Raw genomic sequence first — 121,896 nt, 5'->3', positions numbered from 1 at the left:
TATGCAGTTTTCCTTTACAAGTTTCCCTCCGGGCACTTTAGGTTCTTTTATTTATCCTTTAGTACAAATACAATCTATACACTGAACAAGGAAAAATCTCAAATATCTATCAGCCGCAGCAGCCCTCATATCGTTTTCACGGCCCTCCTCCAGACCTGCTCCAACAGGTCCATGCCTTTCCTGTGCTGAGGGCTCCAGAGCTGGACACAGTACTCCAGGTGGGGTCTCAGCAGAGTGGAGCAAAGGGGGAGAATCACCTCCCTCGACCTGCTGGCCACGCTTCTTTTGATGCAGCCCAGGGTATGATTGGCTTTCTGGGCTGTGAGAGCACATCACCGGCTCATGTTCAGCTTTTCATCCACCTTTATCCTCAAGTCCTTCTCAGCAGGGCTGCTCTCAATTCATTGGTCTGTACTGATACTGAGGATTGCCCCAAGCCAGCTGCAGGACCTTGCACTTGGCCTTGTTGAACTTCATGAGGTTTGCATGGGCCCACTCCTCAAGCCTGTTGCCTGTCAAGGTCCCCTGGATGGCATCCGTCCCTCTATCGTATCAATTGCACCACTCAGCTTGGTGTCATCCACAAACTTGCTGAAGGTGCACTCAATCCCACCATCTATGTCTTTAATGAAGATATTAAGTAGTATTGGTCCCAAAACAGACCCTTGGGGGATACCACTCATTACTGGTTTCCATTTGGAAACTGAGCCATTGACTAACTTTTTGGATGCGACCATCCAGCCAATTCCTTATACATCTATCTAATAGTCCATCCATCAAATCCATATCACTCCAATTTAGAGGCAAGAATGTTGTGGAGAACTGTATTAAAGGTTTTTAAGAAGTTCAGGTAGATGACATCAGTTACTCTTCCCTTGTCCACTGATGCAGTCACTCCATTATAGAAGGGCACTAAATTAGTCAGCCACAGTTTGCCCTTGGTGAAGCCATGTTGGCTGTCTCTAATGACTTCCTCAGCTTCCATATGTTTTGACATAATTTCCAGGATGATCTGCTCTGTGATCTTACAGGGCACAGGGGTGAGGCTGACTGGTCACTACTTCCCAGGGTCTGGGTGTGATATTCCTTTTTCTCCAGTCACTGGAGTCTTCGCCTGACTGTCATGACATTTCAAATATGATGGAGAATGGCTTAGCAACTACGCCTGCCAATTCCCTCAAGACCCTGAGATATTCCTTAGACTAAAACTAACATCATCTATATTCCAGATCATCCTTGCATTTCAAATCTGTATGTACCTACTTGATATCCTTTTCTTTTCTGTTGTCTTGTTGCTCTTGGCAAACAGATTTTAATGGGATTTTGATAAGAAAATTTCAACAAAACCAAAAAACCAACAGTACTCCACAAGTTACTTTACAGTCTTAATATTTATTTTCATAACCATTTTGATGTAGGAGAAAAAAAGGTAGGATCAGAGGTTGGAAAGATGCTGGGGGCATAAGGTATAATGGTTCTAGAACTGCAAGACAGCCTATAATTAAATCTTTGTGCCCTGAGGCTACATTCTTCCCCTGCATGTAGGTGGATGAATAACTGACACCATGCTGGCAAAGCATATCTCACACTCCCCTCTAGCCCCCACGGGGCACTGCTGCCTGCTTGTGTCCCCCCTCTGCCAACAGCCCGAGGGCCAAAGGCCTCTCCGGGGGTCTGGACAGCTCTGCTGCTAACACAGCTGCTCCCAATATCATTCCATACAATTAAAGTTGGGGTTCTCGGTTTTATTTTAGAGTCTGATATGGCATTGAAACTCCATGCTAACATTAAGTTGTAAACTCCTCATTTTAGATATGGTGGAACTTTAGGAGGGGTAATACATTAAATTTGCCCCTTGAGAGCATGCGTTGTATTACCTCTATAATTATGAAATCATATGTGAGCAGTGTAATTTATGTGTGCATTGCAACACACACACACACAAAGAGTAACAAGTTTGTCTATGTGTCCTTGAATTCCACACGCACTTTTACTATGTCCTTTCCTACAGTGACCATGCAGCCTGCATGAACCTTGAGTTACAATCTTAAAAATGTTCCTCCATACATACAATTTCTGTTTGGACATAAACTGCCCTAACTCAGTGCCTGAGAAAACAACATTCACAGCTGCTGAAACAACAGCCTACTGAGACATGACGCTGGGAAGACGTTTTCTGATGCCCCATTTATCATTGTCATCACAGCGCACAACAACTTAATACAGGAAATTGCACTTGTGTATCGTAGAACAGTTATTCTCAACCTTAGAAAGACAATGCCAACTCATAATTGTATTGAATTATTATGAATTACAATAATCTTACAATCATTCTAAAAATAACATTTATGCATGCTAATGAGAAAAAATAATCAGCATAAAAACTATTACCTGCCAGCTTTATAACTACAGTTATTATAGCTAATTACATGTCTGTGGCAAGGGAGTACTTTGCTTCCTACAAGCATTTGGGGAGTCTTCAAAACACTCTCAGGTGAGGAGAAGCAGCAAGGAACAGACTAACTTTGTAAGCCCTACGATTTCAGAAACACTCTTCTAGCTATTTGTAGAAAGAGGGATACCACCCTCTTTCTCTCAGTAGTCACAGTCGTGCCTTTGATTCATGCCTGTCACCTGGCAATTCAGGAATTTTCTGGGCAGGTGCAGACTCCAGTTTATTGCTAGCACCCCAAAATGAGTAAAAGATACCGAGCCGCGGGAAGTGTAGCAGCTGTGAGGAAGGCAAAAGGAAAAAGATTCAGTATGACTGGGAATTGTCATTTAGCTCAGCTTGTACATAAAATGACATGTACTCCTCTCCACTGGGTTTTAAGGAGCTTCTGAACACATCTGAACCTGAGAACATAAGGTACCAGAGATACTGAGATACCATAATACACAATTACAGCAGCACAGAGTGTAGTATCTCTCATTCAAAAAAAAGGGAAAGGAGAAGACAGAATAACGTAAGATCACTCAAAGTTTGGTAGTAAACCTGCTTCCCAGAGGATCTAAATGGAGCTTGGGTGTCTCCCTGCTGAGAGGCGTCATTCACAGCTGGTAAACCCTAGGAGAAAGAGGATAGTTGGAAAAACAGTTGAGAAAGAGCTGGAAGACTTCGGAAACGGTGAAGGGGCCAAGTGAATTTAAGTTTATCTGGTTAACTCACTATTCCTGCAACGTGGTAGAATGTTGGACATTTAAGTTTTATCATTACCAACTCTTTTTAATGCCATGTTTTACTTTGTGATAACTAAATCATGGGAGCTAGCACAAAGGGATGGGTGAGTGATCTGTGTAGAAAAAAATAACCCCAAATACCCCAAACCAAATCAAGAACAAATAATGACATAAAACTGTAGCATTAGTTAGGTGCAAGTTAAAGCCAATGTGTCCTGTCCCACCACTTTTATTTAAAAAAAAACAACTCATGTTCTGAAGCTGTAGAGGCAAATTATCAGCCTGCATAACATCAGTGCAAAGACTGGCAAGCAGATTTTCATGGAAGCCTTCTTAAACACTTGTCGCGATAATCCTGCTTTTTTCAGCACTTTAAAAAGTGTTATTTTAAATGTACGTTTCATGGTTAAACACAATTGATTTAGAACTGTCCTATAACTGACAAATCTTACACGCTGGCCTAATTACTGACCTGATTCTGTAGATCTAAGAGTCTAATGTCAGATAAAACTCTGTAAAATGCAGACTTAAATGGATTAAAAAAAAAAAAAAGGGTAATTGCGGTATAAGTTACCGCATGAACACTTGCATATGGAATGACAGTTTTGCTGTCACAGCCCTCCCTTTTGCTAACTGATGTTAAAACCCTCTTTTGACTAGCATTGCTATTGGAGCAGTATTTTTTCAGTGAGATTGGTTCCCTTATCTAAATTATCACGAAGCTGCCTAAACGTTCACAGCACTACTGACACCGCTATTTCTGTGTTGTGGGCTTTTATTAAAACAAAAAAAAAAAAAAAAAAAAAAGGGCATTGTACTTTTTTAGAGCATTAAAAAAGGCCAGATGAAGCACCAGCGGTGCCGCTGAGCCCACCCCATTGCCACCCGCCTGGAGAACCAGGGGGTTTCCCTCACAGGCTGGTAGGAAAAACTGCAGTTTGGGGTTGTTTTTTATTTCAATAATAACCGCCAGGCCGGGTTTCCCGCCTCCTGCCGCAGCACCCACCGAACGCCCCCCCCTAAACGCCTCGGCGGCACCTCAGCGTCCTCACCAACGGACACACTCGGAGACAAGACACTGTAATTATTTGCCCCGGCCCGACCGAGGAGGCCGCTCCGCCCCGGGCCTGGGCCCGCCTGGGGAAACCTGGGCCCGCCCGGGTAAACCTCCCCGCGCCGGACACCGCTGAGGCGGCGCCCCGCGGTCGCCAGGCAACACGGGGGTGAGGGGGCGGGGAGCTGCGGCCCTACGCCTTTAAGAGGGAGTCGAGCACCTACACCACCGATCGGCGGCCACGCCCCTCTCCCCCCGCGGGGCGGCCGGCGAATGGGCGGCCGGCGAATGGGCGGCCGGCAAGGGGCGCCGCGGATGAATTCGGGGCTCGGCCGGCCGCGCCTGGAGCGCGGGGTGTTTGAGGAGCTGCCGCGCTGCTCCGGCAGCGACCGTTGTCGCGGGCGCCCCCCGCTCCGCCCATGGCCTCCCCGCTGGTAAGGGCCAGGCTCTGGGGCGCGCGGCCGGCGGGTGTCGCCCGGCGCCGAGGGCTGCGCGGCTACAGCGGGTGCGGCCGCCGCGCCCGCCGGTGGGAGCGCTCGGGTTGCGGGGAGCCCTCGCCATAGCGTGCGGGACGTTAACGGTTCCTGAGGGTGGGGGGGGCGGGAAAAGGAGCCGCGCGCACCCCGGGTCTGACGGCGCGCACCCTCTCCCCCAGCAGGACCCCGTCTTGATCCGGCCTCTCCGAGGCCACAGAGCGGCGGTGACAGGCGTCGCCTTCAACTCGGATGGCGCGGGGCTGGGTGAGTGCGGGGGGCCGGCGGCGGGGCAGGGCGCCGTTTGCTTTCCGGGCGGGGCGGCTCACTCGTTCCCTTCCCTCCCTCCTTCCCCCTCTCCCTCCTTTCCGGGCGCTGGTCCGGGAGCGGAGGCGGGGCGGGCTCCCGCGGAGGCGGGGCGGGCTCCCGCGCCGGCCGGGCGGGCCGAGGAGTCTCTGCCCCTTCCTTAAGCGACAACTTTTTGAGCAAACCACAAGGCGGGAGGAGGGGTTTGTCCCGCGGCGAGAGAGGAGGAGGAGGAAGTAAGTGAGGGGAGCGCCGAGGCCGGAGGGGCGGGGGGGGGCTGCTCCGTGCCTCCGCTGCTGCCCCGCACCTCCCGCCGTCCCCCGGGAGGCCTCTGGGCCCGCCACCGAGGGACTGGCTGCGAACTCGGCCGGCCGCCCGAGCCCGAAGCCGGGAGTGCCCGCAGCCCCTTCCGTGCTGGGGACGCGGGGGGCAGCCAGCAGCAGTTCGCGGAGCCCCTCTCTGCTCGGGGCTGCTCTTAATCGCCTGCGATGAGGATCCGGCTGGCGAGAAGATGGACGTGGGTCCGCAAAACCTGCGTGTTTCTCGGCTTCTTGACGATCGCTTACTTTGTGGTCGAGCTGTCCGTTTCTTCCTTTGGGGCCTCCCTCGGTGTGGAGAGCATCACCAAAGGGAAATGGGAGAGGCGATTTTCTGACCGAGCAGGCGAGGCTGTGGATTTGGCTCGTCCAGTTTATGACAAATCCCCGCCTGATCCTTATGCCCCGGGAGAATGGGGTAAGCCCTCTCGCCTGCAGCTGAGTCCCGAGGAAAAGAAACAGGAAGAAGAACTGATTGAGAAGTATGCGATTAATATCTACTTGAGTGATAAAATCTCCCTCCACCGGCACATTGAAGATAATCGACTGAGTGGCTGTAAAAGTAAATCTTATGACTACAGAAGATTGCCCACGACGTCTGTTATAATTGCTTTCTACAATGAAGCCTGGTCAACGTTGCTACGGACGATACATAGTGTTCTTGAAACATCACCTTCAGTGCTTCTAAAAGAAATTATACTGGTGGATGACTTGAGTGACAAAGTGTATTTGAAGACTGAACTTGAAAAATACATAAGCAGTCTGAAAAGAGTTCGTTTGATAAGAACAAACAAACGAGAAGGATTGGTTCGTGCACGTTTAATTGGCGCTACTTTTGCTACTGGTGATGTCCTCACGTTTCTGGACTGTCACTGTGAATGTGTCTCCGGCTGGCTGGAACCACTGCTCCAGAGGATTGCTGAGAATGAGACTGTTATTGTTTGTCCTGTCATTGACACCATTGACTGGAAAACATTTGAATACTACATGCAAACGTCAGAGCCCATGATCGGGGGGTTTGACTGGCGGCTAACATTCCAGTGGCACTCGGTGCCTAAACACGAACGTCTCAGGCGCAAATCTGAAACCGACCCAATCAGATCCCCAACTATGGCTGGTGGCTTGTTTGCTGTCAGTAAGAAGTATTTTGAGTACCTGGGTACCTATGATACAGGAATGGATGTTTGGGGCGGGGAGAACTTAGAATTATCATTTAGGGTTTGGCAGTGTGGAGGCATTTTGGAAATTCATCCATGCTCCCATGTAGGCCATGTGTTTCCAAAGCGTGCACCATATGCTAGACCGAATTTCCTGCAGAACACGGCACGTGCTGCTGAGGTGTGGATGGATGAGTACAAAGAGCATTTTTACAACAGAAATCCTTCAGCCAGAAAAGAAAACTATGGAGATATTTCTGAAAGAAAAATACTAAGGGAGCGTTTGAAATGCAAGAGTTTTAACTGGTATTTAAAAAACATATTTCCTGAGCTGCATGTACCAGAAGATCGTCCTGGCTGGCATGGTGCTATCCGCAGTGCAGGAATACCTTCGGAATGCCTTGACTATGTCTTACCAGAACATCATCCTACTGGGGCTCACCTTTCTCTCTTTGGATGTCATGGTCAGGGAGGCAATCAATTTTTTGAATACACGTCAAATAAGGAGATTAGATTTAACTCTGTAACTGAGCTATGTGCTGAAGTCCCTGAGCATGAAGATTTTATAGGTATGAGGAACTGCCCAAAAGATGGATCTCCTATCCCAGAAATTATTATATGGCATTTCAAAGAAGATGGGACTATCTATCATCCTCATTCAGGAAAGTGCCTTACAGCTTATCGTACAACTGAGGGGCGTGCTGATGTGCAAATGAGAACTTGTAATGCTGCAGATAAAAATCAGATTTGGAAATATGAGAAATAATAATTGCTGGTAGTACAAATCTAATGGACTGTGATCTCCAAGGTTTTTACATGCGTGAGCAGATAGTGATGCTTGATTGTATACCTTGGAATGTCTTCAGATGCGTCTATAGTGGTGTAGAAGCTCTATCTCTGTGGTGAACTGTATGGAAAGAAAAAGTAAATACTGGGGTTTAGTTTCTAAAAAGTTGAATACAGATATAATGCCTTTTATTTTTGTAAAATTTTGATCTGTTATTTTCTTACTCCGCTCTGTCTTCATTACAGTAAAACAAAGGCTTTTGCGTGGAATGAGGAGGTATTTTTTTTCTTAAAAAAAATTATACACATTAAACTTGCAAGATAACGTTACATGAAAGTAAAGATTCTTTACTTAACAGAAGTAAAAGTTAAGGTCCTTGCAGTGGAATTAACTGACCTATGTTGCAGATACATTTATAACACATGTATCTAACACCCTAAGTAATGCTGCTGTAGCATGTGATTGAACTCATGTTGATGTGGAAAGTTGAATCTTAAGCCTTGTAATATTCTGCAGTTTTCTGGGAATTTGCATGCTCTTAAGGGTTTCAGGGTGACAACTAGCTACATTACATTGAAGAAAAAGAATTTTTTCTAGTAGATGGGCTTTGGCACTGTTTTGCAGTCTTGTGCCTATTCTGGAAAACTTACCTCATGAGGGTGACTCAGGAGCTCTCACGCGTTTAGAGAAGAGTGTAGTAGCAGCGGAACTGAGGACATGCTGGCGGTACCACAAATGGGAAGAAATAGGTATGGCTACGAGTAAGAATTCTGTTTAAAGGTAATGGAGAAGGGGAGAAAGCATAGAATAACATTAGCTACTGCTGTTTTGTAGCTATGTATTTAATATTTATGTTGCCTCTGTGTAAGTTTTTCCATGTTAAGCCTGGCATCCTAGGGACTATACCATGCATCCTTTCTTTTTTTTTTTTTGTCTGTCAGTGGGGTGGAGGAAGGAGACACAGAGGAAAACTTGGGCTGTTTTATTTTGCATCGTGTGTCTTGACAACAGCTGGCATACATCAGCCCTAGGTAGAGTTTTGAAGTAATGCAGCATATGCTGCCTCTTGCTAGTCACAATAGTACCATGGGAGACCTTGGGTAAGGTTGGGAAGCTGGAGTCCCTGAAGTGAAGGCAGTTAAAAAGGCAAAGGGCAGCTTGGAGAAAACCAAGATTTGTTGGTTAGGTGATTTACAGAACAACTTATTTAGAATGTTTTCTGTATCCTATTTGCTGAGTTTTGAAGAATATTGATTCTTGAATCATGTCGCTAATCTGAGTGTGATTATAAACAGTAGATGTGATAGATATATTGTGTACTTGAAAAGAAATCTTGTGTTAATATCAGTGTTTTTTAGATTTATATGATTTAACTTGAACACTTATCTTAATGTTTCAGGCATTCCAGCTTTTTTGATTACTTTCACTGAAGTAATAAATGTTCTTCAGTAGCCACAGCGTAGTAATTCTCAACATGGAGCTGGTAGGTAGGAATTTGAGCCTACTGAGCATTAAGAATCTGGACGCTTGAGGAATGTAGTAGTTATGCATTTGCTGCAGGTGTTAGTAGGTAGAAGGATTAAAAGGGAGCAAGTGAGACCTGAAATAAGTGAAGACTTGCCAAAAATAAAGCGAGAGTAAACTAAGATATATTCTTGAATTTTAGTGGTTTAAAGAGTTGAGAGCTTTGGGTTGAAGCAGGCTAAGATAGAGGGGGAAGAAAATTTGGAGCTGAGGATGTAGCGTTGAATCATGCTAAAATTGTTTGCCACTGTGTGGCATGGGTTGTTTTAAGTCATTAACTTATTTTTAGGAGATTACTTGCAATTTGATTATTTTTTTTTCCCTAAGCTGACTTTTTTTTTTAAAAAGGGCACTTCTTTACTATATAAGGGTGACATTCCTGAAAAATTCCATTCCGCTCTGCAGCAAGGAATTCTTTTGTGGACTTACAAGTTGTGAACCATTTATCAAATTTTAAAAGGCAGCCAGTCCTTATGTACTGGGGCAATAAATTATATAAAAGTATGTGCTTTTGTGAAAAGCTTGCAGTAGATTGTTATATCCAATAGAAATGACAGGAAAAAGACCTGGGTTCTCCTACATGGCAGAGCATAAATTGTATGTGCAATGCATGTTTCCTCAGATGAAAGTAATTAAATGGTGTGAATATAGACTATGCAACTTTTATACAATTAACTTTTTTAGGACTTGGCAAAAACTAAATTTCATATAAAGAACTACCTTCAAGTTAAAACTGACATTCGAAGTGTTCCTTATCTATTTAAGCAATAAGTCTAAGTGAATCTGCCTCTTAAAATTTGTATGTATCTGAACACTTCTTCCTCCCTCCACCTGCTATTCTATTTTTGTGGTTATATAAAAACTGAAAGAAAAAAACCCCGAAAGTAAATAACCTGGCCCTAAAGTTAAAAAAACTAAATTTCTTCTGAATGGGAATAAAAAGGTTGAGAGGGGAAGAGGGGCTAGAGAAGGAGAGAGGCAGAGAAGGAAAAAAAAAAAAACAAAACTTGCCGTTTCAAGTTTCCCTAGTTTTGAACTGAGTTGCAGCAATTCTACAGAAATACTCCAGTTTTTCAGAGTGTAAAGATTTCTGGAAAATCTGAAACTCTGAAAGATTTTTCTATTCTGCTAGACTTTGAAAATTTGGGGAACACTTGTATATATTTTAAACTACTGATTTTAAGTGACTTAAAAGAAATTGAATGTAAACTTAACACTGAATAAATGTGGGAGGGCTTTGGGGTTTCTTTTGGAAAAAATAAAATCCAGAATGATAATTAAATGTCTGGCTAGTGTGCTGACACTTTTCAGTTCTCTTTCACTTGTGTAAGTACATACAGTATACAATAAAATCTGCCGTGAACTTGAACTTATGGGAGTTATGAAAAATTCTTCGTAATTTATCCACTGTGCTTAGAATTCTAGATTGGTTCCCTTGACAGAGGTTCAATTAATAATTGTTTTCCTCCCAATAGGAAATCTTGTGAATACCTGTTAAATGTGTTTGTATAGTGATGTTGCACCTTACCATACTGAGATTTGCAAGGTTCCTGTAAAGTGTGTGGGTTTTTTTGGTGGTGGTTGAATATTCACACGCACATCATGTGCACAGCCCTGTACTCCATCTGACCTGTAATTCTTGCATGAAGTGATTTAATTATACTGGAGATTGGAGTATTGGGGGAGGCCGGGAAAGGGTGCCCAAGGGGTATGTCTAGCTGTTAAAGCCTGTCTAAGCACGTCTCTTCTGATCTTTGCAAAACTTTCTTATAGTCACTACTGTGGTATTCTGGATAGTAGAGCGTAATGGTAATTCCATATTGCAGCAACTTGTGTCTTTATATATACATGTATATATGAAAATGTATACCATCAACATTCACAACTTATAAGTTGAACTTGGTTTCATTGCAAATACCAAAAAAATTTTTTTTGGTGGCACATGCGAAGTCCAGATGCTTGTTTAGGGAACTGCAGCAAAGTGGTGTGTAAACTTGGCCTTTGCAGAAGGCCAAGTCTTTTATTCTTTTGTGTTCAATTCTGTTATGACTCATCACCAGAAAAACAAATTACCTAGAGATGCATCAGCTGTACTTGGGTGTGTACAGAAAGCACTGATGTTTAAAAAAAAAAAATAAAAAAAATTTCACTGAGCTTATAAACTAGACTAAATTGCGTATTGGAATCCGCTCAGTGAAAACTTCCAGCTTTCTTTCTAGTTATATTTTGCAGTTGATCAAATACTTTTGTTACTACAGCAAGGACAAATTTTGTCTTCCCCTTATAAACAAGGTTCTGGTTATGTCGTGTTTTCTCCAAGGAGCATGTGTAACAGACCTGTTTATGGTGCAGACCATCTTAAAAAATTGTTCTGGACCTTCTGTGTTTCTTCTGTCTCAGTTCCAGTACTTTAAATTAGCCTTAGAGATCCATTGTGGACCGTTTACTGGTGGTCTGGCAGTTGAAAGTCAGACTGCAGGGTGCTGGTGTACTTAGCAAGTGCTGACAGAACATATCAACTGGGGCCGGTCTGCGTTGCTGTAGGACCCCGTGTGTAATCTGTCCTGGAAGGTCCTTGCTCCCCTCCTTTCAAACACTTAAATGCATAGACAACACAAACTTGAGGGGAGAAAAATGCCTAAAAGGATAAAGAAGCGATTCTTAAGATACTGTGCCTGAGTAAATCGGAGAAGCATTGTTATAAAGTAGGCAAAATCCCTTAAATGGAATTAAAAGAAAAACCGAGAAGTTTATTTGATAGTAATAAACTTACAGTAGAGTTTTCATGTATGAAACTGTTTTAAGATTAGTATTGATAATAGGAATTATTGCTGGCAACACTGTTACCTTGTAGACCCTTGTATTTAGTGCCTGTGGTTAGCCAAGATAAAATGTTTAACATACAGCAAAATGCTTGGGCATTGGCTGCATCCTTGGCAGGATAGGGGCCATAGTTAAATGTAAATTCAGAGTTTTGTCTTGGAGTTCCCTTTTCTGAGTTTATGCCTCTCATACCATTCAGATAAAGACTCACATCAGCCTTAGGAAAATAATTCTGCAACGGATCTCTCAGTTACTCCCTCTTTCCCATGCAGGTCTTGAACCCCTGCCCTCAACCACCCCTGGGGTGGTGTCTGCTGGGCTGGAACTGTATTATCGGAGATAATAACAGCCTTTGAGTGTCATGGTAATGAGCGGGTGGCTTCAAGGCAGAAGCCTATTTCAGGATGCTGTGTGAGCTTAGACAACAGGGAGTCCAGAGGGAGAACAAGGAAGACGCTTGTCGATGTCCCAGGGAAAGGAGAGCTTCAGGTCACTGCTTGTGTCTTATTAACCTTGGGATAATCCATCTGTGAGAGAGTAAGCTGCAAGAAACTGGGTTTTGAATTTATTGTATTATCACCTTTTAAAATATTTCCTTCAGTTTTTAGAACTGAAAGCAAAGAGGGCTGGTATTACATGGCCTTTGTGCAGTTCATAAGGCCCCTCTTAGTGTTCCACAGGTAATTGGCAGTTTGTGCATTATTTCTTTTTAGAAACCATCGATCTTGTCTGTTCTGTGTTCCCAATGTGATGCCTTCAAATTCTGTTTTGGCTTACATTTCATTTTTTCCTTTCTATTTTATGCCACTCTAGGTCACATTTTTCTGAATCAAAGGGAAAAAAGAATTCAAGTACAATTAGAAAGAGCCTGCTGTAAAAGAGAATTCTGAAAAGGTGGGAGGGGGAGTATCCTATACTTCTATGTCAAATTTAGGCCTATTGGTATGGGCATAGGGATAGTCTGGTCCCATGTCTTTTACCAGAAGCTAGCCTTTTGTGAGTAAAAATAATCTCTGCTGAATTCCTAAGGAGATTTTAATATCTGATATTTTGTTTGAGGCTTGCCTTGATACATGTGCTAATAAACAGACTTTGTTCCTTTGTGCTATGTTGGTACGTGAAAGAGGTTGGGAAGGGAAGAACCATGTCTTCAACTTCCAGGAGGTCCCTGTTCCTTCTCTCCCTCCTTTTCTGTACTAGGGCTAGGAATTTTATAATTGCGAGGTGGAAGTGTGAATCCCTTGTTTTTATTTGTGACCTGTGTGCTAGCACTTAAGATGTGAAGATAATGGGAGTGGAGGGATATCACACTTACCAGTTTAATTCAACTGTTCATTGCTTTTGCTGCTTACAGTTTCCTGAAAATGATCAAGGTCTGGATTTCTGCCTTGTCAAATGTAGATAGGATGGTCCACCTGTAAAGTGATTACAAAAAAAATAATAAATTTATCTCTTTCTATTATCAGACCGACAACTTCACATTGTGTTTTGAACTAGACACATGTTAGTACTAAAAAATTGGTACTTAATTCAGACTACAGAATTATCATATTCACTAGTGTAGATATCTGAAGTGTTTTAGAAATGATCTCTTGAGTTTAAGTTGACCCATCTTTTCAGAGTTAAGCACTTGATGCTTGAAACAAATTCCGTCTCGGAGATCAAAGGGAGATCACTGAAAAATTTGTCTCTTGTTCGAAGTATTAGGTAACACCAAATCTGGATTCATACTTAATGACATGTGCGTGATGTTTGGCTTTGGATTTTTTGTTCTCTATCTTTAAAGTACTTGTAGGCCAGTTTGCTTAATGTGTGTGGGAGTTACCTGTTAAGAATTATCTTTTACACCTCCCAGTCTTCTGATGTTCTTCCAAAAGCCTGATGTTGGCATTGCTGGCTGCCAGGCTTCTGCTCAGGCCAAGTATCCATTAAAACCCAATAACTGCTCCCTACCCCTAACACCCGGTGAGTTCACTGGTGAATCCAGATCCATAGTCATTAGCTCTGTGTTTGTGTGGTTGGTTTTTTTTTTTCCTAATAACACAGACCGGACTTTTAATACCTTTTATTTCTTGCCAGCTACCTCCTCTTTGGATAGGTTTCTTATGGTGTGGAAGCTGAAGACGCAATGCAGAGTTTACAAATTTGTAGGCCATGCGGAAGCGGTGACCAGCGTACAGTTCTCACCAGATGGGCAGCTCCTTGCTTCAGCTTCTCAAGATCGTACTGTCAGACTATGGATTCCTTGCATGTGAGTCTAACTGGGCAATGCTGGCTATGTGTTTCATTAATGTACAACAGGAATATTGGAGTCTTTACCCAAGCAAAGTTTCTCTTTCCTTCCCACATCCCTGACTGGGCTTTGACAGAAACAGAGACTGGGAGCACAAGCAACACAGTTCTTTACTGTGTTACTTTGTTCTTTACTGAATATTCTGTAGTTTCTGAAAACAAATACAGTAATTCAGAGGTCATAATTTCACATGTGTAGGACTATGCTTGGTAGTATTCCTCTGGCTTAAAGGATATATTTCTTTTAATAAGCATTGCATGGCTGCACTTCATTTTGCAGGGACAAGTGATGAAGGAAAAAAAATAGCATTTTTGTGGAAAAAAAAATAAATTTTAATTGACTTGTCATCTTAGACTGTTCTCAAGTAGTAGTGATTACGAGTTATTCAGAATGATCTTGGAAAGACCGATGTTTCTTTAAGTCTTAAGCATTTTGTAGATTACTATATCAAAAATATAATAAATTCTCTTCCAAATACTGCGTGTAGGCTAATGCTGCTAGTTAGCAACACTAAGATTTAGCCTGTATACACTGCTTTTCCATTTGGATAAGATTCCAAATATGTTGAGTTTTACAGGGTTTTAAACTCTTTCAGTTTAATATAATTGCGTTTTGGTTTGGTGGCTTTTTTCCTAGTCATGGAGAATCATCAGTACTGAAAGGTCATACAGCATCTGTTCGTAGTGTGAACTTCTCGCATGATGGCCACTTTCTAGTTTCAGCATCCAATGATAAATCAATAAAAATATGGAGCATTCGCCGTCAGAGCCTTTTGTTTTCCCTATTTCAACACACTCACTGGGTTCGCTGTGCCAAGTAAGCGTTATTTTTATTCTCTTTTTAAAGAAGCAGAACTCCTAACAAGATGTTTTTATTTCTTATGTCTTTATTTATGTCTTTATTTCTTTTATTTCTTAAGAAGAAAAATCTGTGGATGATAAATGATCGTCTATCACTAATAATAACAACATCTTAATAAATCAATCTTACACGCACATGTCCTATCTCCTAGTTGAAGTCTGAAAGCTTGCTCTGTGTTAATATCTGCACATATTAAATTTGTTACTGGCTGTTAATTCTTTTACTTTAAAGGACAAATAAGGTCTTCTGTGTTTATTTTCAGTAAGTATCCTGTCTGTTTCCCCAGTCCCATATGTTTTTGTGCTCTATTAACTTATTTCACAGCATTCACTTGTTTCTATATTTATTATGCATGATGGGGGTTTTCTCAACTATATTTGGAACAGTAGTGATGTGAAATAATGGTCATGAGTCAAAATGAGTTAAGCTTATGTAATTGGAAAAGGTAAAAGAAATGGTCTTTGTACCGCAAGTTAAGATCGCATTCTATTTAAAGTTAGGGCAGCTCTTCAAAGACAAGAAAAGATTGTTCTTTTGCTGGTGTTCGTTTTTTTTTTTTTTCTTCCCATATTAGTGGAAAATCTGCAGCTGAGAGGCCTCATTTAAACCTCTTGAGAAAGAAATTTAACACTGGTGAAGTACAGAGCCTTACAAAGTTCCAAAGTATCTGATCGTTGAGAAGAAAAATTAAAGCTCTAGGAAATCATCTGTGGAAGTTCTTGAACAGTGTTCTAATGTCCTTGTGCAATTGCTCAATATGGAAAAATAATAAGGATTGGTGAAATTACAGACAGATCAATTTTCCTGTTTAAAAACCTAGTCCGACAGTCTATGAATAATCATGAATATTTTGCTGACAGTTTGTGTGTCTAGAGAGAACTCACAGGAGAATATATATGTAGGTTAAAATTGAATGCAAGGTTCTACTGTGTCCTCTTTGTCTTTTTGCCTATAGTTTTCTATAATAATCTCTGGCATCTGAAGTGATAACCTCAGGCTGCTGTTACCTCCCCACCGCCACTTTCTCTTGCTTTATGGCTGGTTTTAGTTATAGTTGATTATGAAATGGGGTGGGGGGAAGTGGGTGAAGAAGCTTTTCAGTTTTATTACTCCATGAGAAATTCAAATGTTCTTTGAGTGTTATACATTTTAATTCCAAACAGGCTTTCCTGGTACTGGTATCTTGCAATTTATATCTCTAATGCTAATCTAGGTAATGTCAGTTGCTTAGTAATGTATATGCTTGCATATTCCAGATTTTCACCTGATGGAAGACTAATAGCATCTTGCAGTGAGGATAAATCTGTTAAGATCTGGGACACAAGAAATAAAACTTGTATTGATAGCCTCTTAGATTATGGAGGGTAAGTGTTACTGCAAAAATGGGGAAATGTAAATGTGTCGTTTTAATGAGATTAAACTCATGTTTTGTGGTGTTAACATATATATGTTTTTATCTGAAAATAGATCAAACTTCTTTTACCACCCATGTCAACTAAAATAATTAATTTCACATTTTTATGAAGAGACTAATTGGCTGCACTTTTCTGCACACTGCTGTTTTCCTATAGTCAAGAAATAGGCCAGAGAGAAGTCAGATTGTTCTTGGATATTTAAACACTTCCTGTTTTTCCTCTATTTCGATAACACTATTTGATATTGGATGTTTCAACAAGGAAGAGAAGCTTAAGAATTCTCCACTTGTTGGTGAAAACAGTATTCTGTTATCTTTAGTGACCTGCTGTATTTAGGTTTAGAAAATACTTGCTTTTACTCATTTGCAGTTTTGTTAAACATATTGGAACCAGAGTTTTAATTAAAAAATACAATGGAATACTAATCTTGTATGTGTGCTTTGCTAATTTCGTGACTGCTGTCTCTGTCCTTTTTCCAAGCTAAAATGTTACAGCTAGATATTTTGCTCTTAGACAAAATTATTTTACTTGCAGCTTACAAACTCTGCAGCACTTCCTTCTAGGAACTTCATACTCCAACACAAACTGTGAAGGTTTGAGTCAGGACAATTATACTATCTCTATAACAAAAGCCAGATTATACAGTCTGATATATCGTGCACATCTTGTTTTCTTATGCATATTTCAAATGCTTGAAATAACCTTATTTGAGTTTCCATACAGGTGGATTCCACATAAGTTTGTGTTAACTCAGTATTTTTTACACACACACACATACATATATATCTCTCTAACTATTTCCATAGAAACATGTAATCAGTCTATCTTCATTAATTATATTTAGATTTGCAAATTTTGTGGATTTCAACCCAAGTGGTACATGTATAGCTTCTGCAGGTTCCAATCATACAGTGAAACTGTGGGATATTCGAATGAACAAGTTACTGCAGCGTTACAAAGGTAAAAACAACGTAGTCTGTATTTTCTTTAGAATGGAGCTCTTGGCAATAAAATGTGATTTACTTAGATTATATGGTTTCATTCCTTACTGGGGAAAGTGGACAAACAGGTCATACTGACATTTTGCAAGTAATGTTTGTAGTCTAGCAACCCTAAAAACCCAAAATGAATCCTGATTATTCCTTTGCAATGCTTCTCTTAATTTTAAAACAGAACTAATCAAATACTTTGGAGAGTCTGCTATGCCCCAGCACTTTGGTTGTTTTCCTCTTAAATGAAGTAGGTTGTTCTTTGGGAATTAGAAGAGTGAAGAAATAAAGTGTACGTTTTTTGTTAGTAAAGTGTACATTTGCTGTTAGTAGGTATCTATAGTATTTGAATATTGTCTTCTGTAAATTAGTTCACAGAGCAGGGGTTAACTGTGTATCGTTCCATCCTTCTGGTAACTATCTCATCACCGCTTCTACTGATGGTACCGTTAAGATTTTGGATCTCTTAGAAGGAAGACTTATTTACACTCTTCATGGACACAAGGTATACACAATAATCCTATTTAAATGAAGAATTTAATAGATTATTCAGTGCCTTTTCAAAGGGAAAGTAACATTTATGTCACTATGTCTTGTATCTTGCAACTCGCGGATAAACTTTAGTGGACAGCAAAGTGTTGTATTAATACACCTTGTCACAAGCACACAAGGAAATACATCACTTCTACCTACAACCATGCAGTCAATCTGTTATTATTGTATGCATTCTTAATGTTAAGTAATAGATAATGTTCTGAATTAATTAATAATTCACTTTCTTGCTTGTCAAAATCAGTTATTTGGCACATTTAGTCTTTTTGTCTTTTGAAAAGCAGTGCATTCTAATGGGGGGAAAGCTTATGGAAGATAACTCTTGTGAAGAATGGCAGACATCTTATCCCTTTCCTGTTAATGCAAAACAAACCTTACTTTTGATAATGAATCACTCAAGTGCATTGTCTTGAGTAATGTAATACATACTTGATAATTTTTCATTGCAGTGTTAAAGCATGAAATCTAAGGGAAATGCCACTATTTTCCTAGTATTGATTGTAGTAATTGTAGTGCAGCATCTTACAAAGATGTGCAATATTAACTCTTCAGTCAAGTTGTTTTGCAAAAATTTCACGACAGTTAAATTGTTCCTTATTAAAATTGAAAAATCTATTTATATTAGATAATGGCATAGGTGTTTTTCTTCTTGCATTACAATACTACGATTACAGCAATAGCATAATTTTACTGTATGCTGATTTTTTTCTTTCAGGGACCTGTACTTTCTGTGGCTTTTTCAAAAGGTGGTGAAAAATTTGCCTCAGGTGGAGCAGATTCTCAGGTTTGTGGTATTGTCTCTCTATGTTAAATGTCTTAATGTTTGTTACAGTGGATGGGACTTAAATATAGTGTATCACAGTAACAGGCTAATTACAGTATGCTGACATGCATTCTGTTTAGTAGTGTGTTATATAGACTTTGTTTAACCTAAAGTTAAATTGAGGAGAAAAACGGTAACATACACTTAAAAATGTCATCTTTACTTCTCCTCGCCATAACATCCAATTGAAAGACCACAGTACTAGCCACTTCTGTTTTTAAGTATTAAAATAATGATTTTTAAATAGAAGTATTTAAGCCTTGGGCTACAAATTGCACCACTTAACTAATATTAAGGAACATTTCAGACTCAAACTCTTATCTTTTTCATTGTTTCCTGTTATAAAAAGCTAAAAGGTCAATGTAGACACAGAAAGCCATGCAGTAGAAATGAAGATATGAATTTACCATAAATCATGTTTATATTCTGTTTTGTGGAGTTTGAAATTGTCTAGTGACAGAGACAGTCTTGGAAAATAAATACTTTTCAATTAAAAACTGCGGTATCATTAGAAAGAATACGGTCTGTTCCTGGTTTTTACTTGATGCTTCAGGTAGCACACTTTCTAGAATGACTTAAAAGCACTCAAAGAAAAAAAATTAAAATTGCTTTCTATCACAAGGCATTAGTAAGAAGCAGTGCCAAGGCTTGCAGTTAGTGGAAAAGTGAAAATGTTAGTAAACTTCCGATATTAATTTTACAAGCAAGGAAAACAAAATGGAGAAAAGATATTTTTTCCTTGAACCACTGGTCTAATCTTTTATTTTCCATGCTAAAGTTTTTTTACGAGACTTTTTCAGTTCCAAAATGAAACTTTCTTTCCTGAGTTGTTGACCTTACTTTTAATGAGTTTTATGAGTTTCATGACCTTACTTTCTTTTGAGTTTTATGATGATTGGTATATTATACTTAACTTGGGAGGAAGTGAAGTACATGTAATAAACTAGGTGACATGACAGAAGGTTAATTTGAGAAGCTGTGATGATGGATAGGACCTACAGTATGAAGCCCAACTCAACCTCCCAAATAAATACCAGCATACCCTGGGAATGCCTGTCTTATTACAAGGTTCCTTTGAATTTGGGGCCCCCTGGATGACGTGCAAGAGCAGTGCAGTCATGTCATTGCCTTTCTCCTGCTCTGACTCTGTGCTGTAGAGCTGGTGGGACGTGTGATCATGGAGCGAGTAGGTATTCTAGTGCAAAATCTCTAAAATGACTCATGTTTCTCAGCAGTTTGGTATAGTGGTTTCATGATGAATGCATGAGAGGGAAGATCCAGTTTCATCAGGAAGTGCTTTCTTAGGAAAATGTTAACTTAAAAGTAGTCATGGTAGGTTTAGTAATCCTGGTTTTATCTACCTTACAGAAAGGCATGTTTTTATCTATTGAAGTTTTTTCCTTTTTTTTTTTTTTTGGAGAAGGTTCTGGTGGGAGGGGACTACTAATTTTGCTGTAACTTTTAATTTTGTATTGTAAGTTTTCAAATGTGCAGTGCTAACCATGTGTGGTAGCTGCCTATGTATTTATCTTTATCTATAGGAAACGCAAGAACTTTATTCCTCAATGTCCAATTTCTGTTGGTGTGTATACACATGTACTTCACAAACATCTTTTTTTTGCCGACCTGTCCACAGACCTCTTCCAGGTCTGCTGGGACAATAGTTGTGGGACCTCTTCTCAACTCGCTGTGCTAGAATTAAGTTGGTTTGCTGTAAATGTAGGGTGTATTCCTCTGGAAAAGGTCTGCTGACAGATCAGCACTATCAAGCTGATGAGCAGACTGGTCTTAAAAATATCATCTTTTACCACTTGTGCAGTATCCAAAAGCTACTGTCTGTCCACAGCATGAGTTGAAGGCAGGTGATTCATTATAAGTTTACCACAGATTACTTGCTCTATACACATATTATTTTGAGACTAATACACTTTCAAACAACAGATAAAATATGTTTTTCCTCCATCAAAGAAGGAAAACCAGTATCTCCGCTTCTAGTTTCAAGTTTCTTTCTGGTTGGTGCAGAGCCAGCTGAAAGCTTTGTTCAGAAGCACGTTGAGTATTTGAAACAAGCACTGAATACTTCTTTTGGTTTTTTTTGCTTTTTTTCTCAATCAAAAAAACCCAAACTCAAACGTGTAGAGTTCTGAAGTTCATCTTCATGTGCATATGACAAATTATTTCATTTACTTGCTTTCATGGAAGGCATAAGACCTTTTTACCCTTACTTTTAAGTGAAAGAGCAAAGTTATACCTATTTTTGGAAGGTAGTTTCTAACAATGCAGCTACTTAGAAATATATTAAATATATAGGAATACATTAAATAAATGCTTGGAATCTCTGTGAACAAATCTGATTTGTGCTGCTCATGTATAGCTTATTAATTTCTGAAAAATACTTTTAATGGTTGTTAAAAATATTTTTGTCTGGACAAGCAACTAATTTTAAGTCAGATCATGGTCTCTTCTTAGTGTTATAAACTTCCTTTTTTGTTTTCTTTTTTCCCTTAGCACTTAAAGTAATAAAGATGACACAAATAATGTAAACTTGTGGTAAACTTAATTGAATTATGTACATATACAATTGTTTTGTGATACGAGAGCGCAACATTGTGTGTTATGATTTGGTTTCCTGGTCTATCCATAAGGCTGGATAGACTACCTTCTGCTATCTTACCTCTGCATTCTGCTACTCTTCTTCTGCATTTGGCCATGGTGTGACTGTTGTGTATTGTTTCTACCTTGAATGTAATTGGAGGAGGTTCAGAAAACAGATTCCTGTTGCTAAAACACTGGAACCCCAGGGGGTTTAGAGTTCTGTGGAGCTCTGTCATTTCTCTTATCCCCTCAAACTTTCTCGTTTGACCTGCAAGCCTTTATAGGGGAAAGAAGTTTGATAGTATAGGACCCCTTGATTTGGCAGAAAAATAACTTAATACAGGCTAGTGGGGCAGAAGTTTGCTTTGTTTTATGAATATTGAAACATCTTTTTCGAGATTTCTTTTAATTATTATTTTAAATAGGCTGAACCACATCTATTAGACTCAAAGTACAAGATACTTTGGGGAGGTGCCTGTGTTGTAGTAGAGATCAGACTGAGTGATGACAGCAGGCTCATTCTGGTGTGATCTGATAGTAATAACAGACTTCACTGAATAGTTATGTTCTGGGTACTGAATAGGCTTCAAGTAGTTACTAATACGATGGCTTCTTACAGGTATTGCTATGGAAAACCAACTTTGATTCATTTGATTATAAAGAAGTTCTTAAACACCACATTAGAAGAACACACATTGATGATCCTCCTCATCTTCTTGATATTTACCCGAGGTCACCTCATCTCCATGATGAAAAACTTCAGTCAGTTGAGGTGAGAGCAATAAGTACTGTAATAGAGGAAACCAGAAACTTTTGTAAACACTCTCTGTCAAACTTTTATAGTTAAATGCGTTCTATGTACACCACATAGCTGTTTGTTGTTATGTATAGTATTTTGGAAGTGACCATAGCTTATGAATCCACATTAAGGTTACTAGGCTAGCTGAAGCTGTCAGATTTATCCTGGTGAATTCCTTTTATACTTCTTGTGTAGGTCTGTACTCTACGCCTGATTTAAACAAAACATAGGTGATATTCTGATTTATGCTGAGGTAACATGTTAAACTGTTACAGAAGATACCTGAATCTTCAGTGAGCTTTAGGATACTACTCAAAATATGTCATTATAAGCAAGGACAAGGTGGTGTTATTACTGAAAGTCAAATACTTGATTGTCCCAAGTTGTCCCTCTTTCCAAGACTTTTATGTATTGTGAGAAGATATTGATGTCTATCAAAGTTTAGAAAGCCTTTCTAGGCTGGAAGTGTGTTTTATGTCACTATAGAGTAGTAGGTCTGTGTAGTCTGATTTTTTTTCTGATAATTTCATTTTGCAGCTACTTTACTGTCAAACCTTCTCCCAAAGACCCTTGGAAGTATTGGGAATTAAGAAACCGAAGTAAAATGTAAAATATTCTATCAGTATTTGAAAAATGCTGTGTTTGTCAGGTTGTCTGAAAGCTATGCTAAACAGGTGAACAGTGCTATGCCTTAGACAAAACCATTGTCTCTTCCAACCATGATGATTCTATGATTATACACTAAAGCCCCAGGGATATGTTTGATTGCCCTTGGTATAGCTGGATAGCTTCTACATGGCTATCTTCTGCTTACCTGTACTTCTATCTCGTCTTTGATATTCTCCAGATAACTCCAGTATCCAAACGCTGTATCTGATATAAATCCAGGAAATTTTTGGTTGCTGTTATATACTAATAGAGCCCTATAGAAAGTCACCATTACCCTTTTTTGCATTATAAAATGCAAGTACTGCTGCCATGACATTTGTTTCTTCTTAGACTTTTAAAACCTAGAGATTTGAGGATATTGAGGGGTTTGTGTGTGTATATGTAATATGAGTAGTATAAAGATTGTCAGTATTTTGGTGGGTGAAAGGAACCCTGATAGAATCCATCATTAAGTATTTTCATGTGTCTAGTTCTATTGTCAAGTTAGATGTGAAAGTTTGTTACTTAGTGTTTTGATCAGTCAAAGAGCGGTGCAACTGTATGTATGACAAGCTTCATAAACTTCTCTGCCAGAAGAGTAGTTCTCTGTCATATTCATTGTAAGGTCAATGAATGAAATTAAATTTCCTGTAGCAGCCTTCAGTGTAGGTGGTCAGTGCTGGAACAAACTCAGTCACAGCACTTGCCAGCAGATTTAAACCACTTTTGCTGCATCAACAGTTTGCTTCAAGACGCATTCAAATTGCAGCTCGTTTATAAAGCGTACTAAGCACACACAGTAGCTTACAGCTGTAGGGTTCAGTTGCTTTCGTTTTAGGTCAGCTTTTCCAGACCTCTACTGCTCAGATGCTTGGCAAAGGTATGAATAGACTGTAAAGCAATTTTCCAGATTCTCTTTTTTTTTTTTGTCTCTGGTAGTTAAGATGAGATAGTTGAGAAGCTCTGGAAAAGTGTTGATGAGTTCAGGCTAAAGTTAAACTAAAGCTAGGAAGCACCTCATTACCAATACTGAAAGGGCATATAAAGGAAATTTGATAGTTGAATGTCAAGATGGTATTCATGAGTTAGCTTTGACACATTTCACTTAACCTAATGTCTGCATTTCTTCATGGCTGTAACATTTGTAGCAGCTTATAGGCTCTGGGTTAGCTGCTCTGTAGTAGTGAAAGGGCTCTATGGCTGTGTCATTTGTTACAGCAAAGTCTTGGACTCTTGAGGTATGTTTTCTGGCCTGACTTCAGGATTATAAGAATCAGATTGCTGTGTTTAGTTTTCTGTTAACATCACATTATCTGTAGAATATCTTGCTCCCAAATAAACACGAATTGTATTATATTCTTTGATATAGAACAGTGGTAGTTTCAACAAAACTGATATTACTGTAATGTACTATACTTTTGTAAATTAAATAATATAATAATAATTAAGATCTCTTTTGCAGCTTATTTTCAGAATTAATGTAATAGTTTAGACAGTGTTGAAGTGAAGTTATCAAGTTCTGTTGCTCCATGTGGTTTTTTTTCCTATTTTACTGCCCCTCCTCTCTCTCACAACAATTATGGTTGGGTTTTTTCTTGTGGTGAGGAAGAACAGACCTCACCATCTGGACAGAGACATTTTTTAATCCAGACAAAACTAGTATCAGGTTACTACCAGCAGTAACATGCTTCAGTGGCACTAACTATGCTTGAAATTTTTCAGTGTTCCATCTTCTTAAATATTTCCTCCTATAACTGAAAAAAAACCCCCAGCATTTCTAGCTCCACTGTGCTGTACTGTGGAGAAAAAAACATGAAAAATATTTTTGTCCTTCTTGCAAATATACATTTTTTAATTATTTTTTTTAACCATCCCAACCTCTTTCTAAGCAACAGGCAATAGAGAGAATTTTAGCACTACGCAGTTCCACTGCCACACCACCCTCATCTGTCTATGACTTACCATGTTTCTAATATACCAGGGAAAGGAGGAGTTAAATCACAGACATGTCAGATAGAGGGAGCTTTCGGAGATGATCTAGTCTTGTTGCCAGTGGTACATCAAATCACACATGGGTGTATCTAGGGGGCCTTGAAGAGGGGCAGAGATTCCTCAGTCTCTCTGGGTGATCTGTTCCACCACAGCACAGCAATTGTAATGACACAGTTTTTCCCTAGTATCTCATCTGCACCTCAAATAAAATGCAGAACTGTTTGCCTTCTGTTTATTTTCTTTTTCATGAGAAATGGGGAAGATAATTGATTTTAACTGAACTGAAATAACAGTATTTTAAGAGTCTTGGTAATGTATGCAAGAGTTACAGGCAGGAAGAGGAGGCAGTTCAAATCCAGGATATTTAAAAGTATAAATGACCTTTTAAGGTTTGCTACAAGCCACTACGATGTCACCTAGACACTTGAGATGTGTTATAATATGTTGCCTTGAGTTATGCTGTGCTGGTTAGGTTTAGTCCCCTCTGTAGAAGGAATGAAGATGGATTCCCTTAGGATAAAATTTGAATTCATAGAACACCAAAAGTTCAACGGATGTACAGGTAGAGCTCAAGAGAGAAATAATTCTGTCTGTGCATTTTTAATACATAATGTTTCACACCTCTCCAGGATTCCTAATGCTTTTTGGATATTCGTTGTTTCTCTATCTCTGCTTGCCTCAATGTGGCAAGGTCCCTGCTATTCCAGAACTTGATCCTGGGAAAGTAGAACATGTGAAATGCAGCTAGCTTACGTCAGAATTTATTCATCTGTGTTCAGACACAGTTGCAGTGTTTTCACACATGACCAGTTGGAAATGCTGTTTTGAACAAAACAGCTTGCACAAGGATGTTAAGAATTGCAGGTATCACCTGGTATTTTGCCTTCAGGATAGACTGAAACATGGAGCTTGAGTGTACTTTCACCTTTTCTCAGAACTCTTGGTTATTCACTCTTCAAAGCTATACACAGAGCCAGTAATATTTAAGATACCTTCTCTAGTTTTTTCTCTTTCCCTGCCTACTTTTTGAAGCATAAATAACTTTCACAATAAATTCCTTACTTATATCTCCTCCTCTTAAGACCAGCAGTAGCCTGAATTTTAATGCAGGGTAGAATTTCATGTTCTTGACTTATAAATCTGTACAACTGTTCTCCAACTGCATTGATCAATATGATTCTTGAATATTCAAGTAAGTAGAATATTGTTTGACGATTTGTTGTAAAGTTTGACGATTATACTCATTGCAATTATTCAGACAATTTGGAAATGTAAGTAAATTACCTGTTCTCTGAAGGAGCCTACTTTTTTCCATTGACTGTAGAGGTCACTTTGGGTGACCAGCTCAAATACAGGTGTCTAGCAGTATGTCTAAATTTAGCTGAGATAAATCAGTCATTGTCTCTCTTTGCAATAAGGAGCTTTTGGAGATATTTGAAAATAGTATGTTTAATCAGTAATAGAGTTTTAGTGCAATATACTAGAAGAAATGCACTTTGCTTGATGAGTTAGATATCTGAATTTCCTATGTTTGTACATAGTTAATCTTTCGTATACTAGAGATCTCTTTAAAGTGGATGGAAGATAGAAATAATAGTTTCCTTTAAAAGCGTAGTATTGGGGTTTGGACATATTAAGATCTGTAGAGCTTATATCTTGATCATGAAAGGCTACTGTTGATTTAGTTTCACCTTAAAATTTTCAGTTGTAAATATTTTCTTAAGTGAAGGAAATCCAAACATACACTAGGTGGCAGTAGAAATAAGAATATATGGTTTACTTGGATTGAGGACTCCAGTCTAGCACAAAGAACAGTGTTTAATCCAATTGAAAGCTAAATTTCTCTGGATTTATTGGGAGAGACTATTTCAGCTAGCTACATCATTTTCTTAGGAAATACTTTGTGTGAGTCATTTAAAAATTCCTCTTTTAATTTTATTGATTTTTAATTTTTTGAGATAACACCAATATCTTATGAAATGCATTATAAAAACAAAGTGAAGGGTAGCTTTTTTGGGGGGGGGGGGATTGATATAATTTACTAAAAACAATGGAGGGATAGCTGTAGGGGCATAGTCATTTACTTGTAGCATATGGCTGTCAATCACACAATTGGGCCTGCTTCTTTTGTTACTCCCCTAGTTCTCTGTCCTAAGCAGTGATCCTAATCCTGCCTCTCACTATCTTTAAATAACATATTTCGGTTTCACTCCACTTCAGTCTTTAGAAATCTGTAATTCCTTAAATGAAAGGTTCTGTGTAAACCTTCCTTCAAATATATTTTCTTGTACTATGGATCAAAATGTGATAATTGTATCATCATTTTGGAAGAAGATAATGAAAATACTTGGTATATCAGTTTACCAGGTAATTAAAAGAAAGCTTTGGAAGAGTGTTTTTGAAAACCTTTAATACATGACAGCTCCTGCTGCCCTGCTTTCTGGTGTTCTGGTTTTCCTTTCTTGTTTTTTAAATTTAAGTTTTTCCAAATTTGTTTGGCAAGATTATTTGACAACTAACTACATCACCTTGTCAGGAAATATCATAGAATCATAGAATTGTTAGGGTTGCAAGGGACCTTAAAGATCATCTAGTTCCAATCCCCCTGCCATGGGCAGGGACACCTCCCACTAGATCAGGTTGTTCAGAGCCCCGTCCAGCCTGGCCTTAAAAAATTCCAGGGATGGGGCTTCCACCACCTCTCTGGGCAACCTCTTCTAGTATCAAGTCATGTGAAACTTCTACACTTAGCTTCATTCCATTACCAAATTAATTTTTAGTGCAATATTAAACATGAGTATTTGCAAGCAGGGTTTAGCTACAGCCTTCATGTTTTTGTGCTTTCTTTAGACACTTTGCTATTTCTGACGTTGCTTAACAATTTTATATCTCTCTATATATATAGATATATCTTTTAATATGGCCAATGACAGTTCCTGCACCCCTAGTCAATGTTTGCAATGCCCCTCATCCTCCCCTTATCTCTGATAAAGCAGTAGGCAGAACTATATGCAGGAGACACTCATTCCAGCTCCAGGATGTGACACTTCCATGTAAAGAGCATATTTTCTTAACTTCATCATACCATCTATTTATTTAGCAACCCTGTATCAAGAAAAGCATTTAACTCAGTCTAAGTATCTCTGATGTATATAACACGGAGATATTATCTCAAAGAAGATGTTTCAAGAGTTTAGTAATAATACTATAGTAGCTCCTCTACATTAGAGTATTGATAGGTGATAGGCACCTGCTGTCCCTGTTGTGCAGAGTCCTGCAGGTGCATTGTCCTCTCTTCTTTTCAGTACCCAAATGATGTATGTCAGAAAAAGACTTTAGGCTTAGCTGCCCATAGTATGATTGATATTCAGAGAATGCGTTAATTATATTTATTGCAGGGCTGACTGAAGATCAGAAGCAAATGACCCTGGTTATGCTGGGCACTAAACAAATGTAAGCTCTTTAGGACATCTGTCTGTTTAATCAAATAGACAGGGTATATATGGGGGGGTTGGGGAAGTAAAGTTTGCTCTTCCCCTCTTCCTCACTTTAACTCTGATAAAGTGGTAAGCAATAATATATGCAGAGGACACTGTCACTAATCATGTTTCTGTAGAGAAGAAATTAAAGGAGAAGTCCAGTTAAAATGGTAGAACTTTGAGATAAATTGAAGGTTATTATTTAGGCCATGTTACCTGGTTTTACTTCTCCTTTTTCCCTTTCTTTTCCTCAAAGTCTTTTTGACAAAATTAGAAGAAAGCAGGAGTTGGTTCTAATTTCTACAAATTGAGGGAAAACTTAAGTCATCATCTATGATGGCTCTGTAGCAGGATGAGTTTTCCTGATTGTCTCTGGGTAGCTCATTCTCAATCGATGCACCTATAATCTGAATTAAAAGACAGACTACCTACAAAAAAGACCTCATGGATGAAGAATGGCTTGTTGAAACTGAATCTAAGAAAGAGATAAACACTGCTACTCAGAAAGGTGAACTAGCTTAAAAACAGAATTAAGATCTCCCCTTAAGGACAGCTTATCGTCTCTGATTTGTGAGTGCTGCAAAGTGCGAGGATCACTTTCACCTTGAATAATCAGGCAACATCTGTATCTAAATGTCTCTTTACCTTTTAGCGTGCTAGTAAACTTTGTTCATCATCTTCCTCCCTGCCCCTCTTCCACCCGCATTTACCAAGGAGGATCTTGCTTCTATTAGTTTTAACATAAATTTCTGCATGGAAGTTATGGAAATCCAAATGAACTGAATGAAAACGCTTCAGGCAGTACAAGATGCTATTGCCTGCCTTCCATGGCTACTAATTCCAGTTTTAAGATCTCGTCGTAGCTACTTCGCAAATGGATCTCTGACCTAAAAGTCTATATTCCAATGTACAGACCCTCGTGTCAGGGACTTTTGCGTGTGGAAGTAGCACTGAAGCTGTTACTGTGTGAGCAGCTCTGGCTGAGCCAGAGTTTTGACAGTCTTCAGGTGAAATAGTAAGTTCTTTCTCCTTGAAAAGGCAAAATAAAATGACCCTTGTATCTAATAAACTTTCAGCAACTAAAATATACCCCTGTCATTAGGCAAGTGTAAGTTTTGAGGCTTTTTTTTTTTCCCCACTTTCAAGTAAGATGGTTGGAATTAATGCTGTCTCTGATAAGGCTGCTGTTGGGTTACTGCTAAAAGGTTGAAACGAGAAAAGTTCACTTCTCTTTGCTACACCAGACTTCTTGGTGATTTTAAAGTCATCTAGTCTTTCTGTGAATTTTGTCAGTTCATAAAATAATAAGAACGGTACTTCCATACATCACGCTGAGAGGGCAAACGTATTGGGCTGCCATATACCTAGATGATAACAACGGTAGGGAAAATGCACACGTGTATTTTTACAGGGAGACTATTCTGATCCTTAGGTAGAAACCATAAGATAAATAAAATCAGCAGCTTTCTCAAACTTTATATTCTCTTATATTTTGTTAATGCTTCACTTTCCTGAAAGGACATTAGCAAAATACTACTAAAGTTATAGATTAACTCCTGTTACCAACAATAAGTGAGTCGTCCAACTGTGATACCAAGATGACAAAATAGCAGATATTGTGTTGAAATATCAGTCAGCCTCTGACATTATCCCAATATAAAGCAGTTTTTCCTGTGTTTTTAGGAACAGCATGGTTTGTGTTTGGCCAGTTAACTTGTCACAGATTAGTGATTCAGTGTTACCTCCTACCTGCTTTCCACAACAGTGTTTGTCAAGTTATTTTGACAATCGGACTTGTCATGTAAGAAGCAAGCATGTCGACAGTATGTATGTTTGGTTGTGATAGATGACTTGGGGAACCTGAGTGTGAGTCAGGAACTGATGGATCTGGGCGTGCTCACTTTCAGCTCTGGTGCTAATGATGCACCCACGTCGGTAAGGCAACTCAGGCTCAGGGACAGGCTTGGCCCACACCTTCCTGTGCTTTGCTGAGCCAGAGTGGTTGCAACCACATTGATCCTAGCTCATGCTGAATGGTAGCGGGATTTATAGGCTGTGGTATGAAACTGTGAGTGAGGATGTGCCCTAAGTAAGCTACAACAGGCAGGGGACCAGTGTAAGGTAAGAGTGCTGCCTAGTTGTGTATGGAAACCTCCACAAGTAGAGGGCTACTGCTGTCCTTGGACTATAACAAGCTAATTGAGCATTGTTGCTAGAAGATGGTTCTCAAGTCCAGAATTACCCAGGGCAATACACCACTTCTGCTGGCGACAGTCCTCCTCATGGAAGGAGGAATGGGAAAGATGGCCTACAACTGCACCCACAAGTGATTGATGCTGGAAAGTAAAACTCAAAGATGACTTTCAGGAGCCCTGATAGTTGTTGTGCACATGCAAAAAAGCTCATAAGCACCTGCAAGGGACAGTTACAGAGTTGGGAAGCTGTTTGAATACTTCTTCCTGTTCAATATTCCAGCAGCATCATTGGCCACTCTGTTAGTTGTACGGCTTCAGCCTTGGGCAGGTTTTGAGTTAGCTGTCTTAAAAACTAATTTGAAATGGATTTATTATAATTTCATTTTTATTGTTTTGTCATACAACTGAACTTCTTAATACTTGCACCTCTTGTGGTAGGAATTCTCTGAGTTAGTTTTCGGGGATGGATGTTTATGAAGTATAAATTGTATTTCTGTAGTAAATGCTTATCTGGACTCTCTTTTCGTATTCTATTATTGCATTTTACACAGTTGGAGGGTAACATCCTACCTTTATTTTTTTACACGTTTTAAAGCCTATTTCCAGTCCTTAGTGAATAGTGGTGCCTTAATGCAGCAAGTGGTCCTTCTTATTTCCGTCTTATTTCCCTTTCTTTACTGGTGCTGAAATAATGATATTATAATTCATTTTCAACAGGTCAACCCTAACTTTGATGTGACTAATACACAAACACTTGACCCACCTGTCATAGAGATTAGTTCGTCTTCCACTTTCAGTACTCTGGTAAGTTGCTTTCTGGCGGAGGGGAAGATAGGGTATAGCTTAAAATAACATGTTGTCAGAAATGCGCTTTTTCTGTTTGTATGAATGGCATATATTTTTTTAACAATTATCAGCTGCTCAGAGCTCAATATCCGAACTTCTCAACTTCAGCTTTCTTTCACAGTTCCTGAGGCTAACCAGAAGATGGTGTAATAGCAACGCGTTTGCGTTATACTAGTAATTGTACCCATACACTAAGCAAAAATGCCAATTACAAGCCCATGCTAATTATATCAAAATATTATTGGTAAAACATGTGGCTTATTCTCAAACTTTTTTGTAACTCTGTCTCTATGTGCAAATAATGGGAAACCTAAAGAATAATTGCCTCACTGATAAAATTGCAAAAGTGATGTTTTAATTTTTCTCCTTTTAAGGCATCTAGTAGTTCTCTAGGAGGAAAAAAAAAGGTAGCACACTTTAAGACAGAACCATAGGATTAGATACTTCTAGTGTTAGCTTTTCATATGACATTGGTATTGCATGTGGGAGGAAAGGAAGGCAATGTTTTAACGGTGGTTTCGTAGGAGGAGAAATATGCTCTCCTGGTATGAGATCTAAAAGACGTACTGTTCTAGAATTAGGTTAAAATGAGAATTTCTCCTTTAGTTCTGAATCTGTTCCTGTGAAGGTGTAAGTTGTATCTTGAGTAATTTTAGATACCATAACAAGAGTTTGTGTGGCTGAAGGGTTAATACGTGTGAATAGGCAGCAGGTGTGGTTTCTGCTGTTCTATTTTATCATGAATGCTTTATGAAAAGGTATGTTTGAAGGTACTTTATAAAATGCTTTAAGAGCATTTATTGAAGATCATAAGACAGAGGTTGATGTCGAAGAGAAACCTTTTATTTGAAGCAAATAATCATGTAATAACTTTTATTTGAGAGATGATAATTTCATATATTTTAAGGCTTAGCAGTCATCATGTTGTGTTTTCCCAATGGAAGTATGGTTCTTTAAGATAACTTATGTCAAAAGTAATTTGCAGCCTTTCAGAAATCTCTTTAGTAGGCTTGACAGATAGTGGATTGTGGTGGCTATAATTTATTGTCTACTGATCACTTTAAAATACTGTGTTCATTACTTCCTGATCTTAATACTGATCACGGAATTCACATGTATAGTTACACTGTAATTCTTTGTTATATACCTATAAATCTGCCAATCACTTCATCTCCTTTGTTAATTCTTCTGATATGAGAACAGTGTATAAAACTTTGTGCCCAGAACTCATAGTAGGAATAAGCTGACCTGCTAGAGACAGCATCCTTTTGATTGCTGGCTGGCTTTACAGTCTTCATTACAAAAGTGTTGCTTCAAAATTCATGCCTTCAAAATTCTGCCACAAGATGACTTGTGGCAGAGCAAAAATATATTTATTTTCTTCCCTTCTGTAAAGATTTTTTTTTTTTTTAATAAAAAAGATAGAACAGCATAGGTTGAGAGGGATATCTGGAGTCATTTCATTTAACCTCCCCCTTGAAGCACGACCAACTTGTATCAGGTTCCAAAAAGCTTTGTTCAGTTAATATGTGTAAGGATGGCGATTCCACCACCTCTCTGGGCAGTTTGCTATAGTGTTTGACTGGTGAAAATACTTTATTTTTACAATATGTAGCTAGAATTTCCTATGTTCTAACATGTCTGCTGCCACCTTCACAGTGGTCCTCTAATAAGCATCTGTCTCGGTCTTCTTCTCTCTGTCCACCCATTAAATGTTTGAGATGGCAGTAAGATCTCCCTGTATCCTTCCTTCCTAAGGCTGAACAAACCTGGTTCTGTGCCTTTACTTGTATATCATGTGTTCCAGCCCCCCTCACCATCTTGCTCGCCCTCCGCTGGGCTTGCTGCAGGATGTCAATGTCTGTCTTGTATTGAGAAGCCCAAAACAGGACACGCAACTCCAGATAATTAAGGTGCAGCTAAGTATCACTGTCATCTGTTCTTGACAACAGTCTGCCTGGAGAAGATTTGAAAAACAAATATTTAAAATTTTGACACTCTTGATTCTTTATTGTGAATTTAAAATATATGTTTAGATATTTCTCTAGCAATTCATGTGTATTTTGAGCTTTATCTGTATGAGGAAATACTGGTGTTATCTCTTCCTCCAATTCCTCCTTGTCCTTTCAAGGAATTTTAATTTGTTGCTTCATCAAAGCCAACAATCCATAACAACTTCCACGCTTAAAATGCCTACTTATGTGGATTTTTTTAAATGTACTTGTATTTTCTTCCTTCAAAAATCAAGCCAAGATATGCAGCATGAATGTTCTTGTAGGGTTCTTGCTAGAAAACATTTAAATTATTAAACTCCCTGAATTCTAAACGGCTTAAAACTTTAAGGCCAGTTCTTTCTGAACACGGTGAAAAACCTGTTTTCATCTCAGATTCACACTGATGCAACTTCCTTGTAAACATAATGAAGGGAATGTGGTCATTGTGTTGGTGGAAAAACTTTAGTGTAGTCTTCAGTATGGAGCTGCTTTGCTTTCTCTTGGACTATAATTACAAAAACATTAAGAATTCTTGTCTGTGTATTATTATTGTCAGGAAAAAAAGCTTTGAATTTGATGATTCATTTATTAATTTCGCCGATGCGTTACTGAAACAAGTATAAGAACAAGCTATATATACTTAACTAATTGGTATTTGCGTAATGCCCTGAGTTTTCCAATGGTAAGAGCCTTCATATGTTGCAGTTATTAAAAATGAGGTGTGTTCCAGCCTTTTACACTCTGAAAATGTTCACTGACTTGGGGTCAAGGTTTGGGGGCTGGGGTTGGTGTTTCTTTTTATCTCATTGAAGACTCTGAAAGCATTCCTGCCTCTCTCCTACCCCTTCTTCTCTGTGTGTAAGCAGCTTGATATTGCCTTTGTTTTCTGAACTATTGAAAAGGAAAAATTGGAAGTGTTGTTTCCCTTTGGGACTATTTCCTTCTGTTCCATCCTCTGACTTTACTTTTAGTTTTTGAGGGAGGCTGAGGTTTTTTCCTTTTTTTTTTTTTTTTTTTTTTTTTTTTTTCAAGTCTGTAAGGCAATACATTGGTAACCTCCGGTCCCTGATAAGCTGTTGGGAACGAGGGAAAGTTGATGATGTCTCAGTAGTTTTTACTGACAGCAGCAGGAAATCACTGTAGAGGCTCTCTAATGTTCCATCCCCTGACCTTGCTCATGTAAACAGGATTTGGAGGAAGCAAAGCAATGTACTGTAATCTGGAAGTCAGAACGTCTGTGCTGCCTGGGAGATGTTTGCTCTTCTTTCTCTTCCAGTGCTAGCTAACACCGAAAACAAGACATGTTTGTTGTTCATTTGCAGTATGAGTTCTACAAAGTTAAAACTGGATTAATTATTGGAAGGGGAAAGATAAGGGTTGTTTCCTGTTTGGAGCAAAAGGAACATACTATGTTTTAAAATAGAAAGTGGCCAAATAAATTCCTCTTCAACCCCCCCCCACAAACTTGTAAAATATGTGAAAGCAAATAAGAGCATGTGCAACTTCTTATTCCTCAAGGTAAGACATTGTTAGTTTATCTGTACTGCATTTGTAGTAGGTGTCTTGATGCAAAAAAGTAGAACTATCTGTACTCTCAATTTATCCTATACGCATTGCTTCCCCAGTATGTATTTCAGGCTTAGGTGTTTTTGATGCTTTTTTTCTGCCTTGGAGTACAACAACAAAAAACCTAAAACCCACCTCATATATTTTGCAAAGACAGCAATTATGAATGCAAAATTTGCATCTATTCTTTCATCTCCGTGTACGTGAAGGCTTGCACAACTATTCCTCATGTGAACTTCTGAAAAGACTTTGGACAATGTCGCTTCCTTGGATGGCTTAACACAACTCCAGAATCCTATAGAAGAGGATGACAAAAGAAGTTTTATCTTAAAAGCTAAAAACACTGCATGTTTTCTTTACCATGCAACTTCAAATTTATTCTAATTTACATCCTTTATTGGCTCCAGCCTTACATGGAAATAAACGCCAACTGTCTTCAGTGAGGTTAATGGGAAGGGAAAAGGAAGAAAGGAAAGAATAGGAATTTGGGGCCCAAGCCCCATTCAGAAGGGAACAGCCAGTAGAGCAAAACTCACGTGGCACTTCAGTGTGCACAGTGGTTGCCCTTACTGCTTGTTATAGTTCATCTGAAAGCACAACAGCTTTCTGTAGTTCATGAATATCAAGTTTTCTTGGGACCGCAGACATTTAGCCTTTCACTTAAACTCTGATCGTTGCATGATATTCATACATTTTTCTCTACCAAAGAAAAGTTCTGGCACCACCCCTTTGAAATGAAGACTGGAATCATTGTACTCTTTTTTTTTTTTTTTTAAAAAGAGGGAGAAAAATGTCCTGCTTGTGTTCCTTGTCCAGCACTCCGTTGCCAGTTAGACTGAGCTCTGCATTGAGAAGTGATCACACCAGTAGAAGGGCTTTGATAAAAATTGACAGTTCCCAGCCTCTCCCATCACCTTACCTTCCTTGCCCCCAGAGAGAGAAATACGAAAAGCCTCTTCCTGAATAGCTATGGATTTTTTTCACGTACTGCCATTCTTCTGTTTACCAGTAAATGTGTATTTGAACAAACTGCCAACTCCATGATCACAAACATGAAATGAAATTGGGGTATAATGTGCAGAGATCCTGTTTCTCCAAAGTTTTGAGCTAAAACTGTCTACACCTTTTCCATAGATGAGCATACAAAAACTCTCAAACAGGCTCTGAACCTCTGATGCTAGGTCTTATAGACACATAGAATAAATACAACAAATAGAGGAAATCAGAAGTGTTCGGTGCAGTAGAATAAAAAAAAACTTGTAAACTCCACTCATATGTCTTTGCAAATGAATCCTTTTCTCTGTCCAATCTTGCTCTTAGACAAGCAATTTTTAGTGTCATCTTGGCCTGCAGCACACTCCAGACAGACCTTTCTCCTCTTTGCACTCTATGCAAGTGCAGTGTGTGGGGCTGAGGGAAGCGGATAGGCTGCCTGCTCCCCGCAGCTCTGTGGCTAAACATGTTCAGCTGCTCTCAGGGAAGGAAAGTCTCCCATCCCTCCCAAAGGCTACACCTAATCCATCTGGAACAGCCATGAGGCAGTAGAGACAGCCTTTTCTCTTGCCCAGCTTGGGGCCTTCCAAAGAACGTATGGTCTATATGAACAAAATGGCTCATCACCTGTCACAAGTGCCAAAAAGATGAATCATTTGGCATATTGAACAGTGAATTTCTAAGCTTGCATTCTGAGCCTCTGTAGAGGCGCAGGCATGTTTAAAAAGATTTGTGTATTTAATCCTAAAAGCAATATGCTTTGATACCACTAGCATCAAATAACACTTAAAGATCAGATACATGAAGGTGAACTCAATATTTGTAATAAAAGAAGAATATGATCCAAATGGCCCTTGCATTTTGCAGTGATGCTATTCTAACACAGCGTGTACTGCTGGTTTACAAGGAGAGAACAGGAAATGTGTTGTGCCGCTACATAATTAGGTAATAATACATGTCTTGATGTTCCTTAATAGGCTTCATTATATTCTTTGAGTGAACTGGAGCTTGAGAGAAAGTCAGATTTTCATTGGAGACAGAATTCTGAATTTGGGCACTAGAGAGTGCAAGAATATAATATTTCCTATACTATTTTTAGCCTGCTTTCCTGAGGAACTGTACCTTGTGAGATTGTACTGTTTATTTGTCTGTCTCTATCCTATCTCCTTAATAATTTTTCAATCATGTAGTTGTTGGTGTCTTGGGGTTTTTTTGACCAAGTTTGGAAATAAGGAGTTAGTAGAGTAAGGAAACTTATTAATGCTGCCACTGAAAAAAAAGCCGGTGGGATGTGACACTGAATTCACTGATACTGGACTAGGCATGGGCTAGCTACTGGTGACCTGCCCTGAAAGAGTGTCACAGCCCATACGGAGGGAGCTTGTGTTACTGTAGGATAGGAAGCTCAGGAAAGGGACCTAACAGGGGAAAAAAAAAAAATAATCTACAGCACTACCACCCCCTGCCGTATAAAAGATTAAGCTTCAATATTTAGTTTCCTCACAAGGCAGTTTTTTTAATTATGTTGGCTTTGCCCATAGTGACATTATTAACAGATGCTATTGCTGGCCTATTGGTACTGTTTTGTAAGGTAACTGGCTTGCTGTAGATGACTTTTAGAACTGGCAATATTTTACTTTGCATGGGGTCCTACTCATGGCAACAGTGCAATGCTTCAGGAATGCTTTTCAAGTTGATCCACGTCTGTATATTGTTCCTTTAGCAAATCAGCACATTTCTGGGAACTAAAGGGATGGAAGTTCCAGGTATTATTTCTGTTTCAACTTCCTGAGATACTGTATGCGTACGCTCTGACCTTGTCTGCTCAAGCAGTGTTTTCCCCTGCTGCGGCTGGGAATCTAAGCTGTATTCACAGTTCTCACAGCTGATTCCGTGGCATGCAGAAAATGCCCGACAGCTATCAGCCCACACATCCAATAACAACTGCTTCCTTCCTCTTCCTGGGGAAGAGTAACATCCTCTGAGAAGAAGCATCCCCTGAGGAATGCAGGAACAGCAGCAAGCCTTTCACACAGGAAATTACTACTATAGCACTTGTAGAAAAGTGTTTCTGTCACTTGGATTGTCAGTCTGTAATGAGCTTCCTGCTGACCTAGATGATGATTTACTACTGATCTAAATGCCATTTGTGAGTCATTTAGCTTAATGGAAGTTAATGAAGTTAGCATTCAGTAGCTCTGTTACTCTCTAAACACCTGTTTTAATTTTTTTTTTTCATGCAGTAGCACAAGTTAAGTTTTGAACTTCTTGAACGGGACTAATAATTCTGAAATCACACACTTTGTGGGACTGAGAAACAAGGGAATGTTTAGATTAGTTCATAGTGTGTGACTCTCTTAGAGAAGGTTGCAAGGTTTTATTTTTGTTTATCTTAAGTTGGATAATAAAGCAGAGCTACAGATCAAGCATGTCAGAAAACAAGATGCTAAAGCTAAAATACTGCCTTGAATTACCCTTTGTCCTTAGGTACTACTGGAGTCTAAGTTTTAGCACAGCATGCTTGCAGCTGTGTGGTAGAACCTTGAATATAAAATGAAATATATATATATAACCATTATGTTATTCGAAATGGTTAATGCAAGTCTGTTACAGAAGCAAACACTTTAATATGGTTTAAATCTTATTTTTCCTAAATGACAGTGCTTGAACAAGCAAATTCTATTTATCCCTAAGATTACAGTGATATCTAAACCCAGAGGGTGCTTTCTGCCTAAAAGCTTGTTTGAGTGTTTTCCAAATATATCAACTGTTCTAATACAACACATCTCTCCTTGCAATCCTTGCCTCATTATTGTCTAGTTTGCTGTATGAGGTGTAGTTACTTGCTTCATGTGAGATAATGGGAACACCGAGCCACATCCCAAAATTACATAGGTTGCTTAAAATGAGACTGAGACTTTTTTCAAATAAAATTCAGTACCAAGGACAAAAATGTTGCTTCGTCAGATAGATGTTTGATATAGAAAAATTCTGAAAGTATCTTGTCTTGTATCTTCCACCAAAATAGTTTTGGGGTCAGAAATTAAGTAGGACAATGCTAAAGAACAATTTCACAGTCATTTTAACTTAACGACTGTTTTTGTCTGGTTAATTCCATCCAAGTCAATTCCCTGATCTGCTCAGCTATCCAAACACTAAGAACAGCACAAAGGAAATAATTAGAAAAAATTATTTGGAGGTTAAGCAGGAGATTGGTGCTGGCTGTAACCTAACTGAGGTTGACCGATGTTCGTGGAGCCATGTATCCAATGTGATTGTACTATAACATATACAGGTGTGTTACATGCATGACGCTTCTCAACATCATCTTTTGTACAAGCAAAGGAGGTGGTAGTAATGGCTTCCTTTTGTTCAGGCAGTCGGTGTGTTGGATTCAGGTAACCGAGACAGAGGCTGAATGGAGGCAGCTCCATGCTTGAGTTTGAAGCACTGTAAAGCAAAAGCTGAAAGTATATGGCATCAGAGGAGAGTGAGTGAGAAGCAGTCCATGAGTAGTGATTAGGGTGTTCTTCTGGAAGGGAAACACTGGATTCTATTGCCCTTATGCATTTTGCGATACATGGTATTTGGGGGGAGGTAAAGGTAAAAGTAGGAGCTGTGTGACTGCCACCATAAGTGGAGATACATGGCCTCGCTGTTTGGACAAATTGTACCCTTTTTTTTTTTTGTGTGTGTGTGTATCGCCTCACATTATGGTATTCTGTTTGTACCAGCTTGAATTGGTGCAAGGGAGAGAGAGGGGTAGATGGATGCTGTCCTCTGGTGTGTTCTAACTGTGTGGAGATTGTACTTCTGAATACTACGCTGTCAGTTCCACACTGCACATCAGATACCTGAAGCACAGGTATTGCAATGCAACTCTCAGATGACTATTACAGTATTTTTACTGTAGAGGACGACCCCTTTCTTGACACAGGGATTTAAAAGAATTAATTAACTCTGTCTAACCTGTTCCTAGATGAACCAGTATGAAATTTTCCTCACTGAAAAGATTACTCTTCCAAGCCGTGATTCATTCTTGTAGGTGTTACCTTATTTCTTACGCATCTCTTAAACAGTAATTCTGTGTCCATACTTCAGACTTTTGCCAGTGTAGTGTAACAGTACAATACTACCTCTTCCTCAGTCCTTTCAGCTAGTTATAATTACGTATAAGAATTCACTGTAATTCTTCACTCAGTAACCTTATCACATCAAAATTTTATCATTTCCCTCAGTTATACATTATGTCATTGTAATGCTTTTCCACACTTCTGCTTTCTATAGGGTATTATTATAGAGTGTCTTCATCTCTGAGATCTTACATGTGTACATAAGGTTGTATTTGGCCATCTGAATGAAGTCAGATTGCCAAGTAACCCAGGCTATTTTAGTAGTTTCCAGTGTGCCTTTTCGTGTCGTCTGTAAACTTGATCTTCCAGATCGTTGGTATGTTTTGCAGGGGACTGAAACAAGAACAGATTTCAGTGGAATCACTAAAACCAGCATAATTCTGTAGTAACCTTCTGATTTAACTGTTTTTGAAGAAACGCTAGCTAGATAATTGGCTTCATACTGCATTACAACCTAAAATGTGTTAATTGAAATTGTAGCATGCATGTAATGGATTTTAAAAAAAGTGCTTTTATCAGGAACAATTTGACTAAATATTTCACTAGAGAGGTCTTTAGTTTAACAGACCATTTATTTTCTTTCTCAAACTGTATTGATTTGCTTGACATTATGCCTTAAATCTTTGCTGTATATGTTCTAAATCAACTCTTCGTTGTTTTTCCTGGACACAGTTCTCAAGCTGAGTGTGACCTGTGACCACACAGTTATCCTGTTTATTCTTTCAAACTACTGATGGAATGTCAGCTTCCCCACTCCCCTGGTATTTCTCCATTATTCCAGGATATATTAAAAATCAACATCATCGCCTTACTTGTGAAGCTATTTCAAAACCATTGAGTTCAAACTATGTAACCCAGGATTTAAAAATGTTTACATACAGTGTAAATTGTTTAACTGTCTCTTTTCGCCACAGTTGGAATAGGAAGTATTTTGCCAGAAATACAATTACAACATTTATTATCTTCCAAAATGGAAGAGAATAATACTTCATTAACCACTTCAAAAAATTTCTGCATCACTCTTTAACATCTCTAACTAATAAGTATGCCATTGCTAGGACTTACTTTGTTCCTGATATTTGTAAAGTACAAATAATCCTTGACTGGCAGAAATAATGTAGCCTAGCTTCCTACAAATCTGTTTCACAGCTGACTGTAATGTTTTATTTGAAGCTTTTCCCTTGCTTTGAGGTAATTATAAGTTCTATTTCTCTTGTATGCATTCTCTGGTCTCCAATAATGTGTAAATTTATGCCAGAGCCTTTCTGCCAGTGGGAGTACTTACTGATTTCTCTCCTTTAGCTGCTGATCTAATCTCAGACATGAAATCAGTTTTTTCTAGGATATCTGTTCCTCCATCAGACCCTCTTAAATCTTAAGTTCAAAACTTAAAAGTCAAGTGTGGGGACAAGCAGATGGAAATGGTAGTCTCAGCATTGTTTCCTTAGGAAAGTGGGCTAAATGTCCTTTTTATTGCTCCTAATTCTAATGGCTATAGAGTTTTTACGGAGGCCTTCAATTATGCTGATCGACTGCGTTTTATCACTTCTTGTTTATGGTCACTTGTATTATTCTGCCTTTTACAATTGTAAAAAGCAACAGTATATTTTATCTGTGAAGGCTCTGAATCCCCAACAGGAATTTGGCATTCAGGACTGGAATGCCAGCTGTTGATCTGGGATTAAAGCGCCAACTGCTTTTGTTTTTTATTGTCATTTTAACATCAAGTATGGAGCGTGGCACACAGCAGGGATATGCCTTCTTCCATACCCCACTGAGTGGGGCATCTCCACATCTGGACTGGACCACTACCTGTCGTAACTGATACTGTACAATTGATAACATGTTGTTTAGCTCTTCTATACAGTTGCAAGCACACAGTCAGCCTTAATCAAATGAAATCAATAAAGGGGACATAAAAGTATGATACTCTGTTGCATCTTTTAGCGCAGTGTTTATATTTCTTATCTATACCATGGTGATTAGTATTTAATGCAGTTTTTCATTAGTGCTAATTTAGTGAATTATTTAAATATTACTTACATCTTTACATCTTTTTCTTTCAATTAAGTTACATCCCTAATCCAACTCTAACCTGTACAACCAAACTATTCAGAGAAACGTGCTTTGCTTTCGAAGAAAGCGCCACGTCACCGTGGGCACAAGGGAGAACAAGCACATTTCAGAATCTCAGCTGCTGTTCTTAGCGGGAGTATCTTATATGTGAGTGTTATGCGCTTAACATGATCGAGCTCTAGAAAATATTTGTTAATGTTGTCCATTATTATTATTAGAAATTATTTTCCTTAAGATGCAGGGACATAGACGACAGGGAGTGCCAGTGGCGCTGTGTTTTCATTAGAGTATGGGAAATGATACATCCTCTTGTGCCTTGCATGGACACACAGTTCCATGAATTCTTGCTATCACCAGGTTGCGTCTGTTAATACGAAGATACCAAAGTAATGTAGTAATCTTCCTTTCAAAAGTTTTAAAAGATCATACTAGTACAAGTAAGGGAGATTTTTCTAAAAACAGAAAAGCTGTAGAGGGAGTGCAACTTAGTCATCATTACAAAGCAAGAGGGCTTTAATCTGAATCTGTCGTGATTCTTAACGGAATTTCCATTCTGTTCCTCAGTAAAGCATCCCAGGCCTTAATGGCAAGCAGGAATAGAAGAAAAATTTCTGGTTCTCCTTTGTCCTGGTCTAACCAGAGGACTAGGTTTCCAGAACAGGCTGCAGTAGTTTATTGAATACAGTGACATGAGCAAGTTCTACCCTTGTGCTTCAGCTCCAAGTTGTACGTGTACGGTGGCTTTCAGCCTTACTTGCAGAACATACTGACGTTCCTGTTTTGGGTGCCAGTGTGATTAGTGACGTTAAAACAATGTTCCTTTACACCAAAAAGAAACAGTTGATGATGTATACTCTTTTTTTTTTTTTTTTAGGACTTCATTACAACATTCATACAAGAATATACTGAATTGTGTAGATGTGGATAAAGACAATTGATATTGAATACTATTTTAGACTGTGGTGCTTCTGATCTGGATGCCACTAATACAAATCTAATTCCAAGACACTTTCTGTATGCTAGGGCAATGGGAATGTGAGCAAGTTAAGCAATGACTTAGTATATATAATTGTATTGTCATGTCTTTCTCATTTTGAACACATACAGAATACTAATGTTAATCAATGTTTTAAGTTTGGCTGTTCAAAACGAACAAAAAAACCCCAAACACACAGCAACTGCTAGCAATGTAGCAGCAAACATAATTAAATATGGAATGTGTGCAGAAGAATTGCATGGATGTTTAACAAATTACTTTAAACATGGGTAGATGTATGAATAAAATAATACACTGTGACCAGTGGAATTTAATATTAATCTTCAAATGGTAAACCCTTTAGTCTTTTCCATTTATTTTCCTAACACACACACACATATAGTTTTACAGCTTTGCATGTTATAGGGGACAGAGCTGTAGTTTATTTCTGTTCTAAGGTAGTAAGTTTGTAAGGTGTTTTATATAAGTGTGCGTGTATGCGTATACATGAATATATCTGTGTGTATATATATGTACACACATAGAAAAGGTCATATATATAAAAGTTTATATATAGCCTTTTATATATGCCATTTTCTTAAAAAAATCATAAGTTATTTTCTACTTATACATTAAACGGAGAGATGTGCCAATCCACAGTGAGCCTGTTCTTCAGAACCTCTTCTGTGCAAAAGATGCTACACCTTGCTGAATGGGAGTTGTGTATCTGCTTGTAGTCCCTCAGCTTTTCTAGTCACGTAAGCATCACTACAGAGAATGGGAATTGTAAGTGGAGTTTTCTCTTGTACCAAGAAAGAGTAATAAGCTGTGAGAGCGACTGGATGTGGAACATGAAGCTGTGAGTTGTTGTGGACACTAGACCAGTTGCTTCCCTTCTGCTGTGTTCATCAGCTGCTTCTCTGCAGCTCGGCGGCATAGGAATCCTATAAGAATCACGAGGCAGAGTTTTCTCAAGTTGTTGGCGTTGTAGCATTTTGCTGCTGAGAGAGGCAGGAGGTCGTGCTAGATTTATTTTCTTTTTCCCCTCTTCTTTTCCGTTGGCAGGGAGGAAAAGCTGACTCCAAAGTAGCCAGCCCTGTCATGTCACTAATAATATGAAACAGAATCTCAATCTGTAAGACATTCTCACACAAAGAACTAAGGAAAAACGGGGGTTTCTTCCAGCATCATTTGCAGAAGTGGAGAACAAACCCCTAAATTTTAGCTGATGACTACTTTGTAGTAGTCAGTAGTAAATATTTATCCATATTTATTTTAACAAAAGTTAACAGGAGTGTGGATGTGACCATTGTGATATTAAGAGCATCTCTTGAGGCAGAAGTGGGAAGGTTTTATACTTTTACTGGGCTAGAACATAATCTGTATGAACTGTTTTGTTCGTATTTATGCTTTTTAAAATTAAAATAAATAAATCATCATAAAAGAAATTCACCATGGGAGATGGTGTCAGTTCCAAAATAAAAGATTGCTCAATGAGAATGCTGTATATTTGTCCTTCTCATACCTAAGGACTGGGTTCTGTGATCAAGACCTCTTCTAGTAGTAAGTTCCTGTCACATCTAAGGATAACAAATATTCTTGGAATTGTAACTCACTGAGTTGGTCACCATCCCTACCCTTCCCCCGTCCTTGACTACAAGTTCAGTCGGAGTGGTGTTGCCATTTATCCCTTGTCAACTGTTAGTCACCTCCAATGGTTTGTTAATTTTTGTCACTTTAGGTAGGAAGAAATTGGCTAAAAACAAATACCAAGTGTCAAATGGGGAGAAGATAAATTTTTAGAACCTGGTAGCTAACGAATTGCTTGAGCAATGAAACCCACTCTCTCGGATTATCACACAGATTTTTTTTATTTTTTTTTAAATTCTGATTTTAATGAACTGGCAGAACTGCAGAACATATTCTTAAATCAGTAAGGTGTTTGTTTTGGTTTCCTCAAAGTTCCAACTGTCACAGCCCAACAGTGGGAGAAAATTATGAAGCATTTCAAAATAAAGCTATTATTGGCAACCTTAATGCTTTAACTATAATTTTTATCGTTGTTGAATTCTTTTTTTAATACAGCCAAGTAGAAGCCATCTACCTACCAATCTTATGTGCCAACACATTTAGCATTTTGATTGGTGCTGAACAATGTGTGTATTTTGACAGAAGTTTGTAATAGAACACTAATTAAAATAAATGAGTTTTCAAGGGTTTAACAGGCATGTCAGACCGCTCCAAAGTTAACATTTATTGGATATTTCTAGGCAATTCTCAAATTTCTCAGTTTTTGCAGTTCCCTAATTTGATTCTTATCTCAGTAAATTGTAAGACTTAACTCACTTAAGTACAAAGTTATGCTATCACTGCTAAAGTAGTTCTTTAAAATCCCACCTCTGAACTACGCTCAGCAGCACTGATTATTGTTTTTACCTGGATAAATTGGAGAACTTGTCCAAACCTTCAGTGTATTACTAATGCTGAGCACCAAAATAACTCAGTGTAGACTTTTGCTTCTTTCTCCAGGTATTAAATGAAACCTAACAAAAGCAGTTAAATTTGACTTGTCGAGGGAAATTTTGAAGTTTTGTTTTATCCTTACAGGAGTTTTCTGTGACACAGTTGTTAAAGTAGTTGATGTCCTTGTCAAACCTTTCTTCATCATCCATTATAGGTGTAACATTTTATTAACAAAAGCCTTGATCAAATGCTGAGGAGCAGTGTTCCTCTATTACATAGTAAAATATTTTTTTTTCTCTGGCTGTAGTCAAGGGATTTCAGCTCCAAGCTGTGAAATATTGGGCATCTTTTTTTTTTTTTTTTTTTTTTTTTTTTTTTTTCTTCTTCTTCTTCCTAATAGTAGCATCTGGCTCTTTGGCAAAGTCTTCAAGCAATTGTGCTGGCCCTGTTGGATTTGACTTGGGCCTCTACTATGCTGTATTCCTAACTTAGTTTTTAGTGCTTTTTGCTCCTTGCTATTTTCTTGTAAATAATTTGAATTGGAGGAGATTCTTTTTCTTTGTAGAAGTAGGAGTAAAAACCTGTTGGTATTGTCAGTAGCCACCCGGTGAAGCGGTATACCCTCTTGTTGTTACCCCTGATCTGAAGGGAAGTCAAAACTGCCAGTTCTCAGCTAACAAGAGAAGATTTCACTGTGAAATCTTTGTGTGGACACCCTGCACCTCCTAGCATCCCCCCACGGGAGGCAAGCTAGGTTTGTCTATGTAACAAAGTTGAGTTGACACAAGTTATGTTTGTATGAAGTACCAAAATAAAAATATTAGTACCATAGCACTGATGTTGTTATCCTGACAAAACCCATTGGTACGGGTGCAGCCATACCAACAGAAAGGACCTTCTGTTGGCTTTGCCCATAACTTTGAAAGAAGGCCATGTATAGCCTGTATGAATACATACTTATGTATGGGCTGGCAAAAAGATCTTATGTGCTCCTTCTACAGCAGGGGGCTCTGCTAATGTAGTATCTCTATGTGCATGAAGGGATGCTCTGCAGCATACACAGCTCTACACCGGTTCTCCCGTGCAGCAGTCTCCCACCCTCCTGAAGCACCAGACCCCTTGTGGAGACTGGAGCACAGGGACTGTAGGGTTTAGGAGGAGGTTACCCAGGTCCTTCAAACCTTCTTGTCCTGGCAGAGCCTGTCTTTTCAGGATTTTGTCTTCGGTAATTCTTTTGTTCATTCTTATTGAGAGATGGAGTTTAAGACAGAAGTGTGTTCCTTTAGCTCTTCTCGTCTACATACAGTGTCACTTAGTCAAGGTTGATTTTGCCCCAAGAGGTTAAGCATGAGACACTTATCTAAGAGAAATCAATTACATATTGTAAAATATATGACTTACAATATATGATTTAGTTTGAAAATTTTAACTTAAGAAAAATGGCATTGGTTTGATTTTCTAGGAGTAAACGTGCCTTCAAGAATGAGAAATTCCTTTGGGTTTGTTGAACGATCTCTTTTCATTGTAATTCATTTTGAACAGTACCAATGAATATGCTAGGTGACTTTGCCAGCCCTTTGAACGAGACAGATGAAGTGCTAGCCCTTTAGATATATTTTAAGGCCCTGCACTATAAATCATACTGTTACCAGCTATTGTTTCTTTGTAAAGTTCAGTTAGACTTATTTAGCTAGCTATTGGTCTGAAGCAGAGGCTTTCAGTCAGTTTCTTAAGGAGGGGGAAGAGGACAGAAAGAAGTCACATGCGGGCAATCCAGAAGCACGGCTGTCCTTTCTCTGAGTAGCTGTGATCCTGGGGAGGATGCTGTGCTCCCGCTCGTGTTCTGAGGTAACCCTGCCTCCCGCCCTCCGCAGATTTGATGCCCTCTGTGAACCTCCACAATCTGCTACTTGGAGTATAGGGAGTTTCCCCACGTGCTAGGAAAATCCTAGGGTTTTCTTACTTCTGTTTTTATTCATTAGTATTTGTAGTATCAAATATAGCAGAATATTCTATTTATAGTATTAGAAAGGAGGCGTTGTCCATATAGGGTTATGCATTTGCTGTCATTATTTCATTTCTAGTATCTATTTCCTTGTGTTTCCAGTTCCCGTTACAAGTATTCCTCCTGCCCTCAGCTTTTCCCTGCCCTAGTATGGATCAGAAGTTCAAGCAGAGTATGTGATATAATTTTTATTAGGACTCTATATGGGTAAAAAGAAGTCATCACTTGAAACTTTAGCATTGATTTTAGCTATAAGATGTTCCCTTGGACGTGTGCACATGCAGTCCGAAGTAATTTGCCTAAATTAAAATTGGCTACTTTATTTTGTAGTTGTGAAAAGTGGGAACGTTTCTATGGTTTCACATTATCTGCCCTCAGCTTTACAAAGCTTGTTGCTGAAGCTGAAGGTACCTTGAAGATTATTTATTACCTTCTTTTACCTTTATTCCATAGGGTACATACTGTTATTTTTAGTGCCGGTGGTGCAAGTATTTTTGTAATTTATGAAAGTGTTTGAATGTGGTCTTCCTGAACTGTTAAATTTAGAACTGACTTCCTGGCAGGGAATTTCTTATCTTTGGAAATTGAACCTTTAGCGATTTCTGTCTAGTTTGTGTGGGATGTTAATGGCATTTATTTATTTACTTACTTTTAAGCAGTATTGCTTGTTTTATGGGGGAAATCCTCAGCTTCCTCTAAATGCTCAAAATGTAGCGGTTTGATCAGAACATGTTTGGTAGGGCTGTGGGTTGTTTTTTTTTTTTCTTCCTTCCCTAGCTGCATAGCTACTGTATTTAGGTACCGTATTTCATTTTAAGGGTTAAGTTTATCTAAATCCAGTGGAAACAGAGCATAGCTATTCAGTTTTTGTGGATCCCTTTACTGAATCGGACTCTGACCATGCAGGGAACTAATGATGTTAGAAATCAACGTCAATAAGCAAACTCAAAAAAAAATTTTTTTTTCAGGTTTTAGGTAAAGCTTGAGTATTGCTGATGGTTTAGAAAAAGTTTAGGAAAGTATTTCAGAAATATTATTCATTTCTAACTGGGTGTGCTCAGATATTTGTGGACTTCTGTAAGTTTTTTATTGGGGAAATACAGTTTTTATATTTCATGGAGAAAACAAGGTTTATTTTTAGTTCTTTTCACAGCAAAAGTGTTCTCTTGACATGAAAGCAATATGGAGAAAATTTTTTTGTTCTGTATTAGATTCTGTACACATGGAATTGCGAAGTACTTGGTGCACTGTTTTACAGCGTTTTCTCAGACCTACGGCAACAATGACAAATAAAACTTCTGGGAAGAAGCTGACATAACAAAACCACGTAGCCAGTTTCTCATTATGTGTGTGAAAGAACACTTGTAAAGTATGATATGATTTCTTTACATAAAGCTATCTATTCAGGATACCTTGAGATGCGCCTGTGAACAGAAGAATTTTTGTTATTTCATGTCATCACAGCAATGCTACATTTAATGTAGCTGTAATCCTGGTAGAAATAAATAAATCTGATGAATCAGACCATAAATAAATCTGATTAATCAGACCGTGGCTGTAAGTGCATCAGGATTTCAGTTAATTTCATACTGATATTTAAAAAAAAAACAATTTAGCAACTAGTTTTCATTGCACTGTATTGGCCTCGCAACCTCTATAAACTCAGCTAGCTTAAGGATGAATTCATTGTTTTCAAGACTGAGAAAGTGCTATTCCATTTTAGGTGAAAATGCCTTTTTTGCTAAGCGGTACAGTCTGATAGTCTGGCTTGGTTTGTCAGCTGTAAGTTTGTATCATGATACCACCAGTCACGGTCGGGTTCTAAGCTGAAGGATGTGCTGCCTTCAGTGACGATACTTGGGCTGGAGAGGAGGAGGCTAAATATTGCCTTGTCAGATTGGATGAGGTACGCTTACATTAAGTGCTTTAAATTTTTGAGTTTAGCTTGGACATTCTCTTAAAAGCTAGAGAAGACTGAGATGCGTAAGAAGCCATGCAAGACTTTGCATTAAGCGTGAAATTCTGCGTTAGGAGTTGCTCTGAAAGAGGGCTGCTCACACTAGAAAATGCTTGGTAGAACTTTGAGACGCGCTGCATAGTTTAGCTGTGTTTTACTGCTTGAATGCAAGGCTCGATTAAAGTTTGTGAATAAATTATAGCAGAACTACCTCATCAGATAGCAAGGGGCAGAAGGCTGCAGTTCGGCACGTGGCAGGTTTTTGCCATGCTGATTCACGTACGTGCGAGAGGAGAGGAAGCGAAGCGTGCTGTCATCAGCTGAAACTACAGGGAAGTTTTCGGCAGTAGAAACTGATAAAACAGATTGTGATTTAGCATACTCGGGGTTAGCCTAATAGATCAAAGAGCTCTGTTTTATGTGGATCACTTATTGACTGAAAAAAATAATTTCAAAGCAATAGAAGCGATCTGCGAATAATTATGGCCTACGAAAAAAAGAAGGAGAAAAAAGCCATCTCCTGTACGGTTCAATTTAGCATATCCACAGTGAACCATTTTAGTTCGAGGGTAGGCTCACAAGATGGAGGAAAAAGCAGTGATAATGATAGTACTGTTACTCCTCCTGAGAAACTTCCCATGATTTAAAAAAAAAAAAAAAAAAAAAAAGAACACAGGAAATCAAGGTCTGGTAAGATGGGGGACTCCTCTGTTATGCTTTTGCTCTTTGGTCTGTTTGAGCTTAATGCCCTAGTTATGACTAATTGTTTGTAGTTGTTTTAATCACAGTATCAGAAATGTTTTAGTATTAGTAGGCAAATGTACCATGTGTTGAAAATTTAAAGGATTATTTTTAAAACGCAGACCATGCCAATTTTTGTGATTCATTAGGAAGCTTACCAATGTCATTTTTTCATATAAGCCCATCTTAATTATAACATCATTAAGATACTCATTTGGAAGCTGTTGTGTATATTTTCTGAATTTGAGGCTCTTAGAAGATTGAAGACTAATGATTTTCAGTTGAATGACAGACACTTGTATTTTTTAATTATTTTTTTTTCCTTGAGGGAATTTTTTTCTCTATAAATAAAACTGCTCAGGCATCTTTATATATGGATGCATTTTACTCAGATTCTATTCTTATACATCGGGAAGTGAAGGGAGACTGAGATTCAGTGGTTTTTTTCTATCTGATCTGTGAATGTTTTATGGGAAAACATTTGGGAATAGGCAGAGGTGATAAGGTTATGTGTAAGGATTTTTCACAAACTGATGAAGTACCACCCACAGAGTTTTGGCGATTTTGCTTGACAGAAAACAAAGATGAGCAATTATGGTTTGCTGTTTGTGACATCATTTATAGGCTAAATTTAATTTTCTCCTGAACATCCGCTTGGTAATGTCATGGTAATAACTTCCTATTGATTAATTAAATCTGTTCCTTCTCCTCCTTATTTGTAACTCACATGAAGTTGCCCAAATGTGAGTCCATTTTATTACTAACGGGATGTGAATGGAAGCACTGTACACATTTTAATTTTCTTTTTTAGCTTTGCTCAGAAGTAACGACTTAAAATTGATTGCCTTATTCAAATTTACTTTCTCAAAATAAGCTATAGCTCTGAAGTCTTTCAGAATAGTTTGGGTTTTTTGAATTATGAGGCATTTTTACTATATTGCTGGCAACGTATAGAATTGTTGTTTATGAATTGGTAGTATTTAAAGTACTTTAGAAAGGGGCTAATTTGAAGGAAAGGGAACATCTAGTTCTTGAAACACTTTATGTAAACTAGGCTGTTGGGTAGAAGGAGTTTCTTTAAAAAGAACTTTTTTATAAAAGATTATGCTGAATGGAAGTGGTGGACACAAACTGATCTGTATCCAAAAGTAAAGGAAATCTACTGAGACTAGTGTCGCTCCTTTATAACGAGGTTTTGGCATTTAAGTGTTCCTTTAGATTCCAGCAGGTTTGGACCCTTCACTGAGCTGGAGGAGATTTCAAATTTAGATACTGTGAAAAATTAAAATATAAAGCAGGCATCTAAGGATATAGCAGCATACTTTGATGTCTGACAACATTTAAAAATCTCTACAAATTTCCGGAATATGATAAAAATAACAACCACTTTGGCACAACTTAGATAAGTTGAAAATTTGAAACTATCTCATTTAGTTTCTCTCTTACTAATTTTGAGAGTTCAATTATTTGCTTATCTGTATTTGATCCTTTCAGATTTGACAAACATTGAGGCCTTTGCTTTATTTATATAAGCACTTCTGTGCCGCATTATCGCTATATGTCTTTGGGTATATAACAGAAGAATCTCAATTTCCTGCTTAACCCAGTAAATTACAAGAAGACTTTTCCAGTACGCTGACTTGGCAATGTAGGTGGCAATTTACTGAGCTACAAAGCATTTTTCGTAGCCTATTTGTCAGATACAGTAAAATAGATCCAAAAGTCAACATAAGAAAATAGTGTTTGGTGAGATTTTTATTAGCTTAGCATTCACTCTGTTTACCTGAATTGACAGCTTTCCTCCTTGGTTTGGAAGAATCTCTTTAGGCTGGCTTTAATGGCAAAATTTGTGATTACTTTGTGGGAACTTAAACTGAAATCTCAAACTTTATTTTCAGTCTGAAGTACAGCAGGCTTGTTTGAAAAGAAACTGAGAAACACCAACCTCAGAGTCAAACTGTTTTTAGAACAACCAGACAATGTCTGATAACCTCAGATTGTTTTTCTCTCCTGCTCCATTAATTTAAATTAATTTTAAATTCTAATACTTCAAATCACAAACAGCAAAAATTTGAGTGTTAAATGTATTTTTTTACTATTTTTAAGTACTTGAGAATTAATAGATTATCTGTAGGACACTGAACTTGCAAAGCAGTATGCCTTTAAGCAAAGTCAAAGAGTATCAGTTCAAGTTTACAGTTATATCTGTTTTGGCTGTGTTATTTAATTACTGATATCATTCAAAGAGCAAGAAAATGAATGTACTTCTCAAAACATCAGTACAAGTGTCTTTGTTAACATTAGACAAACTACGCGAGGTTTATTTCCAATGACGTTATTGATATTGGTGTCTGGGAAGACATGGATTCCAGCCTGGGTCTTTCTCGCACTTCTGGAACTCACGTCCTTATTCCCCTTCGGAGCTAAGGAGTGTGAACTTGTAGAGCTGCGTTAACTTCAGGTGAGAAACTCTGGCATACCATTTCCTGAAGCTTTCAGGAACTTAATTACTTCTGAGACCCCTACCTCTTCACTAGGTTTGATTAAAATCAGCAAAATGTGCCAAAATTTTCAGAGGACACATACAGGTGTCTGCAAAGAATAATTGCATAAGCTTTACAAATTGTTCCTGCACCAAGTGGCTGTTTTTCATTGACACTTTTAACTTCCCTCATCAACTGCCTGCATTTCATACGGCGTGTGATAACCAGGCAGGTTTACTGCTGCTGTGCAGAATGTATAATGCTTGAGTTCTGCCTGTCTTGCCTGCAACGTGTTGCATCTACCCCGCCTCCAATTTTCCTGAAATTTGTTGCAGCTTAATCAGTGAGCTCTCTACCTCTCTGCCAAATTTAGCTAATCCTGGTTGAGGTTTGGAAGCTCCTGGGCAAGCAGTCGAGATTTACAGACAGAAGCAAGGTTTCTGTAATCTCACTATCTTTCTATAAAGATCTCCTTAAGAAGTCTACTCTACCAGACTCCCTGTTGTCATTAAATACAAGGATGTTCTTCAGAGTATGATTGGTTGTAAGGGAGGAATTCTTTAATGTATGGCAGTAGTTTTTTATTTAACGTTTGAATGCCAAATTGAGCTTAATCTTTTCTGTGTTAATCAGCATTTGAGACTATCTCCATCTTGTGATTTAGTAAGCGTGCCAAAAAGCCTCCATTCATCCTGTTTCCCAAGGACCTCAGATACAACTTGGTAAGTCAGAAATAACACAGTGAATCTGAGCTCCTCTAGGACTGAATGAATGGTATCTCCTATAATGAAATCTGCAAAGGGAAGATATGGACAGTCTTAAGATGCAGTAATCCTATGTACTTCAAGCTCATCTAAAAGTACACGGGATACATTGTAAGGTGGAATATTCTGAGATATTCAGAACACTTTCTTTTGAGGACTTCTAACACTTTAAAGCAAGGAGCTAAAGCAAAGTAAAATTAAATGGGAAATTTATTTTCTGCCTACCTTGTCCAAAAATCAAACCATTTGTATTCTATTTCATTTTATACTAACAAGTGATCTCTTCACAATGTACAATTTTTTGGAATAATTTGAAGTTGACATCACAACATTTTTTACATTGAGGAGAAACTGAAATCTATGGTACTGGAGAGAAAAATATAATTGAACTATCTGCTAAGGAGTGGGGAAGTTCTAGGTTGAAATCCTTTCTCCTGTGGAGTTTTTATTCATTTTATCCCCTTATATATAAAATATAAAGCCTCTAATGGGAGTCCTACTCCTGACTGAGCATCCTAACCACAGAACTAAAGCTGCTTTCTGTTGACCAGTGGCAAAACTCAAACAGCATGGCTGCAGAGAGTACCCTTTGTTCCATAGGTCCATGGCTGACAAAGCATTGCGCTATGAGACATGAGTTTAAATAGCCTTAGACTGAGAAGGCCAGTTCTCTGTAGTCCAATGCAAATGCTGTAACCATTAGGACATTCTGGAGAACAGGCTCAGATATTTAATGTTTGAAATCTGTAGTTTGATGTCTAGCAGGCTTTTATTTTTTGACACAACCCAGTATGAATACAAATCACTGATGGCTTTCACTATTAGTTGCATCAGACCTTTTTTACTTGACATGCTGAGTTCATTTGCATAAATCAGTCACCAAGCACAGAAAAGAGGGCTGAAGGGGACTGGAGGTATCTTCTAGTTCATGTATCTGTTTCTTTTATCATAATGAAACCAATGAAAGTGACATATCACCAACTACCATGGTACTATCAAACCTTGAGGAGGGTTCCATGTGGTTTTGTAGCATTGTAAGTTAAGGTCTGAAGTACATGCATGGGTATGTCCCTCTGTCCCTGTCAACCCCATGCTCTGCACTACATGGGTTCTTGCCTGGGGGCTGAGACCTGTCCTTGCAGAACTTAACTGCACAATGGAGCTTGTAACCCAGAGAGGGTGGTGAGACTTTCTTCTTTGTCCTCCTCTTCCAAAGATACAAAGCCCTCTTACCCCACCATAATCCCTGCTTTCAGCCATTCCCCTCCCTAGACTCGCGGTCTTCTACTGACTCTGTGTGTGTGGCATTTTTGGTTTGCTCTTGTGCTTTACTAATAAAAAAGAAAAGCCCTTCCAGATAGATTGTGGCCACAACTTGTCTCTTGCTTAGTTCTCCCTCATCGATGTAGAGAGCACAACCCCAGCACTTAGGGAAGAAAAGATTTTTGAGAATCGGCAACAGTGAGTCCAGAGAACAGAGGGTGTTAGTTGGTCAGGACTGTGCAGGATGGCACTGAAGACACAGGAATAGTATTTCAGATAACGCAGCAGTATAAGTTCCTGATGATATTGATACGATTTAGTATTGCTTATATTTAAAATCATGACATTATCGTAGTAGTATTTCCTCCATCACTCTGATCCTACCTGATTCAAAGGCAGGGTCAGCTACACATAAATCATTCTTGACAGAAACTCATCAACATGCCTAGGTAATCTTGTAAAGTTTTGCCACTAATTCAGCCTAGCAATTTACGTTCTACAAGATTATTTTATAGATTTAGGAGATTTTATTTTAATGGCTGACAATGATTTTAAGACTTTTTTTTTTTTTTTGCAAACCTTTCAGCTTTACAATATAAATATATTTTGTGTACATTGTAAATATTGTGTATTTTAAATACATCAGGTAAGACTAAAATTTTCCCTTTGCGTAGCTAATGGATATTTTCATCAGCTGTCGATAAATTTCCGAGAAACAGTTAAATTGTAACCATTTAAAAGCTTTATTTTGTAAATGTTGCGGATGTTGGAAATATAGCTAGGGATAGTAAAACCTGACTACATCAGTTTATTTTAGTGTAAAAATAAACTTATGTGATAATAAAATCATCTGAAGGTATAAAAAGTTTTCAAAGAAATCTCAAAAAGTCATTAATAAATCAGATAAAGATGTTCAGAAGGACCTTCTTAATGAATTAGTGATGATTTAACCTTTTGTGACTCAAAAGTGCCGTTAAGAACTTCAAGGCACAAACAAAAGCAGAAGTGATTGGGAAGATCATGCTTTCTCACTTACCCTGGAGCAACGTTTATACATCGAAGTTATTTGTCTCTTAACTTTGCATTGTGGGGGTCTTTGGTGTTTCCTCCTCCCATTTTCTGAAGAAATCAGAATCAATGCCACTGAATAAACAACTAAAAGCTACTTTTTTTTTTTTTTTATTCTGAAAGAAGATGTTGTGCTAATCAGAGGTTTCATATTATGGAAGCTGGAAGGAACCCTTGTGATCATCTAGTCACGTATGGATTTTTTCATCCATATGACCGCTGTGAATAAATTCCTTTGTGAACTAGAGCTATATTTTTGAAGAAAACTCCAGTCAGTGATAGTATTTATCCAAGCTTTAATTCAAGCTCTAGTAGTACAGCATGTAGTTCCTCAATCATACGTATCTGAAACATGTACCTCAAGACTGCTGAGATTTCTCTTCTTGCCTCATCCATCACAGCTGAAGTTCTCTCTTAGGTCAGAATGAATTGAAATGTTATGAATTGGACCTGGTACAAGAAGCAAATCTGAAGGCCCTTGTGTGTCTGCATATATGTGTAAATAGATTTATTTAAAAAAAAAACAACATTAAAACCAGACTTTCCTGCCTATCTTCTTGTATGGTTCCAATTACATGAAGACAAAGGCAACTGAATCTTCAAATGGTGTTTCTGTATTCAAGGATGATGTCAGCAGTGAAGATCTGCAGCATCCCCCTGCTTCAGTCTTGGCAACAAGTTCAAAAAGGGAGTCGGAGAATGAGGGCGAATCAGCTGTGCATAACATGGACAAGCAAATGGGCATCTCCCCCTCCCTGGGTAATGCCTTGGAGCACATTGTGGAGCAGCTGGATGTTTTAACTCTAGTAAGTATGCAATAACAGATAACGCTTGCAGTGGAAAATGATAATGCCGTCAAATGGGCAAAAAACCCCAGGAGCCATGTTCATAAATCAGAATATTAGTGTCTATGGGGTTATTTTGAGTAGTCATATAGTCAAGTGACTGTTTTGGTTTTTCCCTTTCAGCAAATATTGATCACGTCTATTGTGTTTGCTAAAGTGAAAGCTTCCTGCTATATAATCATAAAGATTGTTGTATTTTTAACTCAGGAGGAAAAACATCCCTGTTTTTCCGTAGTGAGATGTAGCGTAGATTTGCCAGAAGCCAGTTGTTTAGCAGACATTGTCAGATTCCAGCTTGAACAGTCATGCATTAGGAGGGGATGAACAAAACAAATTGGCGGTGGACCATTAAATCCCTTTTCAAACTCAGTGTTCAAGGTCTTGGCTTAGGGAGGAATCTGAGCAGTGGAGTAGTCCTTAGTGTCAGTGAAACTGCACAAATACTAGTCTCAGTCAGTGACTCTGAGTCACTTGTTTGCAAATGCTCAATACTTCTTTCTAGCAATCCAGATTTATCCAATCTATGTTTTAAGAACTACTCTGTAGTCTGTAATGTATTAACGTTAAACCAAATTAAAAAGGAGTGGCTAAGGGGTTTTTTTTCTGCATTCTGCAACTCAAGAAATAAGTTTTGAGAAGTGTGGAGTCAAGTCATCACTTGAAAATTTGTGTAGTAAATTGGACTAAAAAGAAATTGCCAGCCTGTGTCTAGAAACCTGCCTTTTCTGATGAAGGTAATCTCTTGGAGAATACCTTTTAATAGTATTTTTTTTTCCTTACTTCCTTTTTTTTTGGGGGGGGCGGGTGGGGAATGCCTTAGAAGTTTCTTTTAGGTTTTTGGACAACACCATTTGGGGTCCCCAGTGACGGCTGGTTTTCTATTGAAATATGGATGCAACTTTCACATAGCATTTCAGAGTAATTTATGTATGCACATATATATTTCTCTCTCTCAGAGAAAATATTTTGTGAAAACAATTTTAAACCTTTAGACAATTTCCATAGATATAAAGCTATTATTTTAAAATACAGTGGTAAGTAGTGGAATAGCTCAGGAAAAGCCATCTTAAAATATTTTTTTCCTGTTGAGTTAAAAAGATTTTTCTTATGTTACTGTCTTACACAAATCTATAATACTGTGTGATTTATATAAAAACAAATTGAAATTACTGTCCTCTTCATGCAGACTATTTCAATCCTGGAACAACGTCTGACTTTGACTGAAGATAAATTGAAAGAATGCTTAGAAAATCAGCAAAAAATGTTACTTGAGGGAAGACAGGAAGAATAAAAGATGAAAATGAACTATATTGATGAATATGTTTCACATATTCACAAGGAAATAAGAAATGTTACTTCATTGGATTTTGCTATGAGGAAAAAACGATTCCTCCTTTTCTAACAAGTCAATGTAATAAAAACTGAAGAAAAAAAAAAAGTACAACACATTTTAAACATCGGGAGCAAGCAGATATTCTGGTTATATGTTTAATAAAGTGTAGCCTGGACCAAACTAATATTTTCTAAAATCATTCCCATTGAACATTACAGAAGTCTTATTTCAACCTAATAAGATCTTTGAATACAACTAAGCAACAAACTACGCATTTCTAGATGAATAGCAATTATTATGGAAGTGCTCTCCGTAGGTTTTTTAAATCAGGTAAGGATTGTGAAAATAATGCTCTTTGTGATAAGCCAATGTTACTCAAGCACCTAAATGAAATAAGACCTAATTAGTCCTGACTCCAAAAATGCCAGAGGTTTTCTTTGTCCCTTACATAATTTCAAATATTTTTACCAAAAAAGTAGCTTCTGAACACTTCAGTGGATTGCAAGAAGATGTAGTGTAAAAACTTTTAGTTACAAATGTGAAAATGAAGTCACTTAAGCTTCGAAACTGGCATTGCATCTGTGTAAATTCAGCTGCAAGACTGACGCAGCCGAGTACCTCTGCTTATCTCATCCCCATCAAAATTCATTCTTCATATTTAGAAAAATAAAAATCAGCTTCATACTTCTGGGGAATATATTTGAACCAAACACAAAAGGATGGGAAATCTCTATCATAAATTCAAAAGATTCTCATCCTCCAAGGACTTCCACAGGTGCTCAAGCTTTGTGCGCTTTGTAAGTCCCCCATCAGTTAATGTGTTATGAATGAAGCCATAAATCAGGAAAGACTTTGCAATGTATGATGATTTGGGGTTTATTTTTAATAAAAATGCAATTTTTAGATGATTGTGCGTCTTGGTTTTTTTAATAGGAAGCTCCTAGGCTTCTTTATGTCTACCTATTATTTTTTTAAATGGCAATTGCAGAACGCCTATTGTAAATCCACAATCAAAAGTAGGTAGTCATCTATTTCTGCAACTTCAGATTTTGTATGTTGAAAAATAGGACACTTGAAATGAGGGGAGCATTTTAATCCAATTCTGCATCTGACTGTATATAGATAAAGCCCATTTCCTGGGCTGAACCTCATTAACATCAATAGGGTTCAGCTCAAGTACGGAAGCTCGCTGAGCAAATATTGTTGCGGTTCGAGCCAGAGCAATGAGCCGTCAGTTTTTCTTTTATAACTTTTCATTTTCTCTCATAGTAATCGCCTTCAGATAGCCAGATACCACCTCATTTGCTTGGTAAGCTCTGAATTTTACCAACAAGTACTACGTATTTTCAGATCGATCTGAAGTAGTACCGTTTATCGCAGAGCAGCAGTCTCTTCTTGTGAAAATTTTAGATGCAACTATTTCTCTGCGACGTCCTAGCACAGTTTTTTTTGTGAAAGGACGGTCTTGCATATTGCAATGTAAACAGCCTGACCTTTGATTATGCAATTGTTTATAATGCTATATAACGCATAGTTATGTAAATACTGTCTTTTAGGTCAGATGTACTTTGCTTTATGCGTTTGCAAATACTCTTGTGGTCGTTGTGTTTTCTTGGCTCCACTGGAAGACACAAAACCATGTAGCTATTAAGATCCTTTGCTTGTTTCATGTTTTCTCTGAGTGGACCCGTTTATATATACCCGTTTTAAATCTCTACAGTTTTGTTGTTGTTGTTAAGCTTTTCAGGATTATTTATCAACCAGATTTGGAAATTTCTTTTACTTCTGTATTTTTTAATAAAATCACTGCTGAAATTTTCCTTTCTGCCTTAGCTCCTATCGCTAATCCTTCTTCCTTTTCAGTACCTATTATCTGGAGCATTTACTACTTAATCCAGTTTATTCCTCTGCTGTTTGTGGATCTGGTGAACTAACACAACATTTCCGAGTTAAGATATGTTCTTGTCATTCTGTCAGGTGGTCTGTTGATATTGAAACTCAACATGCATGGCACTGGGCATGTCTCTATAACTAGAAATAGTTGTTTGAGAACAGGATGGAGATATTTTCCTCAAGTAGTGATGGCTCTCCTAAAACACAACCACAACCAGCTAACGTGATGTTTCTTTTAAAGGAACATCAATGCAGGCTCATTATCTCATTCTCCGGATCCATATAATTTCAAATAAAGTTATGGAATAGAAAAACCTTCCTTTAAAAGCACCTGAAGAGGCTGGTTAAACTGTCAGAAGCATTTACTCTAGGGTTTGTGCTCTGTCAAATCACTGGTGACTTGACAAATGTGAATTATCTTACAGAGCTAGAGGAAAGTGACTGCTGTTTAGCCTTAGTCGTGGCTCTGCACCCTGTGAAGAGGTAATTGCACAGGTCTTTAAATGATTACAAAAAGTATATCTGTATTGCAGACTGCAGTGAAGTACTGAAAATCCGTACTTGTCCTAAACAAGCTGAACCACGTACCTGATACCTCAAGCAAAGGTATCCCTCTGATAGTAAATGTAAATAGGCCACGCTGTTGGAGAAAGACTGCTTCCAGCAGCCAGGCCAGCTACTGCAAAAATGTCTCAATTGCTTATTAAAAAAAAAACAAAACACCGCCACCAATGTCTGAACGACATCCCGTAGATCCCTAAGGTTTGTGGGGGGGGAGAGAGAGAAGATGGCAGCAGGAATAACCCTCTTGCTAGTGTTGCTGGGAGACTGTCTCTGGAGAAACCCAACTTCAGATTCCTCAAGTGTCAAAGCTCATCGTAGGTGCTTCTGCAGATGTTTTGAAACAAAACCGCCCTTCCAAATTGTCAGTTACTACTGTGTTTTAAATTTTATTTGTAATTCCCATCAAAGTTTAGTGGAACTTTTATCTTGGACATTACGTAAAGCATGATGGTGAGGCAATAAAGTTAATATTTTTCTCAGTTTTTCATTTTGGATGGCAACATGCATTTCCTTTGGGAGCACATTTAGAGGTTCCTAGTTATCATTGTGGGGGCAGACACCGAATGGTGAAATGTTGCAACGTTGGACCTTAAGGCACTTCACTTTTTCTTTTGATCTGAACATCGAGGTTTTCAAATAGAAGGACAAACTCAGACCGAGACATCAGTTTATGCCAAAAATCCGTTGTGCCTTATGGACCAACTTGACAACTCAAACTGTATTCTGGGTTTTCTCTTTTTTATTTTTTGGAGGTTGTTTTATTTTTTGTTTGCTGGGTTTTTTTTTTTTTGCTTTGGTTTGGTTTTTTAAACACACCATTACATTCTCCAAAAATCTTCAGTATTTACTTTTTACTACTGCTGACATTTTTTATAAACTTATAGTTTTGGAAAACCAGTTCCTGGAGGCGAATGGATATGAACAACTCCCTTGTCTTTGGGGGATTGTTGTTTCTTGCTTTTACACGTGTGAGATAAGAATTCATTGTTTCATTATCATTATCTTTATGACGAGAAGCTTAAACTGTAGTTTTAAATTTTGATTAAACTAATCTTCTGGCTGGAAAAATTGTGGTAGAATAGGTTCTCCTCACCGTTTTATAATGGCCTGAACAGATCCTTGTAGCATGAAGGATTTGAGAAATACAACTTCCCACCTTTTTTTATATTTATTTAAATAAATAAATATGCTGTGCTATTTTTAGGGTAAAAAGTTTTGGGGTTTTTTTTCTTCCTTGAAAGTCTTATTACCGTGTTGCTGAATTATTTTCTTTGCCATATCACAGCACAAAACCACTCTTGAGTTTTGTAGTGACCGAGGGTGGCTGGGATGTGAATGTATTTCCAAGGACATAGCTTTATGTAACCTGTTTACCTTGTAAGACTTAAAAATCAGAAATTCTGTACTCTTTGCCCCAAACAATTAATGAATATGTATGTTCACATTGGATCCAGGAACAGTATGTTTTTGTCAGGGTGTCCCCTCGGGCATTTTGCACGCTTCGGATGCATAATACAATTGAAGCCGTTTCTTTGTGAGAAAATAGGTTAATGACTTGCCAAAAGGCAGATGTTAATTGGAAAAAGTGCACACGAGTCCTTTTCTTTACAATGTATATGGGTTGCATTTGTTATGACTTGCATCCAAGAACAGGTGCAATTTCAATTGACTCAGCTAACAGGATGTGCTGACTACACTCCTCACCGAGTTCACCAGATATTTTAAATCCAGCAGGAAAAAAAAAAAAAAAGAGTTTCTAAACTAGTAAGTGAGCGATAAGCTGCATTTATTACCTGTTACAGAACATATTTATAACTTAGGATTGTAATTAATCATCTTAATAATATTAAAATAAGGCCTTTGGTTATGTATCGGTATTGAAGAATTTTTTCTGGTGAGCACCAAGGAGTCATACGCAAGATAAAATATGTCATCCCTTCCAAAATATTTCTTTTTAGTAAAAAGAGTCGGCAGTTTAAGGCAAGTTACCACGACTGTTCTAGACACAGTACCACAACTGTTTTTGTAAATGCGACTTAAAGCAGAAAAATTGCTTATTTTCACTAATGCATTTTCTGCCACGAAGCTACGCAATCAGATTAAGATCTTCACCTTGCCTCATTTCGTTTTCCCTGTCTTCGGAAGAAAAATTAATAAAAGAAGTGGAAAGAGAACATTTGTGTGTGTCAGGGTCAGAAGAGCTGCTGTTTGATAGTTTAATAGTTTGGTTCCAAGAGTTTCTGGGAATTTCTAGGCTGCTCATATGAGTCCACTGGAGCGGGGACTTCGGTTTGGATCTATGTGCCTAACCAACCTCACCTCGTCCTTCAAAAGCCACTCTCTCACCTGAGAAAGCCTGAATGTAAAATTTTTGTCTCTGGGAAGCAGCAACTGTGGAGATCGGTGCAGGAACATCTACTTCAGGAATCCCCCAGGAGTTTTGGCAGTAACGGGGGCACTGAATCTGCCGGAGACCGGGGTGACACGACTTTCCCACGCCTCTAGCAGGGACCCGGGCATCAGAGGACTTGGTGCGCTTGCAGGGGCAGGAGTGGGCTGAGAAGAAATGCTGCGGGTCTCAATGCCATCCAAATATAGGGTTCTGCAACGCAGAGTAGTAGTTAGCTCCCTTTATGGCCTGTGCCTTTACAGACCAGGATAAAACAGAGGGACCCAACTTCTCTTCAAAGCTGCTAAAGAGGAAGCAATTGCCAGAAGAGGAGAAGAAAAGACAACCATTGACTGTCTTTTTTTTATCCTTTTGTGCTTTGTATTGTAATGAAATAGTACCTCTGTCTCAAGTTTTTTCCTCCTCCTAATCCCCAGAAGAAATCTCTGCTCGTTTTTAGAGAGATAAAACTTTAGAGCAAAGAGAAAGTAGCAGGAATTGCCAGTGTCTGTACTGTAGAGTGTCGCTGAAGCCTTTTCTGGCCATGGGGATGGAAGCCAAAGGCTTATTCCAACACCTGCATTGAATGTCAATTCTCTCGTAAGATTCAGAAGAAGATTTATAAAATTCATAAGCAAGGCATGTTTGCAGCGATCTGTTTATTGGGACTTTATGAACAAGTGTCATAGAGACAGAAGTCTGGGAAGGTCAAAGCAGTAAAATCCCTTCTCTGATTCCTTCTAAGAGAGATTCAGGCGAGCCATGTGCAAAGGGTCCTGCTGTTTCATGCTGCCTTCATCTCGCACATCTCAAAAATAAGCATTTAAGATGCAATGCGCTTGGGTGGTGAGAAGGACAGAATGCTCCTGGCAGCAATTCTTCCTCATGAGAGCATTTGTTGAACATTTTTTAATAATTCTTTTTATTAATATTTTCACCCTACGATACATGCTGTGAGCTCAAGAGCCAGGACGTTTGCTTGAGCCTAAAAAGAGCAACTTGAGAGAGACAGACGAGACGCTTGCTGATGGTTTCTGACAGTGTCCAAGTTCTGCACTGAGTAGTGGGAATATTCTGTTAAAATTAAGTGATGCTACACCTGAAAATTGATGTTGCGGGCAAAAGCAGGGTTTAGCTTTTAATCTGTAAGATTTGAAAGTCCCCGTACTTCACAAGACAACTTTCACTACTAAGAAAATTTTACAAATGTAATAAGATGCCATTAACTTTTCAGTTAAGCAGTGAGTGTAATCAGGCAAAGCACAGTAGATTGTAATATTTAATTGTACGTAACCGTACTGAGTGGTTTTTGGTCTGCGCTGATGTCTCTCTACAGCCTCATTGCTAAAACACTGGGAGCTTTTGTGCAGCTTCTGCAATCTATTCAGTATAGACCTGGCCTATAAATAGCCGCATTATTGAAAGAACTGGGAGAGGTTCATTAGAGAAGTTGTGACAGCCTCGTTTGAGCCGGGGCTGATCTAGTACCACTCCAAGTTACCAAGGAGTTTCAGCATGTGGGTAACGCTACGCACGAAGCCGGGCTTTTGGCCACGCCGCAGAGTAGATGCCCCTCCAGCCATCCCCTCCATCACCCCGGCTGCCCATTCTCACTTCTTGCCGGCTCCGGGCACAGGGATTTCTTTCCAAAGGAAAGCATGGCACGCGGGAGCCCGCGGTCACGCCGATCTTGTCCCAGCCCACAGCCAGGATGCCGCCGGGGCGTATGCTGGGGGCCGGGGCCGCAGGACATCCTGCCCGATGTACCTACCCGCCAGCGCAGACGCAGCCAGGGAGATTAGTCATCTTAAAATCACACGCAGGCATAAGTACTTTGCTGACTCAATGGGAAGTCGCTGGCTGAAATCAGTGGGACTTCTCACATGATTGAAGTGAGCACGCTGAAATTATCTTAATCTGTTGTGCTGTATTCACATAACTGGGGGGGGCAAAGAAAGAAAATTTGAACAGCAGCTGGTGGCTGCTTTCTTTCAAAGGTACATGGAAAACAAATACAGCCATTATAACTCGTGCTTCTGGTTAGTTTGAAAGGGTACTTTGCTCTTTATTTCACAGCTATCTGAATTATAGCCTCCCACTTCTGGCTCTGGCGCTCAGGTAAATGAAGAGCATGCAGGACCAAGCCCCCAGTTTGTTTGCAGACCTTATCCTACAGCCTTTTGGGTACTCCGTTGGAAGGGATGCTAGAATGAGAGAGGTTTCTAGGATCATTCAAAACCACAGAAGAGGAAATATCCCTCGCTTTGTCTTTTCTTCTTTTGTACAGAAAAATGCTCTCAGCTATTCAGCGATCCCAAGTTGTGTATGTGTTTTCCACATTTCTCTCTTTTCTCTAAATGCTCCAGTTAGTCATTTCAAAGTGAGAGAGTTTTGCCCTCCTTGCATAATCTGAGAATTGGGAGAGAATTACTGGTATTTTTCTGTCTAATGGATTTGGGAGGAACAGGTAGGAATACAAAACTAACAAGCTGTAATATCTGAAAAATGTTATTCACAATGAAAATACGATGGATACGATAAAATCGCTGTATCCTCGCCCAGCATCTCGCCATTACTTTTACATTTGTGTACATTGTGTACATAGGGTAACAAAGCTGAGCCCTCAGCGCTCATTGTGAAAAAACAGATTGAAATGCCCGAGGTCACATTTTCAAGATTTGCCCCATATAAGGAGTCACTTACAAAACTATATATAACGTAGGCCATTAATGTCAGCTATGACACACCAGTTTCTTTCTTCTTTTTTTTTATTTTATTTTTTTTAATTTAAGGAACGAGTACGCCATAAGAAACGCTGTCTGGGAGGTTTCCAACAGCGCAGGTTTTTGTCAGCGAATGCCGATTTGTCGTAAGCGAAATGTTTCGCAGAAGCGTCTCTGTTTGGATGAACTTCCGATGGAACACAGGCAGGTTTCCATCACAAGCCCGCCTGATTTCCTGCCAGCTTGCCTGGCAGCTCTCCAGGCTCCGCGGCTCCGGGACGGCTCTGGACTGAACCTGGGATTCTTCCTGACTTCTTTTTTTTATTTTTTTTTTATTTTTTTTTTTTTTAGTTAGAGGGAAAAGGTCGTAGGAGGAATACACAATGGCTCTGCCTGGCTTTTTCTGATTGTTCAGAATTAGGTGTTTTAATAATAAGGACCTTGCACAGCAGAGTCTCTTGGTTTGCTACGTGGGAGACCCAGGGCAGTTTTCCTCCCTTCCAGAGATGCTGCTCAGGTGAAACTGCCCTGGAAGTGAAATATTTTTCATACCGCATTGAGCTTCATTTCTGAGCATTTTCAGGAGACCTCCCGGTGCCAGTATTGTCTCCTCCTCTCTATTTTCTAAAATGCTTAATTGCATTGCGGTTTCTCTGTACTAGCAGTGCCCTTCGGCGCTGTCTCCTTCACTCACTTCTCCCAGGCCAGTTTCTGGTACAGAGGCTGCGGCAACCTCTCTAATGTCTTCTGGGCACCTGTGGTCGCTGGAATTGTGGACGTGAGGAGGTTTCTTGTGACCTTAGGCACAGAGATATACTCTAGAAAGCCGCCTCAGTGGCCAGCTGCTTGTGCCTTGGCTTCTGCTCCCTGGTTTGTCTGCTCCGTCTTCCCTTGGAGCCAGAGATATTTCTCTGCACTTCAGTCTGAATCACCTGGGGGGTGCCGGTTGCTTCATTTTTTTCTCTTTAATGTGGGGTTATCTGAGGGCAGGACCTTGTGCAGGCGTGTGCCCGGGATCCTGGGGGCTCAATAGGTGAAGCAAGCTGGGGAAGGCAGATAACTCCTCTTTCACCTCAGGGTTCTCGCCGTAGGCAATCAACTTTATCTGCCTTTGTACTCCAGCCTCTCAACTTCTAACAACCTCCTATATGTTTTTTTTTCCTTCAGCCCATGAGTTTCATCAGTACATTAATTGTGTCTGTGTACTTGGGTTAACTTGGCTTTGAAAAGCATCTGACTAAGAAGAAACATGAAGCATTTGGCCAACATCAAGAAGATCTGGTGATTTAAACTCTGGAGTTGATTTGGTCTTGGTGTTACCAAACAACAGAATCCAGCTGCAAGCATCATTTTAATATTCTCTTTAAGCATTACAGTATCTCATTTTTTCCAGACCTCTCAGTTTTAATGATATTTTCTCAGTCAGGAAACCCGTTACATCTGAAAGTGGATTGTCCAAGAGGCTGGCACAGCCAACAGGATCAGACTGTATTGCTGTCACAGCACGGCCAGGAGCTATGAGAAAGAATGGGGAAAGAAAGGGATGTGCCCCGGTGTAATTTTCTAGGTGGTGCTGTAAGCCCTGCCAGACCCTGAAACCTCCACGAAGAAGAAGTGGAAGAGGCAACACCAGCAGAAGCTGAATGCAGGCAGAGAGAGAGATAGGGAGAGGACAAACATGAACCCCATTCTGCTTAAGTACAGCCTCTGATAATTTAGTTGAACCGTCTTCACAAACGTACCCACAATCTCTGCCTCCTGCTGCACTAATGCTTTGTCCTGCCTGTATTGTCTGTCCTGCTGTAGCCCATCGGTTCTTTGCTTATCTCTTCCTCTCTATGTTTTCACCCTCTCTTCTCTCCTGTCCTTTTCCTCTGAAAAAATATTTTGCAGCCTACAATTAGTGCACTTGGCTGAAGTCTTGTTGGGCATATCAGGAAGTTTTCTGGATCACTCATGGGTGGAGTTTCCCAAAAGCATCAATTTGGTATTAATGTTGTATAAACAATGGGCCTGCCAAGCCCTAAATAGTGTGAAGCAGCCTCAAAATGTTATGCCTGCTCGCAGATTTCTCTCGTGGGTTACCTCACGCAATAGAGACACCGTGGCCTCTACAGTCACACAACAAAAGATGACCACGGGCATAACCTCGGTGTACACCGGGAGGAATCTGCCTTGTGCTCACCGGTTCTTTTGATCGGCCTGAGGCGTTGGTACCAGTACCAAGAGGCCATTAAGAAGTCATGATGGGTAACACAGTTACAAGTGCAGGCACATTTTCAAAAAGTTGTGTGTGAATTACCGAGCTCGTTTCTGCCAGCTGTCGTGGGATAACGAGCTGTATAATAATGACATTGTTTGCAGCAGCTATTGGATGAAGTATGAATCAGTACATTGTCTGCAAGAGGATTTTAAGTAAATATTACAGTTCATACAGCACTAGTATGGCTTGACATACAGAATCACTTAGCTCATTTGGGAGCCCTTGATCCTTGTTAGGAAAGCAGTGGGCAAGAGCTCCTAGAATTATTTCAACCACGGACTAGGAGTGCCACAAATAGCCCTCATTTCCTGCATTTCTTTTTGTTAGAGGCCATTCCCACAAATTTCCCAACATTTGAATGAAATTTTCCATGCTGGGTATCCTTTTCAGGATGAAATTTTCTAGACAATTTCAGTTTTTTTGAAGAATGAGATAATATGTGACCACTCCCGTTTGGACCTTTCCTGGAGACCACCTGGCATCAGGAAGCATACGGACAGCTGATGGAGGCAAACTGGTGTAGGAGAACACAGGCAGGCAGCTCACTGAGAGCTATCACAGAGAGTGGCACAGGCCAGATGAAATGCGGATACAGTGGGACCAAGACTAGCTCAGCGTGGAGATTGAGACCGGGGTAAGGAGACACAAGAGAAGATCTGAGAACTGCTGAGTGGATGGGGAGGGTATGAGACACCGAGGAGTTTCAAGCAGGACCGAGGAGATCTGTAGTGTTGGGAGAAGTCAAGCTTGGGGCAACATTAGACCCCATTTCCTACTAGGAAGGGTAGGAAACATTTGTAGAGAACCCTCTTGCTCGACTAAACATCTGTCGATCCCCTTGTTTGGTATCTTCCCCAACTGTGCGCTTTCCCTGTGTCGCGAGTGAGCATGGAGGATAACACCCTGCTATTGCCACTGGTTGCTCCACCTGCTCAAGAGGCGAAGGTCGATGTGGTAAACCTAAATGCATAAAGAAAATGCATGCAGAGAAAACTATCTGGAACTGTATGTTAAAATCATTTTACTATGGCGGCTCTTGAGAATTGAATTTTATCTCTGCATCTGTATCATCAACCTGGCAGCTGTACTTTGTGTAGGAAGCAGTGGGATGGAGATGTGAAATGGCTGGCAAGGAGGGGGATGTAAAACCCAATACCTGGAGACTGCAGAGTTATAAGCAAGTGTTTTGAATTCTTGGTTGAGATCTGAGAGATACTACAAAGGAAAAAGCAACACAGTTTGCAGCAAGAGAGAAACAGTGAGAAGCAATGCCATGATTATAGGTCCAGTCAATAGTTTTCATGTCAATAGGAAGATGAAGAGGAGAGGAAAGGGCCTTTAGAGGGAAATAATTAGTTCTGCATTAGAACTGTGAAAAGCAGAAATGTGAAAAGATGCAGATGAGGTTGCCTGCTATTGTGCTTAAGAAAAAGGTTCTGCTATCTATCTAACCATGGCTTTATGAACCATACACCATGTTTATTTGTTGCTCTTCCTATTTGATTTTATAATGGTGAGTACATCCTTTCGCATTTTTTAAAATCAATTTGATGCTTGCAGATTGATTTGCCACACTAACATCCTCTCCCTCTCTCAATCTGTTCAGCCTCTAATGAACAGCCCGTGCTGCCTTCCTCTCATGTGTTCTCGACCCTGCTGACTCCAAGGCATTTTCCAGACTTCTAAGTACCCTGAGGCATTTTTCCCCTGCCCCCTTCTTGCCAGTGGCACTGAGTAGGTATCACCTTAACAGCTGTGCCTGCTGCTCTGTGCCTGTCAGAGGCAGGAGGTCCCACTCACCTGCTGGATGCTTCCCTGTGTGTAGGGATGCCATCCAGAGGGACCTGGACAGGCTTGAGAGGTGGGCCTGTGCAAACCTCATGAAGTTCAACAACATCAAGTGCAAGTTCTTGCATGTGGGTTGAGGCAATCCCATGAACAAATACAGGCTGGGCGGAGAATGGATTGAGAGCAGCCCTGAGGTGAAGGACCGGGGGCTGTTGCTTGACTAGAAGCTCAACAAGAGCCGTCAATGTGTGCTTGCAGCCCAGAAAGCCAACAACATCCTGGGCTGCATCAAAAGAAGTGTGGCCAGGAGGTTGAGGGAGGTGATTCTCCGCCTTTGCTCCACTCTGCTGAGACCCCACCTGGAGTACTGCGTCCAGCTCTCGGGCCTCCAACATAAGAAGGACATGGACCTGTTGGAGCAAGTCCAGAGGAGGGCCACAAAAATGATCCAAGGGCTGGAGCACCTTTCCTATGAGGACAGGCTGAGACAGTTGGGGTTGTTCAGCCTGGAGAAGAGAAGGCTCCAGGGAGACCTTGTAGCAGCCTTCCAGTACCTAAAGGGGGACTAAAGGAAAGGTAAGGAGGGACTCTTTATCAGGGAGTGTAGTGATAGGACAAGGGGTAATGGTTTAAACTGAAAGACAGTAGCTTTAGATTAGATATTAGGAAGAAATTCTTTACTGTGAAGGTGGTGAGGCACTGGAACAGGTTGCCCAGAGAAGTTGTGGATGCCCCATCCCTGGAAGTGTTCAAGGCCAGGCTGGATGGGGCTTTGAGCAGCCTGGTCTAGTAGGAGGTGTCCCTGCCCATGGCAGGGGGGTTGTAACAAGATGATCTTTAAGGTCCTTTCCAACCCAAAGCATTTGATGATTCTGTGATGATTCTATGATTCTGTTCCTCAGGCTCCATGCCTGGGAAAGGTGGTGAGCTAATCACAGCATCAACGGGGAGCCTAAGAGGTTTGATTTCCTACAAAGCCCAGCACTGACACTGAGAATGCTTTACCTCAAGCTGTGTTTGCTGCTTCCCAGTTTGCCTTCTCCTGGAGTCCCTGTCACAGTGCACAACGCCTGGCTGTATGGCGAGGGGAGACAGGGCTTTGCTTTGGAGTGTACGGCGAGGGTTTGGAGCAGCAGCCTCAGGTAGGTGCAGGGGCAAAGAGAAAGGAACCCTGCTCAGTGAACTAGAAATTCCCACACTCTGTTGTCAAACATGCTTGTTCACTGGTGTGGAAAAGGGAAGCTGAGGAGAAGAGAAATGAATTTGAATGCATTTTAATTGGAATTACGGGCATATGGTGTGGTGCCATTTGTTTTCCTCTTCCTGCTCTGCAGTGGGGCTCTAATACCTTCACACATTTGCCTTTATTTGTCATGTCAAAAGGGGAGACAGCAAGCGGCTTTTTTCTCCCCCCTCTTTGTGGCCATGCTAACAGCTCTCACTTCGCCCTGAACTTTGCCAAAGGAACAATCATGATTTTTGGAAAAAGTGCAGCCAGATTGCAAAAGCAGATTTAGCAGCTCCGACTTATTTTTATTAAACTTTTCAGCTGCTCCTGGGAGGACCTTTGCTATTTCCCAGCAGCAGAAAGGGATGAATTCAAGGGGAGAGAGGGGACGTGATGTCCACAGTACCACATGCACATAATTCACCAGCAGCTGGGTAGTTAGGTTTTATTGTTATGATAGTATATTTAGTGTTTTGTAAAAAGCTACTTAGGGAGCTGTTTCCCTTGTTGTACAGCAGTTTGTTAGCTGTAAGATTCAGACATAAGCCTTTAATTATGCCTAGCATCTCCGCAAAAGCAATTTCAGTTCTCTCCCCTGCCTCATGCAGCATCTTGGGGTGCTCTGCATCTGAATGTGAACAAGCTATTGTTCAACATGGCTTTAAATCGTTACAGAAATGTTCTGTAGCATCCACTGGGAAAGCCTGCTCCCATCTGTCCCGTTCATTTCTCACAGTCGCTTTGGGAACCAGGGCCAGTAATCACAGAAATTTTGTTTAAAGGTTAGGCGCAGAGTAACATTATCTTCATACGCTGTGCAAGCTAGTAACAGGTGAAGGTGTGGCTCAGAATTATTTAGAGGAATGTAAATCTTAAGATTAAGCATCTTTCCCAGCCTTTAGGTAAGCATCTTTCCATTCATTTTCCAAAACTGTGTATGACACAGTAGAGGACTTGCAGGGGATTTAGAAGCTAATGTCCACTTAAAATGTCTGCAGTGTGGTTGAAGACAATCTCAATCTCCTCCTGCCTCCCCTGATACAAATCTTCTGTGGTAGTCTTCAGTCAGCCCAATGCCATGGCATCCCAGCCTGACCACAATCCTAAGTCTGTATCTCCTGAATAAAAGTCGAGATTTTTATTTTTCTTCTGAAAAATATGTATTTTTTATTATAACTTAGACTTGCAGAAAAAGTATGAAACGTTGCCTAATGTTATTCAGCATATCCTATATTTGATGGTCCTCTTGTCCCAGAGTTTCTGTTTCAAATAATGATGAAAAAAAGTTGTATTAAATTTACATCAAAGGGAAGTTGGGGAAGCAGAAACATGAATAACAAACACATGCATAATGTGATTCTGAACAAAGAGACCTGTGCCGTCAGTGTGGGGATAGGCCGCGCGGGAACACATGTATGTCATTGCAGCATATTGCTAACACATGTGGGGGTCATCCAGATACGTTTGGGGGCAGCTGAGATCCCTGTTTGAAGGTAGATTTGATACAATCTGGTTTGTAGGTACTGTGGCAATGAGTGCACTTTACATCTTTATAGAGTGGTTACCACAATCTTTTATGTGTTTTCCTGTACAGGCTTCCATATGCAGGGTGTGCTGAAGGGAGAGCGTAAAGAATATCTAAATTATGTCAGTGTAAAGATTCACAGAAAAGAAAAAAAAATTACGGATGATAATGACATTCTGAAAGGAGTTCATAAACATCTTCAAATGAATGAAAGAAAAAATAAAATTCATTAAATTGTAATGCATTTCACCCACCCAGACATCAGAGCTCCAAAGCAGCTTGGTGGTTTTTCTTCTTCAGTGGCTTGCAACATTACCAGCTCTTCCAGTGGAACACAGAGCACGGCCAAGGGGCCACGGCTCTGCACGGAAGTGAGGATGCATTTACCAAAGCAACAGGAAGGCTCTGGATTCGGGATCTTGATTCAGAGCTCTTCTGCAGCAGCTGAGGACGTACTAGTCTTTCGCAAAGGTAATTCAGACTGTTTGGTCTGGAAGTGATATAGCGTTTTATACTTGTTAGACAGAAATAAGTATGCTTGACATTTGTTAGTAATACTCCTGGTTTGGTTTGGTCTCGCCAGGTATTTGTAATCTTGAACAGACACTGTCTATTGCTCTGAACTCATTTCTGCTTTCCTTTACTAGCAGCTCTGGCCCCTGCGCTGCTGTCCCTCACGTCACCCTCGAACCAAGGCAGCTCTCCACCGACTGGCTGGTCTTTATCACCAGATTTTCTGAATGTTCAGCACCCGTAACATTGCAACAGATTTTCAGAAGCAGGCAACCATCAGCTATGGTAATTACAGTTAGGGCCAAATTCTTAAAAGAACTTGGCATACTGCCCCAAATCTGGTCCCAGGCATGGATACATAGTGCTTTCCTGCAGGAATCACAGCTCCGAATTTGGGAATCACCTAATTCTGTGCCCCACAGAAGATCCTGGCTGGGTGGTGTGTGGTCAGGATGAAGGTGGAAGGTAAGTGCTTGTCACATATGGTGATGCTGGTTTGTGATGCTTGCGGTGACAGAGAAGGACAGACAAAATGAGACTCCAGCTATTACAAAATTATAGTGATGAACTGGAGGAATCCATAAATACAATACACATTTATGTTAATAAAATCAGGTGGCTGGCCCACTGCATACAGGGATTGATGTGAAAAGAGCCACTTAAGTTTTGGCAAGTTATAGCTAAACATACTAGAGCAGGTCTTTAAACCTTGGGCCCCTAAATTACTTTTAATGGATCTCCAAAAGGTATCTAAGGAAAACAAGATTTATATTCATTATGCTAGGATCTTAAATTTCCATGTATATTATCACTGAAAGATGCTTAGAGCTGCACAAATTCAAAATAGTTGAAAAAAAATCACTGGAATAGAATTATAATCAACCTTAAAATAGTAGTTTTCAAGACAGTAACCACTAAAGTCAGTTGTAGAAGTAGGTTTCTTGAATGTCTGCCTCACCAAAGGCAGAGCCAAGGGTAAAATAAACTGGATGAAATCACCGAATGTAGGATTAGGGTTACCCAAGGGCCTGTTGGCTCTTCTAAGTGATCCTTGAAAACTATCCTACCTATTTTGGGAGCAGAGTAAATGAACGCAGTTCACCAATATTTAGACTAATCCAAACAAATGTTAAAAAGACAAACAAACAAGGAAGCAACCAAACCAAGAAAAAGCCCCCAAGCCAAAACCAAACAAGCAACAGAAGACCCCTGGCCAGTCCCTTGTGGTAGGCAAGGTCACTGCCTGGGAATGCTCTCGTGATTCGCAGGCAGACAAAGCTGCTCCAGCTCAGACGTGAGGCAGAAAGACATGACGCCACGGGGAGGTCCTGCTGCCGGCCCGTGGGGCTTGTCTAGAGGACGAGCCCTCGCTCCCCAGCTGTTTTTCAGCTCGTTGCTAGCATGGGCTGCCACCCCCATGAGTGACTGAGTAAACGCGCTCGCCGTGTGCCTGAACGCTTGCACAATGTCCCACCACACGCACAGACGGTTGCTGAAGCCCTGCCCTGCCAAGGTCGGTGGGAATTTTTGTCATCGACTTGGGTGCAGGCAGGATTTCCCCCCATGGACACACGCCTCCTCCCGGATGCATGTGCATGTGAGTGTTTGTGTGTATATATATGCTTTACAGTACAAAGTACTTACAGGAAGGCATCTTCCCTCTTTAAATATTTTTCTGCAACTTTGTATTGCGTGAAGTCAGACCCTCACTGTCACAGCCGCAGTTTCTCACAGTTTAATGGTGTTAAAGAGCCCTTCTTGCTCCCGACTGCTGCAATAACAATCAGGCTGGGAGGAAGGGGAAATGAGCAGTGCAGCACACGCTGTACCTTCCAGCCACCAGCTATTGTTGAGAGCACGTTGCTCCAGACAGAGTGGCAGCAAGGCATGGGGTGGGAAGCAGGTGTAACCTGACAGGAACACCAGCCTAGCAGAAGTCAATTTTTAATACAGGCAAGTACTCCTACTTCTCAGCTGCCTCTTGCCACCAAACCGAAAGAGGTTTTACATTCCTGTTGCTCAACGATTGAAAGCTTAACAAACGCTTTTTTATGGCAAACCAAGAGCTCATTTTCTCATGTCGGCACTTTGGTCATTCATCTGCAAAGTCACGGATTCTTTTTTCTTCAACTCCCTATCATAACATAGCATTTCACGTGCAACAGCTTGCTCTCAGGAAGCATGTTTCCAGATGCTTTGCTATAGTTTGGGTTCTTTACAGAAGAGTCTGAAATCTCTCCTCCTTGCTTGCCCTGCTTCTCCACCTTGTTTTTCTTCTACTGTCTTCAGAACGTCCCACCAGCAAAGGCTGCCCAAGCTGTGGTAGTCCTGATGGAGTATTTTGCTGCAGCCAGGTCTACACAAGTGTGTAGTCTGGCACAACTGGCCAGGTTTGGACTGCTGCTGGGTGGCCCAAGCCCAGCTCAGTCACCTCACCCCCTAAATTCAACTGCAGTGTGTTGTTGGAGAACTAGACTGCCCTTGCTGAGCCCCTGTCCTGTTCTCAGACCCCTTCTAGGGTGGTTTATAAACATCAGTGTGGTGGTCCCTGCCAGAGTGCATGAAGCCAGCAGCCCATGTGTTCAAACCCCTTCTTTGCTTTAGTGCGGGAGTTCCTGCCCTGGCGTGCAATATTAAAGCCTATTTGTGATCAGGTTCAGTTCACTGTGCTCTTGATCTGCAGCCTTTATTAATACCTTGTTTTCAGATACCTGCCTCTGTTTGCTGAGCACTCACACACCGTGCAAAGCAATATAAATGCATGTGTTCAGCCCAGCTGCCACACCAGAAACAAGCATGATGAAAGAACATCACATCTATTGCCTGCCACTACCCACCAGGACATTATCTCTGCTCCCTTTCCTTCACCAAGGCTTGGAGGTGAAGTACTGCCTCATATACATGCCACTCATGAAATGCCTTCCCCGGCTGGCTGTTCCTGGTCTAGGATTATCCATCAGCTGCAGGACACAGCTGCTTGGCAAGGGAGTCAGCGGACCATGAAAAGGCCTGGGCTTTTCTGTCCCTTACTAAGCATTTTCTCCACTTGTTCCTTATATTTCTTTTGTCCTTATAGTTAACGGTCCTCTTTTACCACAGGATAATTTTTGGGAAAGTGAATCCAACCCTGTCTCCTCCTCCCCCTCATGCAGCAGCTGTCAACTCCGGTTGGACTCTGCTTGGTTTTCTTCAGGAGTTAGCTCAACACCCTGCCAAAGCCCCAGGTATCTCCCCCAGCAACTCATCCCTGACCGTCTTCCTCCCCTTCCCCAGCAGCTCCCGCATCACTCACGGGTGATACTGCCCTGTTCCTGGTAGCTTGGTGTATTTGGCTGGGCTGGAATGGTGCTGAAAAACAACGGGAAAAAAAACCCTCAGAAGCGGTCTTTCCCCCAAGGAAAATTCTCCTCTTTAAATAGTCCCTTTGCATTTGGGAGGAAAAATACAATTTTTATCTCATTAACATACAGTTCCCCAGTCATCTGCACTTCTGAGCTCTGTAGCTATTTTATGTTCGTCCCTAATACATATGATTTAGCCTGGAGCTATGATGTATAGATTCAGACTACAGGAAAAGGACTGGAGGCTGTGTAAGTAATCAGTTTGGCTTTACTTCACTCAGTGGTGACACTGGACAATAACAAGTTACAAGCAATTTTGGACTGAACATGATACGTCTGTCCCTGCGCTGCAGTGGAGACGCATCCGTCTGCGCCCCTAGAGCTGTCCTTGTCTCCTCATCTATCACTTCCCACTTGTGGCATCTCTTCGTCTAGTCAACAGTAACTTGCCATCTGCAGTGCCGAGAAACTTTGAAAATGTTCTGAATTTCACACCAGGGAAGGCCATAAGGTGCACTTCGTATGTCAAATGCCTCAGAAACTCGTTCTGTGCAAACTCTTATCCAAAATACATGTGGATACAGTTCCATGTTGTTTGTTGTTTTTCTTTTTGTTAATAAGTAAGTTGTTTTTGAGCGCTGGTATAATGTATCCTAATAAATCACTTTACATTTTGCTTTGCACCTTTCAGCATTGCATTGCTTATGTCTGATTAAGAAATGAAGATGGGGAGGGGTATGGAGCCATCCCCATGTGGGACTGGGATGGCACAATCCAGGGCACAAAATATAAACGCAGTGATGCAAAGTCCAATCTCCCCTGTACTGTAAGTGCCCTCGTAAGAGTAATGAACTAGTCTAATTCTTACAGAGGTATAACGATGCCAGTTGGTCTCCCCGAGCCCGTTTCTATTCTAGTGTCTGAGTTACTGAGCTGTCTGGGGAACAAACAGAGCCATTGGGATGACAGCTCAAACCAGTCGGGATTGCTGGCTCTGGGGAAGCCCACACAGACATACCTATACTGCTTCCAGAGCCACATCAGGCAACAATTAGGAAGGCTGTGTCCCCGCGGGGCTAATCTCAAACCCATCAGTTCTAGGCAGAGCTGGATGGGATGCCAGTGCACCACCTCCCGACATGGAAAAGTGGCCAGGGCATGGGGCAGAGAGACCCAGGCTGTCTCCGGTGTGGCTCTGTTGGAGCATGAACCCTACAGCCGGGCCAGCTCTTCTTCAAGCCACCTAAGTGCCAGTGCACTGCACTGCACTGCGCTACCAGCCCAGCTCCCAGAGGATTTATTAGCTGGAGCAGGGAACCTGCCTGGGGAGCACTGTCTCACTGCCACCGCAGCCAACGTGTCTCTTCAGAAACCAGAGTGCTGACAAGGTAAAACGGCGATACCTAAAGCCTCTGTGAGAATTAAGAGGAGTTGTACCTGTGTTGTCTGTATTATTACCATTACCAGGAGTAGCCAACCTCCTGTAAAGGAAATCCATACGTCGTTTTATAATGTTAGGAAAAACAGATACTTACCATAGAATCATAGAATCATCTAGGTTGGAAGGGATCTTTAAGATCATCGAGTACAACCATCAACCAAAAAAACAAAACCACCACTAAACCATGTCCCTAAGCACCACATCTACCCATCTTTTAAATACTTCCAGGGATGGCAACTCCACCACTTCCCTGGGCAGCCTGTTCCAATGTTCAATAACCCTTTCAGTGAAAAAGTTTTTCCTAATATCCAATCTAAACCTCCCCTGGCACAACTTGAGGCCATTTCCTCTTGTTCTATTGCCTGTTACTTGGGAGAAGAGACTGACCCCCACCCACCTCTCCACAACCTTCTCTCAGGTAGTTGTAGAGAGCAATGAGGTCTCCCCTCCGCCTTCTGTTCTCCAGCCTGAACAACCCCCGTTCCCTCAGCTGCTCCTCATAGTAACCCCTGCACTGGCTGCTCTATCATCACGCCTCACAACTCAGGTATAACTGATCACAAAGGACATGTGTCACTGGAGAGACGCGTACCCACAGCTCCCATCTCCACAGAATTTCTTTTTTAACTCCTTGTGCTAAATAGCATGCTTCGACATTGGGCTTGCTAAAAGCACTTGTGTTTTTGTCATGTTCTGTTCACAGAAGTCAATGAGGACTTCAGAGGGACCAACGATGCTGGTGCTGACTAAGTGTTCTTCCTCATTAAATGTTTTGAGAATCTAGATGGCCAAAAATATCAAATTTTACTTTTAAAAATCAAATTATCTAAAATAACAAAAGGAAGTTACCAAAGAACGTCTTGCTTTGAAGCACTGTTCATGAAGATTAATAAAACATTTTACAAATCTATTTGTGACAGGATTTCTAATTTGTAGGAAAACTTGACACTACTGTAGCTTGTCTAGATTGAAAGGAAAACAAATTTCAACATGTTGAAAATCGCCCCAAAGTGGAAATTCCCAGTTCTAATCTACTCTGAAGATCACACAAACAACTTTTCATATTTTTATGGCAGCAGATCAGAACGGCATCATTCCTTTCTTCCATATGGCAAGGATGATGCAAAATAATATCTGGAGCGAGAAGAAAAAATAATCTGTGACTAGTTGGAATACAAAGAAAAAGAGCTTCGTTGAAATGGTCTTTTCAGAGCATCATCCCTCGTAGCTCAGAACCTCTCAGCACGAGTTTGGCATAAACTGTGCTATGTTTGGCATAAACTGCGCTATGCCAAACTTCTGGCTTCAAGGCTTCAAACTTCAGGCTTGCTTCTGCACCGCTGACAGCTAGAGGTGCAGAATCTGGCCCTGGGAAACCTGCTCTGGCTGACCCTGCTCTGAGCAGGGGGCTTGGATTGAATGGTCTCCAGAGGTCCCTGCCAGCCTTGGCCTGGTGCTTAAATAGCTTAAATAATAGCCACTTTCCCCAAACCCTAATCACACCCTGCCTCCCCTTTCTTCTCTTCCCCACTGTCTTCTCTCTAGGAGACACCTCCCTGCAGCCACCTCAGGGGCCAGTGGTGGCCATGACCGTGCCCTGCTGGGGACACCAGCATTGGGCTGCACCTCGCCACGTGCAGCACCACCCTCCTGCTGCAAATAGCAGCATCCCCCTGGAGAGAGGGTGGTGTTGTCAATAGGCTGTGTTTTCACTACCCAAAACAGTGAGCCTTTTGCAGCAAAATGTCTGGTTTGAATGGCTTTTTTTGTCAGCGAAGAAGGTCTGTGCTTCCAGGTGCTTGCAGGGTGCAGGCATGGCAGCCACTGAGGGAGCAATACTGGGCCAAGCTGGAGAACCCACCCGGCAGCACCAAAATCGCCAATTATTTCATAGCCCATTAAAGAGTGAATGGACTAAAAGTTATCCTACGCTAATGGTATCGGTCCTCCATGACTCCCTTCCAAGAGGCTGAGGTGAACAATTCATTTGCAAGAGTTAAAATGTCCTCAAATGCACATGCAAAAAAAAAGCGTCTCGTAACATCTACTGTCCAAATAAAAAGTGATAAAGAGAAGCCGCAACCTCTTACTTAAGACAGAGCTATGGAAAAAAATATATTTGCAGAAATCTAAGCAGCTGCCCTGAACTCACCATTTCTTAACGTAAATGAAACACTTTTTGCCATGTTAGATCTCCAGTGACGCTGCTTCTGCTGTGCTCCTTTGGCAGTTTGTGAGACAAATTTGGGACCTGGGACATCTTACCCAATCTATATTTATCTTAAGGCAGAGTTTAAAGCATCTCTTGCTTATGGAGAAGGAATTAACTTTAACCCCTGCCCCAGTGATGTATTTAAGTATCTTAAGGGGGCCTACAAGAAAGCTGGTGAGAGACTTTTTAGGATGTTGGGTAATGGTAGGACTAGAGGGAATGGATTAAAACTAGAGATGGGACAATTCAGACTGGATGTTAGGAAGAAGTTCTTCACCATGAGGGTGGTGAGACACTGGAATAGGTTACCCAGAGAAGCTGTGGAAGCCCCATCCCTGGAAGTTTTTAAGGCCAGGCTGGATGGGGCTCTGAGCAACCTGATCTAGTGGGAGGTGTCCCTGCCCACGGCAGGGGGGTTGGAACTAGATGATCTTAATGTCCCTTCCAACCCTGACAAGTCCATGATTCTATGATTGTATCTTGCACACTTATTTTACAAACTGTTTTAAATCAAGCCATCACCACCTTGACATGTCTACTCAGAATTAATTTTTCTTAGACCAATATAAATGATATCATGCCTTTGCTTGTCCGAGGAGGACAAGAACCTCTTGTAAGAATAAAATTCTCAGGATCCTTTCACAGACACCCTTATCTACACCCTGCAAGTAGGTCTTGTCTTCTGTGTCCATAGTGAGTTTGGAAGCTATAGAGGCAAACCAAAGTGTGCTGCTACAGTTGTTTGTGTCCCTGTGAGCGTGTGTGTGAGGATCAGATAATTCGGTAACTGGTGGACTAAGCAGCTGGTATTTCTATCCACCTTGATGAGATAAAAAATTAATTCAGTTTTAATTTCATTTCTCGGAAATTGGAAATTTCTCTGATCATAGTGTCTACTATGTAATTCTTAGTCTCAAGTAGTGCAGTGATGACGGGTGTTGCAGGCCAAGTGTTTGATCTATGGGCAGTCACATACGTTAATAGTAGCAAATCACCTTTCATGTACTAAAGCAAAGAAAAAAACCACGTGTCCATTTTGTAATTAAAGAATGAATGAATAAAAACCCGTGCCCGAGGTACTGGGCTGCCTGAGAAAGCAGGTGCCAAACCCAATGGAGCAGGTGAACTGATCGCAAATGGAAGCCAAACAGCTCCCGAGCGGGAAGAGTTTTGTGTCAGGTTCAGGGTCCAAAAAAGTGTGCAGGGGTAGCCATCGCCCCCGTGACCGGCGGCAGAGCTGGGCCCCCAGTGTGAGGTGACAACTTCAGGGCAGGCCCTGCGCCCAGCACTCCCCAGCGTCCATCCTCCTCCTGGGCCAGGAGAAGCTGTTCTCTGTCAACCTTAAAGCAATACCCAGAAGAGGGTGGAGACTAATGTCTTTTCCATTATCTGTAGAGCTCACAAACAAATCTTCCTCCCCTGCTCCACCCCCACCCAAAAACCGGAGCCTCTCTGGAAGGCAGCCTGGTACGGAGGGACACGGAGGCGCTCCCAGACCAGGGCTGGTAAAGGAGCACCAGACGTGCATCTCTGGGAATTAGGGCTGCATCCAGGGAAAGCAATCCAACAGCCTCCCAGTAACTCCCATCACTGCCTGTAAGGCCATAGGTGTTCGTCTGAACTGCAGCGTTTGCCACAGGAGCCACCAAACCAGAAAAGCTGTGCTCTTTGGGCGAGGCCAGGAGCATCCCTGCGGCCACCGAGCCGACTGCGCGGAGCTCTCTGGTGCCCAGGGGGGAGCCACCTCCGCGCCAAAAGCCCCAACACAAAGCCAAACCGCTGATGCCAACCCAAACCACTCGCCCGCCTTTTGGTACAGGCCAGGCCCTACATTTGAGAGGATGAACCTTTTACTGTCAGGGAATTTTACGTCCTGCTGAATCCGTTTCTGTCCGCGTGTGAACACAAGCTGCGATAAGTTGTTATTTGAGGTCTGAGGAAGCGTTTGACTTTGAAGCAGCACCAAGGAGAAACCTGCTATAAAGGATTTTGTCGGTGCTGGGCCTGATGCTGCACACATATCCCATGGTGTTTATCGCCCCGGGGGTCTGACTGATGGGTTGCAACGGGAAACCTGCTTAGTATTTGAGTCTGCATATTCTGCCAGCTATTCTGTCAGCGGTTGTCGACCTGATCAAGCCTAAATGTCAATACCCTAATTCCTCAAAATAGTATTTGATTTTAAAATTGACCATCAGAAAATAGCAATAATAGGATTTTCGGTCTACACATTTATGATAAGCTGCCTTTATGATTTCAAGATTTTCTTTCTTAGGCGTGAAGGCTAGAAAGACTTGATTCGGATGCATGAAAACCAAGATAGTCATTAAATTGCAAAACTTGAAGGAGTTAGGGCTTAGTGGAAAACAACACACGCCATGGGATTCACACTAAAATGGGGAGAATGAACCGTACTGCAGTGTAACTTCATTGTCAGGAAATACAGTTACGCAGTAGAAATGTCTCTTAAGCCTGTAATTCATGCAAGTCTGAAACGACGCTTCTTTACAGCCATGGAAGCCAGCCAACAAAACCTGCGGAGCCTGTGCTACCCTCCCAAACCCTTCATGCTACGGGTATAATGGCACATGGGAGCTAGTAGGCAACTGCGGCTCAAAGATGCATTGAGGCTGTGTTTTCACAGGGAGTTTGTCCTGGGGAATATTAAGAAATCTTTCCCTTCAGTTTCCATATCAGGTTTTCAGATCAGCACTCTTCCCAGCCTTTCCTCCTCCGGGCTGCTCGCAGTGTGGAGTGCTCTTTTCCTGTTTACCCTCACATCCCTTTTTATTACTAGGCAGGATTTTTTTTTTTTTTTAAAGCACACTCAGGCGCCTGCTTGTTTTTTCTGAAGCTCTATGGGGATTTGTTGGCGTCTTTTGCAGCAGGTCATCCTGTTTTCAGACAAAGTTCCTGTCTTGTTAAAAACAATCATTTCTGGATGTCTCTGTACAGCTCCTGCTTTTAATCATCCTGAGTCCTTGAGCCATAAAATCCGCACTCCAAATATTTAGGTTTTGTTTGTTTGTTTGTAGCTAAAAAGAAAAAAAGAAAAGGAAAAGAAAGGAAAAGCCCACAGAACAGTTTCAAACTGCCACCCTTCTGCAGGACAGGAGACCTCTGTCTGCAGCAGCACGCTCAGGACAAAGGCTACCACTAGCAGACAAAACGGTGGCGGCGGCGGCAGCGACAAGCCCCTTTACTCAAAATGCCCTTGCTGCTCTGGGTAGGAGCAATCTGGCTGCAGATGCCCGAGTCCTGGGCAAGTGCTGGCCAGCACGGCTCCCTGCAGCCACGCTCAGCCCCGGGGGCAGACCCGCAGGGCACAGCTACAAAGATACCCAAAGTGGGGCTGGCCCATCTTTTGGGCATAGTCTGCACGGTCTTGTACAGCGGCAGTAATTTTCAGAGCAGATCAAAGCTCGGCATGGCTTTCAAACCCATGGGTGGATAGTAACGGGGCCAGTACAATGCTATACAACTTGTTGGGTTTTAATTTTACGTTGAGAGGAAAAACTCAGACAACCGTCTGCCAGATTTCATCTATTTTAATTCTGTACGTGCCCCTTACCACTGCAGCAAGGGCAACTATACAAAAAGTACATCCATGCTGACAACACCTCCTGTGATGAGGGGACCGCTATAATTTTAATCCCCCTGAGGCTGGGACAGATATTTTATACAGCTTCATTTGAGACAGCAGCAGGAGATTACTCTCTGTGGCTCCCTTTATAGCCAGCGATAGAAAGTAGTCTCTGTTGGGGGGAAGCTAATGCCCCTAAACTAGGATCCCCTGCTGAGCCCTTCTCTGTGGAGTCTCTCCCCATCACCCTACTGAAGGGGGCCAGGTCTTACCTTTTAAAAGTTAGAAGATGTGAATAAACCCTCAATAATTGCTGATATAAGATGCCAAAGTGTTTAACAAGTCAATTTTGTACCCTTCACATATAAATAGATGGGGGAAGTCGGTTCACAGACGGTGATATGTCTTGCCATAAGCTGGGACAAGAAGTCAAGTCTCTTTTATCTAGCCTGGGAGGAAGGTCTTGCTCTATCTGCCAGACTGTGCTCTTGCCTGCACTGCTGCAAGGAGGACTCACCGGAGCAAAAGACTGAATCTCTGAGCTCCTGAGCTAGCGCTTCCCAGGCTCCTACCTATTGGGAAATGCTGTTATTAAAATGGCAAAAGGAAAAATAAAAAGGACAAAAAGAAAAAAAGGGCAAAAAGAGAAAAAAAGACAAATAAGTTATTCTCTTTACTGTCTCCCAATTTGCACTACAGCAAGCTGCATCTTAAAGGGTCCTGGGTCACCTTGTTGGCACCCAAGGAAAGGTCACTTTCAAGTGTACCTCCAGGGTTTTGTGTACTGTTATGTTCCAGGAGGTGATGAAACGTATTTCAAAATATGTATGTTTAAAGGTGCCACGGTGCGCAGCTCCATTAAGAGAAAGGGTCTATTGTATGCTTCCTGATGCTGAACACTCATGCAAAATCATCATCAATCAAAGCTTCAGGCTTTGGTAAATTTACCCCTGACAGTTCTTATAGGAAGATGTTACACAATCCCTAACCCAAATGCTTTGATCTCCTAAGTCAAAGTCAATATGTCCAGCTGGATAAATAGCATTAAGCCTAGCACTGCTTCCTGTGTAAGTGATAAAAAATTGATAAAATCCTGACTTTCAGAAGCGCAGGTGCTTTAAATCAATGAAGTACAGTTCACCAAAGCTATTAATACCACCCCTGGAAGTCCTGACTGGAAGCAAAAAGCTTTGAAATTTTCATGCTCCTTAGTTCAGAAATGGAGTTTAAATTAGGTCGTTTTTAGGCAGCCACAAACACTGAGCCATACTCTGGGCGAGTATCAATCAGAACCGTGCTATTTGCTTAACTGGACCAGAGTCCCAGAGCTGAGATTCAGGCTCCTGCACTGCCAGCCTCCCTGCAGCGCAATGGGATTAGCTTTCAAGGATGTGCTCACAGAAACAGATAGACAGCCTTGTCCCTAGTCCCTGTCCTCTCTTCACATGCTTTCGATGTGTCGTCGACATTCCCCCTTTCGGGGTCCTACCATTTTTCAAACCACACTTAGTCTCCTTGGACTCCTAATTGGCCACGGTGAGAATGCTTCCTTCTCCTGGTATTATCTTATTATCACGGGCCCACAGCCCTTCTTTCTGGGCAACAGCAGGGCTGGTGGGGTTCAAGCAGGTTTCCTTCCCTCAGGCTTACCCACTTCCCAGCATCAATATCTGTTACAAATCCTCCCCCAATAATAATGACATTCTTGAAAGCTTGAGATAAATATCCTGTTACAAAACAGATGATCAGGATGAATATTACTTTCATCCTCTAAGTCACTACTTGTGGGGGAGTGGAGATAGTCTGTTTAGCCATATGGATGGTTTTCCATCATTCACAAATGTCACTGACAGCAGGGCCAAAAAAAAAATATTTTGACATGAACTTTGGGTTGCTTCAGCTGAAGTTGATTCTTGGAAGGTAAAATTCCCTCTGGTCCCAGGGCCACTCCATAGCAAATATAGCCCAAATGTTCCTATGAAAGCCCTGAACACACCTGGGAAATTTCAGAACATGGACCTCGTGCTAAGAAAAACCCTGGAGGAAATATTTGACATACAGATCTCAGGAATTCATTTTGACTCCTCTGAAATGATACACCCATCTTTTCTCTTCAAAGTACATTCTGACTGTAGGTTCCTAGAAGTTCTATGTCCTCTAAAAAAAACCCACAAATTGCTTCCTAGAAACCCTTCTTCGGACCTGAGGGAAGGAAAGGAGTCAGAGAACAAAATCCTCCCTGCCACTTCTCAAGAAGCATTTTGTACTTCCTCTGAAAGTGAACTAGACAATGCCCACAGAGAAGTGTGAGGTGCCCTCTCACCCAACAGCAGAAATGAAAATAGACACCTTGTGTTTCAACAGATGCCCTTGCTGGGCAGATTATGAAGAGCTAAAGAAATCAGTCTCTATCTAAGAATACGTCAGCTAAGGTGTTTTCTCCTCATGCCGGTAAGAAGAGCTCAGAAACTGGACTAGGTGGGCAGCCTGTTCTTAGAGACCGAGTTTCATGGAGGGCTGTTATCTCAGCTTCAGTGGCCCCATTTTGTCTAGACCTCGCTCCTTCCTCCCTGACCTCAGCCACAGTTCATAACCCCCATCCTGAGCAAGCAAAAAGTCTCCTGGCTGCTCCCAAACAGGTTCTTACCCTAAGCGGTGGCCTTGGGCAAAAAAAACCTCAGCAAATTCTCGGTTCCCTCCTCGCTGGCCCATGTAGCCCCTGCATCAGTGTGCTTCACAACAGTGCATGTAGGACACACATCAGATGGCCAGGAATTGCTCACAGGCAAACTCTTCAACCCACAGTGAATGTAGGCAGTTCACACGTTTTTGAAGCCTGAGTATGAAGGTCAGATGGGAATTTGGGAGGAAAGGAGACAGAGGGCACAGGGCTGGAGCTGCACAGATCCACAGGGCAGCTGTTGGAATAGGGGAGGTTTTCGGGTCACCTTCACCTTACTTGTAACCCCTTCTTGGAGCTCGCCTTGCCACAGCTGGACCTGATCCTTCTGGCTTGTTTTTCCCTTCTCATTTCTACTGTCTCTATGGTCAGAAGTTCACTTCGCCCTTCTTTTGAAAGGCAATGTGCTGAATCCAGCCTAATGGATGATCAAAGCGACTGATCAATTCCAAGCCCTGAGAATAAAAAGCCCTTGCTTAATTTCTCTGCAATTTTGGCCTCATTTGCCTTCTAAAGTAATATGCAATATATTTTTGCGGGGAATCAGTTGCAAAATCAATATGGGCTATGCTTGTAAGAGCAAAGAGACAATCAACATCATGGGCCCTATTCCAGGCACTACTTTTGCCTTACTATGTCAGCCAACCTAGCTTGAAAAACTGCTGTAACACGGCCTACAGGCAGGTGAGCACTACACCTAAAATGGTTTTCACAGCACAGACTGCTGTTATTCTAATGGCTATGAATTTTCCTACTGTTTCTTGATACTATTTTAATGTTACAGCTGCTATTTGTTGTGGACCATACTGGTGAAGGGAATTGGGTCAATTTACAGTTGCCTCGCCACTAAAACCCCAATACTTACTGTTCTGTTTGTTTCCGGTCCAGTCTCCAGCTCAAGAATACTGATCATCTTACTCAGATGAGATAAATAGCATGAAAGTGGTTGAATAAAGCAATATTCAATAGAGACAGACAGGTGTGCATATGGCAATTAGCAGACTATAATCAGCATTTTCCCACAGCAACGTATCTCTTAGCTTTACCAATTAATAATGCAGCATTCATGCATTTACTTTTGTAGGTTTTCAGAAAAAAAAAAAACCACAACCCCAAAGTCCAGCTAACAAAACACTTCAAAGGAAATATCCTGTTGTAGGTTTCTGAGTTGCCGTGAAGCTGAATGATGCAGGTAGGTGACCTTTCCCTACCTGTGCGTAACAGTTCTTGTCCACCTGACATAGCGGAGGCGTCACGTGTGCTGTTAATGAGTCTCAAAGGAGTGGGAGCAATTGGTTCTAAGTAATTAGTCTGTGTCTGAATCTAAGAGACATTAATTTTATCAGTGATCATAGAGAGCTCTTGGTATGCAAGAACTCATGCTTAGTTGCCTCCAGTTTCCTGGAGTTAACTACACAAATCGGCACGGGTGGTGGTTGAAAGCACTGGGCTACAGTGAAGAGTGCTCTCATCCCAAGCACTCGGTGCAGAAGACTTGGTTCCTTTATTTACTTTGCATAAATCCTGGGGAGGAAATATGAGGCACTGAGAGTCCCTTTGTTTTTGCTTATTGGATTTAAGCAATTCCTCCAGCACACACCAGAACAATGAATCCCTTCAGTCCCCCAGGCTGCGAGTGATATAAGGCCATGGATTCACACTGCAGATCTCCAGAATTTTCTAAGTTTTGGAGAAGCAATTGGATGATTGCAGCGACTTCAGATTCAAACTTTGAGTCTGCTATTTTCAGAGACAAGTGATAAAATGTACCCCCTTATGCTAAGAGTCTGAGCTGGCATAATGTACATATCATTAAGACAGAACATCCAGGCTGAAGCTGTCCTCACTAATTAGGAAAATTCCTGGCCAAAACCATATTGTTTGGAGCCCAAAGAACACAGGTTATTCCAGTGATTCCTCACCACATACTGTGACTGGTAGATTCCTCATTTTCCATACTTCCAGTCTCAGTAAGGACTTGCTAACACAGCCAACGTGGTGTGTGTGGACAAGCACCCACACAGCTGGTTGGTTCAGTTCTCCCTCTGAACCCACAGAGCACATAACAGAGACCTTCTCTCTGACTGACTTCAGAAAATATACTTTTTTAGGTGAAAAACATCCTACAACTCTTTGTCGACTCTCCAAGAGCCATGGGCAAATGCCCTGTTGCTAGACAATCACTGTGTGGGATGTCAGCTGGATGCCCAGCACCATTCAGAGTTGTGACCTGGCTCATTAATTGTACCATGTAGAAGAATCACAGAAGCATAGAATCATAGAATGGTTTGGGTTGCAAGGGACCTTAAAGATCATCTTGTTCCAACCCCCCTGCCCTGGGCAGGGACACCTCCCACTAGACCAGGCTGCTCAAAGCCCCATCCAGCCTGGCCTTGAACACTTCCAGGGATGGGGCATCCACAACTCCCTGGGCAACCTGTTCCAGTGCCTCACCATCCTCACAGTAAAGAATTTCTTCCTAATATCCAGTCTAAATCTACTCTCTTTCAGTTTGAAACCGTTACCCCTCGTCCTGTTACGAAGAGATGGTATATCAAGGTTGTGATCATTTGAAAGAAGTCATATTTATCCAGATCAAAAAAGTCCATTGGCTAGTTTGGAGGTCATGACTTGGATCAAATAAGAAAGAAAACAGCTATCAGCTTTTGTTTCTTTCATATCTAATCTTTAGAGAGAAATCTTCTCTGAAAATGCCATTTGGACACTGACCTAGTCTGACTAATTATGGTGTCTTGCTCTTGGGAAACAAACCAGTTCTCCTTCTTTCCGTGTGCAATACATGTAGAAAAGCAGTTGCCTCGCAATTTAATCCACCATACTTCAGTGGGCTACCGAACCTACTCACCTTGAATATAGGCCATAAGGCATTCCAAGGGTTAGTTTAGAGGTTGCATCATTGTTCTTTATCCCAAAAACTATATAAGCCAAAAAGTCAGGCAAACTAAAACTCAAAAAAAATAAAAATAAAAAGAGAAAAGGTGTTAAGGGTGGGTGTGATGATGAAAATGCTGACGGGCCCTTGCATTCAGTGGCAGTAATTAGCTTTACCATAGTAAATTCCAGGCATATGGCACAGCAACTTTCGCACCCTCTTATATGATTTAAAACGGTGCTCACAAATGTTCGTCTCACTGTAACTGTGAAAAATCTCCTGCTTTCTCAAGAATAAAACCACTCCAATATCTTGCCCTGACAACTGATGCTTAAAAAAATGCCCCCCGAATCCAGTTAAGGCAACGATGTGTGTTTAATGCAAGAGAACAACAATTAGTATATTTTTGACTGAAAAGAACTCAGTTAAGCTGCCAGAAACGTCAAAAGTTCCTCGCTACCCTGACACTTACGTAACTGTTCTGCGAACACCCACACGCCGGAATAGACCTACTCCACCAAAAATTGCAGGGCTGACTCACCGAGCATTCCTCTACGTAGCTGAAGACCTAACCATCTAGGATACATCATCTACAGCGTAATTCTAATGTGATTTCCCTGATTCAATAAAGTTACACTTCACTCAGAAAAAAAAAAAAAAAAAAGAAAAAGGATAATCTTCGGGATCCTGCCCACCCATCACGGGGGAAGCAGCCAAGAATGGCAGCGCTGCGGAGGGTATCTGCTTTCCAAAAACCTGCCCAAGCCCCATATAAGGGCAGGGCTGGGATTAGATGTGGTTGGCTATGGTCTTCTGGATTCTCCTTGCTGAAACAAGATGCAGAAGCAACTGTACCTGCAACCTACTCAGTTTTGCCCGCTGTGCTGGGTAACGTTCTCCTTTCAGAGTCCAGGTATTACAGTTGGCCATGAACCTTCTTATCTGCAGGACAGCGCTCCCCTCCGTGCGGCTCCTCCAAACCCTGTGCTGGGGCATTGACCTGGCGCAGGCAGGAAAGGGAGCAGGGCACTGCTGGATCCTGGTCCTTGCTTCCTGCATACTTCTGTCTTATTCCCATTCAAATTCTGATACGATCCAGGAATGAGTAATTTCTCTGATCTGATGGGCCTGCCACATGAAATGAAGCAGACGATTGGTGCGAAATGAGACTGGAAGCAAAACCAAAATCGCAAACCAAAATTTATAATTTACCGGGGAGAACCTCTAAGACAGAGTGGGGAGGCTCCAATGTGTTACTGGAAAGCAAAGGGCTGTCGGCATCTCTACAACAACCTCTTGTGAACACTGGAACAGAGATTTATGTGCACCGTTTAGCCAGAATAGGAAACTTTGTGAAAATGATTTATACTTTACAGCTATACTACAAGACTGCTGAGAGAAAGTAATAATTTGATATAATTTACCTTTGCAGTATGCTGGTGGCACCAATGTACCAAACGGGTAACATAAACTGTGACCACGAACGGTACTGCAATCATCATGCCATTGTGCTCTGACATACCAAGTGACGACCTGGTATTTGGATGGGACAGTTCTACCATTAAGTCCTCATAAATATCTAAGCATTCTAAAGCCAGGATGAACTTAACAGCAGTAATTCTCTTGTCAACATTTGCAGAGAATACACTTGTACACATCCAGTCTTCAAGGTATGTTGTATACTGCAAAGCTCTTAAGTGCTGAATCAAAGATGAAGAAATAACTACCATCCTCACTTATGGCTATACCTTGAGGTGTATGCCTTTCAAAGGGACTGTACACCTTAAATATATACTTTCCTAGTAACATGCACCAACCAATACTGCCCTGGACATTTTTAATACTGATCCATGTTTAGGGCGTTATCCTTTCCCCATTTGTTCTATTTACATCAAGTTCTTTCTACTGGTTTCCCTCTCCCGCTGACCAATGTCTCTCGAGCTTCCAGATGAAAAGAAATTACTAGGTTGATCTGTGCAACTTAGGAGCTGTGGTGACTGACCCCTTGAGACCACTGTAGTTTGGCAGTTTTCATCTCTTGATTAATTTTTTTTTGGGGGGTGGGGAAGATGGGGTGAGGTACGTGCAAACTGTAGCAAACTAAACCAGAAAGCTAGGCCCTTGCATGGCAGGACACAAAGACTCATGTCAGTTGCTGTCCCTGGGAAGCCAGCAACGCCACTGGTGCTTCAAATTCAGCGTGTGAATTAAGCTCTGTTTTTTAACAGAGTAGGACATTTTAGCACTTAGGTCGAGCCATCACTTTGGTGCTTCCCTCTCAATAAGCTTTTACCAAACTGCGTTTGACAGCGGCAGGTCACCAGGGAGACCCCCAGCCCCAGTAATAAGGAAACTCTTGCCTCTGTCAATGCATTTACCCCATTTGGTGCAGGTCCTGCCTGGCCCGGGAGAGGTCCCCATGCGGGTGTCATCTGTGAAAAGTAAAGCAGATGTGCTAAGTGGGAGTCACAGGTGCCAGGACATATATCTGTCCACGTCTCTTCCCCCTGTGACATCCCAGAGCCAAACTGTGTGCTCGGTTCCCTCAGGTCCCCAGGACACATTCCAGTGGCCATATGAAAACCAGGCAGCGGAAATTGAATTGTTCATGCCTGGATTGGACTCCTAATTGCCTCTCTTTGGAACCAGAACATAAGATAGCTGCGCGGCATTTCTTTTCCTGAATATGCCTGTCCCAGGATGAAGATCTTTTTCTTACGTAATTTGCTGTCCCTGCTCTGCTCTCTGCACAGCTGATTTCCCCTGCACTGTGCAAACGCAGCCCTTGTTTACTCTTTTCATGGTCTAGAGCAAGCCTTCAGTCATGCCAGGGGCAGGCTTTATTCCCATGGTCAGAACAAGAGAGAGATGTGGCATCAGGGGACCTCACAAACGCAGAGGGAAACAAGTCTTTCAGCATTGGGAAGAGAGGGCTGCTTTCTATACTTGCTCGATGCTGTCAGGTTTGCTTCTTCGTAGGATGAGTGAACGGGATGAAAATGGGGCAGTGCTATTGAAGGAACATACTTTAGCCATAGCACTAAAGCCTCCTCCCCAGGTAAGCCCACACTTTAGTGCCTAGTAAACCCTTCCAAGCACATCAAAAAGGGCAGCACTAAAGAGATTATAGCATTTTCTCAGCGGCCTCATCTGGTGTGATGTAGGTGCCCAGTATAGCGTGATACAGGCTGTCCCTGAATAGCAGACAACGGCAGAGAGAGACACACCAGCATGCAAAACATGAGAACACGCTTTGGGGACTACTGAACTCTTTGGTATTGGCAAAGAAAGAATATAAGCACATTGTTATCCCTATACAAATAGCATAATATTCCTGCACCATGGATCAGGACTTCTGAATAGGAGCTAAGGTAACGGAACCATATGAATCTGGATTCCAACTAGTAAGCTAATTTATTAATTTAATCACTGACATCAAATTTAAGGGTGCATCAGTATTTTTATCCAATCACAGTCTCATCACCACTTTAAAAATTCTCTGCTTTTCTTTTTCGCCTCTATTATACAGTCTATTTTTTATTAGAAAGCTTTCAATTTAACATGTAATTAATTATAAGAAAATTATGCACACACATAGCCTTCTGTTTCTTCATGATTATTATTTTTAAGACAGAGCTGCCCACCTGTGCGGTGTTTCTGTTGCCAGCAGAACGTAAACCACTGTGAAATGATACACAGGTCAGTGCCACCAAAACTGTCACTACCAATGGCAGTACCTGGTGAAGGGGGGGACGGAAAAGGAAAAAAAAAAAAGAGGTAAAAAAAAAGATTAGAGTATTGGCCTGTCTGCTTGGTCAATACACTGTGAGCCTGGCTAAATGTGTGCCTTGCACTGCCTTCCTGCAAGCTTAGTTTCATCCTGTAAGACAGGAGAACCCTACAGCCATTAGTGATCTGCTGTCAGAGAGAACTGCTCACCTTTGCACACCCTGAGGAACCATTTGGAGAAGTCACGTATGAGCTACATTCAGAGGGGGGCTTAGTTTATACTACAAGAAGTCAAAAGAAAAACAAAACCTCTTGAATAAATGCATGCCTGCAGTAGCTGTTAAGTATTTTAAAGCGTCATTCCTAAGTAATTGCTAATTACATTACTTTATTACCAGGCACAATTAAATATGTGCTTGAGGTCATCCAGCTATTTGCTGTTTCAAGGAAAGCACTTGAGTCAAAAGGATTTCCTAAATGGAGTCATTCAGTGTTTTATTTCTCCAACTTCAGGAATTATTTTGGATGCGAATAATTGGACATTGAATAATCAGTTAAATGCCATTTCCATAAATTGTTTGTGCTTTACATAAAACAAGTAAAATGCTTTCTAGGGCAGTTTTGTTCTCCCTTTGAGGCACCCTGCGCTAACCAGTTCTGCACCAAAGGCACTGGACTTTATGGCCAGTTTGGTCTAGGATGATTTGTGTATTTCATTCACACAAACCAACACACACAGACTATTAATTCTCACTTTCATTGAAATTAAAAGGAACTGTGAGAGGGACTTACAGATAAACCTAGAGGTGAGAATCACAGACCATAGGGTAAGCACCTAAAAGTAAGGGCTGGTTACACCAGCCATCATTCAGAGACAGTGAAGGGAACTGAGCGGCTCCAGAGGGCAGTTTGTCCTCTCTGAAGACCTCCTGAAAGTGATTGTTAAGAGAAATAACTAGCCAAAGTGTGAACATCTAACTTCTGACATCTAAAGCTGAATGACTACCTAGCCGAATCACAGGCATCTGCTGGTTCAGTCAAAGTTGACAGTCAAGATCCTCAAAATTCATGCCTAAGTGTGACCTATCAGTGGAGAAACCTGTCTCCACTACATTTTCCAAGCACCTGCATTTCCAGAGTTGCATTGAGTTGGCATCTCAACCAAAATCCTGATGACAGCATGTTTCATGCTCCTTGGCCTTCTCCATCAGCCAATCCCAGAAAGTACTTCAGTCACCTGACATCAAACAGTGCCAAGACAGAAGGCGCCTCTGCCACTTTGATTCAGGTCATCAGTGGGATACGGAAAACCAAGGCTGGAGTCCCTGCTTTCGAAATATTGATTGATGCAACATGGGAAAGGTCTGACCAAAAAAGCAGAAAAGCCTTTCCTATTTTAGGGCCCATCTTCTCATAGGAAGACAGGCTCCTGTTGAATTCTGCTCCACATCAAGCAGAAGAGAGGAGTGAACCTGCACCTTTAGAGGAAGAAAGCTCTCATATAAGGAAAAAACTTTCACATCCCTGATGTCTAATGCAACTTCATCAGCACTTAGCCTCTTGAGGATGCCTCTGCATTGCTGCCTCAGTATCCCAGGCTGTGAAGTGTCTCACAGTGGCCAGTTGGCCTGGTTTCAAAATGTAATAAATACCTGCCTTTTTGGTACTTCTCTCTCCCATTACACTATGTAGATAGCCCGTCTGCCGAATTCAGGGCCAGGGCTTCTATTACAGGGAGAGACATGAAGGAACTGGGCAAAGCAACACTCATCTCTCAACTCCATCCTCTGTGAGAGATTCTTGTCCTCTGTGTCTGCACCTCTGGCCAAGACAAGCTCAGGTTATAAACCCTCGAGGAGATCTAGTCAGGCCTCTACACATGCTAAGAATGAGCAGGTTTATGGTCCAAAACCCAGCAAAATAGGGTTTTCGTGATGAATATGCTTTGGGCTGAAGAGGTTTCATTCGCAGCCAGGGAGGTATAAAAAGAAAAACAAATGACAAACAAGACAAAACCCACCCTGAAAAACACATTTCGGGGTTCAAAATCTAACTCTGCCAGGGAGTGGGTGAATGAGGGGATCATGGTTAACAGGAATAGGCTCTTCTTACTGCCTGTTTACTAAGAAAAGTTCTGGAAGTTGAAGCAGAAGTGACCTCCTGGTGAGGCTTGGGCAGTAGATCTGGTCTCTGACAAAGCATCAAATGGTAGTGTAGTTAACTGAGCCCACTCCTGTGTCCCTCGGCGACTGACAGGACAGGGTGGTTCAGACAGAGAGAAGAAAAGTGATTGCATACACACATGTGAACACAAAGATAACAATGTCCCACGTAGCTTACATTCTCCTTCAGAGTTCTTCGGCTGGTGTGCACTGAGGTGGGTACTACAAATTCAAAGGGGGTCATTTCTATTTTACTTGTTTAACTCTGCTGCAGTGCAACATCTCCTGCCTGGGTCCCAACTCACCAAATGCCACCATCTGACTGTTGTCCTGCAATGAACCGGCCGTAGCCATCACCATTACAAGTCTCTGCCCCAGCTCCGCTTGGGAAATACAACTCTCTTGAGCACGCTTCATCTAACATTTTATTGCCTTCATATACTTAACCTTAATGCTCATAACATTTCAATCGGATCTGACAGTACTAATGATAAAAATCTCTTTAAATGCTATCATTATTTCTTGTTGCATTACTACTAGGCAGGTATCTCAATGGGGTTGATAAACTGCTTGCATAATATGTAGCTTTCAGTTAAAATGCTGAATGACTAAGATTTTTATTTTAAACCACTGCCATAAAACGTCACTGAAAATGCCCTGAAGACGATAATCAGAACATATTTTCTTCCTAAAATATTTTAGTCATCAGAGATGCAAGTTTACCTTATACGAATATGGAAGTAATTTGGGGCTTGTTCTGTTTTCTTAGAATCTTAGAAACTCTGCAATGTGCTGATGTTTTTCTGTGCATCTTCATTTTTAAAAATGTAACCAAAGTACAATGCAACCATGTTAATTAATAATAACATAGATTGCAAGGAACACATTGTATTTGTCATAGTGTCAAGCTTGCTGGGAGTTGTCAAAACATTGTACTGAAATTGTCCCTGTCTTTAACTTCAGGTCACATGGATTACAGTTTAATATCACTCCTGCTTGTTTTCTAAGTTGACCCCTTAGGTGACAATTGATCATTTGAGGGTTATTCTGGCTGTGGCTCCTGTTGGGATGAAGGTTAACAGAGAAATTGCAGCTTCTTATTAGAATAAATGAGTAATAAGAGAGTTTTGAGATGCCTCTAAGAAAATCATCGCATTGTACTGCACCTTAGGAGATAACTACAGTTGAGGTTGTTTGAGAATTTCTATTTCAGGTGCTCATGCTTTGCAGAACTTGTTTCCAGAACTCCCACTACTTAAAAAGTGAAATCCATGGTTAGTAAGACTGAGGCCTGGGTTATATCAGTTTGTAAAATTTGAACAAAAGTTGATCTGATGTACTTGAGAAGAAGGGTAAAGAATAAAACTGGTGCCAATTTTAAGGAAAAAAAAAAAAAAGGACTTAAATTATGACCTGATTATTCATTTTACCAGGACTGCGCTATTTGCCGCACTAATACAGAGTGACCAACACTGACAGGCCCAAAGAATTTGCTGTCCTGCTTGAGCCCTGATACGGGTGAAAACAGAAGACATATATAGCACGGAAGCCGGGGGGAGGAAGGGAGAAGATATCAGCAAATAAATAAATAAAAATCAAAGGCTGCTGCTTTGATCTGTCACTGCTCTGAACATTTAAACACCATACCCTGAATACACAAAGCTGAGTGTAACACCTGGTAAGAACAGCCTGGAAACTCTTCAGTGGTGGGCAAGGTGGACTGGACAGTTTGCCCCCACTGAGCGGTGGGACAAAGTACGTGTGGTGTGTGTGCAGCGAGCTGCACATCCGCCTGGCCAAATCCCCCTGTTTAGGGTCAGGGCAAGGTTTGTGTCATGCTTCAGTCCCACAGCAAGCCTCTGAAACGGGTAACCGGCAGGGAACCTCTCAAAACCCCTGCTGGGGAGGATGTCCTTAATGCCATCTGGGTGTCTGCCTTGCTTGGAACCGCAGCGACTGACGTGCCAACTTTAATTAACATCACATTTTCTGCACAGAACACAGAGGACTGTCCGTGCCATTATCTGTTCCCAGGGTCAACGCTCTCCAGCCACTTGCTACCTAAGGAAGCTCCTTCACCTGGGACTTATAAAAATAATCAGCCGCCGAGCACAGCAGCAGTGTAAACGAGATTAGCCTCTTCAGGACCACTCTGCTACCAGGCAGATGTTGGCGACGGGATTAGCGTTCAGGCCGGGCTCCTCCCGATTTATTTTCGCTCCGCGCTTTTCACTTACACGTTTGCTAACCAGCACCTTGGAACAACCCCCGGCCCCGCTGCACCGCCCCCCCTCCCCGGGCGCCGCTCCGCCCGGTCGTCCCCCCCTGTCCCCCGCTACCCCGGCGCCGCTCCGCCGCCCCCCCCCACCCCGCGTCCGCCCCCGCCTCCCGGTGCGGCGGAGGCCGCGGTGCCCTTCCGGCCACCCGGGCCCGGGGGGGAAGCGCCGTCCGCCGGCGGCAGGACCCCGCCCGGAGGCCGCCCCGCTGGAGGATCCGGTGGCTGCCCGGTGCGAGGGTCCCCGCCAGGTCGGGCCGGCCCCCGCCGTGCTGGCGGCGGGCAGGGCGCTCCCCGCACCGCCGGGGGGTGGCTGCGGGCTCCGCGCTGGCGGCGCCCCCACGCCGCAGCCGGGCGAGCGCGGTTGGATTACCGGCTACCTGGGAAGGGCCGGCTGCGTCTAGGCGGGGCCACTTTCCCCGGTCACGTTTTTTGGGGTGGCCCGCCCGGTCTTTAGCGGTGCCTGCAGGCTGTTCTCGAGGCGGTGCCGGCTCCCCTTAGTGCGGCAAGTAAAGCCGGGCTGCGTAGGAAGAGATTAGCTCGGGGTTTACCCTTCACCCGTGGAGGGATCAGCTGAGGACAGGGGCTGCCCGCCTCCCTAAAAAAAGCCGGGCAGGGATGAGCGCTGGGGAACTGGGGGGGAGGCGGAACGGGACGTGGCCGGCCCCCCCGCGGCCGTCGGATTTTGGGGAGAGAAAAGATGGAGGGAGGGAAAAGGTGCCTTTTGTTCCGGCGGCGGGGAGGGGAGGGGAGGGGAGGGGAGGGGAGGGCCGGGGCGCGCCCCCTCACCTGCCCCCGCCGCCCCCGCCCGCCGCGCCGCGGCTGCCGCTTGTTTGCGCTCGGCTTATCCGGAGCGGAAATTCCTTTCCGTTTTTGTGAATGACAAACTCATTAACGATTCATCAACACAACCTGTTCCAGCCGGCCCGTCGCCGCGGCAACAGCCCCTTCCGCGCGCCCCCATTGGCTGCCGCCGGAGAATGTATCCATTGAGGCGTCCCGCGGTTGTACCCATTGAGGAGCTGCCGGGCGCCGGGGGCTGCGCGGGGCCGCGGCCGAGGGGCGGCGGGCGGGGAAGGGACGGGGACAGCGGCCACACCGACACCGGCAGCAGCGCGGCGTGTCCGCGCTGAGCCGGGGGAGCCCCGCTCGGCGGCACGTTAATTGGATTTCATTCACTCGGGGCGGAGGAAAAGCCCAAGGGCTCGGGCTGCAGCGGCGATTAGGCAGGTTCATTCAGGGATTCATTGACAAAAAAAAAAAAACAACAAGAGGAGACCGGGCTGCGCGCACGCACAGACACACATACACGCAGACACACACACACTTACACACACGGCGGGGCCGGGGCTGCTTCTCCCTCCCCGTGACTCCACCGCCGCCCGGCGCGGGGGAGGCGGCGCGGGGGGGGCTGCGTGATTCATTTTCCTGGGGCGGAGGGAGATAAGTTGTGCGGAGTTGGAGGGGGGCAGCCCGCCCGCCGCGCCATCCGCATGCCTCTGTGAGAGAGAGGGGCGCTTCCAGAGCACGCTCCGTTCCCCCCGTCTTTCCTCATGCTAGATACGTTCAGACCCGTCCCTTTCGCGTCGGAAATGGCGATTAGTAAATCCGTGGCGTGGCTGAACGAGCAGCTGGAGATGGGCAACGACCGGCTGCTGCTGATGGACTGTCGGCCGCAGGAGTTGTACGAGTCGTCCCACATCGAGTCGGCCATCAACGTGGCCATCCCCGGCATCATGCTGCGGCGGCTGCAGAAGGGCAACCTGCCCCTGCGCTCCCTCGTCTCCAGCAGCGAGGAGGACCGGGAGCGCTTCGCCCGCCGGTGCGGCACCGACACGGTGGTGCTGTACGACGAGCACAGCCGCGACTGGAACGAGAACACGGGCGGCGAGTCCGTGCTGGGGCTGCTCCTCAAGCGCCTCAAAGACGAAGGCTGCAAGGCGTTTTATCTGGAAGGTGAGAAGGGCCGCCTGGGGTTGGGGAGGTGGTGGCGACATCGCTGCCTGCTTGGGGGCCCGGGGCTGTGGGTGACGGGGAGGCGAGCCCCGCGGCTCGGCGGTGCGGTTCCCTGCCCGGGGAAGAAAAGGGAGGAGGGGTGTCCGCAGCGTCCCCCGGGCATTGCGCGCTGACGCTCCGGGAGGACACCAGCCTGGGCAGGGGGCTTTTCCCCTTGCCCTTTCCCCCCCTTCCCCAGCATCCTTGTCGTCGCTTTGTTTAAAGATACCTCGGGGTCTGGAATCGCTGTAGCGGCGAGGGGAGGACAGAGCTAACGGGGATCCCGGCATGAGCCGGGGAGGGCAGAAGGAACTGCCGCCGAGACATCTCTCCAGAGGTCCCCGCAGGGCGAAGCGGCACAGAGCTTTAATCTTGAATGTGCTGAGCCCTCCGCCGCAGCGGGCGATTTTCTTAAACCTTCTTTTAGGTTAGTCCGTCTGCGTGAGTGTGTGACATATTTTTTGCTTTTTTTTTTCTTTCCCGGGGCTCGCAGAGGGTGGGAAACGGATGCCCCTTTGCAGCCGGGGCTGTAGCAGGGAAGTAAGTCGGCTTGCCATCTTATATCAGGTTGCATTTTTTTCCCCCCTCCCCTTTGCTTTTCTCCCCAGGTGGTTTCAGCAAGTTCCAGGCCGAGTTCGCCCTGCACTGCGAAACTAACCTAGACAGTTCGTGTAGCAGCAGCTCTCCTCCTTTGCCAGTCCTGGGCTTGGGAGGCCTCCGAATCAGCTCCGATTCCTCATCAGACATTGAATCTGACATTGACAGAGACCCCAATAGTGCCACCGACTCCGATGGCAGCCCTCTCTCCAACAACCAGCCTTCCTTCCCGGTGGAGATTTTACCCTACCTCTACTTAGGCTGTGCCAAGGACTCCACTAATCTGGACGTTTTAGAAGAGTTTGGCATTAAATACATCTTGAATGTTACCCCCAACCTGCCGAATCTCTTTGAAAACGCCGGCGAGTTCAAGTACAAACAGATCCCGATCTCTGACCACTGGAGCCAAAATCTGTCTCAGTTCTTTCCTGAGGCTATCTCCTTTATAGGTGAGACCCGATTATTTGCTAACAGCTATATGTCAGGCGGCAGAATTCAATTTCTTTTGCAGAATTCAGGAGATTTCGGGCGAGAAGGGGTAGCAGCGTTTCTGGCAACATCTCTGGGGGCTGTCCCGCTTTCTGGTTTTAAAGCCGGCTTAAGTTGAGGGGCGGGTGGGGGCTGTTAGGGGGGTTACTGAGGAGCCCCTGTGAATCGGAAGCGACGGCTGCAGGTTGCAAACGCATACCTGGTTTGCCTGGCTGTGGGATTCCTCCCTGAGCCGTTTGTGTGGGAGCTGGGGACTGAGCAATGCGCAGGATGGGGGATCTTTTTAAGTCTCTTCCTTGCGGGGTTGGGAGGGAAGCAAATGAACCCGGGGCTGATGGTTTATACGTCTTTTTTTTGGAGGGGGGACTTTTTTTTCCTCCTTGAGGTTACTGAAGAGCAGTATAATAAAAAGAAACGATCCAGGAAGCTAACTTTAGCTTTTAAATGCAAGTTGTTCTTAAGCGGTATTCCTGGCAAATGTATAGTCAGAGCTTTAATTAAATCTCGTGGTAATAATGATATACCTCTCGGGCTCGGTGCTTTGGTTTAGCCAGCCCTTAGACGTTATCCATCAGCTTTGGAAACGCATCCCCTTGGGCTCAGGGAGTTCTGGTTAAAATTTGCACTCTCCTTCCTTTCTGGGAGAACTAAAATCACCCCATCGGGGTGCGGTGGGGTGGGCATCTCATTATCTGTTGGGAAGCTGTGCTGTAATCCGGTTGAATGATACCGGTAATAGTGGAGAATGTAGGTAATCTGAGCCCAGCAGGAAGAAATGTGGGCTGGAAGCCACAAAGAAACTAATCTCCAGGCATTGTAATGCATTTCCTATTACAAAGGAACCCATTTTCAACCAATGTTGACATCCTGTTCCTCCTAATGGGCTGTCCCCTGTGACTTCCCTCATTCTTTTAAAATGCCTGAATACCTCCATTGTTAGCTGCACAACAGTTGGAGAATAATTTAATAGACCTTTGCAGTCTGCTGGTCTGTATAAAAGGCATTCAGTGACATATTGCAGGATTTCCATGCTGGGGCAAGGGGACTGTAAGAATTTAAGGCAAATCTCCAGGCGAAAGCATGTCTTTTAAAAATGACTTTTAAAACAGTGTCATGCAGCGTATCCTGCTCCCTTTGTCTCATTCTTAGTTTTCTTAGCTCTTGGACTCGGGTACATGTACGTAGGGGGGTGGATTCTCCTCTTGTCCTGGTTTTAAGCCGGTGAAGTTAACTCTTGCGTCGCACAGCTGGCCACTGGGAGCAGAATCGTCCTTTCTTCCTACTTGATACTAATCTCACTTGTGTTGAGAGATCAGTTACCAACATCCTGTCTTATGTGTCCTTCTCTGCCTCTTTGTCTCCGCACAGATGAAGCACGGGGGAAGAACTGCGGCGTCCTGGTGCATTGCTTAGCAGGGATCAGCCGCTCGGTCACAGTGACGGTGGCCTACCTCATGCAGAAGCTCAACTTGTCCATGAACGATGCCTACGATATTGTCAAGATGAAGAAGTCCAACATTTCGCCCAACTTCAACTTCATGGGTCAGCTGCTGGACTTTGAGCGGACTCTGGGTCTGAGCAGCCCCTGTGACAATCGAGTGCCGAACCAGCAGCTGTACTTCACCACCCCTTCCAACCAGAATGTCTTCCAGGTGGATTCCCTGCAGTCCACGTGAGCTCCCATCACCTCCCTTCTCCTGTCCGTTTCATGGGATCACTCCTCAATGGTTTCTCTTTGGCAGTGATAAAGAAAACGCAGCTTTCTCATTTTGTGGCCTCTGCTACCAAAAAGCAGCTGCCAGCGCGGGCTAGGAAAGGTTACACAGTATGGAATCGGCTATTGCGAAGGGAGGGAACGTGGTGAGCTCTCTGGGAAGGACCGTGGTGACCAGGCGGCAGGTGGGCAGGGCGCTCATCCCCGCTTGCGCAGTGGCTTGGGTCCGAGGACTTCCAGGGGGGTAGGGTAAGGCTGGACAGGCTGAGCACGTGTTCTCTAGAGACTGGGACTGTCCTGCTTCCCTCTCCGCTTTCGGATCTGTGACACACACCTCTGTCTTCAGTGAAGACTGGTTATTTTTGTTTGTTTGTTTTAATTTAGAGGAGCCAAAGAAAGAGATTTCAGCTTAGTGTATTTGGAGTACTTGTTTGCCGGGAGCTTGGTAGTATTCTACTTGATCAATGTAAATATTTAATCTTAAATCGATTTGCAATTTTTTTTTGAATTCACATGTATTCAAGAAATCAATCCAAGGGACATCTGTGTTTTTGTTCTCTTCATAAATTCTGGTTTATTTGTTTTTTGTTTTTTGTTTTTTTTTTTAATTGCAAAGAATATATTTGCAGCATGCTTAATTTTATTGTTCAACTGAAGCAAGCTTTCTATGAGGGAGAAATGGCAATGGTGAGAAGTTTGCAAATCATGTTTTGTGAGCAAGTACAGTCTCTTCTTTCATATATCTTTCTTTTCCTTGTGGTGATTTTTTTTTTCTCCTCACACTCTTGATGTAGTTTCCATGTGATATATATATTTTTTTTAAATTAAATTAATTTTTTTGCCTTACCTTTTGTAAATAGATCATCTGGGAGGAGGTTTGTCTTTGAATGCGAAAGATTTTTGATCACTTTTTAAAACTTTCAGATGTGCTAAACAGTGCATTACCTCTGTACAAATTCTTCAGGGAGCTTCACCTCAAATGCAATATTTTGCATCTTTTTCTTTTTTTTTTTTTTGTATAAAACTGGAAGTATGTGCGAGTATTTGTACCTGTGTGTACGCACAGTGAACCTGCACATGGTTGCCAATAAGGGAGAGTCTAATTCATGGTGTAAAAGTTTTAAGATGGAATTTATTATAAGAATGTAAAACCTTAAATTATTAATAAATAAATAACTATTTTTGGCTATTGAGAACCTGGCTGGTTTATTCCCCCTTTCCCCTCTGTGTGAGTGTGGTTAATTGCACATACACATATGGTTATGTTTAAAGGTAATGATTGCTTTCAATAGCTTTTGTACAGCTCCTAAGACAATAAAGCCTTGATTTCCCCTTTGGTCCACTGGTGCCTAAATGAATAAACAGTGCATGTGCTGGATTCTTGCCTTGTTCTGCTGAAGGGAATACTTTTGAAGGCCTTTATGTTAATTGCAAAATATTCTGTCACCCCTTTGCCACCCCAGGGATGCACCTGACCCTGAGACATAAGGATTTTTATTTTTTTTTGTTTTGAGAGTAAGGAGCTGCTGTTTTCTGGGTTTGTTTACAAGTTTTGGGCACTCTATTACAGATGCCAGGAGATGGGTTCATGCTCTTCTTATCTGTCTGGCAGGAACTCATTTCACTGAGATCCATCAACAGTCTGCAGCCTGTAAATGATTTTTTTTTTTTTTTTTTTCCCCCTGTTCATTCGGTTCAGCCACACTGCAATTTAGCAGGTGAAGGAAAGGAGGAAAAGTCTCTACCCGTAGTCGCCTCATTTCCTCTCTGGCCCGTTCAAGTAGTCCCATCTCTGCAGAAGGAAAAAGGGGGGGGGGGTTATAGCAATTGCAAAACTTCCTGCTGCAACTTATTTTCATTAACATCCTTCCTGATGAGAAGTGGCCCAAGGTGGGGTGGTGCCAAAGACTGCGTGCGGGACCAGGGTGATGGGCTGATGCCGCAGCTGGGGCTGTCGGCTGGGGTTCTGCAGAACTCCTGGCAGCCGGAGCACATTTCAAGTAATTTTAGAAACTGCAAGTGTGTGAAATGAAAAGCAAACAAAACATGGGAAAAAAGTGAGTCAGTGTCTCATGCAGTAGTGGCCTAGATTGAGTGCATAAGCTGTGAAAGTAGAAGTGGGTTGCAGTTAAACTTGGCTTGTGCTAATCCAGTTTTGAACGGTTTCCGCTCTTGGCATTCCCTGTGCTGCTCTGTTCAAAGTGGAGATTTGCAAGCAGCTCTAGCAATTTCCTGTCCAGCTGCAGCTCAAGTGACTCCCTTTTTTTTTTTTTTTCCCCCCCCCTCTCTCTGTTGTTTTTTTTTTTTTTTTTTTAATATGGTCTGCGGATAATTTTAGCCAGTTTCCTCTTTGTGGATTATTAATCTGCTTTCCTTGTAGAACCTACATAGCTGCGTCCCTACTGTTCTGCTGAAGTCAACAGATGGCCTCCCCGCCACTTCCTCTCGTTTCGCTGTGGGTTTGTTGTCAGGCCACTTCTGAAATTAATAGTGTTTTCTGGCCAGTTGCCACAGGCCATTACCATGAAGGGGAAGTAACACATCTGAATAGCAGGAAGCCGGGCAGGGTCACAGCGTGAACTGAACCTGTTGAGCGCAATCGGGCCTCTCCCGTTCAGCAAGTGTAGGGTTCCTCTTCTTTCCCCTCCCCGCCCTCCTTTTTCTTTTTTTTTTTTTTTTTTTTTTTTTAATACGCCTTGCACAGAGAAAAAGGACTGACGCCGAATGCCTCAGCTGTTTGCACCGGGCAAATATTTCCGGCTGAATGAGTTGCAAATGTTAATTGTGACTAGGTGGCCCGGTAAGGTGAGGAGTTAGAGAGCAGCACGCAGCGATGTAACCTAGGGGAGGTGGGGGGGGGGGCCGGGGGGGCTTGGCTTTCTTTGCGAGTTGCTTTGAAAAGTTAGTGCTCACAAGGGCTTCCTGCTTCCTTCCTGCTTCACCGAATGACTAACACCAAATGGGTACTTCTGCAATTCATCATTTTTCAGGACAAGCAAGCAGAGACGACCAGCTTTGCTCACACACACACACACACGCGCGCGCACGCGCGCAGCGCACTCGGGCAGAAAACTTGTTCCAGATTGTTCCTCAAGCGAGGCCTGAACCAGGGCTGTTAGTCAGAAACCTCGGCTGAACTCGAAGCGGGACTGGTCGAGAACAACGTCGGTCACAGGCAAACCCAAACCAGGACTGGAGCCAAACCAAAACCTGGTTCAAGCTCTGATTTTGCTGAGGGTGTTCTTACTTGCTCGTGGGCCAGCTCTTAATTACAAATGGTTTGGAGGCAAAAGCAGTGAGAGGTCTCATGTTCACCTTCCCCGCACGGGTTCCTGGGTAACTCTGCCCCGGCACGGTGAAGGGAGAGGCTCGTGCTACACAAGCACTTGCCAGCTTTGCTGAGGTCGGACTCCGCTTGCTCCTGCAGTTTCCCCCCAGCACTTGTTTCAAAATAACTCACTTCCTCTCACCCCTCCGTCGTTTCGATCCTTGCTGGGATGGGGCAGAGGTCTTGGGCTTCTGGGGGGTTTGGCAGCTATTGCAGTTCCTCAGCTGGTAAAGTAATTTGTAAAGGGAAGAATAAATCCTTTGTGCCTGTAGGGGCAGGCCTGGTGTGTACAGGGGAAAGGCGGGGGGGAATATCCCCCCTTTGCAGCGAAAAAAAATCACAACCTGCTTCATATTATAATGTAGGAGCGTGAGGTACTGAATTCCTCCAGAAGCTATGGAGATATTAAGAAGGAAAACTGTACCCTCAGGAGTGATCAGAGTTTTCTCACACGACCCATCTCTGCCTTTAACACAAAGTGTGAAATTGTACCCCGTGGCATCCATGTCCCCTTTGCTCTGGTAAGGCCAAGGTTCCCCTCAGTGTTTGGGTGCACATTAGCACTTTGCTTTCCATTTTCTGTGCAATAACATCGTGTAGCTCATTGTGCTGGTTCCCCTTCTTGCATTCCTTCTGTCCCACTCACACTCTTTCAAACCACTTTATGGCCACCTTCACAATGTCTTCCAACTCTTTCTCGTTTTTGTTGTTGTTATAGCAATAATTTTCTCTTTCCCCATTCTCTTTCTCATCCTTTATTAATGCTGCTCTTCGCCGTGTGTGTTCTGTTCTTCCACAGACTTTTTCCTAAGCTCCATGGTCCTTTCTTACTTCTCTTTTGTTTTCTCGTCCTCTCTTTTTTCCCTGTTCCTCTCTTGCTCTCATGTTTCCTAAATCAACTCCACTTTCTCCCAGCCTTAAGCCTCTTTGTTTTCTCAGAGAAAAACAGGATGAGTCTCGTGGACTCAGTCAGTTGTAGTGAGCTATAGGAAAGGCGTATATGAGAGGAAGAAGTAAGAAAACACCACTGCTGTCCTCTCGCCATTTCCTAGCAGATGACCTTCTTCCCCATCTCCATTCCCTGTCACTGTGGCTCCGCGTGGCTTCCCTGGGCCCTCTCCATGCAGCAGCCAGCACTGCCGCTATTAACAGGGAAGGTGGGCGTGAGGAAGCAGCCTTTCCTCGGGGCCGTCCTGCATCACAGGCCACTGACCCTGCCACTGACGCCCCTCTGAGGACTGGGGAGTGGTGAGGAAAGAGGGGAGAGACTGAAAATGTGGCCGCCAAAGGCGGCTCGGCTAGCAAAACTGAAGCCGAGCTTAACAATTGTGTGTCTGGAGAGCATTTCTTCAGCTCCTCTGAAAAGCTTGTCCAAAATTTTTTTCCCTGTTGAGAAGCGTGATGACACTTTATTCAGAGCTCGAGGAAAAACAATGGCATGTGAACACTTAAGAAAGCTAGAGCTTAGGCCCTCTCTCCGCACTGCTATAAATCACCAAACGCTTTGCCTGAGTGAAGATGGTGGAACAAATTGCTAAGCTCAGTTCAGTGCCCCCCTAGACCTTGAGTGTGCGTGTTCAGCATTGCTCAGTTACCCCGGGAACACAAGCGTTGGGGCCAGACCCTTCCATCACACAGCAGCGCATGTGAGTGACTCCCAGGACTCCAGCGAGGTGCTGCGCTCAAGGAAGGTGGCTGAGTTTGCTCTGGACGCCTCATAGCCAAAGGGAAATACAGGCTACCCACTGGTGTTTTCTCATGGCCTGTGGTGACATTGGGGTATAGAAACTCTGTCCTTTCCTCCCCGCTCCCAACAGCCAGCAACGGGTGGTGCTGCATCATGTGTCTCCTTCTTCATTGCCAAATTTGAGAGATAGGCACGTGCTGTAACTTAGTAGATAGCACAGGCAGAAAGCTGGTATGGGAGCCGCTCTCTTTTGAGTAAAGTGCTTGTCTCTGTAAGGAAAGGAAAAAAGCATGTTAGATGCTTTCTGTTGTTTGTTATCGTAGGGATCTGCAAGCGCTGAGGGAATTTTGGAGCGCTCGTGGCCATAGCTTTTCCTCATAAGGCAAAGATGAAGGATGTTGACTTACCACAAACACAAGGAGATGATTATCAGATGGAAAGTGGGGGTATGGAGTCTGTTTAGGAAATATTTCTTAATGACAGAAGTCGCATTCAGGACTATATTTGAGAGATGCAGCGGAAAGCGTGCCCTGCTCTATTTCACAGCTGCGATCCCCAGGATGCAGGAAGCGCACAGAAAAGCTGGCGCTCTCCCATTCCTAGGCTGTTCCAGCACTGCAGATACCAGCGACATAAAATGATACTATGTGGGAGGTCTGTTTACCATAATGTGGAGACCATGGTGAAGCACTTTGCTCATTTCGCTGGAGGCACAAGTGTTTTGGAAAGTCCTGCTGCCGAGATCTTCCACCTTCCCAAACAGGCAATGTCCTTGCTTAACTCTAAGACTTTCATTTTAATGAACTTCTCTGTTTTTCTGTTAAAGCTGTGATTTGGGGCATTACGGAAGTCTCTTTTTTCATCTTTTTTTCCCGCTGGCCTCAACTCTGTAGGAAATAAATTCCCATCTGCAAGTGAAACCATCTGAAAAACAGATTGATGGCTGACACTTGGTTTACTCAGGGCAAAAGTTCTTTATAGTTTAAAGGTGGCGCTTTTTCCCTTTGCTGGGAAATTATGTCCTTACAAAAACAGGCTGGAAGCACTAGTGTTTAGTGTTTGTGAAAACACATTAACTGTTCAGTTGTTGGCCTGGACACTCAAATGATGTAAATCAGCATAGCAGCCAAGGCTACCAGTATAGACTCCACCACAGACTGGTGGTCCTAATACTCTTGAACCCCTTGAAGACATTATCTGCCTCTATATAGAGACCATTATGGACATTATTGATTTTTGTACATCCTTTTTTCCTGCATACAGTAATATTATTATATTCTGAACTAGTCATAGAGCTAGAAAGTCAAAACATCTCAATGCGGTGAAAAAGAACTTTTCTCCTCATTTAAAAACATGATAATTTTAGTGTCTTGGGGACCTACTAACACATAAAAAAAAATAATAATTCAGGATCAATGAGAGTTCAGCTATTGCTCGATTGATTAGCGTCCAAGTTGCATTTTCTGTGCCAGTATTTCTTCCACGTTTATTTGCGGGGTTTCTAGGCCAACCTTGCTCTCGGTGAAGAAATGTAGCGCAGCACCTCTCATCGGGGCTGAAATTCAGCCCATGCTGAAGCCCAGCGCTGAGCTCATATTCCATTTGAGCATTAGGAATTCAGTAACGCTTGGACTCTGTGCAGGACGTTTTTGTTACAAATACAGACAAAATGTGTCTGATTTCTGGGAATACAAATCAGGAGCCACAAATTAGTCTTTCACACACACCTTTACAATCCCTCATCCATTCTTTTTTTTTTTTAAGTGGATTTTTGCAGGCTACTGTATGCGAACAAAAGCTTTTTTATATTTGCAAATTACTGTCAGAGGAGACAGCAATGTCTATTATTAAGGTGCACCAGTGCTTTCTTCTATAAGAGGACTTTCTTTTCAGTTGTTTACAACTTTGCTAGACTTTGTTTGGACTCGAATATAAATGCCCCGGGCTGATCTATAAAGATGAAAAGAAAAGAATATCCTTCTGAAAATGTCATCCTAAAAGACTTGGCCCTTTTTTTCCTAAAGAAAATGCCTTGGTTTTTGTCTGTGTAACAAAATCTGTTACTGTTTCCTTGAACAGCTTCGGCACTCTGTGCCTGGAGGAAAAGGGAGACGAAATCTGGCAGGGTGTGTCGGGAATGTGCCTGGCGCTGCTTCCCTGAAAAGCTCGGTTTGCCCGAGATTTGAGGGGTTGGAAGATGGTGATTTGCACGTGCCAAGCAACTGCATCTTGAACTTTCTTTATCAGGTAGCAGCGATAAAATTTAGCTGAGCGGCTGCTGGTGTTGAGCAGCCGGTGGAAACGCCAGCCCCACCGAGCAGGGAGGGCACGGGCTTCCCCCAGGACAGCGAGGGGACGCGGGACTCCCCCGTCACTGCTGCCTCTGGGAGGAAGGAGGGGGTATGTGGTGTTGTGTCATTGGGGTAGAGGATTCTGCAGTAAGTCTGCCCCAAAATCGGTAAGTTTGATTGCACAGCTATACTGTTTGTGTACCTGAGCAGTTCCGATCACAGCTACCTCGAGTGTCTCTGTTCTGCGCCGTATAAATACACTATACATCCCTGTTTTCCGCTGGGCAAAATATGGATGAGATCAGTCATCTAAGAACAGTTTTGGGGTTAGACGGAGGAGAAAATGCACGACATCTGACAGAAAGCAGGGTACCACAGTGATGTTGCTGGAATGGCAAGAGGTGAGAAAATGTGGCTCTTTCTGGGGTTCGTCCGTAGTTAAATTTTATATGCTTCGAGGTGCCTCAGGTGGCAGCTAGGCGCACAAGTTCTTCTGTAATCTTCAAAGTGCTTGACACTGCAACCTTAATAGTATCCTTCTAAGAGTGTTTTTTGCTTCCTGGCAGCAGTACATATTTCAGCCTCTCTGACGAGATCGAAATGAATGGCATTCCTATGGCTTTACACAAGAGTAGCGGAGAGCACACTCCAGCCCTCAGTTTGTTATTACAGCATTAAGGTTTTAAAAGACCCTGTCAATTATGGTGGAATAAAATTAACAGGATTCTCATTTTTTATGCTTCAAAGTGTATGTAAGCTTCCTTTGGCAAGGATTTAATCATCTGGTGTGTTTATACAGTACCTTGGCTAATGAGAGCTGGTTAGAGCTATGGGGCATTATTGTGATGTTAATAATAAATATGGTAGCTATCTGTGGTCAAGAGAAAATTTCCCATTTTTCCTGAGTCCTGCACAGCCAGGACTTGTAGCTTGACTTAAATAATGTGCATGTTGCTATATTCCAGAATGACAGTTCTTATCTACATCCTTGGATTGCTGAGTCTTATTACAGAGTTCAATGAGCTTATTCCTGTCAGTAAAATTATACACATGCTTAACTATTGGCAAAATCAGACACTGGGGCATTCTTTTGGCTGTGAAAACACGTTGCACACTGCAGGATGCATAATAATTGATAATACGGACTAATGATTGAAGAAGACAGGAATTCTCGGGCAGGGCAATTTCTCATATTACTAGAATTTTCTGAATCAACTAATGAGCTAAATGCCCTTGTGTTTTGGCTACTCAGCATAAGGGAGGATGAAGCAGTTTCTTTGGGAAGTACAGAGCCCTCATGCCCTGTTGAGCTGGTCCTACAGAGGAGCATCAAACAGGGAACTTAGGCAACTCAGTCCTAGGTCATGAGCCACTTAAAAGGTCCATTTACCCTTTTGCTTTTGAGAGCATCACAGACAGGACTCATAGTTCGTGTTGTTGCAGCACTATAAACGAAGGGCCTGAAATAAAGCTGAAGTAATACCATGATGAATCAGGCCTAGGAGCTATGTGTATGAGTGCCATTACTTGGGGGGAAAAAAAGGAAAAATAGACTTTCTAATGTATTCTTGTAAATGTGAGTTACTGTTATTCAAGAAGCATAGAAAGGAACCTGTATTGTTCCAAAGTGAATGTCAAATGATTCTGTTCATTGCACCTTCTACCTACAGTGACGATGACAATTGATTCATTCCATGTGGAAGTTTCTAGCTGTTTTTGTATCTTGAGTGCCTGTCTAGAAGTCACAGTGGTTGTCAGGCAGGTCTTTGATCTGTTGGTAATCACAGACCTGTCTAAAGACAGCGGGTTTGCTTCTTTCGGACACAGTACCGGAGAACTTAATAAATGCTCTTTTATACAAAGATGGTAGGAAGCAGACATGGGTTATGGCCTGAGGCAAGGAATGCGTGACAAAGCTTCAGTGGTACTGAACTGCTTGGCCTGTGCGTGCAAGAACAAGAATATGATGGGCAAGCCGTTGTTTGTACAGGAAAGAAAAAAGTCACCAGACTATAAGGGAAGCAGTCATGGTCATCACGTTGAGATGGAGCAGACAGTCAGGATGCAGGGTACAGTCCTATGCTAGGCCAGGCAATCAGACGATCAGATGCCTCTGAAAAGGCAGTCTGTTCCCTTTCTCCTTCTTCTCGGTTTTCGTTTGTGTCCTCTTGTTTCTTCCTTTGCTGTCAAAAGCACTTGCCGCTCTGCAAAACTTACCAATATTTCTTCTGGTGATCTGGCCCTGATGTAGCACACCATGAGGTCAGAAAAGTATCAGACATGGTGTAATGATGGGAATCAGAGGATGCAATTAGGGGCGATAGGGGGATGGACAGAACTGAATCTTTTGACATTAGCTTGAGCTGAGATTGGCTTAGCTATAAAACCCAACTATGGACCCAGTGTCTGGGCATGGAGCTAATTGGAGAGATAAAAAATTGGCTGGGAGGTTTCTGGGCAAGGAAACTGCCTCCTGATGGGAACTTCTGTTGGGTTCATGGAAAAAATCTTCAAGAATTAAAAGGGGATTGTACCAGAGGGCATACTAGGCTCACACACTTGATTTCTTTCCTAAAGGAAACAAGTTTGCAAGTTGCCCAGACTGGCTTGCTATCTACCCCACAGGGTAACAACCGTGTGCAAACCTACAAGTTTCTCAAGGAAGAAGGCTTTTATTCTGCAATATCATTTTCTGTCTACTTTTTCTTCCCATTTTGATCAAACCTTTGTGTAACAGCCACGCATGCTTATAAATCGTATTCTAAAATCAAAAGCTGTCCTAATTGAGGAAGTATTGTATGGTGTTTTGAGGGGCCGCTTTTACCGCAGACGCAAAATGCCATTTTGAAGAGTTAAATCAGAAAAGAGTACGGATGGAGGCATTTGAATTAGGAGACAGTTTTGCATTTCAGTCTGAGGTATCTGACTAAAGACTAATTTGTTATATTCACACAGATGCAGAATTGCTTCACGGGGCAGTTACACTGCTTAGTTTAGCCTGTGAGGCATTTAAACCAGAGAAAAGTTAACTAGATTTTGTGTTGCTGCTAGTGCAGCAGAGAGCAGTTACTTCCAATCTGATCCTTGAAGAAACATATCCCAATGCCTGTTGCACCATGGACACTGCTACTGTAATAGGTTTCAGAAAAGAAGGCACCTTTCGCTTTGGTGGTTTTTAGCATTGTTGTTGTGCCATCTATCCAGGATAATTCACATGGCCATAATTAACATAAAAATGCACTTGTGATTTTCTATCTCCATGTCGGAAGAACGCTTCAAAAGGAAAAAAATACCCGCTTTGTGTCCATGATTAGTCATCACCACTAATTTATTTTACTCTGATATAATTAAAAGAAAATATATTCAAGACCTACCCATCACAAAAGAAAGCTGTTACTGATGAGACCTGTTTCATTTAGCTCATGTATGGAGAAAGCTTACATTTTCCTGAAGGTAATGCCGGTCTGGGGTTCCTAAAACCCGTGGGAAACGCCAACAAAATGACAGGGAACTTAAGAAGACTGGCTATTGTCTTTTTTTTTTTTTTTCTGGAGAGACTGGAAAGTCTCCTTCTGTCCACAGCACAGGAGAGAGCTCTAGGATGCTGCTTCCTTGGGAGGAAGATGGGGGCTGGAGATATCTATCCCTGTGCTCTCAGGTGTCCCACCACAGAGCTGAGAGTTGTTCTTGCTACCATTAGCCTTGTGCAAAACACTTTTTCTGCCATGATGATACTGGTACCAGCTACTCTGGGAGCCTTCAACTTTGCAGAGGACCCACAAGAGGATCCTTCTGACAGCTCAGCTTGGAAGCAGAAAGCCGTATCTGCTTTATTGTGCTTGGCTTAATCCAGCTGGCAATTGCAGCACCATTAAATGCATCTTTGCCCTGAGAACTGAACTGCGAGGTAATTCCACTGCTGTGCTAATTGCCATCACACACTGAGGATTTCCAAAGATACCCTTTGCCTGTGTCAGCCGAAGCATTTCCGTCCATTTCCCGAAACCGAGGGAGGTGGCCAGGGTGCCGTGGCAGAGCCCAGCGGGACCTGGCATGGGAAATAGCTGGCCTCAACATTTCCACTCTTCCGCTCCCATATAGGGACTCAAAATCCACTGGCAGCAGCAGGCAAAGGCCTGCTCGCAGTGACGAGGGAGAACAAAGTGCCGCCGATCCTGTTGGAGCTGTCAGCTTTGATACCAGCGAGGGGGTAGCAGCGTATTTGTTATCCTTGACGGCAGCGAGCTGAATTAATTTTGGAGTGACTCCACGCTGTGGAATGAGGGCTGCCCTGCTCTCTGACGGATTTCCAGGCAAAATCTGTGATCTTATTTTGAATGTTTAAAGATTTTCAGTGGTTGGGCTCTAATCCCTTGAAAAACTGGAATCTCTCCTCAACCTATATTATGTGCAAGCAGCGGAGGCACAAAAATCAGCCTCGTGCTATATCTGGGACACTAGATGGACACCACTCTCTTCTGGAGCACTCCACTGTACGTGTGAGTTTGGGCTTGTTTATCCTTCCAGCCACCCAGCAAGTCCCATTTGTCCCCAGGACATTTAAGTCAAGAGCAGAAACCTCTCCTTTTCTAATGAATTTTGCACTGGGGCTTTTGGGAGAGAGCGAGAGAAGATATTTAAAAAATAGCTTATTTAATTCAGTAAATCAAACAGCTTTAGGAAATAGGGTGGCCCAAATACAACGTGACGTAAAGAATAAGTTCTTTTACTTTTGTCTTACTGAATAAGGAGACTAAAATAAATTCCCAAATGAAAGTAAGTCAATAGATCCTTTATTGCTAACTATGCTTTCACCTTTTGAAAGAAAACCTCTAGCCTTCCCTTCACGTCTTGCATTCAGCTAGTTTCCAGAGCAAAAGCAGTCAATTCTGCATTATCTCAGTAGGACAGTTTTAATTTTAACACTATCTGCCCTGATCTCTCTTTGTCCAGTTAACATTTCCTTGACCTAGAGTTCAACCCCTTTTACAAAGTAACCTCAGGCTTTGATGGCAGTAATTCTACCTTCACCCCAACGGATTCTGAATACACAACCTCCAGGCCCAAAGGAGAAGATTAGCAGACTTTACCCTAATTACTTGTTATTGTGTAGTTGTTAAAAAAGATTTTGGCTCCAGAAAATGAGGCTGTAGCCAGACAGAAGTTAGCCTGGGGTTCAAAAGTCTAGCAATCTTTGGCTCCACAGGCCTATAAAAGCAAAGTGTTGACTGAATGCAAACAGCCTGCATGGTGAGAGGCCCCGTCAGAGGGGGTGACAGCAGGCCATCCGTCACGGGAGGCAGCGGGGGTCAGCGGAGTCCCTCTAATGACTCCTCGCTGGCCTGTTAATGGATAGCTCCATTTGATTCCTCCGTTGGTGGGAATGCCAGACTTCGCAATGGCTGCGACGCGACGCGCAGACCTTCGCAGGCACACTCTGTTCTTGGGGTCTTTGAAAGGAGGAGGTATGTTTGACGCACAGCTGGAAAAATTACCCCCCGGTGCAGTAGCTGCCTGCAACATACTAACCCGCCACTTCTCTAGATGCCCGGTTTAGGTTGGTGTAATGAGCACCTATCAACAATTAATGATGGTTGTTGCATGGGGGGAAGGATCAGGAGTGCCTTTGGTGAAGTGAGAAGCAGTCAGTCAACTCCTCACCTTCAAGCATTAAATGTCATGAGAGGTCAAAAGGTTTTGCAAGGAATGCAAAGTTTGGAATATTTTTAATTAAGCTACATCCTTTGAAATTCTTTCAAGTCAATCTTCAAACAAATCAGGTCTTAAATCAACACCCTTTAAAAGCACATACACCTCTGGTAAGTGCCTTCACGCAAGCTCTACTGGGTATCACAGAAAGCAGTTAATTTAATTTTATGTGAGTCATTAAAAGCCTCCACTTACTTTTGTGTTTATTCACCATAGGATATATTAATACTCCTTTTCCCTGAATACCCAAATTCCTTATCCTATGTAAAGTTGGTGTGTGGTGTCTGAATGGGTTTACCATGTGAATTTATCAGTGTCTCAAATATACGGGTTATGAGGACAGTTTGGAATACCGATGTTTTTGTTAACCTAAAACATGCCTCCTTTTTTGTTTGTTTTTTATAATCTATTTTTATGAAATGCCTGTCTCTTAGAGAGCTACTGATTGGGGGATATTTTCATCATCCTATAAATAGAAGCTGCAGTTGACATACAAATAACTGTACTCGTCACTGGAGTTTAAAGCCCTTTTGGAAAGTTTTACTTGCATGAAAAGATTCAGCAGCTGGCTAAATCCCACAACAAATTACATAATCAGTGAAATCAAACTTGACCCAAACATTTAAAACACACCAAATGCCATTAGAAGGTAGCGGCTGGTTTGGTTTCCTGGCTGTCGTTTTCAGATCTGTACACTTTCTGTGTTATTTTTGTGACCAGCACACATGGGATTCAAAAGACTCTCTGCTAACAAAGACCTTTGATCCCTGGATTAACTCTTCTAACACTCTCCTTAAGCAACTAGGAAAATAAAATTATTACCTCATTATCTATTTTGAGAGAATACTTTAACTGGCCTCTGAGGAGAAGGGCTGGAGGGGCCGCCGGAGTCTCCCTAGTGAAAGCTGATGGTGAGGGGTGGCACCTATCAGTGTGAATAGTTCAAATTCCAGCCGTAAGCCTGACGTGAGCCCAGCAAAGTCCTCCTGTTGGGAGCTCCGGCATCTGCCCTGGCTTCTCCAGGGCTGCGTCTGTGCTAGCAGGGCAGCTGCCCCAAGGGTGGTCTCTGACCCTAGGCCAAGCGGTGCAAGATGACTCCCATCCATGTTGCTCAGGAGTAACTGCTCTCTTTAGGGCAGCGTGGCCAGATTCGGGATAGTGCTTGGCCCTGGACTCCTCTGGCCCCGTGTGTCCCTGAGAGCTTGTTATTAAGTGTTTGTGATTTACTAATTCAAAGTATGTATTGCCTGCTTGTGGCGTGCCATGACAGCACGTAGGGGATTTGAGGACACAAGGCCTATTGGAATAACATCAGACAAGTGTGATGGGCTGAGGGAGTTAAACCTGCTGCAGTCCAAGTCCATTTTTTCTGTCTGGAGCAGAGCCTGGAGCAAACTATTCTGTCAACTGCGTCCAGGCTTTCTCTCCAAGGAAACTAGTAATTTTGCTTCAGAAGGGAGCCTGGGAGTGAGCGAGCATATATGCAGCATGAATGATGAGAGGATCAGATGGCAGCAAGCAGGAAGCTGAAGTCTGTGACAGTGGAGACGTCTGTTGGTTTCTGACGGAGGCCTGTTTCATCCACGGCAAGGGTATCGCTTACGCTTGGAAGTAACCCACATTTAGTATTCGATGCAGCCAATATTTCCTTAGTTTAAACTCAGGTACTCACTTTGCAGCAGTGGAGCTACACGGCAAGGGCCTTCATCGCAAGCTTAGCTGCAAGTCCCTTTTCCCTCTGAATACAGTTACTGCACAGGCGCAGCTACATCTGTTGTCGAAATTGGCCTAATCTGGAGTGAAGACAGTATCTAATGAAATTGTAGCTTGGCTGTACTCTGAAGGCCTGAATTTTTGCCACTATACTTTGAACTGGTTCAGTTTTAAATACGTCACATATCCTGTTTCATGAGAAGAAGAACAAGGAAGACCAGCTTCCTATGGATTTTCATCTGACCTTCCCGTGATATTCACAGTTTCTCTCAAGAGTCTGTAAGACTTCCCCAGTCCCCTCATGTCTGCTGCACATCCTCAATTAATCTTTACCTACTCCTGTTTCCTCTAATTCCTCATTTTTTCTTCACCTCATTTCACCCCTGTATCCCTTAACTACAGGCTGAGGTAGCACAGTGCTGCAGATGCTGCGACCCGTATGCACACCAATGACAAAGCAGATGCATGCATGGTGATTGTCCAGCCAGAAGGTCTTGTGGAGCTCATATTGAACCTTTTCTGTGTCTCTCTTTTCTCTAAATTGCATTAGTTGCTTTCGTCTACCCACCTGTTGGTTTTCACAAGGCTTGTAGGAACTCATCTCCCATTGGAAATTCTCCCTTTTTGCCTGACGTGATTGTCAGCAGTTGTCAGATTTAAAAGCTACCAGAGTAGGAGGTGAATGACAGACAAACTGAAATACAAATGGAAAGACAGCATGAATAGAGAAGCTCAAGTTCCTCAGGAAATGAGGCTGAAGAGAAGGTGATGGTGAGATCACCTTGGAGCTCCGCCGACAGCCGGCACAGAGAATGCAGCTGCCAAGCAGGGCAAAGCTGTTCCTCATAGCTGGCTTCTGCCACTTTTTCTCAAAACGTAGTGTGATCAGGGTGACAAGGAGCTTCCTCTAAATGTGATTTCTTTATGCCTTCTTGCCAGGTTGGTGTACTCACAACGAATGTCCCTGCAGTGTCTGGGCGACACCAATACTATGATGTCACCAGTACCAACGGGTTGAGTCCAAACAACTAAGCCAAGAAGCTTTTTGGGTATGTAAAAATGTGGTGTTACACACTATTTTACAACTCTGGCTTCACTTACACCTTCAATATTTAAGTCATCTGGGGTGAGTTAACTGATGATAATGCATATAAAGCAAAGTCATTCAGATACATACGGTGAAGATCTGTTCTCAGTTACATGCCTCTGAAGTCATCAGGGTCCCAAATCTGACACGGTTCATATCCAGAGTAACAGCCTCCAGAGATCTTTTGCATTTGCAGTTTTGATGAGTATTTTTGTGTGCACAAAGCTGATAATTCATGTTTGGTTTTGCTTTTGGACTTTACAGCTAATGCATGTGACTGGACCAAGGACTAAGTCCTGCAGAGGACTTTAATCCTAAAGCAGGAACAAAGGACTCTAAAATTTCTGAGGACTCTAAACCTAAAATCATGATAGAAAACCCTGTTAGTAGAAAAAGCTGCTGACCTTAGTATGTGCTTATCTCTTTAACCTGAAATATTCCTGGTGTCTAGAGTTATATATCTGTGCTTTGTCACAGACATCTCTTTTGAGCAAAAGGACATGCAGGTCTCATCCGAGACCAGCAATAGCTGCTCCATCATCTAAGTTCCTTGGGAAACACCTTATGCTCAGGCCATCCTTAATATGCGCTAGTAGCATAAAACCCCTCAGAAAAGCATTGCTTGCCACTTTCTTTTGAAAAGCTAGGGATTTAGGAGTCCAGCTTTTGTGTAATGGCTTATATTTCTTCTCTAGAAAGCCCTTCTCAGCAGGAGAAATTTCAAACCCAACTCGCAGGAAAACCCATCTATTTTGCCAGTGATGCCACAGTTCAAAAAGGGACCAGGACTGCTGTGCCTTAGTAGCAGTCACTTTGCAGAGCTTTCCTATAAGGAGACTAGGACCATGGAGTCATTCCTTCTCTTTCTCACCAGGCTTTACCTCTTTGCTTCATACTTTAGCAGAAGGATAGAAAAGTCTCCTCAGTTTTAGGCTGATTGATAACCTGCCTACCCATGTAATCCCACTTTACAGGGGAGATATGACTCTCATCCTCTGCAGGCAAAAGAAAGATACTACAAAAAGAAAGATACTACAGCCACTAGGCCATAATAAAAAAGATCGTTTCCTTCTTTAGGGATACCGCATAAGGAAAAAGTGCAGATTCACCCTGTCCAGAGGTGAGAATCTAGGGCTTTGAACCTCAAGGATATTTCCTTGAGGTTTCCTTGAGGAACCGCAAGATCTTTCCTTGCAGGTGTCTCTCAGAGACCTTAACTCTCAAAGAAAAAGTGATTTCAAACACAACCCTAATCTTGGTGCTTCTTATTGCTTAACTCTAAATGACTGCCTCAGTAAGTGGGCAGTTTAGATTACCTGTCTGAGGTGTGTAACTAGCAGCTGGTACTGCATGTGCAGGTGTCTGACAGACTCATGTCCCTAAAAGTAAAGCATCATGGGTATACCTTTATCCTGTATTTCTAATAGGTGCTTAAGCCTGAACAGAGGGTGTAAGCCAAAATTTAAGAAGCCACAGAGAGTATCTCACTGGAAAGACTTCTTGGTGGCTTCTAGAGGGCAAGTAGGCAGAGCAGATAACTCAAAAACATAGTCAGACCATTCAGTCTATAAATCAACGCAGCCCAAATCACTCATCAGAGAGGAACATGAGGTCTATAAACAACAGCTCCTTGCCATGGACAAGTTAAATCAATGATAAAGATCTGAAACACATAGTGCGTCAGAGGTTTCCTTCTTTAAGCTCTCTTGTGTATTTGCCTGTCTCTGTTCTTACACAGCCCCTTTTACAACAGAAACAGAATGCCTTTTTTTGCAGGACAGCACAACCCTTTATTCAGAGAGCCAAAATTAACGGGCTTGAGTGCCAAGAGTCCTTCTGTAGCCACATCTCTTCTGTGTCGTAGGAAGTATTGATGGCTTTTTGTTTGTCATTTCAGCTGCACAGACTAGAAATACATGTGGCTTCACTGTGTACTTTCTATTCCAGGCATGAATCCCATTGGCCTTTCACATGCAGGAACCCCTGGTAACCTCAGCTGAAATTTTCTAGGGTGAAAGAGAAGGGTTATTCAATGGCTGGAATGCTACTTCAGGCCTTGGGAGATCTTGCTCGTGATTTCTTCACAGTATTTCTATATTTTTTTTCCCAGTGAGTCATATAGTCTCTCAGGTCCCTACATGTAAAACAAAGGTAACAGCACTTTGCATAACACCATGAGGGTTAGCACACGGCATTCCTTCAGCAAAAGGGAAGATTGCTAATGAAAGTAAACTGTACAAAAATTACTGCTGGTATCTGAATCATTCCAACAACCTGAGACGGTTCTTGCTTTTACAATTAAGCCACACAGACGCCTAGCAGAACTATAGATCTGAACAGAAACCTTGGTGACACCAAGAAGTGTTTATTGAAGAAACACTGTTATCACTATAGTTTCTACCAGTGGAAAGCTTTTTTAATGTTCACAGAAAATAATCCTAGGTTCAACTGTCAGCAGGAATAAGTCAAGAATCTGAATTACCATGCTTCTCCCTTTGGGAATACTTATACATCAGTCAGTGTAATGGGCTGCATTTATTAAGGTAAATATGGGGTGAAGGGGAAGGGAATTAAAAAAGAATTTTTTCCACCTCTTCAGCGTGTTTTATACCATGTGGTGCCGCAGCAAGGGAAAATATTCTGGCAAAGATTACAACGATCCTACCTCTGGCGCACAGTCTGATTGCTAATCTGTTCTTGAACTCGCTGCAACCAGTCATCAGCCTCAAGGGCTGGTGACAAAACTACAGCTGGGCCCCTCAATCACCCAGATTCACCTATCTACTCATCAAAAACACCCCAGGAGGTTTTAAGTGAAGTGAAGACTGAAACCAATGTATATAAAACTTTAGCATGGAAGTGCAAATCTTTGCTATCTCAGGAGGCCACATTAAATTATCTTCTTTACAAACTCATGAAGCTCCTCTGCGAAAGTATGGCCCCACACTTGTAGGAGAAAAGCTTTTCCAAGTCATAACCTTCTGATGGTTACAAGATTTTTCTTAATTTCTAGGGTACGTCCACCCATGGCCAGTTTATACTTGGCCTTAATCATCCTGACATTGTCCTCTAGCTCTACTATTTTTCCTCTCTCCTCTGTTTTACCCCTGAGATGCAGCAAACATATCACCTCACAGTTCTTGTTTTGCTAGACAAGCTAAGCACTTTCAGTTGCTTGTCATTACTTCGTTCACTATATTTCTTTCAGCTTGCATTCATCTTTCTTGAACACAAGCAATCAGAGCTATATACAAAGGAGGTTTCACAATTACAATGACATTAATAGTTTCTTTTCTCCCCTGGAAAAAGGATTTATGGGGATTGCAGTTGCCTTCTTCAAAGTCAGATCACATTGAGGGACCATAACCATCCTGTGAGAAACTGATGCTCTCAGTTATTTCTCTCTCTCATTTATTTCCAACCAGTGTGTTCTAACAAAAAATCTTCTTATTAGTAATTGAAAGACTTTGTGATCATAATCATAGAATCACAGAATCATTTAGGAAAGGAACTTTAAGGTCACCGAGTACAACATAATGTTGCATTTTATGCCATTTCTATTACTCCAGACCTCAAAGTTGCCCAGTTCTTAATTTAAAATAGCCTGCTCCCTCACTGTGATGACAAATACTTTCAAGTAAGAATTGTCACCAGCTTTCATTAGCTCATTCCTATTTCCAATAGAAATGTGCCAAATTCTCTGATGACAGTATTGAACAAGATGGGCCCTGTCTGATCTTTAGAAAATCCTTTGCTAGTCTTCCTCTAGCCAGAGGTTCTCCTTTCAACGTTGCCCATTACCTTCTCTTCATTATTTGCAGTAAACCTCTGTGTTGAGTTAATAATTTCCCAGTGATACTCCTCAAATGATTTACCCACCTTTTGTTCGTCCTGAAATACAGTTATCACAGAAAGATATCTGGATAACCTGGCATGGTAAACACATTGCACTTTATTTGATTTCTTCCTTGTTTTCCACATCTCTAACTAATATTTCTTGAAAATGTTATTTAGATACTATTACTGATTTAACAAAATACACAAGAAGTGTTAGCATTTGGTTCTGGACAAAGGTGGATTGTCTGGAAATTGGAATCTGTTTTTAACTGTCTAAGCTGGGAAACAGTACAAAACAGTGACGCAAACTTTTTCCTGCACTGATTTCCCCATATCAACTCTAATTGAGAGATGTTATTTTATGATCTTACATATTATGTAAATGTCACCTTTAGAAAAATATTTCTTTCAAAAAGAAGGACAGTAGTCTCTTCAGGTGTAGTAATTACACAGTACTAAAAAGATCTCAGAATATACCT

At 42.0% G+C, this 121,896-nt stretch overlaps 3 protein-coding genes across 7 annotated transcripts; all 3 read left to right on the top strand.

The window, feature by feature from the left end:
* Positions 1 to 4,488: 4,488 nt before the first annotated feature.
* On the top strand, positions 4,489 to 58,676 carry POC1B (POC1 centriolar protein B). Of its 5 annotated transcripts, none has more exons than XM_074574758.1 (12): positions 4,489 to 4,668; positions 4,890 to 4,974; positions 13,701 to 13,872; positions 14,551 to 14,730; positions 16,032 to 16,139; positions 17,035 to 17,150; positions 17,551 to 17,684; positions 18,447 to 18,515; positions 21,769 to 21,921; positions 30,980 to 31,066; positions 56,214 to 56,396; positions 57,622 to 58,676. In XM_074574758.1, exons 1-12 carry the CDS (start codon positions 4,654 to 4,656, stop codon positions 57,724 to 57,726), a joined length of 1,407 nt encoding a protein of 468 aa, XP_074430859.1. In that variant the 5' UTR covers positions 4,489 to 4,653; the 3' UTR covers positions 57,727 to 58,676. The 5 variants fall into 5 exon arrangements, with proteins under 5 accessions (XP_074430859.1, XP_074430899.1, XP_074430868.1 ...); XM_074574798.1 differs by lacking the exons at positions 56,214 to 56,396; positions 57,622 to 58,676 and adding exons at positions 52,317 to 52,473; positions 53,129 to 53,217 and having other exon boundaries at positions 4,502 to 4,668; XM_074574767.1 differs by having other exon boundaries at positions 4,524 to 4,668; positions 4,893 to 4,974.
* GALNT4 (polypeptide N-acetylgalactosaminyltransferase 4) lies at positions 5,220 to 8,718 on the top strand. Its single transcript, XM_074574746.1, has one exon. The coding sequence runs from the start codon at positions 5,502 to 5,504 to the stop codon at positions 7,251 to 7,253; it is 1,752 nt and encodes a 583-aa protein (XP_074430847.1). The 5' UTR covers positions 5,220 to 5,501; the 3' UTR covers positions 7,254 to 8,718.
* Positions 58,677 to 98,377: 39,701 nt separating the features above from the next.
* Positions 98,378 to 102,961, top strand: DUSP6 (dual specificity phosphatase 6). Its single transcript, XM_074574733.1, has 3 exons — positions 98,378 to 98,926; positions 99,574 to 100,011; positions 101,420 to 102,961. Exons 1-3 carry the CDS (start codon positions 98,524 to 98,526, stop codon positions 101,725 to 101,727), a joined length of 1,149 nt encoding a protein of 382 aa, XP_074430834.1. The 5' UTR covers positions 98,378 to 98,523; the 3' UTR covers positions 101,728 to 102,961.
* Positions 102,962 to 121,896: the final 18,935 nt, after the last annotated feature.

Source organism: Larus michahellis, chromosome 1, assembly GCF_964199755.1.
Source record: "Larus michahellis chromosome 1, bLarMic1.1, whole genome shotgun sequence".
In the NCBI taxonomy this organism is placed as follows: Eukaryota; Metazoa; Chordata; class Aves; order Charadriiformes; family Laridae; genus Larus; species Larus michahellis.
This window is presented reverse-complemented; position numbering and strand designations above follow the sequence as displayed.

Excerpts from the sequence above, each read along its gene's own strand:
- POC1B (XM_074574758.1), top strand. Across the intron at positions 17,151-17,550 it reads GTTACTGCAGCGTTACAAAG|TTCACAGAGCAGGGGTTAAC; the intron begins GTAAAAACAACG and ends TCTGTAAATTAG. Across the intron at positions 21,922-30,979 it reads AAAAACTTCAGTCAGTTGAG|GTCAACCCTAACTTTGATGT; the intron begins GTGAGAGCAATA and ends CATTTTCAACAG.
- GALNT4 (XM_074574746.1), top strand. The coding sequence starts at position 5,502 with ATGAGGATCCGGCTGGCGAGAAGATGGACGTGGGTCCGCAAAACCTGC.
- DUSP6 (XM_074574733.1), top strand. The coding sequence starts at position 98,524 with ATGCTAGATACGTTCAGACCCGTCCCTTTCGCGTCGGAAATGGCGATT. Across the intron at positions 98,927-99,573 it reads CAAGGCGTTTTATCTGGAAG|GTGGTTTCAGCAAGTTCCAG; the intron begins GTGAGAAGGGCC and ends TTTTCTCCCCAG. Across the intron at positions 100,012-101,419 it reads TGAGGCTATCTCCTTTATAG|ATGAAGCACGGGGGAAGAAC; the intron begins GTGAGACCCGAT and ends GTCTCCGCACAG.